The 107997-nt window shown below is 36.2% G+C and overlaps 18 protein-coding genes and 1 non-coding gene across 37 annotated transcripts; 8 read left to right on the forward strand and 11 right to left on the reverse strand.

The window, feature by feature from the left end:
- The first annotated feature begins 3986 nt into the window (after positions 1-3986).
- LOC117619591 (laccase-6) lies at positions 3987-6574 on the forward strand. The gene is made up of 6 exons (XM_034349582.1): positions 3987-4112; positions 4210-4361; positions 4449-4693; positions 4855-4983; positions 5160-6101; positions 6294-6574. Exons 1-6 carry the CDS (start codon positions 3987-3989, stop codon positions 6422-6424), a joined length of 1725 nt encoding a protein of 574 aa, XP_034205473.1. The 3' UTR covers positions 6425-6574.
- Positions 6575-6940: 366 nt separating this feature from the next.
- Positions 6941-9626, reverse strand: LOC117617586 (pyridoxine/pyridoxamine 5'-phosphate oxidase 2). 2 transcript variants are annotated; one of them, XM_034347021.1, is made up of 7 exons: positions 9123-9626; positions 8943-8992; positions 8820-8829; positions 8666-8698; positions 8412-8507; positions 7303-7470; positions 6941-7213 (listed from the first exon to the last, which is right to left on the reverse strand). In XM_034347021.1, the coding sequence occupies exons 1-7, from the start codon at positions 9216-9218 to the stop codon at positions 7112-7114; spliced, it is 555 nt and encodes a 184-aa protein (XP_034202912.1). In that variant the 5' UTR covers positions 9219-9626; the 3' UTR covers positions 6941-7111. The 2 variants fall into 2 exon arrangements, with proteins under 2 accessions (XP_034202912.1, XP_034202911.1); XM_034347020.1 differs by having other exon boundaries at positions 8820-8877; positions 9123-9622.
- Positions 9627-13456: 3830 nt separating this feature from the next.
- Positions 13457-14988, reverse strand: LOC117617585 (myb-related protein 308-like). Its single transcript, XM_034347019.1, has 2 exons — positions 14651-14988; positions 13457-14482 (listed from the first exon to the last, which is right to left on the reverse strand). Exons 1-2 carry the CDS (start codon positions 14781-14783, stop codon positions 13737-13739), a joined length of 879 nt encoding a protein of 292 aa, XP_034202910.1. The 5' UTR covers positions 14784-14988; the 3' UTR covers positions 13457-13736.
- Positions 14989-29525: 14537 nt separating this feature from the next.
- On the forward strand, positions 29526-31522 carry LOC117618940 (dof zinc finger protein DOF2.5-like). Of its 3 annotated transcripts, none has more exons than XM_034348719.1 (2): positions 29526-29583; positions 30293-31522. In XM_034348719.1, exon 2 carries the CDS (start codon positions 30317-30319, stop codon positions 31103-31105), a length of 789 nt encoding a protein of 262 aa, XP_034204610.1. In that variant the 5' UTR covers positions 29526-29583; positions 30293-30316; the 3' UTR covers positions 31106-31522. The 3 variants fall into 3 exon arrangements, with proteins under 3 accessions (XP_034204610.1, XP_034204609.1, XP_034204611.1); XM_034348718.1 differs by lacking the exon at positions 29526-29583 and adding an exon at positions 29590-29713; XM_034348720.1 differs by lacking the exon at positions 29526-29583 and adding an exon at positions 29724-29941.
- A 2256-nt stretch (positions 31523-33778) lies between these two features.
- LOC117619399 (ORM1-like protein 2) lies at positions 33779-37498 on the reverse strand. The gene is made up of 3 exons (XM_034349344.1): positions 37084-37498; positions 35766-35914; positions 33779-34303 (listed from the first exon to the last, which is right to left on the reverse strand). Exons 1-3 carry the CDS (start codon positions 37267-37269, stop codon positions 34165-34167), a joined length of 474 nt encoding a protein of 157 aa, XP_034205235.1. The 5' UTR covers positions 37270-37498; the 3' UTR covers positions 33779-34164.
- Positions 37499-40661: 3163 nt separating this feature from the next.
- Positions 40662-42586, forward strand: LOC117620023 (aluminum-activated malate transporter 10-like). The gene is made up of 6 exons (XM_034350113.1): positions 40662-41001; positions 41099-41239; positions 41309-41581; positions 41686-41801; positions 41906-42053; positions 42148-42586. The coding sequence occupies exons 1-6, from the start codon at positions 40662-40664 to the stop codon at positions 42570-42572; spliced, it is 1443 nt and encodes a 480-aa protein (XP_034206004.1). The 3' UTR covers positions 42573-42586.
- Positions 42587-42983: 397 nt separating this feature from the next.
- LOC117619687 lies at positions 42984-45722 on the reverse strand. 2 transcript variants are annotated; one of them, XM_034349693.1, is made up of 3 exons: positions 45500-45722; positions 45172-45320; positions 42984-43867 (listed from the first exon to the last, which is right to left on the reverse strand). In XM_034349693.1, exons 2-3 carry the CDS (start codon positions 45263-45265, stop codon positions 43188-43190), a joined length of 774 nt encoding a protein of 257 aa, XP_034205584.1. In that variant the 5' UTR covers positions 45266-45320; positions 45500-45722; the 3' UTR covers positions 42984-43187. The 2 variants fall into 2 exon arrangements, with proteins under 2 accessions (XP_034205584.1, XP_034205585.1); XM_034349694.1 differs by having other exon boundaries at positions 45172-45359; positions 45500-45714.
- An 863-nt stretch (positions 45723-46585) lies between these two features.
- Positions 46586-51402, reverse strand: LOC117617124 (bifunctional fucokinase/fucose pyrophosphorylase). Of its 3 annotated transcripts, none has more exons than XM_034346387.1 (7): positions 51044-51402; positions 50412-50703; positions 49866-50230; positions 49548-49674; positions 48430-49443; positions 47422-48155; positions 46586-47148 (listed from the first exon to the last, which is right to left on the reverse strand). In XM_034346387.1, exons 1-7 carry the CDS (start codon positions 51371-51373, stop codon positions 46750-46752), a joined length of 3261 nt encoding a protein of 1086 aa, XP_034202278.1. In that variant the 5' UTR covers positions 51374-51402; the 3' UTR covers positions 46586-46749. The 3 variants fall into 3 exon arrangements, with proteins under 3 accessions (XP_034202278.1, XP_034202277.1, XP_034202276.1); XM_034346386.1 differs by having other exon boundaries at positions 49542-49674; XM_034346385.1 differs by having other exon boundaries at positions 49527-49674.
- A 237-nt stretch (positions 51403-51639) lies between these two features.
- Positions 51640-51713, reverse strand: TRNAV-AAC. The gene has a single exon. It is a non-coding gene; the product is annotated as a tRNA-Val (tRNA).
- A 759-nt stretch (positions 51714-52472) lies between these two features.
- LOC117617126 (serine/threonine-protein kinase WNK8-like) lies at positions 52473-56313 on the forward strand. 2 transcript variants are annotated; one of them, XM_034346388.1, is made up of 7 exons: positions 52473-53165; positions 53704-53741; positions 53940-54167; positions 54259-54479; positions 54563-54720; positions 54831-55227; positions 55324-56313. In XM_034346388.1, the coding sequence occupies exons 1-7, from the start codon at positions 53049-53051 to the stop codon at positions 56112-56114; spliced, it is 1950 nt and encodes a 649-aa protein (XP_034202279.1). In that variant the 5' UTR covers positions 52473-53048; the 3' UTR covers positions 56115-56313. The 2 variants fall into 2 exon arrangements, with proteins under 2 accessions (XP_034202279.1, XP_034202280.1); XM_034346389.1 differs by lacking the exon at positions 53704-53741 and having other exon boundaries at positions 53090-53165.
- Positions 56314-56443: 130 nt separating this feature from the next.
- LOC117617127 (DNA-directed RNA polymerase III subunit RPC10-like) lies at positions 56444-58803 on the reverse strand. Of its 2 annotated transcripts, none has more exons than XM_034346390.1 (4): positions 58672-58803; positions 58122-58241; positions 57939-58029; positions 56444-56717 (listed from the first exon to the last, which is right to left on the reverse strand). In XM_034346390.1, exons 2-4 carry the CDS (start codon positions 58230-58232, stop codon positions 56584-56586), a joined length of 336 nt encoding a protein of 111 aa, XP_034202281.1. In that variant the 5' UTR covers positions 58233-58241; positions 58672-58803; the 3' UTR covers positions 56444-56583. The 2 variants fall into 2 exon arrangements, with proteins under 2 accessions (XP_034202281.1, XP_034202282.1); XM_034346391.1 differs by having other exon boundaries at positions 58122-58235; positions 58672-58800.
- A 446-nt stretch (positions 58804-59249) lies between these two features.
- LOC117619658 (protein yippee-like At4g27745) lies at positions 59250-60374 on the forward strand. 2 transcript variants are annotated; one of them, XM_034349658.1, is made up of 3 exons: positions 59250-59275; positions 59660-59788; positions 60065-60374. In XM_034349658.1, the coding sequence occupies exons 2-3, from the start codon at positions 59696-59698 to the stop codon at positions 60290-60292; spliced, it is 321 nt and encodes a 106-aa protein (XP_034205549.1). In that variant the 5' UTR covers positions 59250-59275; positions 59660-59695; the 3' UTR covers positions 60293-60374. The 2 variants fall into 2 exon arrangements, with proteins under 2 accessions (XP_034205549.1, XP_034205548.1); XM_034349657.1 differs by lacking the exon at positions 59250-59275 and having other exon boundaries at positions 59411-59788.
- A 2427-nt stretch (positions 60375-62801) lies between these two features.
- Positions 62802-63676, forward strand: LOC117618762 (calcium-binding protein KIC). The gene has a single exon (XM_034348487.1). The coding sequence runs from the start codon at positions 63120-63122 to the stop codon at positions 63498-63500; it is 381 nt and encodes a 126-aa protein (XP_034204378.1). The 5' UTR covers positions 62802-63119; the 3' UTR covers positions 63501-63676.
- A 527-nt stretch (positions 63677-64203) lies between these two features.
- LOC117618760 (serine/arginine-rich splicing factor RS31-like) lies at positions 64204-67038 on the reverse strand. Of its 2 annotated transcripts, XM_034348486.1 has the most exons (7): positions 66922-67013; positions 66624-66768; positions 65592-66092; positions 65352-65464; positions 64982-65211; positions 64619-64897; positions 64204-64524 (listed from the first exon to the last, which is right to left on the reverse strand). In XM_034348486.1, exons 3-7 carry the CDS (start codon positions 65638-65640, stop codon positions 64494-64496), a joined length of 702 nt encoding a protein of 233 aa, XP_034204377.1. In that variant the 5' UTR covers positions 65641-66092; positions 66624-66768; positions 66922-67013; the 3' UTR covers positions 64204-64493. The 2 variants fall into 2 exon arrangements, with proteins under 2 accessions (XP_034204377.1, XP_034204376.1); XM_034348485.1 differs by lacking the exon at positions 65592-66092 and having other exon boundaries at positions 66922-67038.
- A 2179-nt stretch (positions 67039-69217) lies between these two features.
- Positions 69218-73937, forward strand: LOC117618945 (calcium-transporting ATPase, endoplasmic reticulum-type). 8 transcript variants are annotated; one of them, XM_034348726.1, is made up of 9 exons: positions 69218-69406; positions 69596-69873; positions 69980-71540; positions 71626-71747; positions 71866-72144; positions 72232-72615; positions 72729-72838; positions 72942-73170; positions 73247-73937. In XM_034348726.1, exons 3-9 carry the CDS (start codon positions 70073-70075, stop codon positions 73808-73810), a joined length of 3156 nt encoding a protein of 1051 aa, XP_034204617.1. In that variant the 5' UTR covers positions 69218-69406; positions 69596-69873; positions 69980-70072; the 3' UTR covers positions 73811-73937. The 8 variants fall into 8 exon arrangements, with proteins under 8 accessions (XP_034204617.1, XP_034204620.1, XP_034204619.1 ...); XM_034348729.1 differs by having other exon boundaries at positions 69674-69873; XM_034348728.1 differs by having other exon boundaries at positions 69758-69873.
- A 96-nt stretch (positions 73938-74033) lies between these two features.
- On the reverse strand, positions 74034-80371 carry LOC117618947 (U-box domain-containing protein 24-like). 2 transcript variants are annotated; one of them, XM_034348734.1, is made up of 5 exons: positions 80310-80371; positions 78087-79469; positions 77468-77771; positions 76423-76910; positions 74034-75692 (listed from the first exon to the last, which is right to left on the reverse strand). In XM_034348734.1, the coding sequence occupies exons 2-5, from the start codon at positions 79320-79322 to the stop codon at positions 74694-74696; spliced, it is 3027 nt and encodes a 1008-aa protein (XP_034204625.1). In that variant the 5' UTR covers positions 79323-79469; positions 80310-80371; the 3' UTR covers positions 74034-74693. The 2 variants fall into 2 exon arrangements, with proteins under 2 accessions (XP_034204625.1, XP_034204626.1); XM_034348735.1 differs by lacking the exon at positions 80310-80371 and adding an exon at positions 79623-79928.
- A 1552-nt stretch (positions 80372-81923) lies between these two features.
- LOC117618949 lies at positions 81924-83003 on the reverse strand. The gene is made up of 2 exons (XM_034348737.1): positions 82315-83003; positions 81924-82060 (listed from the first exon to the last, which is right to left on the reverse strand). The coding sequence occupies exons 1-2, from the start codon at positions 82906-82908 to the stop codon at positions 81965-81967; spliced, it is 690 nt and encodes a 229-aa protein (XP_034204628.1). The 5' UTR covers positions 82909-83003; the 3' UTR covers positions 81924-81964.
- A 2595-nt stretch (positions 83004-85598) lies between these two features.
- Positions 85599-87844, forward strand: LOC117618948 (ras-related protein RABA3). The gene is made up of 2 exons (XM_034348736.1): positions 85599-86126; positions 87110-87844. The coding sequence occupies exons 1-2, from the start codon at positions 85858-85860 to the stop codon at positions 87555-87557; spliced, it is 717 nt and encodes a 238-aa protein (XP_034204627.1). The 5' UTR covers positions 85599-85857; the 3' UTR covers positions 87558-87844.
- A 4434-nt stretch (positions 87845-92278) lies between these two features.
- LOC117619519 (AAA-ATPase At2g46620) lies at positions 92279-94499 on the reverse strand. The gene has a single exon (XM_034349496.1). The coding sequence runs from the start codon at positions 94038-94040 to the stop codon at positions 92592-92594; it is 1449 nt and encodes a 482-aa protein (XP_034205387.1). The 5' UTR covers positions 94041-94499; the 3' UTR covers positions 92279-92591.
- Between the last annotated feature and the right edge of the window lie 13498 nt (positions 94500-107997).

A 107997-nucleotide genomic window follows, 5' to 3' on the forward strand; every position in this document is an offset into this window, starting at 1 on the left:
CTTGGTATACTCTAGGCATGTAGAAAGGAAAGAAAATCTTACTGGTCACCTGCATTTGGATGAAGAATTTGTGTTTTTTAATTGTTTGAATTGATAAAAATCATACTGAATTTCCTTTGTGTTATAATTGGTTGCTTCTGAGTTTATCGAAGCGTTATCGTCTAGCTTGGACCTTGGGAAGTTTTGGCATTTGTCTTAGTGGTTTCTTATGTTTCTGGTCATTTAAACCAAGCAGTTGCATCACAAGCTAAACATCTCATGGATGTATATAATATATGTGCATTGTAATTGACACTCTTTGTGAGTGGTTGGATGCTGCTCTCATTTTATGAAAGGGAATCTGTATTAGGGTAGTGTGTACTTCCTTTGGGTGATCAGTGTTTAGGTCTTGTTCATTTTGAAGATTATAGTTGATTAGCTAGCATTTAGAGACTAGAAGACCAGAGGAGAGAACTTTTCCATGTTGTTGAATGTGCAACATTACTGACAGATAAATGGCTGACTAGGGTTCTTTAATTCTTTCTTTCTTCCTTTCTTCTTTTCCCTCCACCTATGTAAGGACATATTATAAGGATGCATCGTATGTATCGAAATTCGAAGTTTTTTTCCAAAGTAATGATGTGTGATGTGTGATGTGTCACAACATACAACAAAATTGATTGTCGATTAGAATTACCGGTCTGATGTGGTGTCTGCTTCTGTAACTAGAAGATACTGCATCAATGGTCTTCACTTTTCCGTTAACGCAAGATCTTCACCGCAATGTACAACAAACCTGTTTAAACTTTTTGAATGTTGTCATTGTTTCCTTAGAAGCCACATTGAAATCTTTGTGAGAGATACCTTTAGTAGTATTTGATCTGTTTTCTTACACATTTTAGTCTTCACAATTTCACTTTGGTATTCAAATAAAAATATTACCAGATACAGTAAGAATTTACTCTGTTCCCAAACCAATCAAATCATATATCATTGAACAACAAATCCTGCTCAAGCATCAACATCCAAAACATAAATAGGAAGGGAATCAGATCTCAGGAGTACCAAAACAATCATATAAGGAAGTCCACCTGTGTCAAGTTGTCTGCAAAATCGGTGCTCTCAGAAGCATGATTTGATGGTCTGGTTGAAAAAAAAGATGCTGTATTAGAAACTGGCATGTTTGGTTGGGGATAATTACTTAACCATCATATTGTCAAGAAAGAACCATTCACAAAGAACATTGAAAGAAGAACAGGGGAAAGAAAAATTTAGCAGCATGGATATGCAGAATCTCCACATCATGGCACTTTTGTAAAGCATGGATGGGTAAAATTTGCATCCAGCTCATCAACTACATTACTTTGCATCATTGACTTATTTGCAGGTAGCTCAAAGGCAACAAAATGAAATACGTTCATCAAAATTTGCTCAGTCCAAAATTCGAATCACTTATCTTCGTCCCTCCAGCAAATCAGCATCAAGATGCAACGATGGATTATATACAGCCTCGCTCGCTGCTCCTTCAAGACTCTACCTCTTGGAACCGGAGCCTTGCATCCTGTCCGTGAAGAAAAAGGCAGCCACCCCATCCCTGTGAGTTTCTCCCCTCTTGTTACCTCCACAAAAGATGATAGAACTATCAAAAAACACCTAAACGCCTTTGGAGATTGTTCTTACTTTACTGATAATAAAACGCTTCTCTCTCTCTCTCTCTCTCTCTCTCTCTAGAAGTGGATAGTGTGGGGGTTACAGAAAGTTTGTTACAAATTTTTGTCTTTCAGTGCAGAGTGTTCCTGTAAATTTGTTGCAAGTCTGAGGCTTGGAGCATGTGGCTTCCCTAGGGAGCTCCGCAAGGAGCCAAAAACCAATTTTCTGGATTCAACCAGTTCATCAGCACTGGCATTTCCATTAATAGCTTTTAGTTTCAGTCTATTAATTATATGATTTTTGAAGCCACCCAGAAGAGTTGGAGATTCTTCTTCTCTGTGCAAACTTATGCAGAAGATTTGTGATTTTGAATTATGTGAGAAGCTGAAATATAAGATATGGAATGGAAAGGAAGCTAGCCAATAGAAAAGTGCATGCTCAAGTTACTACATGAAACGTGGCACCATCACCCCCAGTAATGCTGCTTAGGTTTGAAGCTATCGTGGCATGCATTGGACACAATTATGGTTTGCTCAATTTTTGTCGTTTGTTTATTTTATTTAAAAAAAAAATTTAATTTTAATTTTTTCTGTTTTTCTCAGAATGCCTTTTTTGTTCATCTGCAGCTTCTATAAAACACAATCCCTTTCAACTATTGATTCAGTACGGGGAAATACTAATTTCAGTTGGGAAAGATTCGTTTAGGAGATTAATATAGAGGGTGGTCCTAAAATTTAACAAACCATTTTGAGGCTAGAACATGATAGGCTAAAATCTTCAAATCTATAGAGATGTGGTTTGTACCCTTGACCAACAAATATTGACATGGGTTGAATGCAATGTTTTTTTTATATAAGCGGTACTCTAAACCACTAGAGGAGGGGGATTCTCACACACACACTACTAATGTGTCATGACGGTTCTAACATGAGACTACTGGGTGCAAGTCAATGCCCATTTCCACTAAGCTAGACCTCATTTACATACATTTGTTTGTTTAATCAGTATGGTGCAAATTCTAAATTTTGGTAATGATCCAATTACATGCGCAATGATCGATTTTAACATTCTTTTACAACAATGTTAGAAAGTAACTCATTATGCTGAACTCTAGTAATTAAATCTCCTACCTATGATATAGTAATTACAACATGGGAATTTGTCCCACCAAATGATATTTAATCAAAATCATAAATGGTAAAATGTTGAGTTATAATTTAGCATAATCGAAGTTGAGACCTCTTCCGACATTGAGAAGAGCTAGCTCTCGATCCATGAAGTTTACAATCTGATATGAAAGAGCAAAACACAAGCCACATTGTAATGAAAATCCAAAACGGCTAGTTTGCAATCTGATGCAGATCCATACCATATGTTTGAAAAAACGTTCCAGAAATAAAATAATGATCCCAAAAGTTAATATATCCATAAAGCTTTGGGAATAAAATCTTTGCCTTAGTGTCTTCAAGTTTCTAACAAAGGTGGGGTTGGGGTCTGAAGGCGTGCAGCCACTATGCTTATGATTGAGTAGAAGAGCCTGTCCATCAAAAGCACAGCAAACAATCCCATCCATTGCTCACCTTTTTACCTCTATTTGCCTAATGTCTCATACACTAAGTTTACATATACATAAAATACACAAATTACTGACTCTACCATTAGAAATGGTAGCTGTATATTTTTACTCTGAGCAATGCTAGCTGCAATGCCATGAACCAAAGTACTGAATTAAAGCATGTAGAGGCAGAGCCAGCTGAACCCTTTGTTTGAAAGCTTTCCCTAAAGCGCATGAACTTTTACAAGTTACAATTGGAGAGTGCAAAAGGTCATTCAGAGAGAAATTAAGAAAGTTTCTGATGGAGTGAAATGATGGATTCTAAACCCAGAGAACAGGGCAGGGGAGCTGTTCAGGTATTGGTATCTAGCCAGTAGCAGGTGTGTTTATTTTTCTCAGTCAAATGACATGATTTCATGACAAAGAAGCTACTGAGAGAAAAGAAAAGTAAAATCTCTTTTGGGTTGAGAAAGAAAGAGGTTTAAACCATTCCCCACATTGGGTCACATTGAATAATCACACACCCCCAACAACTTATTATCACCAATGCATGTTAGAGGTATCATGAAAGCTGACAAACATGATACACCTACAAGAACCCTGCTTTTTCCTCCTCCTTTTTTTCTCTCTTCCAATCAAAAAATATGTACTACAAAAAAAGGAAAAAAGGAAAAAAGCAGAAAACAGAAAGAATATATATATATATATATATATAAATAGTATTTTGGATTCACTCTATTAAGCACCCCTTCCACCACCCCCATCTAACCACCAAGTTCAAACTCTGTGTGCGAGTGTGTAAATGGCAAACTTGCCCACCTCATTTACAATAGTTCTAAGCTTTTTGTTCATCCATGGTTACAATTACAATGTGCATGTTATGGCACAATGGCCTAGTGGAGGATCAACCAGGTTCTATGATTTCAAGGTCTCTTTTAACATACTTCTTTTATGTGTTTTTATTTTTCTGTTGATTTCTCCTGATTTTTCTGGTTAATGAAGGTCAATTTGATGCCAATTTTTAGGTACAAACCAAAAGAGTTACCAAACTGTGCAGCACCAAGGACATGGTGACCATCAATGGGAAGTTCCCAGGGCCATCTGTTTATGCTCAAGAAGATGATAGAATCATTGTCAATGTAACTAATGAGACACCTTTCAATATCACAATTCACTGGTAAACCAATGAGCTTATATATTTGTTCATAAGTTGATTGCTTATTTCTTACTAATTATTTCTTTTCTTCTTATTTTTCAAATCAAGGCATGGTGTCAGACAAAAGCTATCATGCTGGTTTGATGGACCTTCATACATAACCCAATGTCCAATTCAAGCTGGCCAGAGTTTTACATATGAATTTACAATGGTGAAGCAGAAAGGCACCTTCTTTTGGCATGCACATGTTTCCTGGCTAAGGGCAACTGTTTATGGTGCCCTTATTGTGTATCCAAAAGCTGGGGTTCCTTACCCATTCAAAGCCCCTTATGAAGAGCACACCTTAATACTAGGTACTTAACATATATATATATATATATATATATATATATGATTTTCATCTGGGGAAGTGATAATCTTTTGAAAAGTAATTGTAGGGTTCTGAGTGATGTTTACAAATTAATTATGTTATGGAAGTTTGGATTAATTTTGATTACTTAGACAATTGTATTAGGGGAATATTGGCTGCAGGATGTTGTACAACTTGAAAGAGCCACCGCAGCAAGTGGAGGACCACCTACACCAACAAACGCCTATACAATCAATGGCCATCCAGGGCCAAACTACAACTGCTCCAACAATGGTAATATAGAAAATCTAAAACAATGTTATATGAATTTACCACGTTTTTCCTAGACGTGAAACTTTTTAATGGCCAACAATGTGATTAGTAAATGTAGTACGGATAGTTCGTTAGTCTCGTTGCTTTTGTCATTAATTGTTTTGCTTGTTTACTATGTGATGTTGTGATTGTTTCAGATGTGTATCAGATTGATGTGGTCTCAGGGAAGACATACTTGCTAAGGCTAATACATGCAGGCTTAAACATGGAGAACTTCTTTGCCATTGCTAATCACAGATTGACAATTGTGGAAGCTGATGCAGAGTATACAAAGCCATTCACCACAGACCGTGTGATGCTTGGACCAGGCCAGACCATGAGTGTCTTAGTCACAGCTGAACAGTCTCCAGGAAAATACTCCATGGCCATGGGACCTTACATGTCAGCCAAGGGTGTCAAATTCCAAAACATTTCATCCATTGCTTATTTCCAATACTCTGGTGCTGTCCCCAATAGCCTATCTTTACCTGCTAAACTGCCCTGCTTCAACGATAATCTAGCCGTTAAGACGGTCATGGATGGATTAAGGAGCCTAAACCCTGTTAATGTTTCAAGACAGATTGACACTGACCTTTTTGTCACCATTGGATTGAATGTTCAAAAGTGTCACTCCAAGACACCAAAACAAAATTGCCAAGGCCTTAATAATGGGGTTATGGCAGCATCAATGAACAATATAAGTTTTGTTAAGCCAAAAATTTCACTTTTGGAAGCTTATTATAAGAAGATTAATGGCTCTTTCACAGAGGACTTCCCTGGGGTACCCCTTAAGTTCTATGACTTTGTCAATGGGGCACCTAATAATGTTCCTAACAATACACAGGCATTGAATGGGACTAAGGCCTTGGTCCTTGAATATGGTGCTAGAGTGCAACTCATCATGCAGGACACTGGAACAGTCACAACTGAGAACCACCCAATTCATCTTCATGGCTATAGCTTCTATGTTGTTGGGTATGGCACTGGGAACTACAACCCGAAAACTGCAAACTTCAACTTGGTGGATCCACCTTACATGAACACAATTGGAGTCCCTGTGGGTGGATGGGCTGCTATACGTTTTGTTGCCGACAATCCTGGTAAGTGTTGTATTTCTATATTAATACTAATGGGTTAATGCTATTGTCAGTCGTGTGTGGGCACGTGAAGCTGTCATATTTGTTGACCTATTGGGAGAACAGATGTGCGAGCATCACATGTCCACACACAACTAACTCTAAGGAGGAAATGGCATCACCAAATTTATTAGTGGCAATTTTTATTAATTGCAGGGGTTTGGTTTATGCATTGTCACCTTGACGTACACCAGTCTTGGGGATTAGGCACAGTTCTTGTTGTGAAGAATGGAAAAGGAGACCTTGAGATCCTTCCTCACCCTCCTGCAGACTTGCCTCAGTGCTAGAGTGCCTTTGGATTTTGATAGCTGACATAGAAAGATTGTTGTAAGTTAAGTTGTAACCTTTTGTTTCCAGTCGAGGATTTTTTGGTCCATTTCTTTCTTTAAAACTTGAAATTGGGGTGGGGTTGTAAACGAGAGCATAATCAAATTTAAAAGGGGATTTTATTTTTTATGATTTTAATAGAAAGGCAATTTTTATTTTTCTTCATTTGTTTGGAATCTCCTAACGTAACTATACATGTTTTGTTGGTGTTCCTAACTTCCGGACTCAATTCTTCCTCAGTCTTGGTAAGCAAAATGTTTTTCTTGTCATCAACCTGCAAATATTCTTACCCAATATATGAGATAATTGCTCCATGCACTTCATTTAGGCTCTTTTTTTTTAAATTTTTTTTCTTTTTTATAGAGATCTTTTTAATGTGATACAAGTATCACAGCAGCCAAACAGACGGGTCAAATGTATTCACTAGTTTTGTTGGCAACTTCTTTCTTCAGGTTAGAGGTAAGCTTCTAGTTGTATGAGCAGCCAAGCAGAAATCTAGTTGTAATGTAATTATTAAAGATTAACTTCATACAATCATCAATATACAAATATATCTTCCTTTTTATATTGTCGACTTGACAGAATAATTCATCAGTAAACGACGACGTGCTTCATGTTCGCCTCTGGTTAAACCCTAGAGCAGAGGTTTAGGGGTTGACCCTTTCTGAAGTCCAGCACTTCTCTTCATTGGGACTTCCAGTGGATGCAAACGTTAGCCTCTGGTTACTCTTCAGGTTCAAGTAATCAACCTGTGAACATGATAAAACTCAAGAAAATTAAGCAGGGAAATTAAACACATTGTGAGATGAATCATGAATGTAAGACTAGAGAAGCAAACCTGTTGCGGGTCTAGAACAAGAACACAAAATGCACCAACCGGGCCTGTAGAAGGATCTACAGAGACTTCCTTGGGTGGTTCTTCACTTAGAATGGGAAGACCTGGCTGGGGCCCCAAATACTGCAGTCTTGATTTCAGAGAACTGGAAGCCCACGATTTCTCTCTTTGCTGCAGCAGGCAATTTGAGAGGAGAACATTACAGCATGAATAATAGCAAAATAGATGCTGTATTACATTTTTTAAACATCCACTTGAGGTCAAAGATCATGGCAAGGTTACTTCAATTCGTTAAATATGTAATTAATTATGTTTCCAAACTATCTGATCTCCAACAGCACTCAATCTTCTAATATATACACCTTCCATCCCCGCATCTCAGGAACATGTTCAACTGTGACATCTCTTTTTGACAAACATTGTTCATCCTTGCTATGCAAGGGAGTCAACAAAGTGGCACCATGCCAAAAATCATCTCACTCCAGCACCATGCTTAGCCCAAATAGCCCAATTTTACTGTCTTTGGCCTAGAACATGTCCCTCTCTAGAAGTTACATGATAAATCATTATCCAAAGTCCAGTGGAAATCTTATAAGCAAACACCAATGCATCATGTTAGCACTAAGGTAGGCCCTTGATTATATCTTCTTTCCTTTGTTGGGAGAGAAGATTATGTGGTGTGTTTCAAACTGGATTTTGAAGTTTCTATCCATAGACAACTGAATTTAGAAACTTTATGTTTAACACCGAGTCTATGCAATGGCAATTTAGAACTGCTAAAATCTACCCCTGATACTATCTATTTGTCAACCGAGTATCAAAAGAATTATCAATTTCGAACTGTTAAAGCCTTTTTCCAGTCTTGATCTTGGATTCCTTCAACAACATTTTGGTCATAATTACCATTTCATCCAGAAACTTATCTCAAACATACAATCGAACATGGAAACTAGGACTCCCTAATCCGAAGTACCATTTACATTCTAGTATCTGCTGACTCAATTTAGATTTAGCAGTTGCTGCAACAAATTCCAACATATTTAAAGTATGAATTCAGATTATGATACATGCATTTTCCTTTCCCTCTATTATAGAAAGGGTCCTGACCTCACCTGAAGTTTTATGGGGTCGGGATTTGATCCATCAATAATATCAACTGTTCCATTGATCCGAAATTGCTCCCAAGAGTCAGTAAAGTACCAACATATCTAGAACATGGAAAATTAAGTCTAAGAACAAAAGAATAAAAAGGGGGCAGAAAACTATTATCATCAAACTCTAAAAGAACCGTTAATTCTAGTGCAAATAGATACAAAGCAGATAGTTTCTTAACAAATTCAGGAAATGTACCCCAAAGATAAATTACCTCAGCAAAAGGGCAATGCTTAAGCTCCTCAATCTGCAAAAATTTATGACGAATGCCAATTTCATCAACACACACATCATATCAGCTGAGCTGAAAACAACAAATTAAAACTGTAAATTAAAAAAAAATACAGAATGGGTCGAACAAGAATGACCTTACGACTTCTGCCATCAGTATTGATTTGAATCTTATCACTATCCTCTTGAAATCCCCTGAGGGTACCAACAAAGTCATCAACTTTAATTTCTTTTAGAGAGAGAGAGAGAGAGATCATTACCTGAAAACAACAGTACGATTTGAAGGTCTCCCATTACAAGCAATCGTTGCCTACAATTCCCAATCAACCATCAAAGATTCAAACTTTACCAAACCAAAAGATTGATTACTAGAGAGAGAGAGAGAGAGAGAGAGAGAGAGAGAGAGAGAGAGAGAGAGAGAGAGAGAGAGAGAGGCGTACAAGCTGAATGTAGGAAGAGTGCCTGAGGTGGGCATTGGATTCCATTGCGTTGAGAAGGAGCTGCTTCCATGGCGCTGGTGCTGTTACTGCTCCCATTGCTGTGCTAATCTCTGCTTCTTCGTGTTCCTCGATTTGTTGATTTTCAGGTTCTGAACACTTTTCGTCTCGCCACCATAACCAGCGGTTTCTGATCGACTTTTTTGTTTTTCCAAACCCCAAAAGCGCGAGGCAGAATCGTGTGTTCTGTGCCGGTGCGATGCGAGCTAGCACGAACGACAGACTATTTGATGTCGTTGATTTTTGTTACCAAGAATATTTACCAGAACATAAATGGGGTCCTTAATTCGAGAGAGAAATTCTATAACAAAGATGGTGTAGGCTAGCTAAATTCCAATCATATAAGTTAGTTCTTCCCAATAAAATTTAGTACAAACTACATAAAACCCCCTAACTTATAAGGTTATTCACAAGTTCATACTCGATTTTAGATATATTTATCGGTACATAATCAACGTCACGGAAGTCCTATAATTTGCCCCCTCCGTTAACCAATCCATTAGTGACTGACGTGCCAAAAGTGAAACCCATTTTTTTATGATGTGGACTTCAACGTGAACCAAAAATTAATTAAAATTTTTAAAATCAAATATTTATAAAAATCTGAGTATTCTATTAAAAAGAAAAATGCAATAATAATCTTCAACAGCCTCCCCCAACCACCAACCATGGAGCTGCTCCTTGCCAATTCAGACTCCGACGTTGACGTCGCATACCATTGGGACAAGGGGTCTTCAACTTCCAAGCCCAAAGGCTCGCGCCGTCCACAACCACCGAAATTTCGCCGACGAGGAAGCTGGAAAATCTCCAGCCACTGCCATCCTCGAAAATATCCAGGAGTTGCCATTCACTCGATGCTAGAAGCCGATGACGAAGCACCAGAGGAAATGGAGGTCGCGACCAAGCTCGATCAAGGACTCTCCCGATGTTTTCTTGTGAAAATTCATGCCTGATAAGACAAGTTATCTACAATCAGTGGAGAATTTCTTCAATGAAATTAAACCCATATGCTAGATTGTGGAAAATTGCCATGGAAAAGTAGGTGAACCCTTTGCTGTGGATTCCGAAATAGCTCCTAGACTAGTTCCCTACCAACCAAAGATATGTTTCCGCTGTTTGAGAATTATTCTCTTTCTAGGCAAAGTTGATTGTGATATGTTTTCGCTGTTTGAGAATTATTCACTTTTTTGTGCCGGAAGCCGATGACGAAGCACTGGAGAAAATGGAGGTCGCGACCAAGCTCAATCGAGGACTTTCCCGATGTTTTCTTGTGAAAATTCAAAACAGAAAAGTGCCTGATAAGACAAGTTATCTACAATTAGTGGAGAATTTCTTCAATGAAATTAAACTCATATGCTAGATTGTGGAAAATTGCCAAATCATTAAAAAATGGAATTCACATTCGTCACATCAGCATTTAACAGATTCACTAAAAATATGGCTAACGGATGGGCAAATTGTAGGGTTTCCATGAAGTTGATTATGTATTGATAAATGTCCCTAAAATCGGGTATGAATTTTTAAATGACCCTATATGTTGGAGAATTTTTATGTAGTTTGTCCTTTAATAAATAACATGATTAAATATAGACATATTTCAACTGTTTTATCAGTGTATATGTTGAAAGATGTAAAGTGACTACGATGTCAATTATCCGTATTTAATCTAACAATTAAAAGCCTCCATGATACTTGTGGGGTGAGATGAGGAGGTAGATCCTCAATTCATTTTCTCTAATACTAGTTGTCTCTAGTAAGTTGGAGGAAGTCTCGTATTTTGTTTACATGAATACGATAACAAGGAGTTGGATGTTTAATCTTGATTAGTTCATAAAAATTTAAAATAAATTTTATTTATCATAATCTAAAAGATAAATAACTTTTATTTATGGGGTCTCCTAGTAAAATAGTACTAGAATACTTGAATTTAGACACATTTTTTATTTGTGCTATTTGCTATAAAAGACATAAATTATCGTGTTCCATATCAATGGTCAGAGTGCATCCACATTAAAATGTTCAGTTTTCTCTATAGAATTTTCAATGCTTATAGAGCATCAATACCTCATTTGTGACAGACATTTAGAATCTATTATTTGTGCTTTCGTTATGACAACTCGAACATATTTATCAATTGATTAGAAATTTGTTAGATGAAAATGATTTTCAAATCGTACCCAATAGCGTATTTTTTAAATTTAAAAAGAAAACATAAAGCATCCTACACATGTCTTTTACTGAATTCAACTTCTGATTTCAAATTAAAATTAGGCAAAATCTCAACATAATTAGAACTCAACCCCTAAATAAAATGTTCTAACATAGGTTAGGGCTTAGTAATTATGGTTAAAACATTTCAACTTTCACAATATTCTTGTAAAAAGGAAGTTAAAAAAAAAAAAGACTTTTAACTAACACAAATGGGAGCTTCTATAGCTAGTTCCCACACAACACAAGTTCGATTTTTTACCTCAAAACTCTCAATCAAAATAAAAAGAAAAGCCTTTTGCATATAATAATTAGACATTCCGTGTTTTATTTTTCTTGTCTTTCTCTTTCCATTGATATTTTCTCTTCACTTTTTCATTAAAAAAAGAAAGATACGAGGGTTGCAACTTGCAAGGCAGCGGCAAAAGTCATTTGACATTAATTTTATAGTGAGAGTTTGTGATTGATGTTCATATTGTGTCGACATCAAATGTGTTTTTTTCTTCATTTTTTTTTATGTTCATACCAGGACCCATGTGGGTTGCAGTTCCATAATGGAAAATAATGTGGGGAGATTAAAGTAATTAGTCAAGGTGGGAACCCTCTGTCATGGCCATGGTAATTGACGACCGTTCATTTGATTTTGCCTAAACCTTGTCAAACTAAAATATTCCGTACAGAAATTCTATTTCCATCTACCTATTTGAGAATAGAAGTTGATCACGAGCCCATCTACCATGCACTATAACCAGAAGTTTATTGTCGAACAAGGGACAAACCAACACAACAAACAAATTATACAATCAAAACGTTTTTTTGTTGAGATAACCCACGACCTGGGATTTTCAATCTTACTGGTCCATGTATCTATATTCGAATTTCATTTTCATCCTCTAACTCGTTTGTAAGTTATTTCGGTCTACTAATTCTCACACGTACATATTTCAATTTAATTCTTATAATTTACGTGTCACATAATTGATAAACTAATTAGATTCCAGAAAAAGGGATTAAATATTTCGTAGTAAGTTATAATAACAACACCTAGCACCATTAGACAAAATTTAATTCATTATTATTAGATTCCTTCCTCCTTTCCAAGTTGTTGGGTTGATTTTTGTCTCCATGTTTTGATGGGATGCATTATCTGTCTGCATGCAGAGGGGATCATAAAGGAGGCAACCACTGTTTACACATATGCATATGATCTTGCGATGACATGACAGAAATTGGTCCTACTACTTATTTCAAAAACCTTTTCAATGGGGCGAGAGGTAGCAAAAGGCAGTTGAGGCACATCAATGCCTTTTGGTTTTTAATCAATGCAGTACTGGATAATCAATCTTAGACCACATTCTTTTCTGCATTTTATATCCAAATGTGATTAATCCATTTTAGGAATTGATGCGATTTGGAATTGATGCGATTCATCACAAGAAAAGAAAAACATGACAAAAAGAAAATAAAGAAGCATTAATTTATACTGTCCGGGCTTGAATGTTTTCCTTAGATGAAGCAGCAATTCAATAAATTTATGCTTTCGACACTGGTAAAGTGAAGATACTAGCTAGAGGCTAGAACACACTGCATAGAAATCAATTGTATGTTTTTCACTGCAAAATAATTCAGCTACCAACCAGATGCCAGGCGTATGAGTCTGAGGCGAGGTTCCAGAATTACTGGAACGGGGATTTATTGATCAACTGTCAGAGCTAGCTGTGATAAGTACATTACGACTCCACTTGTTTTTTTGATTTTTCCCCCTCTAATTAAGCAGTCATTCTTCTTTTGACAAACAAATACATACAGATTAATGATTTACGCATTCATTTCGAATCGTAAAGAATAAATGATTCTTTATTTATAACTAAGAAAGCAAAACATTTATGTCTTGATTGATCCTCACTTTTACTTATGTCAGATGTATGATGAAGATTCTTTATTTACAGTACTAGAGCACGCGGCATTGTCTCACAAATTTGAAAACAAATATATAAAGTAGTGGAGTGAGAAGGAAAAAAAAAACTCATGCTTGCCTGTAGAAAGTAGTGTGATGTAACCAAAAGGTAAAAAGACTTAGATTTGCTTGTTATTACTAACTAAATTGACATCATCATCGTCTTAAATTCTACTAATTTACATTAACAGGTAACCATCACACAGATTCACAAATATTAAAAAAAAAAATTACATAATTAAAGGTCCAATATGACTACACGGTTGGCTAGAAACTAGAAGGTAAGCACGTGAAAACCTAAAGTTCAAACAAACCAATCTCAAATGCTTTCGCGCGACAACTCACTAATCTTTCATACACTACTTTAATTATTATTATTTTATCTTAATTTTTTATATCAGCAGTGACTCAGCAAATGAGTCTAATTCAAGTTGGTTCTGATGATCATGATGATGATCTGTCTTCAGCAGCGCCTGCAGATATTCTTCATAAAGATTTTCAAGCGTATGATCATGATCATCAGCTGAATTGGGTACTTGATCTTGATCTTGATCATCACCAACACAAAACACAATCCCATTGGCCCGAGTATTAACTAAAACTTGATCATTTTCATTGATCCCAAAAGCTCCTCCTCCTCCTTTTAAGTCTTGGCTTGAAGTGGTTGTAGTAGTGGTGGTGGTGCTACTAGTAAAACTGTCATTTCTTTGCAGGGATAGAAAGGAAGTTACCCTAGTGGGTTTTGGGAGGTGAACTTTAGGCTTTAGTGGCTCCACATGTTGGCCTGTTTTGTTCTTGTTTTTCACCACCATCTCCTTCTTGTTCATGTTGTTCTTGGTTTTTTGGTTCTTTCTCCTTTTATTTTCTTTGACCACAGGCTCTGATAATTTCTTGTGGGTGCTTGGGTCGGTGCCTTGGCTTCTGAGTTTTTTGCTAAGATGGGTGTTCCAGTAATTCTTGATCTCGTTATCGGTTCGACCCGGAAGCCTACCGGCGATGAGAGACCAACGGTTGCCCAGAAGTGAATGTAGTCTGACAATTAGGTCATCTTCATCTGGGGTTATGTTGCCTCTCTTTATGTCTGGTCTCAAATAGTTCATCCACCTCAGCCTGCAACTCTTCCCACACCTAAGGAGGCCTTCATGGGACAAGGACAGTCACAAATTAAATTGTGAGAAATTTGACCACTAAAATTACAAAAAGAAATGGTAGCTAGCTAGCTATGTAGGACAATATAATTCATCTAAAGAAATGTGGAAACTGAACAATAACAAACAAAAAAAAGCTCATAAAATCCTTTAGCTACCAGCTTTTTTGGGCATGGATCTCCAATGGCCTTCCCCATGAGCTTCAATATACTTGGTGAGCAATGTGTCTTCTCTAGGAGTCCATGGACCTCTATGCAAACCAACCTTAGAACAACAAGGAGCCCTTCCCATATTCACACACACTCTCTCTCTCTCTCTCTAGCTAGATCTCTTTCTCTTTCTCAAGAATATAAATTTGCCCGGGAGAACTATAGTGAGAGAGAATAAGAGGGAGCTAGAGAGAAAAGGAAAGAAGAGGACTGATGCTCTCTAAGCACAAAGGGTTCTCACACCTTGTGCTCCCTTTTATGTTGGGGGGACGAAGTTGCTAACGTGCGTTAAATAAAAACCTGCTAATTTCTTTAATATATATAATGATGTAATTTTAAAATTATTTATCGGAAAACGTTTTCTTACCTACTTGAATACATAAGATCTTTAAGGCATATGGTGGTGTCACATACCATTGCTCAAATTGACTCTCTTGTCTGATTCATGCGTGGTTTAAAATTCATATATATATATATATATTATAAATATATAAGAATAATGCTACTCTTACCACATTCTTATACCATCTTATGTGGCAGTTGAGATGGACAGTCACATCAATTAAAATTATTTAATATTTTTTTTAATGATTTATTCCAGTATTTATTTTTCTAATTGTCTTAATTAAAATACACTTCATTGATTTAATTGACGTGGAATATAAGATGGATATGCCACATCATGTGGTATAGAAATGTGGGATAAAAATGTGATAAGTGTAGCATTACTCAATATATAATTACACATATAGTGAATGACCAATAAATAAATAAATAATTAGTACAAGCGATAGTCTAAATTACATAGTAGGAAAATTTCTCTCACACACATAACTATGATGTCGTGAGGATTCGAACAAACAAAATTAAACATTAACTTAACCATTCTATCTGATCAAGTGGCTTATTAGACTATATTCATATTTTTGTTTTAAGAACTCTTTTTTCGAAAAAACAAAAAAAATATGAACTTTATTTATTTATTTATATTATAATGTATGTATATTATATAATATAATATAGCAGCCAATAATTTTTTATGAAATGCTACGTGATGGTCATTTGGCCAATTTAAGTTTGTGCACGTAACTCAACGGCCCTTCTTTGCTATCTGCCCTTCTCGAGCATATGCTGTATGCATTTTTTTCTATAAGAGTAACGAATAAGATTGTGTTTAATTTTCAAAGTACATATACATATATAAACAGTCGTGAACATCAAAAGTTTTGAAAATAAAATAAAATCAGGGGAGATTAATTATGAACCAAAATCATCGATTCCCAAGTAGCTAGCCTTTAGCATTTGATTTTCTCCATTTGGTTGGATATTTCTAGAGTGTCAAATCAAAGTTAATTATATAATTATTTGAAACTAAATTAAACTCTTACAATCCCCTATCGACTCGGAAATAACTGGTTGCTTGGTTTGTCACGATACAAACGAAGAAAAAAAAGTTCTATAATTTTCAGAAAACAACTACAACTACACCAGTTCATCATGATTAGGTATGTTGACTGCTTAATTAATTGACTAAACTTTGCCTAATCCAATTTAAGGACCTTTCTCGACCAAATTGTCTTAGGCTGAATTTGATTTGTATGTGCTATATGTTATATCTTCACTTAGCACCCAAAAGCGAAAAAACAAAAATCAAAAAAGAAAGAAAGAAAAAAGATTTTAGCTGCATAAGTTGTATGGTTAATTTGTAAACAATAAGAACCTAATATATTATTTATTTTAGTAAAAACATCCTAAAACTAAATTAATATATTACAATATCATATATAGTATATAATATATAAATAAAATTGGTAAAAATGGAGTAGGGCCTGGAACTACACTGGTCCCTTAATGACTCTGCACTGTATAACATATGTACCAATGAGGTTGGCTAAATAAATAAATAAATATATAGTTGTTGATCTTGGTTAAAGTGTTTCCTAATGAGACACCATACATCCTGGTTCTTACAAATACAATTAAGTCAAGGCGGCCAAACCAGCAGATCGTCAACTTAGAATATTGCTTTAGTTTGGCACATAATTGATGCCCTGACATTGAAACCCCAATTATGAATTAAGTTAAAAAGAAATAATGCTCAAGAAGAATTAAAACATAAGAAGTGAATTATTGACAAAATCTTAATTTGTTCCACAACTTTATAAGGGGAATTCGAATTTGGAGTATTATATGCAGTATTTGGAAGCTTCCAATTAAGTTGAAGTACTTTTATGATTGTTGTACATCTTGAAATATCTCTGCAAATTGTCTGCAGGCTCCATTTGAAATTAATATAGGTTTGTGGCCGGCCATATGTTTACTTCCATGTGGGTTGGAAACTTTCTTCAATGGAGATGGAAAATATACGGCCCTACCCTGTTCTTATGTCATTCCTTCCATGCCAACGGATCTATTTTAGTGGAAAGAATGTTGACTTGCAGATTAGCTAGTAGTTTTAGGTTTGAACTCTCATGGCATCTTGATAGTATGTGTGAGAATCCTCTTCTTTCAATATCGCTTGTATCACAAAAAAACAACACAAAAAAATGCCATCCCTTCCATATATTGAGGACTAACATTACACTCATAAAATTCATCCTACTTCATGGTGTAACTCAATTCGAATTTAGAGCCTCTTTGAATATTGGAAAGAATATAAATATTACTGCACTAAAAACTAATTGATTACTTAATAACTAAAATAAAACAATGACTTTACCAAAATATTATACGGATTATAGCATTTTCTACAATAGATTAATAATTATTTTGCACAAGTAATGGCCACAAACCGGTTACTAGTACAAATAACATAATTTTGGGACCAAAAGCTGTTAGCGGTGATGAAATTAAGAAAGATTATAAATAAATAAAAAATCTATAGCTCTACAAAATATAATTACCTTGCACTCATTACACATATTTTCTAACTTCGAAGGCAGAATATGGGTTCATCCCACATAAAATTATTAACAGTAAAAAATGTGAAACTCACGTATGTTAATAAATTTAAGAGTTATTTATACTAACACCTTATGAGGTTTTTGGTGTTTTCATTCTTTAGATTTCAAAATTACACAAAAACACTCTTAGAGGTTTTTAATTGTTTTCACAAAACACCTTTTCGTTAATTGTTTGTTCAAAATTTGATGATTTCAAAATATATAAAAACTTATGCAAATGACAAAATTAACCTCAATGAATATATGTGCAATCTAATCTCAAATGCTACCTTTGTCATTGGAGAAACCTTCTATATAAAATCATCAATCTTCGGACGAAAAATCAATGAAAGTAGTTTTGTGAAAACAATTTAAAACCTCAAGGGTGTTTGTGTAATTTTGAAAGGATTTTGTGAAAAAACCAAAAATATTAAGGGGTGTTAATATAAATAACTCTAAAATTAACCAAGACTAATGACGAGAGTAATTCTTGTGTGTTATGGGTACACCACGTAGTTGATGTACAATCCAATAACATAAGCCATGTGGAAATATTCTCTGATACATATAGGACATCAAAAAGTATTTCCACATGTCCTATATATGTATATTAAATGGTACACTAACTACGTAGTGTACCCGAACATATGTAAAATTTTCACTAATTGCGGCATGAGATGCTTTCTTACTCTCTTTTTTCTTTGTTCTCTTTTGAGAACCCATTTACTCTATGTTCAACATATTGGAACATGATTCATGTGTTAATTACACACGTTGGCTGGTTCCATCTCTGTTAACATGATTAATATAATGTGGCATGGAATGATAATGTTTTTGTGAGATATTATGCACGTTGGGAGAAATCGAAAGTTGATTTGCAAATCAAATCATATCAATCAGTTGTGAGATCCAATGCTCTGATGTTTTTTCTTTTTTTCTTTTTTGAAAAGAAAAAAACAAGTACCAGTGCTTTTCTGCTCGATATGGCTCTTATAATTTCTATGCTAGTGGACAGACAATTCCCATGGATCCGAGGGAGTAGGGTTGACATTTAAGAATAGGGTTTTTATTATAAATGATTCTTGAGGTTAGTGAAATTATCATTTTTAATTCTTTATTTTTGTTTTTTTTATATTATTGGTCCTTTATGTTACACCTCACACATCAATTTGGTACTACCATTTAGGTTATGTCAAAATTGAGATTTTTTAAGAAATGTCACCTGAATTTATACCTCAGTTCAATTTGTCACCTCAAAGAAAAATTTAAGAGAACTATCACTTTAATTTTTTTAAATTCATGATTTGTCATTGACTTTAACCATTTTTCATCCATTTTTAAGGGTATTTTAGTCTTTCTATGTTCAAGTAAAACAAAGAGAGAAAAAAGAGACCTCTCTCTCCCTTTCTCCCCCACCCAAACACCCTTTAACACAACACCCCAAACCCCACCCCCCAAAAAAAAAAAAAAAAAAAAAAACCTACCGCACATGACCCCCCCCCCCTTCTCTCTCTCTCTCTCTCTCTCTCTCTCTCTCTCTCTCCCTTTACAAATTTTCAATATGCAAATGAAAAAATACGAAAAATAAAAAAGATGAAGAAAAATGTGAACTCAGTTTGGGTGGGGTAAGTAAATATTTTAGCCCTATGTCTCTTATCCTTAGGAGGTCTTCCTCCACTAGCAAGTTTTTTCGGAAAACTTCATTTATTCTGGTGTGGATGGCAGGCAGGCCTATATTTCTTGTGTGTCGAGGGTAGGTGTTCCATGGTCAAGAGAGAAGGAGGAAGAGGAAGAGGGAAAGGGGAATGGAGGAAGGGGCGAGGTGGGCGGGGTTGGTTGGAGTCGCTGGTGGCGCACAAGGATTTTCTAATGATTTTTTCATTTTTAAAATACCCTTGAAAATGGATGGTGTTAAAGTCAGATGACAAATCATGGATTTTGAAAAATTAAGGTGACATTTCCCTTAAGTTTTTCTTTAAGGTGACAAATTGAAACTATGGTACAAGTTCATGTGAATTTTCTACAAAAATTGGGTCAAATTTTATATTAAATTGATGATGCGGTAGGCATGTGGTGCCCACATATCCTATGGGATAATGCCAAGTGGATCTAAATAAAAAAATATTTTTTTTATAATATGGTTTAACATTGAAAATCCTACAAAATAAAAAAAACTAAAATAAAGAAAAGAAAAAAAGAAAAGATAGGCAAAGAGTGGGTTGCCAACGAGTGGAGAGCGTTAGCAGAGGGAGAACACAGAAGGGGGATGGTTGCAAGTATTTTCCTTTTTCTTTTAGTTTTAATATTTTTATTTATAAAAATACTTAGTTTTCTTTATAAAAAGGATTTTAAGTTTTAAAATATATCATTATTTTATTTAAAGCCACATGGCATTATCTCATTGGATAAATGGGCACCACATACAAGCCACATCAGCAATTTAACATAAATTTTTTATGGAAATTAACGGCATGACCAATTTGATGTGTGAGGTTTAACATAAAGGACCAATAATGTTAGAAAAAAAACATGAAGTACCAAAGGTGATAATTTCACCAACCTCAAGGGCCATTTGTGATAAAAACCCTTAAGAATAATATAATTAGTAAAGGTACATTTAGAGATGGCAATTTTCCCTGTGGGTAAGGGTCTTCACAGGGATTCGACCCTAATAGGTCGAGTATGAAGGACATAAAACATGTATGAGAATGGGTACGGGGAATTTTTTGGGTATGGTGTTTGGGGAGGGGCGGGGATGGTATTTTAATCCTCAACCCGAACCCTCCCCATTTAGAATATATATATATATATATATATATAGTATAGTATAGTATATATAAATATGCTATTAAAGTGATTGTACCGACTAAGTTTTATATTTTTTTATTATTATCTTAGATACTTATATAATTTATACAAATCTTAAGCCGAACTACTTATTTATTTAGCTAATTTTCAGTACATATATAAACATTCTTATATTTTCTTATAAGTATAATATATATATATATATATATTATCTTACCTTAGTACTTTTTTTTCTTTCAAAAAATTAGTTATATATTGGTCTTTTATTCCGTAATGGGGCGGGTTGAGAAACTCATTTCCCAACGAAAGTGGGGATGAGGAATTCCCGATATGAATATTGTAGGTATGAAGGCGGGGATGGAGGGAAAAAAGCTTAACGGGGATGGGGATGGGAATTGCACACCCAACCCCGATTCGACCCATTGCCATCATGAGGTAGTTTAATGCAGCTTCATGTTACATGCAAGGGCGGAACCACACTAAGGACTACAGTGCGCTGTAGCCCAGTGTGGTTTTTTAAGAAAAAAGTATATAAAATTTATATATTTAACTTATTTTCAATATTAGCTCAGTCAGTGGCGCTATACATATTACCTTGTTTCCATTTTCAATATTTAAGTAAATGTCTTTGTCATTTTACTTTTTTTTATTTTTATATTACTCAATTTACTTAAGTTTACAATGTAAATAAGGAAGTACCCCCAATTTGGATTCAAATAAAAATACTAGAAAATCAAATTCCCACCAAATCAAAATATGAAAAATCTTAGTTCAAAATACGATTTAGGCTAAAAATGATGGTTCATTAATTAAGTCCATAAATACTTCATACTAAAATCTCATAAAATCAAGTTTTCTTATTTGATGTGTAAGGAATAAAAGCGGCCAAAAATTATTTTTGGAAATGATTATTCCGAAAACTCATTTTTCATACTTAGTCAATATTTTTACATTAAACAACTTTTCATGTATGATATGAATGCATGAAGGAACCTAAGGTCAATCTACGTAAAAAGCCTTAGATGTTCAATCCTCGGAATTAATGCATATTGGTATCAATAATACAATTGGACCCAAAAATCTTTTATAGTGGGACATGTCCTTCACATTACCTTGTCGAATTGGGGACCAACCCAACGTACGATATTGACAATTGATCAATACAACGTCAAGTGGGCTAGGTGGTAAAGGGTTTCCAATGAATCAAATGTACTCTCGGAAGGGTATTGTTTGGGACTTTTAGAGCAACCCCACCCCTTAGGGCAAAGTCTAAGGCAAGGGCAAGCAAGGGCTGTCACCATTCATGTGAATAGTGTCAGCCTTGTCATTTGTGGTTCCACCTACGAGGGCAAAGTCTAGGGCAAGTCTAGGGCAATTACTATTCATTGTACTTTATTTCCTATTTTTTTATACTTTAAATCATTAATTTTGATAATCTTTTGTAATTAAATTTTCGGATAAGATTTTCGGATGTGAATCTCGGTTGCCACGTGTCTTATTCCAGATAAAATTTTCGGATATTCATTAATAAAAATTATAATCTCAGATTTCCGATAAAATTTGAACCCTCTAAAATTGTGCCACGTGTCCCATGCCAGATAAGATTTTCAGATATTTTAAAAAAATTATAATATCATATTTCAGATAAGATTTTCACCATCTAAAATTGTGCCACGTGTCCCATGTTTGATAAGATTTTCAGATTTTTTTTACAAATAGTGATCTCAGATTTCAGATAAGATTTTCACCCTCTAAAATTGTGCCACGTGTCATCTCCATCTTCTAAATCCCTCTATAAAAATACACTATCAACACCACTCCTCTCACACCATCTCTGATATATTCCTTCATTTCTCAAATTTTACAAAACACATTATACTCTCAATGTTAAACTTCAGGAGGGTGTTGGAGAGGCAACAGAAAGAATGGGAAGAAATCTGGCGTAGACGTGAGGAAGAAGATCGGGACGCTGATGAAGAAGAGGAAGAAATGCTTGAAGTAGCGGCGGTGTGTATGATGAATCAATCAAGCCAACACCATCGTCGTCGTGCCCCGAATGTGGACAGACGCAGAGAGTCTCGGGGTAAGAATCTCTTGGAGGATTACTTTATCCCAAATTCGTTATATCCTGCTCATAAGTTTCGAGAGAGATATAGAATGCAGCCACATTTGTTCCAAAAAATCATGCATGATATTTGTAATTACGACACATACTTCATTCAAAAGCATGATGTTGTTGGAGTTTTGGGTCTTATCCCGGAGCAAAAACTTACAGCTGCTTTGCGGATGCTTGCTTATGGGGCATCTGCAGAGCAGGTGGATGAGATTGCAAGGATGGGAAAATCTACTATCCTAGAGTGCTTGGTGAGATTCTGTGATGCAGTGAAAATTTGTACACGAGGGAGTACCTTCGCAAACCCACTCCGAGGGACCTGCAAAGGCTTCTACAAAAAGGCGAGGCTCGAGGTTTCCCAGGAATGATCGGAAGCATCGATTGCATGCATTAGCAGTGGAAGAATTGTCCTACTGCGTGGCAAGAAGAATTGTCCGAATGGAACCCGATCTTTGACAAAATTCTCCATGAATTTTGCTCCACATATGATGGAACTTCATCTCATTGCCCATGATAGGGTCATGACTAACGTTCACCCAAGACTCGCACAACGCAATATCTTCCTGGGTTGACCACGAGCCTCCAATTTCGACAGAAGATGCCATTTGTTTATTTTCTACAAATGGAAAGTAGTACAAAAATGTGAGTGGATAGTAAAAAATATTGGAAGGAGAAGAGTTTGTATGGAATTGGTGTGGAAAGTGGAAAATATGAGTAGAGAGTAAAAAATATTGGAAGGAGATGAGTTTGTATGGAGATTTGGTGTGGAAAATGAATTATGTGAGTGGAGAGTAGAAAATATTGTATGGAGAAGAAATTGTATGAAGATTTGGTGTTGAAAGTAGATAAAATGGTTAGGTATTTATAGGGAAAAAATACATAAATTTTTGGTATTTTTTAAAAAAAAATTTCAGAATTTTTTCGGATTTTTTTAAAAAAATTTTGGCCAAAAAAATGAGAACTGTAGGATTTCTGAAAAAAAAATCCAATCGGAGCCACCCGGTGCCAACACGTGGCAGGTTACCGTTGGTGGTGACGTCAGCGCTGATGTCACCTGAACTCGGGCTCGAGCCCGAGCCCAGTCAATTTTCGCCCTTGAACCTGCCCGGGCTCGTGGGACCCGCAGCTTGCCCGGACTGCTTTGACTGCGCTGGAGCTTGACTTGGGCTGATTTTGGCCTGTTGCCCGGGCCAAACCCATGCGCTGTACTTGCTCTTATAAGAAGTGCTTTTGTTTAGCGGTGCTTCTAATGGAGTCAATCGCATTATGTTTGCATGAAAAACAATATGAAACATGCGTCGTTTCTAAAATTCTAAGCAATCCCACCCGCCACCCTCACTTTATTACTAGCGGCACCACCATGACAATCACCGTCGTTGTCACTGCAACCATTATTGCAGTCAATACAGAAAAATTTTAAATGCAACCATTATTTCATTTTAAATCTCATATACTTTGTTCATCCACACAAAGAAATATATATAAAAAACTTTGCAATGTCTAGAATTTTAAATTTTATCATTTTGAAATTCCTTAATACTCTTAAATTTTCGAACAAATATTCGGTTTTGAGAGGTTAAATTCTTCTAACATTTTCCCAAAAAAAAAGAGAAGCAAATTCTTCTTTCAGTCGGCTTAAAAAGAAGCAACAGGGATGGGGGCCCAAAACTACAAAGTAGCGGCAAAATAGCCTACTCTTCAGCAATAGTTAATTTGTAGGGTACCAGAGGTCACTCAAGGTCCAACAGCACAAATCCAGGTCCACCTCCATTCCTGCCAGCCAGTCAACAGCAAACCTTCAACCCGGGCTTCTTTTTTGTTTTTGGTTCTTGGTTACAAATAACGAAGAAGAGAAGAACAAGAATTGAACTCAGGCTTTGGTGAGAGTTTTTGGTTACAAATAACAAAGAGACTCTTTGGATTTTTTGTGTAGTTTTTATCTTTCCTTTTGTAAGAGTTTTTCACCTCTCTTTTATGAGGGTTTTCCACCTCTCTTTTATAAGAATATTTGTATTGTTATAACTTGGTTTTTTAAAATCAACTAATGGCTTCTGGCCAGCCCAAGAGAGTTTTTTTTTCCTCCTTTTTTAGGTTGATGTTCGAAACATTGAGTTGGGCTTTAAATTGAGTCAGGTTAAAACTAGAGCAAAGCAACTGGGGTGGGCTTGGAAAAAAAAAATATAAACCACCAAAAAAAATCAATGTTATGGGATGAAAGAAAATGAGTCACGATAAAAGAGACGTGAGCGCTTTATTTATGGCCTTTAAATGAAGTCCTATCACCATGAAAACCACTTACAAGACTACACTGGGCTGTAGCCCAGGTAGCTTTTTGAAGAAGTTAGAAACGTACATATATAGCCCTCCAGCAAATAAGGGAGCTTTGTGTTGGGACCCACATGATGGTTGTGTTCCCAAGCTCTTTTACTCTCTAATGGCCAAGATTAATTTCGTTTTTTATGGCTAGATTTCAATTTTTTTTGGGAAACGTGAAGCTAATGGCTAAAATGATAAGGGGATAGAGATTAAACAAATGGCATTCAAACATAACAACAATTCTCAATGGTCTAACAAAGAGTTTGATCCCAGGGCCTCCAATACCACAAAATTCACATAGCCAGCTATGAAGTCTGGCTGTTGTTTAATGCGGCTTTTTCAAATGTTTTTAAAAAAAAAAAAAAAAACTTATATGGTCTACCATAAACTACAACACATTAAAAAAAATATTATTCTATGATTGTATATATTGAAAAAGAAATTGCTGACAATATCAATTTAGATACGATAACAAAGGATTTTAATTATCTCAAGGATTGCAGGGCACAACTTGAATATGTACACTTTCAATTATATTATTTTTTAGGAGCTTTTAATTAAGTTGTTGAATATATATTTATTTTGATAATATGTATTTTGTGGTTGTATTTAATATGTATTTATTTATTTAGTTTGTATGATTTAATGTATATTTTATTTATACAAAAACTATAGAAATTGTAATTTTTTGTAATATATATATATATATATATATATATATATATAAGATCGTCAAAATTTAGCTAGTCCACCCGTCAAAAAAATCATGATTCGGCATTTGGGTCCTATCTCTTCATAATTGGATCAAATTAATTTAATTTAATGATTAAAAGATAGAGCGCCTCATCTAAGGACCTTAGATATGCCCTCATTATAGAATTTTACCACCATTAAAATAACTTATTTGCTACAAATGTTTTTGGTCAAATTGTTATTTTTCACTTGGTGGATAAATGGACGGTGAGACGGGGCTTTATATTGCATGGCCCACCAGTTCCATTCCATGCTTTTCACGTTGAAATTAATCCATCAACTTTAATTTAATTAATCCAATGACCTAAAATTGTCTTTGGCCACACCAAACCAAATCATGCAACTCTCTCTCTCCCTCTCTTGTTTGGAATGTAGTTGAAGATATATCCATCCATGCATGAAAAACTGACTCATAATAATCACATTCAAACGCATGGATCGATGTGTTTCTGTTCTTTTTCTTCCCCCCCCTTTCTTTATCAAATAGGGCAAAGGATGAACTTTGTCGTTTTTTCCTTTTTCCTTTTTCCTTTTGCATGATGGCAAGTATAAATGATGGCATCAAGCAACCTAGCTAGCTACTTGGTTACATCAACAAGGTAGAAATTGACCACAAATCAATTCCAATGACATTATAACGGAGACCTAAATAAGCATCCTCAATCATGAAACCAATATGAGTATCAATGTATGCGTACATGCATATGCACTGTTGGACAAGTTTTTAAAGTTAAAAGACTGAAAACTTAGGAATCCAATGATGCATATGGATTCGCATACGATCATAAGAGAATATATCACTTATTTTGAATGCTATGTAATCGAGATATTTGAAACAGATAAAAGAATAAAATATGAGAAATGAGTAATCGTATCAACTTCTTTTAGATTTTCTATGAATATTTTATGTGCAACTCTTCTTTTTTCTCTTCTTTTTTTTATTACTAAAAATGAATTCCCTTTTCTGACCCCCCCCCAAAAAAAAAAAAACCCCCTTTTTTAATGTAAAACAAAATGTTGGTTTATATTTTATGTATATATTGAAATTGATCCCGATGTTATTGACTATAGATCCCATCAATGGGACATACCCATTTTTAATGACCTATTTGATAATTATTTTAATTTTATTTTTTATTTTTTATTTTTTTTGTTAGAGTATAGAGGAAAAAGAGAGAAAATGGAAATGAGAATGAAAGTGGAAATGAGATTGAGAGGGAAGATGAGAGGAGAGGATGGAAGGGAGGAGTAACAAAAGTGAAAACAAAAACTAAATACTGAAATCTATTTCAAGTTTTTGTTTTCACTTTTGTTACTCATTCCTCTCATCTTCTCTCTCAATCTCATCCTTACTCCCATTCTTACTCTCGTTTTCCTCTATACTCTAACACAAAAAATAAAAACTAAAATTGAAATAGTTATCAAACGCCCCCTAAAAGCTTTACAAAAGGCATAAAATGTATTAATGTTGGATTTGCCATAACACTATTCTTGCTCATAATTGCATCTCGTTTTAAAACTAAAAAGTAAGAAGGGTGGGTTCCGATTCAATAATGATGTTTGACGCTACCTTTGTTTTGTTTATAGAGAAACAACAAAATAACAAAAAACGAAGCTAATTTTGTTTTGTGTAACCAAAACAATCCATCCAAATATGTAAGACATCTCACTCAACGCACAATTAGTTATATATAAACAGAGGGTCGCTTTGTATTGATCGTATCGTTTAGTATGCAGTATCGTTTTATGATTATTTGCTTATATCTGGACTGACTCAACATCTATTTAGTCATCTTTCTCGTGTAAATTTACACTAAATATTTACCCCAAAAACCATACATCGATCGACATTCAATAGCTGAGGTATAGTTTTTAGCTGGGGTAGTCACAAGCTTAAACATTTGGTATTTCCCTTTGCCGCTAATGATCATACTCTATATGCATCTACTTCATGTCTGTACACAGTGGCGGAGTTAGGATTCTTAGTATGGAAGGGCCAAAATTTTAAAATCACTTCCACATAAGTTTTTCATCTTAAACTAAGAGAGCCATCACTAATCTAATTGCAGTAATTGTATTGCTATAACATATATTTTATAATATATTACAAAATATTAAAAATTAAATGAGGGACTGCCTTACTATGGCTCCATCCCTGCCTGTACATAACTCCGCTTTTGTTGACATTGCTATACATATACATGAAAGATTATGTTACAATATATAGGAGGAAAAAGTTATATGCACAAGTTTATACAAAGCCTCCTTAATCTTACTTTGTTCATAATTAATAAAAAACACCAAACGGCTAAACCTAATGAGGGCAATATTTAAATAACTCTAAACTTGGGTTGGGTAGAGTTGGGTTGGATTGGAGAGAGAGAGAGAGAGAGAGAGAGAGAGAGAGATAGAGAGAGAGAGAGAGAGCACCCACACAATCTGAAATGTGAGATTCTGAAGAAAGAGAGGCAGTGGGAATTTGAGTCCTTCGGGTTTGGCTGTTTCGAACAAATTCAAATCACCAAGCATGTCACTGTCCCAATCACATAAAAGACAGCCCAACACCAACACCAAGACTTCTCTGTTATCTTTTCTTTTCCTTTCTCTCTCCTTCTCTATCTCTTCTTTTTCTACCGCGCATTATTTGGGTCCCGCCATTGCCCTTTTGTCGCCTATTGTCGGCTCTCCTAATTTCCTCCTCCTCCTCCTCTTCTTATCTCTCGTTGCCTTCCTCCTTACTCTTTCAGATTTTCATTTTTCCATTTTTAATTAGTTTCCAAAGTTGTAAGAACCATAGCAACTTGTATTACTTAAGTATGTGTAGTGATCCACACCACACAAAGACCAACACTAGTGTGAGATGGGAATATTAGACACACCAACTTATTACAGCATTTAGTTACTAATTAATGTGGCAATTTTTATTTTATTTTTTTTACACAAATCAACTGTGGTGTGGGTCATGTATCAATGTTTCTAGTGGAAAAAAAACTCTTAATAATATTGTAGTTTCGCCGGTTATCAATCTCAGTCCAAATTAAACTTTTCATTCAAATTCCATCTATTTTTACCCATGTGCAAATCATCATACTCAAGAGTGAACATGTCATTTAAAGGGTATTGGAGCTTATTTCACCTTAAATCAGGCTTGAAAGGACCGTTGACCTTTGCAAAATGATGCACACATTGGTCCGAATCAAAGAGAATTTAGATGGAAAGTTCGATTTGGATTGAGAGTAATAAGGAACATAACCACAAGGGTAGTATTCAGAATTCACAACATGAATAACACTAATATATGACCCATATACCACAAGGATAATCTGTTATTTTGTCACAAGTTGGTGTCTCTAGCTAGTACTATTGTAGATTTCAAATCTTATTTGAAATTTGAGAAGTCTCAACTTAATGGTACAAATTAGTTTTGTTTCTTATTGAAAAAACCAAAAAAGTAATGATTTAAGTTACTAGTTAAGGCTTCTAATTTTAGTGTTAGAGGGTACCACATATTGCCAGACTGAGAAAATCTTCACATATTCGATGAACCAAAAGAATCCCTAATCCCTATCCATGTATGGTCCTTAGAAAACATCTAAAGAGCGGGGGTGACAAATATGAAGAACAAGAATCAAGACTTTTGCATTATGAGGTCAATAAAGAGAAACCCACCACACTACACACACTCATGATTCCACAAAAGATGAATAGAAAAACAATAAAAATGAATTTTCTTAGCAAAACCAGACAAAACTCCCACATAGAATAACACAAAACAGCATTAATGTAGTGCCATTTTAAGAGGTATAGTCAAAACTAAAGACGTTTCTTTATTTTTCCTTTCATCATCACTCATAAAGTAAGCCAAAGCATAAAGCAATTCAAGCACACACAATCTAAAAGACAATCTAAAACATTCTTTCTTCCACTCAGAGCAGCTGCAGACAAAGAAGGTGAACACTTTCTCCCTTTCTCCTTCTCTTTCTATCTCTCTCTCTCTCTCTCTCTCTCTCTGAAGTCATCAGCTTCCTTTCTCCCCTTTTTCTCTCTTCTGAATTCATGGACACTGCTCAATGGCCGCAGGTTGGTGGATTTATAATTCATCTCTACTCCTTTTCCTTTCTTTATTGTGCATTAATTCTCTGAGCCAAAATTTTATTAATCTAGGTCAAGCATAGATCAAGCTCCAAAGTTTTTGAAACAAAATTACTGTGGGGTATTTTCTTTTCATCTGTTACTTGTAGCTATCTGAGATTATGTTCATCAGGGCAACTGAAAGTTACCTGGATTTCATTTGTTCAAGGATAAAAGGTTATTTTGTTCTTTATACATGAAAGCTCAACTTTTTTCTTTCTTCACATGTGATAACTGATAAAGGGGGGATGGAAAAAGGCATTACTTGTTACTATTATTTCTTCTTCTTTTTTTCTTTTTTAATTTATTCCTTTAGTGTTTCTTTTTCAGTATGATTCTCCCAAGTACTAAAAAAGCTGAGCTAGCTAGCTAGCTTTCCTTAATTTCTTTGTCCACTTGTTATGATATCTTTACTATGTCTTAGATTTCTAGATCTGTGTGCAGTTTGTTTAATCTTTAATCAGAATTAGGGCTCTTAATATGTTGTGTTTTTCCCTGAATTTTTGGGGTTAATTGTCAATTAATTAGGAGAGTGGAGACCTGGACAAGCCCATGGAAGATCATGAGATGGGGTCTAATGCATGCCCAAGGTCAGCTTTAGAGAAAAGGGCAAGGCCTCAAGAGCAATTGAATTGTCCAAGGTGCAATTCAACCAACACCAAGTTTTGTTACTACAACAACTACAGCCTCACTCAACCAAGGTACTTTTGCAAGACATGCAGAAGGTATTGGACTGAAGGTGGAACTCTCAGAAATGTCCCAGTTGGAGGAGGTTCAAGAAAGAACAAGAAATCCACATCATCATCTGCATCATCATCAGCTTCACTATTATCAAAGAATAGTATTCCTGATCTCAACCCACCAAGTAGCCTCTCACACTTTTCAGCTCATCAAAACCCTAGGAGCAGCCATGAAGGCCAAGATCTTAATCTGGCTTTCAATGCCATGGAGCATTACCAACAAAACCCAGCAGCTGGAGCTAGCACTTCCTCATCAGCTCCTCTTTCAGCCATGGAGCTGCTTAGGACTGGCATTGCTTCCAGAGGTGTGAATTCATTTATACCAACCCAGAATATGGCTGATCATTCAAATACTCTCTATGCATCATCACCTGGGTTCTCCTTGCAAGAATTCAAACCAAACCTTGGTTTCTGTGTTGATGGGCTTGGAAATAGGTATGGCGATCATGAGATTAATGGTGGAAGGCTCTTGTTTCCATTTGGGGACTTGAAACAGATTTCAAGCTCTACAGCCCATCATGAACTTGATCATCATCAGAATAAGGGGCAAGGAAATCCAACTGGTTATTGGAATGGTTTATTGGGTGGAGGCTCGTGGTGATGGTGATTAAATAAGTTAATGATCAGAAGAGAGAAAAAGACAAGACAGAAAGAAAGTAAGAAAGAATTAAAGTGTATTTTTCACTTTTGATTTCTTTGTTTTTCTTTTAAGTTGGCTTACTTATTTTGCAGACTAACAGATATGGTTTCTTTTGTTATATATATTCCTCTATTTACTTATTTGGGCTTGGCTTTAGAAGAGGGTTTTGTAAATCCAGTATTTGATCTAGTAGGGATTAGAAGAAGAAATGAATGTAAGGCATGCAACATGGCCTGCATTCATACATTCTTCTATCAAATCTAGGGCATATGCATCTGATAAATGCACTTGTTGTATGTTTTTATAGACTTGGTGATCTCATTTGTGTGTGGATCTTAATTAGTGAATGTATTAGCGGATTAGTTGCTCACTTGCTCTTGTCCTTTTTTGTCAATAAACTAGATTGAATTAAACTTGCTTTGATTTTCCTCTCTATCTCTCTCCCATTCACACAAGAAAAACTCGTTTGAGACTGTTATTATGGTATCGTGTTGCATTATTTTAGTGTTAAACGACAAAACAACCTAGTTAAAAACATGATATAAATCAATAATATCTTTTATTTCTTAAACACATACTATGTTTTAACTTGATTATTTTATGTCTAATTGCCAAGTGACAAGAACAAGGACTTCTCCAATACGAAAAAAAAACTTAGTTGCCAATAATGTTATATCACATAAAAATATTATCATGCATATCATAGTATTATTAGTTTGAGATAGTAAAATAATTCTATCGCCTGTGGCTTGGAAGTCTTTTTCCTCGAATACACAAAAATAAAGCAGGTATGAACTTGACATGTCAGGGTTGACGTCTTATCTGTTACATAACTGAGATTCTTCCAGCTATGAAAAGCATTTCGTTATAGAACAAATTGGGCACCAAAATGATGAAGGCCCCTACCTTTAAATATGGTCTTAAACTCTTAACAAAATTAAAAATAAAAATAATTAGTAATTAAATATGAGATACGTTATATAATTATGGTTTCAATACTTGTTCCAATAACAATCAAAATCACTAATATAAGATTACTAAAAAAAGTATTAGAAGGGCGCACTAGTGGTGGTAGACCCAATGCACATTCTTTTACACATAGCACCACCAAACTAACAAGCAATTATTATATATACTCGAAAAATTAACAATTAATTACCTGCCCCAACCAAAAGCAAACCTAATAATTTTCGACACCCGTTCGCTGATCAGTTCGAGAGGACTCCTTCCATCCATGAAAGATCATAATTAACTTGCATGCCTTCTTTTTCATAAAAATAATATAAATACCCTACGGATGAAATCACCAGGAAAATTCCACGAGGACCCTACCCTCCTCTGTTTGGTTTTGGCTTTAGGGTACGTGAATGGGACCCACCAAACATTCCTCTTGTTGAGTGGGGTCCGGGGGAAGGCGTGTTGATAAACTATTTTCTCCACCAACTCAATCCATTTCACATTTCACATATTAGATTAGATAGATATTATGCTGTGTCCATCTCTTATTTGGCATTTTCTTATGTAATTTTGACGGATTTTGATTCTTTTTTGGGTAAACATTGGTTTTAGTGATAATTGTGTTTCATAGTAGACTAAGTAGAGAAAGAAGGTTCACCACCCTATGACCCTAAATGATGCATTAAGTCAATCCACTCACCCTATGACATGAAGAAGCTTAGGTTTTAAGGGCTCACTCTCTCTCTCTCTCTCTCATTAGGTCCTGTCCATTGAAAATATATATATATATATATATATTAATGGAGGTGTGGTATGTGGAGCACATAAAATATTAGTTGCAGTCACTTTAACAATTGTAATATTGAACAACAACGATGGGTTATAGGGGCTGCGCAACCTTAGCTTGAACTAGAATTCCAAGTTAGAAACACATTAATATTGAGCAACAAGGAATTGCGGTGGTTGAACTAATATATATGTATCTCTTTAATTACAACTAGTCTAGCTAGACGGCTTAGGCAAACCACACACACGCTGCTTCTACATTATAAAGTCGACAATGATACTCTTCCTTCTTGAGCTGTTATTGTTACTACTAGTGCTACATAGAGTTAGATAAAGCCGAGTGATTGGCTAGTATCGAGTACCAATTTATGTATCAACAACATCAAATACTGTAATCATTTTGGACTGAGTCGATAACGTTTTTTGACAGTTGATATAAGATCGATTGATTACTGCTCGGGACTACGGTATTCAAGAAATCAAAGATCGATTGACTGTGATTGATCACTGTATCACTCATTTCTTTCTGGTTTATTATAATCTATTAACCCTTTAATAACTTATAAAGTACGTACTTGGCTGCATAACCATGTTGACAGCTGCTCGCCGAGATCAGCTTTACAAGTTCACATTAGTAGGTTTTGCCACTTCAATTCTGAAAACTTGTAACTTTTAATTTTCGGGATCTGGATGATTAGATTCGTGTGTAGGTAGGAAAACAACCAGCTAAATGCTAATACATGCAATGCAACGCTCGGAAAAGAAAAATAAAGGCCCTGATCCAAACATGAACTTTCCGATCATAGTCATTACACAGATGAAAGATGTCATTGAGCTGCCCAGTTGTACTTATCGTATACTACACAACATAAGAAATGAATAAATCCAAAATGATGACACAAAACCTACACCGTGCATTATCACGGTCATGCCGTCAAATCTGTATCTACACAATATTGTTCTGTTTCAGGCATAAAGTCTGTTTCCAGGGTGGAAAAGATAATCAAACCGATGGGAATTCGGAAGAGAGACATCAAAATATGGGACATATGCTCATATAGCACCGTGATTCTCAAGATACATAAAATTTCTCTACTGTACAAAGATAACTCAATACAATTATTCTTTACGGGGAGGCAGCTTGAAAAGCCGTAAGAACAAAAACACATTATATTTTTTAATATCCTTCCAGTTCCAAATTCTATACAAGGATATAGCTCTTCATCAGAACAAGAGAATGATATGTGATTTCTGAACATGTCAACCTTAAGCCCAACTCACTTATCTCCATTGATTCCGAAGATCCGGACTTTGTGCATATTGGGGAATTTGGCAATAACTAGAACAATGACTGCAAGACTGTTGAAAAAGAGCATCGGGTGCTGGTAGTCAGTTGTGTGTGAGGCTATCAAGTACCTGACAGGAAAGAATGAAAAGGAAATCAGAACAACATGGTTTTTGGTTCAATAGAACTTTTCAAAACAAGATCGTCACAGAATTATCATTTTCAGGACTGGTATTGCTCAGCTGACAAAACCATACATGCACTTCACCTAGCATGGCCTGAGTTTGCAAAGCAAGTTCATACAAATCATATCATAAGGAGCAGAAGTTTTGAGATATTACCAATGTCTTATGTAACAATTTATTCAACAAAAACATAGAACAAGAACAATTGACCCCCTCATACAATAAACTATGTAGATCTAATCTGGCATCGTTTCTCAACTGTGGGATGACTGCTCATTCCATGCCATCCATCCATGTCCAATAAAGAAGCCTCATTCCTGGTTCACACCACAGGTTGGGGTTCTAACAAACCCCACCCTCATAATTTAGTTGGGTAGCCAATCAAGGACATGCTACTAGTAGAAAAATCCAACACATCTCAAAGCCATACCAAATTCATGATGTGCTCAGCATGAATACAAAAATATTTGATGTGAAAACAGGCACTAAGCTCATTCTGAAGCATCCACATAGAGCATAGTACAGGTTGAAAGTTGATATCAAGACAAGAGGATACAACGGAACTCATACTAAGGATTCTGAGTAAATAAACTGCTCCATGGGCATGCATGCATCTAAAATTGAGGTATCTCTTATCTAAACAAATAAATATAAGAGATTCTACTAAAATCTGGGTGTGCACAGCAGGCATTAACATGGAACACTGATATGAGGTGTCCACTATGGCAATCACAAAAAATCAAACTGTGATATTTAGAGAGAGAAAAATATTGCCTGAACTGGTAGTAGATTGTTGTAAACTAAAGAAACTCAACCAATGCAATAACAGAATCAGAAAATTTTAAATTTCTAAATATACTAATAATCTATCATAAACTTATCATATTTTAAAAAATTCAGTAGGTAACCAGGTGTCCTCGTTGTTGCCATTGGCCACCTAAATGAATCTGATACAGAGTTCCAACCCAAATACAGACTTAGTTTTAAACTGGACCCTTTTTGAGTAAGCTGAACAAGCCTCCAAACCTTTTTGGTGTAGAATGTTTTGGAATGTTGAACAAATATGTGTGTATGCAATAAATACATGCTTGTAAAGGTTTGACAACCCAAATACAGACTTAGTTTTAAACTGGACCCTTTTTGAGTAAGCTGAACAAGCCTCCAAACCTTTTTGGTGTAGAATGTTTTGGAATGTTGAACAAATATGTGTGTAGGCAGGTCACACACACACACACACACACACACACAGAGATCAGAGGTAGGCAGGTCACACACACACAGATCAGAGGTAGGCAGGTTAAGATAAATAAAATCATGAACAGCCAAAAGGTTCAATTATATTTAAATTTAGTGTCAAAACTAAGAAATGCTTTTTTTATATTTATTTATAGCAAATAAATTAACTTACAGCACCACAGGAACAACGGTTAAGAACTTCCTGTTGCGGGTGAGCTGCTTTCCACTATCCATCTGCTCCCACCAAGTAAGTCCATTGTAGATCCCCTGATCTTCAGCGAAGGGAGTTCCTTTCTTCCAGTGGAAGAAGTGATAAGTGACCTAAGAAAGAAGAATCAGACTCCTCAAATATGGTAGATGGAATTGTGAATGGAACTAACCTAGAGTTAAAAGTTAAAACTTACAAAGCAGAAGACAGAATACAGTACTTAAGATTCAAACATTATATAAGCAAAGGCTACTTGGCCCAAAGCCTCAGATCAAAGACTAAGGGACAATTAGGGAAAGACTGTTCAATGACTATATACGGAATCATAATATGAAAACTGTGGAAAGAAAAAGAGACCTCAAAGTAGTTTATAACAAAGTATACAATTCTAAATAAAAGTGCAGTCTTGTGCAGTAATTGGATATGGAACAAGGCTGTCTCATCCAATCCAATCCCTATTTATATTAGAAGAACAGTGATAACATAATACCACAAAATCAGAGGATTCCTATGAGGACATCTAAAACTTGCCTCATTCCAGAACTCCCAAGTCCCAGAAAAGAGGATGTAATGAGTACTGTCTGAAAAGGGAACAAGAACAGTATCCCATAAGAGCAAGAATGTCAATGCCACAACCAGTAAACAAAATTTTGGACAAGGAAATATGACGGAGCAGATATCTAGGCAAAGATTGGAATTCTTTCATGCTTGTCTTCTATAACTAAACTCCTAACTGAGTCTCATAACACTGCTTAGCTCAGATAAGGTAAAATTTGCATTTTTAACCCAAATTGAGAACAAAACGCAATATTCAAATGTAAATCTCTACTTTCCTTAAACCCAAATTGTTCAGCTCAGATGCAACAATCCAACATCCAGCTCATGCTTACAGAATAGAAATTAAGCAAATTCTACCTTAAATCAAGAATTTTAGGAACTAGGTTACAATACCTCACTCGAAACAAATAGCTAAAACATTGAAACGCCCCCATTCAACATCCAAATACATAACCCATCTAGAATTATCAAAGCTGCACCTAATTACATATATGGAAACACAAAGTATCATTGAGCTAAATAATTACATGGGTTTATAGAAAATTTAACTACATGTTATTACTTGGATTATGCAAGCATCAAATCAAACAGCCTCTAATAAACAAGTATAGAAAATTTTGCAAACCCAATTGAACACAACAATCAATCAAAGCCAGTAAGCCACACCTGAAAAACCACACCTACAAACAATCAATTACATAAAGAGAGAGAGACAGAAACATACCAAAAAATGAGAGAGATTAACTATGGTCCAAGCCGTGCCCGGAGAGCAGCCAAAGATTGAGAGCACAAGGAGCCAAGAGAAGAAGAGGATGAGAATATAGGTGGTCCAAACACCAGGGTACATGAACCACTCTGTGTTCCTATTCAGATCCGCAGGTGGCACAGCTTTCACATACAGACTCGCCATCCAAAAATTCCCGTTTCTGGGTTTTGATTCAGCGACCCTTCTGGTTTCGAAAATTTGAAGTCTTTGTGGGTTTTGATTGGGATAAGCTTGAATCTGTGTATTGGATTGTAATTTGGTCGTTTTGGGTCTTTAATGGTTTCGAAATCCAAAACCCAAAGGCAGAGCACTCTGTTTTTCTTTATATAGTATTTCTCTGTGGGGTTAACAATGGAGGCTTATTACAAACAAAATGGAGGTGAATATTGATATCGACACGAAAAAGCGACGTCGTTTAGTGTGTTATTTGAAGCAAAAATGTTGTTGTTGGTGCATTCCCTACCGTATACAAGGCAGCTACTTAATTTTTGTATATGATAAATAAGTAAAACAATCTAGTGGTATTGGGACCCTCCTGTAAATCCTTTTACAACCTAAGTTAACTTTTATAATTATTTTATTTTATGCAGCCAAATCAATACATGTAAATTTCTTAACTAAATTAGACCATCTATTTTCAGTAGGTTCAAGATCAATGGAAGTTTTTATGGATATGATTCTTTAATTGCTAATATCAATGTTATAGGCAAAGTCGAAAAATTATTGAGTGTGACGGTGACACCGTAAAATGATGTTATTAATCCATATATTATAATATGAGTGGATTGTAACACCACGTGACGGTGTGATCATCACACTGAAGAATTACTCGGTGTAGTGATGGTAATTTTGTGTGCTAGTTTTCAATTTCATTTGGGTAAGAATTAGGAAATTTAGGGGTGTGCTAATTGCTCTCCAATTTAATCTGCAATTCTGCATTTGACACCCTTGTAGGAAATTTCCAAAATTTCTTTCATAATTGAAGAGATGTCAAAATTCTATATGGTTGCAAGATAAAATAAAATAATATAAGTTTATTTATCTATTTAATTTATGCACGATACCAGAACGTAATGCAAAATACAACAATCTTGAAGGAAATATGTATGTATGATCCTCACACGCATCCTATATCATACACATTGCATGCTCAATACACTAAACCGACCCCATAATTTCATAATAATCAGCTCAGTTGTTGGAAGTGGGGAGCCAGCCATTAGTGGAAGAAAATTGGAAGGAAGAAGAAGCCCTTCCTCCCGGAACCCTAAAAAAGGAAGAACCAATAAATTGACTTCAAAATTAATAACTTGGGTGTGAACTCTATGTCACAATCAAAATCATGAAAGTGTTGTCCAAATAAATTATAGATGGTCCCAAATTTAAGGTTCTTAACTAATTGTTTGACTCAAAGTAGATATTATTGGGCATGGATCGGCAGTGGTTGGCTCAACTTTTTTGTCTATGTGGTCTAACTTTTCTTCGGTTTTTTTGGCTAGGCAAAAATACTATGTGCCTGTTTGGCATTGCTTATTTGGGGTGATAAGTGATTTAAAAAAAAATTTGGAAAGCTTGACATATTTGGTAAACTATGAGAAAATCACTTATTCTTAAAAACTGTTATTAAAGAAAGTTATAAGGGAAAGCAACTAATGAGGTGCTTTCATTTTCTGATTATGTTGGAATCAGTTTCGAAGAGGCGCTGGGTTTAATAATTATATGGCAATCATTTTCCAACAACGCTTTTAACTAAAAGTTTACCAAACGCCAAACTGCTCTCTCTCATAGCTGATTTCTCTCACAGTAAATCTAACAGTGATAATTTTCATAGCATAGTCATGCCAAACTGGCCCGTAAGTCTATTTCATTTCTAGCAGCAAGCCACAAGCTCTCTTAACATTAAAAAAAAAGTTATTATTAGGGAAATTTGCATAAATACCATCTAAACTTTTAGGCATATGCGTTATTATCACCTGATTTTTTATTTTTTATTTTTATCCACCTAAACTTTATAAAGTGTTGCAATCCACCACCTACGTATAACTCCGTTAAAATTTCCATTAAATTTAAAGTATTTTCATTAATTAACAATAACTAAAAATAATTATTAAAAAATAAAATTTTATAAATAAAATAAAAGAAGCGTTCAAGAAGTGATGTAGATCACAATCTTATATGGTGATGGCAGAAACCGAGGCCTTCCAAACTTACTGTGGTTGTGCCCTAATCTGATCTTATAGTGATCATATATGAAAATCAGCCCCAGAACAGCATGACCACCTCCTCTTTCGAATGTCCTTTTTGTGAGGGCTTGACATACCTGATGTCACTAGCTCAATTAGTGTTGGATGACATGGAACTATGCTTTTCCATCACAGAATTAATGCTATATGCAGGGAAAGATGCGAAAGAAAGAAAAAACCGGGTTCACATTGTCATCGTCCATGTCCCAAAGTTTAATTTTGGAACTCATCACCAACAACCATTATATGTTCGCTTTATAGCCCCTTGTTGAAGGAGTTTTGCAGAGGGTATACAGAGAGGAGTTCATCATTTCTCTTGGTATAAGTAGGTAGGACATGTTTTGGGAGGATAAGATTGTTTTGTTGGTTGACATTTGGAATTGATTCTAATTCATTGATTAATTTCTTAATCATGTAATAATTTGAACTTTCATTCCCTAAAGATCTGTAAGTAATTTGATGAATGAAATAATTTATCTACCATATTAAAGAAAGAGGAGAAAGTTACATGTTAAATGTAGAGGCTCGGAATGCTTAATAATAAATTTCATGGGGATTGATTTTGGCTAGTGGAACCAAAGTTGAATGCCATGACATTTTGGCACGCTGAGTGTAGCACTAACACATAGAAAATGCTATACAAAAGTACTTCATATCAACCCAATTCTATCAAAGATGACATGGATTGCTCTCAGCCTCTATATCTGAAGAATCTAAAAGCTGAAGATATAAAACCTAGTATGTATGTACCTTCTTTTGATAATGCGTTTTATGATGTAATAGATCCACTAAAATATCTGTCCTTTAAGAGAGATAAAAACTAAGTTGCAGTTGTTTTTCAAATCATATATATTCAGTTCCATTGATGTCAACAAACAAGTGTGAATAAATTAGGTTATGTTTTTCATGGAATTTTAGGTTAATATACATGTGTGATCTGTGTACTAATTAACATATTATGCACTTGTCCAACAAGATAACAGCACCAAGATATTGTTAATTCAAAACCATTAAGTTAACACATAATGGAGATGACGCTAATTAGCAAATGTCTGTCGAGTTTTGGCCATATTGTCTAAGAGCATTGTGCTTAAGGAATTGAAAATTCTGGCAAATAATGTGTCAAAATTTCCACTCTGACTCTGCAATATATAAGCAATGGCTACTGACTGGACCCTAAAAGCCTACCAACAAACTGAGACCAAGAAAGCTTTAAGCCTTCCACTATACAAATAACTTAGTGGAAATTTTTCCCTAAACCCAATTCCATTGTTCATGTGAGTCCTGTCCAAAATGGTGAATGAAAAGGATGTGTCAGGGAATTTGCACTGGAGGATCAATGTACCTGATGGGACAACAAATGTATTAGTCCCAGAATCCGGGATAGTCGATAAGGTCTGGCTCGAGTTGAATGGTGTGCTTGGAGGGTTGAGATTGAAAGTATGGAGGTTTTTACTGAAGGCATGGGATTTAGCAGTTGCTGAGCCCAAAAAGGCCATCCATGCTCTCAAAGTAGGGTTGGCTCTTTCAATTGTGTCAATTTTTTACTATATGAGGTCTTTGTATGAAAGTGTTGGAGGGAATGCAATGTGGGCAGTTATGACTGTTGTTGTAGTTTTTGAATCCACTGTGGGTGAGTATGCAATTAGTGTGCCTTTCTAAATAGTTTTCAAATTCCAAATTTCATTGTAAAGTAAAATGCACAATTGGGCATGTCATTGTCATTGCAGGTGCTACACTCTATAAAAGCATAAATAGAGCAGCAGGAACTTTTCTTGCTGGATCACTTGGTTTGGGTGTCCACTGGATTGCTTATAAGTCAGGAGAAAAGTTTGAGCCCATAATTATTGGAATCTCAGTTTTCTTCTTCGGTAAGTGAAACTGTTCATGTTTCTGACTCATAACAAACCAACCTTATGCAATATTGCTCATCCTTGCAGCTTCAGCAGCAACCTTCTCTCGATTCATCCCGTCAGTCAAATCCCGATTTGATTACGGTGCTCTGATCTTCATCCTCACCTTCAGCTTAGTTTCAGTTTCCGGATATCGTGTTGGTGAATTATCTGAGTTGGCTTACGACAGATTGTCCACCATTGGCATTGGGACCTCCTTTTGCATTCTAATTAGCATGCTTTTCTACCCCACTTGGGCTGGTGATGAGCTTCACAGATTGATCTATCGTAACCTGGAGAAACTGGCTGATTCCTTGGATGGTATCTCTAATTACAATACCAAATTTCATTTTCCCTTACCACCTGCAGAAAATGATATATTATTAGTAATGACAATACTTAATTTGTTAGCTTCAAAAATACAGGACATGTCTTGGAGTACTTCAAAGACAATGAAGCTGTGACTGAAGACAATTGTCCTGCAAAGGAAATCAAAGGGTATAAATGTGTGCTTGATTCAAAGGCAACAGAAGACAATTGGGTAAGTGACTGAGTGAAGTGGATCACTCAGTTACTAAAGATTGACTTGTTGCCTACATAGACATTGCTCATTTTTAATTTTCCCCTGGGGGAACAATTTTGCAGGCTAAACTTGCAAGGTGGGAGCCTGCACATGGCAGCTTCAATTTTAAACATCCATGGAAACAGTACCTCAAGATCGGGGCATCGATGCGTAGTTGTGCTTATTGCATTGAGGCTCTCAGCAGTTGCATGGAGTCAGAAACCGAGGCTGGTCTTTTACCTCAAAACAAATCATCTCTACTAAGATTGTTTTCTATCATTAGCTTCTAACTTGTAAGTTACATATTATTATGGCCAGACACCAGCTGGAATTGGACAGCTAAAGAAGCATCTCAGCAATGCCTGCAAGACAACAAACAAATATTCTTCAGGTATCTTGAGAGAATTGGCAAAAACAATTAAAACAATGACAAAATCATCTGACATGGGCTCTTTGGTTTGGGAGATGAACAATGCAGTGCAGGAACTTCAAAATTCCTTGAAATCTGTACCCATCGGCCTCATTGCACCGACACCAGAAGACACTGATGATGGCAAAGTAGAGTCCTTCATAACACCAGTGGTGGAGGTTCTTCCAGTGACCACATTAGTATCTTTGCTGATTGAAAATGCAGCAAGAATCAATGGAATTGTTGATGCAGTTAATGAGCTAGCAGGCCAGGTAGATATGAAGCCTGCGCCGCAAGAAAATTCCAAGCAATACAAGCCCTCCTCGGATACCCCACATTAGCATGTGTCTATTTGATTTCATACATGATTATATTTGCAGAGTTGTCTGTCGCTGTAAAACTTGTATGTACAGTAAATAAGCCTATGTGAACATAGCCCTTCTTTTTCATTTTATTTTTTTTTTGGAACTGAAGAACACTGCAGACCTAATTTAAAAAGTTTTTGGTTGCTTCGAAATTTCTTATCTAATTTTTTTTTAATTTTAAAAATTTGGGGTTAAGAAAGAAAAATCTCGTGTTGATTTCGTTATGGAAATTGCATGACTCTGCAATGCACCCTACTCTGGTTTATGGTTCTACTCCATGTGTAATTTTTGTGGCAAGCATGGCAACAAATATCCTCGCTGACCTGAAATAAAAATCTTGGAATCTGCTGAATTGAAAAAATAAATAAATATCATATACAACAACGATAAAGCAATTAGGACAACCATATAATCACTGTTTTCATTCATTTCATGCATAACTAGAAAGCTATTATGTGACAATTACAAATGAGTTTGTAAACCCACATCAGAACTTCGGCCATTATTGTCGACAAATGCTTTATTCAATACTGACTACCAATTTATACAGCAAATTCACGGCACCTCACTTGCACAAGGGCCATGTTCACATCATCTGGTAATCTGTGTCATAGAAGACTCCTCAACCTCAGTCACCTCCTCCTCATTGTCGTCTGCCCAACCCAAGTTCACAGCCAAATCCTCCACCGCCACCTTGATCACATCGGTTCGAACACCAATGTCAGTTGCATACCTGCTCATACAGTACATACCAGCTGTCATGGTAGCCACTCCAACTGGGCTTGGCATCAACAACTTCAGAGGAGAAGAAAGAATGGCTGCCAATGGGGCACCGATGATTGAAGAAGCTTGACCACTTCTACCAACACCCTGCTTGTCTACTATCAAGAGACCAGTTTTGCAATACATAGTAAAGTCTTCACAGTTGTTCTGAAACACGTCATAGTTGCCAAATCCATTTTGAAGAAGATACATTGCACGGTGGACAACCGTTTCTGGGGAGTCAGATGCTGCAGTGGTGCATGTGCCACCCCGTACTTTTGCGAGGAAAACTGAAGGGCTAACACCATATTCGAAGCAGTAAAGGGATCCATTTTTGAGAAAGCAGTCGAGGCATGAGAGGACAACGCCACTGTTGGGTTGCCTGAATCCACAGTCAGGAAAGGTGGGACAGGTCATTGAATCATAAACGTCAGATGATGCTTCAGTGCTTAAGTTCAAATTTCTCTCAGGCCTAAAATGGACAACCTTGCTTCCCCCAAGATATATACCTGCATGGTATGATATTCCATACAGCTCATGATTAAACTTGATCCAAGCATAAGAATAACACAAGACAGAAACAAGTTCAAATGCCTAAACATTGGATGATTAAGTTTCGTAAAGGACAATGCGAAATGAATGCTTGCAAAGAGAAAAAAATGAGCTGGAAATGATATTATAAATTGTGACATGGTAGATGGCACAAATAATTGAAATAGTCTACGGGTTTTACTACTTTCATTTACAATTTTACATAGATCAAACCTCCGGAGAGTGTCTTATGCTGCACAAACTCAGACATATGCCGCACATTATATGTCCAAGTAAACTTTGCAAATTCATAGTATGTTGTACCTTGTAAGAAGTCATCTTAATACATTCAGAAGAATTTATATGAGATCTACTTCGCTACCTAGTGATCTGGGAACGTATGTGACAATATCGACTGAGGTTTCTGTTTTGAGCTCGAATGACAATTGAATATTGGACAACAGAAGAAAGGAAGGAGAAACAAATTATAATCCCTCAACAAGACTAGTATCTAATTCTGTTTTTCTTTTGCTGAGCCATACAAACCATCGAACAAATACCCTTTGAAATAGCAGTTACTGCTTAGACTGCAACAAATTTGTTGAGGTCAGAGTAAAAAAAAGAATGGAAAATTTCAAGCTTCATGGTGGCTATAGAGTCATGCCAAGAGAAATAGCAGCATAAGAATTATTGTATTGGTCTTAAGGTTATCAGTTAACCTAGCAATAAAGCAAAATAACAAAAAAGTTATCAATTTTGAAGGCAAGCAATCAGCTTTCATCATGGCACACCTAAATCAACCAGTAGAAATCGAAGAGCCTTACATTCACCAGCAATTAAATGGAGAATTACAACAAGATTATACAAGATTCAGTCATATCATACAACAATGATCCAATCACCATGATTTGAAAGAATGACATAACAAAGTTATCCATCCAATAAGCATCAATTCCTTGGACTAGTTAGAGGCCTTAATCAAGGAATCAAGATACCACAATTCAGCTACAGAAAGACATAAATTGGGAAAGACGAACCCAAAAAAAAAAAAAAAAAAGTCTTTGGATGAAACACAAGTCAATGCTATTCAAGTTCAAGACAATTGAAACCCAGAAAGCATATTGATACAAACAAAAGGGAAAAAAAAAAAAAAAAAACCCCAGAAATCGCATCACGCCATAAACCCACATTGTGCAATTCTTGAAAAGCACATACACAATTAAATAGCCAGAAAATAAAACAACAAAATGAGTAAGAGAGAGAAAGAGAGGGAGAGAGAGACCATGATGAGAGTAGGTGAAGACAGCTCTGTAGGTGTAGATGTGGTCTCCAAGCTTGATCTCGTTTCTCTCAACCCTGTTCGTGAGCAGACCCATCCCTTCCTTTATCTCTGTTGACTGGCTCTCTCCGCCTCTTCTCCGCTATACCACTCTATACACCATAAGCAACCGCTTGCATGTATAAAAATGAGTGTACAAAAAATTTAAGTAGACCGAGTGACCCACAAAATAGAATAACTGCTAAAAAGTTTGAACATTTGGGACTCTACAACACCAACAAAATAAAATTAATTAAATAAATATGGCATCGGCAGAAAACAATTGGCTCACCAAAGAAGCAGTTAAACGACCTTCACCAAAAAAAATGTATCTGCATCATACATTTCTTGGATTTTCATTTCATGGGTCATCAATCATGAGCAAATTTGATGATGGTGAAGATGATGGGTCATGGATGGTGGTGATGATGAGATGACCCTTCTTTTTTCTCTGTGTGTTTTTTTGGTTTTTCTCTGCCTTTTGACTTGGGTCTTTTAAGTCTTGGATGGACAGGTAGGCATTGCAGTAGAGAAAAAGGACTGGATGGTGGCTCCACATGATAATTATATGGAGGTCATTTTCCTCACCTTTTTCTTTTTCTTTTTCTTTTGTAGCCTATCACTAATCAAACTCTTTTAATATGGTGATGTTTGTTTTGTTCCATTAGCAACACAATTTGTGGGAAAAGATTCGCTTTTTTCTGTTCAGAAGGCAAGGAATTCTGAAACGCTTTGGATTCCTTGCCTTGGTTCCACTTCCACGTTATGCATGTTCATGTTCATGATTGTTTGCCTTTGCCACTTGGTTGATGGCTCACCCTTTTTCTTTTTCGGTTTTTTCCTTTTTTCTTTTTTTTATGCAAAAGGTTCCAAGGAGTTAGAAATAGACCCTTAATTTGCAGTCAATAAGATATCTCAAGTTCGAATTCTCATAGTATCTTGATTGTGTATGTGAAAAAAAAATTATTATTATATTTAAAGAAAAAATGAATTTGGATTTTGATAATAAAGATATCAGTCCCGATCTCTTGGACCACAGGAGTCCAAGAGATTGTGGTCACCCACCGTTGGATATTAATCCAATGGTTCAAAATGATATATATAAATATGACATAAATGATTATTACCCGATTCAAGTCAACCGTTGAATTTACATCCAACGGTGAGTGACCATAAATCTCTTGGACTACAGGGGTCCAAGAGATCAGGACTGATAAAGATATTTACTAGATGCAATGTATATAAAATTATTAAATGCAATGTAATATTATGAATTCAAAACGATTAAGCACAATCAACGACTTGAAATTCATACATTTCTTCTATTTATTATTTCAATGCAAATACAAATTTGAATAATTTGCAAATACTACACACACGATACTCCTCTCCAGAAATTATTCTACAGACTTAAATAAATGAAACTACAACAAATAGAGTAAGCATATCAATATCAATATAAAATATATATATATATATATATATATATATTAAAGAATGTACAAAAGCTAAGAAGCAATCTAAAGAATAATAATACACCTCCTAATTATCTATGAAGATGTTCCAGTTGTATATTTTGACGTCAAAACTCGAATCTTCTTCCAGCAAATGTCTTAGTTCCTTTGCGTGCCTAGCATCCTTGGCAAGCAACAAGGAAAAGCCTCCACCCCCAGCTCCAACAAGCTTGTAGCCACAACAATAGGGGTGTGCAAATCCGAAAAGTCTATCGACAAATTCGTTACTGCAGTAAGGATCGAGTTCTTGATGCAGCCTCCAAGCCTCTAACATTATCTCCCCAAGGTCATCTATGTCACAATTCATCAAAGCTTCTCGCCCAATCTTAGCCAGCTCAGCGAGCCGCTTGATGCTGGATACAAGAAGGTTGTCCCGTCGAAGATATCGGATTACCACCTTTTGCAAGACTCGGTGTGCAAGTCGAACCTGCACAAAAGTCATATTACATTACAAGTTTCAAATACATGCAGATAAAGAGACGTTTTCTTTGTAAAAGTGGACATACAGAATTAAGCAAGATATTAAGGCACAATAATCAAAAGTGTGTGTGTCGAACAAGATTCTCAATTTTCACCTTGATGCTTTTCACCACTGAATATGCAATTATGTAATGCTGTGTTTCTATTGTTATTTACTTATTTTATGCGAGAAAAGCCTTATCATGCATATTTACAGTGGAAATGGATAGGGGCCACATACTTGACCAGTAAAAACCACAAGCAAGCGTTGCTGCAACTCTGATATTAACTCAGGAGAAGCCAAAAGTGGGACGACTTGTAGTCGCAATGGGATTCCAGGAAAACTTGCAGTAAATTTAATACCAGGATAGAGACCCCCAATCTGATCCTGCCAACCACCACCTGTTCCCATGAGCTGCTCTAATACAAGAACAAGTCTTGCAACATTTTCATTACTTTCATCTCCATCGGTAATCTGGAGAAGTCCCTTCACAACTGCAGCTGCTAAGATACTAGAGGTCCCCAAGCCACTGCCACGAGGAACATGGGCCCATGTCCTGATCTGCAGGCCCATGGATGCAACAACACTTCCATGAATAATGCCAGTCACAAGCAGTGCAGATTTGACAAGCCGAAAGGGATCATTGCCGTCAAATGGAGTAGCAATTGAGGTTAGGTCTTCAATGTGTATCTCATTTCCAGCATCATCTTTAATAAAGACACCAATTGTTTCTGCCGTCTCTATGATGGCTCCAATGGGAAGAGAACCTTCCAAACTTATTGCCATATTCAGAACAGAACCAGCACGCTCCAAGCTCCATGGAGGCGTATCACTCCAACCCCCAACAAAATCCACACGAACTGGTAATTCAACCTTCACCCTTCTAGGGTGGAAAAAATGATCCGCAGAGCCATCAAAATCATTGTTCTTATAAACTGGAGTAGGGATTTCGCTGGGTGCCTCAAATAGATACTCTACAGACCATGGATTAAAACAAGTGTTTTGTAAATTTCTGGTCTTTTAAGATTAAGGACTATTAGACATCAGACATGAGATGCCAAAAGAATAGTATCTACGTTTAAAAATGAGGAAGAGATTACTTAGAAAGAAAGGATGACAAAAATGAATGAATATTCAAAGTCATTGTTATATGGATGGAGAAAGCTTATCTTATCTTTTCTTTTTTGTCCTTTCCCATCGAATTTTATACAATCATGCTATTATTGGGATATGAATAACTGACTCTACCTTTAAAACCATATTTTACAGCTGAAGCAGTTTCATCAGCAACTGCATCCCAAACTTTGTGATCCAACTTACAAGCTGTTGTTTCATTCCTGCATGCTCGAAGAAGATCAACCTGAAGCTGGTAAGCTCGGCTTTTGGGAAGAATCTTAGAATTCTGCTCCAAGAGTCCGGGACAAAGACCTAGAAAGTCCTCACATATTTTGACTCCTAAATCTTCCTTTTGCAGAATTTCTTCACACAATTGATATAAGTTGCAGCCAAGCATCCCATATTTAATGCACGCTTTAGCAATTCCAGCTGCAAGGTCTGCTTGATGATCAATGGAACCTTGACACATTTTTGAAAAATCAATTGATCTATGCAACTCCTCCAAACTGACACGTGGTGAACTTCTCCACAATGAAAGAAAATGCTTCGAGTTTTGATCACTCAAGCCCATCAACCATGACGCCAAATTTAGCATCTCAAAGTAAGAAAGAATAGGGAAAATTTTTGCATTCCATAAACACTTTTCATGAGTACCAGTTGAGCTCCATAGATCATTTTCTTGAATTCCTAAATCATGCAAGACCTTCCTCCAGGGTTTCCCACAAAAAGTTCCATCCTTAGAGACTGAATTTTTGGGGTTATCATGAAGGCCACAATACACTATGACTCTTCCGGTGCGTCCTACTAGCGGAACCTCCCAAAGACAATGACGATCCGGAAGTATGAACCTAAATGAATTTTCAGCAGCTGTACTGTTCACTGATGGAACATTAATACCAACAACTATGGACAGAGAACCAATTTGTATTCCACTGGAAATGGTTGAATCATATATAAGAGAATCTTCCCCAATGGAGACAGCAGGTGCAATTTTGCTAGAAAGAAGAACAGCAGATGCTGCAATATCAGATAGATTGGTTGCTGGTATAGAACACTGGTGTCTTCGACCGACCAGTACCGAACTAGCTCCACTCAGATGATCCAAAACTTCACTTGAGGTTCCAAAATGTAAGAACGACAAATCATCTGCAGGGAAATCAAGAAGCACAAATGATATAGAAAATAATAAATCAGATAGAAAATAGATGAAAACAATAGGATTTGGATACTGGCATCAAGGATACACATACAAGCACAATAGCTGAACATCTTCTGTTTTCCTAATCTACTCACGAGTTCTTCGCCTGAGGGGCGTAGGCGCAACCAGTCATGTTTTGCAGGTACCCAAGCTGCTGCAAGATCTTCATATAAACTCATCTGCAAAAAATATATGGATACTATTAAAGCTTTAAAAGCTCTCCAAAAATACTAGGAAATCACACACTAAAAGAAATCTATACACATTATATAACTACAAAGCCTACAATAATAGTCCAGTTGACATTATTGTAAACTATACATCAGCAGGACAGCATGAACGGAAAGCTCCTCTAGCAAAAGAAACTTGCCTCTTTTCCGCTCTTTAGAAGTTCTGAAATCATTGGTTGGCAGGAACAAGCAAGTGCAACAAGCTCCTCCCACCCTTTACCTCTAACTGCTACTATTCCAGTGTCAAGAAGTGTTCTACCATCATCAAGAATTGCATTGTTCTTAACAAGTTCCTCTAAGCTAGGTTTCTGTAAGAGATTATCAACTAAGCTGACAGTATAACTTCTTTCTACATTCCTACTCTTAGATGCCACAACAACACCATGATTAGACGCAATATCAAGGGTGATGGGAACAGTGATGATACAGGACGTGTCCTCTGGAAGCACCATGTTAGAGGCATCAAAACATGGAAGTACATCTCCAGTCATAGTAAATATTCCACCTGAGAAGATAGAAACATCATTAGCGCAAAGATATATGATGCTGTGAGAGATGACTCAGTAACATTACCAAAAGCCACAATGTGAGTGTCATTGATATATCTAAAGCCACAATGTGAGTGTCATTGATATATCTAACTCATGTTCAATTTCACTTAAAATGCAGTAGACGAAACAACTAACCTTCATTTTTAAAAGCTTGTCTTGCACAAGAAGCAATTGCAAGTATATGATCAAAAAGCAGCGGGACTGGCCCATCAGGGTCATCAGCTGCTAGATACGGAAGTGGCAGGAAAACTTTCCCCATGGGGTTTGCCCAGGGGACCCTTTTAGAATCACCTCCAGCATGTAGCAATAATATATGCCTTTTGGCAATGAAGCTAACCATTTGCGAGAGATCATCATCATCCACTTCATCCTCTGGATTTTTATGAGACTCAGAGAACCCAGAACTACCATTGCTTGTAGTTATCACCTGTTAGTGTTTGAAATGAAACAGATTACCACACAGAAACTATTATAAAATAAAAAATAATAATAAAAAACATGGGCAGCACTCAAAGTTCCTACTTGCTAATGACATTATAATAAAGTCGGCAACTTTATTCTTCAAGTTATTGTAAAATTGATAGATTTAAGCACCCTTTTAGCTGTTGTTTGAAAACTAACAATCCACATTAAAAATTGCAACTTGCAACTACTCTTTGGTCTGTAGAGTCAGAATTTTGCTACCCACGTCACAATTTTACAAAGTTCATAAATTTGATCACATACATCACTAATGCAGCCAATGCCAAGCTCAGAACAATGCTTACCTCGGAGTGTGGGCCTACTGTACGGTAATGCTTGGCGAGGGCGTGAATGGCGTGGAGGGTGGCGGCGCCGGAGCCGATGCGCTGGCCGTCGGGGTCGGGCACGGCCAGAGTGATTGTGGAGGCGGCTATGCGGCCCACCCGCTTGGCTCGCGTGAGCTGCCACTCGTAGAGCTGGGCTTGCTCGGGACTGGCCGCCGTCAAGACGATGGCGTCCCACGTGGGAACTCTGGTCGGGTGCCTCACCGACAGCCGTAGATGGTACCATGATTTCCGGAGCACGCCTGCCACGTCAGCCTTCTGTCGGGATCGAGAGACTCTACTGGTTTCCATTTTCTGCGAGTGTGCTGAGAAAAAAAAAACAAAAACAAACAAACAAAAGGTGAGACTTTCAGAAGATGGAGAAATTAGTACCAGTGCTGTCACTGCACTCTTCGCAGATGGACCGACCAATGATTTAACATAAAATGGTACACGTGGGGTAATATTATTGGGCTGTGATAATTAAATTGTCGTTGTCTAATAATTGAAAGCATACGACTCGTCGTATAACTCAAGTCTAAAAGGAATAAAATGAGGTGGGATTCAAAATATGGCGATGGCTTCGCCCGGGTTCGAACCGGAGACCTTCAGTGTGTTAGACTGACGTGATAACCAACTACACCACGAAACCTTTGTTCTTTCTTTACTCTCTTGCTTCTATTTATAACATATTAGTCTCTGGTTCATGTGTTGCAACTTGCATGTATCTAAATACCTTGCGATGAAAGAATTCATATAAAATTTATGACATGAAAAATATAATTCAAAGTTATTGATTGATATTTTTTTTTTTTTTAACAAACGATATCTAAATTAATCTTGAATGAGGGGAACTCACACTTGAGTATAAGGTGTTAGACTCATTATTCTGATTAACTGGCTTAACTCATATCTACAATTTAAGTTACTGATTTTGATTTGAAAGTGACGTGAAAATAACAGTCTTGATCTCTTAGACTACAGAGGTCCAAGAAATTTGTAGTCACTCACTGTTAGATGTAAATTCAACGATTTACTAACTCTTGCACTTCTTTTAAGAAGCTTTTTTGAACTATTGGATTAATATCCAATGATAGGTGAGCACAATCTCTTAGATTTCTATGGTTCAAGAGATCGAAATGGGTGAAAATAAATAGTGAAAAATGCAAAACCATTATGCTTCCTTTGAGGGGGTTAAAATTTTCTTCCTTAATATCATCACCGGTTGTTTAGAATTAGTGATGGAAAGAATTACTTGCACTTGGACCCCACAAAATACAATTAACCAATTTTTTTGTTCCTTGAAAAAAACAATAATAATAATAAAAGACAAACCACCACACAAATGTCTGTTGTGACCTTCATTTTCGCACGTCTCCGAAATCAAAATCCAGCATACCCGCTCTCTCCTCCTCTCCACTCTCTCTAAAATTCCAAAACCCATTTTTGTTCACTCTTTCTCTTGCTTTTTTTCTTGGTTCAGATTTTTGGTCCTTTCTCAATCTCAAACGGTCGAATTGCACACCCCTTCTCTCTCTCTCTCTCTCTCTCTCTCTCTCTCTCTCTCTCATCTGGGTCATCCCAATGTTCAACTTCCAGCACTTTTGAGAGCCTTTTCTGCGACTTGGGTTTGCTTAAGAGATGGATTTCCTCAAGTGGGTTGTGATGGGCTTGGTGTAAAGAATGAGAAAATCGATTTGTATGGAACTTGGGTTCTTGAACTCTCTCGGCTCATTGCCTCACTCCATTGACATCGAATGCCGATTTCGCTTCCAATCGGCATTCGATCCCTTCTGCATTGCCTCCGAAGCCTTCTATGAGCGTCGTCGGTTGTTGAACCGATCAACCGCGATTGCTCCCATTAGCTGAATGAGAGAACACACTTTTTAAAAAATAAAATTTGACCCACAAAACTATTTAATAAAGCAAAAACAAATTATATAAAAAGTCCTTGTCTTTCTGGTAGCTGTTTGGTTCTTCACAGGAAATGGATACAGGGGTTGGTTTGGTTCCACCATCAAGTAATGGAATGCTTTCGAAGGTGAAGCCTCCCAATGAAGAGGCCGATTATGTAGAGAGAGACCCGAGCAATCGATATGTTCGGGTATTTGTCACAACTTGAATTGCATTTTGGATTGGAAATGTTAAATGGAATTTGATATCTTATTGAAATTTAGATTGTGCTTATTGGTGAATGCTGGTTTTCAATCTGCAATCTTGTTTTGTTCCTTGTCGATATGTTTGTATGGTTTTGTTGTATTGACATTCATGTTGTAATTGGTCACATTTGATGCAATTATATCGGCTCAAGCCAACGATTTAATCTAAGTTAGTATTGATTGTTCATTGTTGACTTATTTACTCCATAATCAATATCTTCTTCTGCTTCATATAATTTCTTGACATGAATTGTTATCTGTCATTCCCTGAATCTGGTTTTTGTTTTCAATTTTGCATGTCCTTTGTATTATTTATTATCAGATTGCGCTAACTTTCAAGCCAATTTGGCTGACTATATAGATAATTTATTGCTTCTAGCTTGCCCATGTTATTGCTTGTTAGAAATGAGAAAATTGTTTTTGTGTTCTCATTTAGTCATTATTTCTTCTTTGATTCATTTATTCTCTTTTTCTTGGTAACAGTACAATGAAATCTTGGGCAAGGGTGCCTTCAAGACTGTGTATGGTTCTGAGACCTTTTTCTCTTTAATGTTTTTTTCTTTCTTCCTCAGGTTTATTGTGCTGCTATTTCTTTCGGAAAGTCATTGCCCTTCTTTTCTTTCTTTGGTTTGAAAGCCATTACATTTAGGAAGTTATATTTTGTTAACTTGAGGCAATTTTTATGGCTTTTCGCTTGGATTTGTCATTTATTTCTGCAGCTACAAGGCATTTGATGAAGTTGATGGAATAGAAGTCGCTTGGAACCAAGTGAAGATTGATACTGTCCTGCGATCACCAGAAGATTTGGAAAAATTGTACTCTGAAGTTCATCTGCTGAAATCACTGAGTCATGAAAATATTATTAAGTTTTATAATTCCTGGGTGGATGACCACAAAAATACTATTAACATGATTACTGAGCTCTTCACATCTGGAAGTCTAAGGCAGTATGTTCTATTAATTGTTTCTCATTCTGTCTTTGTATTGCTTGGCTGCACTATATGCCATTAAACTGATGATGAACCTTTTGGATATCAGGTACCGGAAGAAGTATAAAAATGTCGATACAAAGGCCATAAGGAATTGGGCGAGGCAGATTCTCCGAGGTTTAGTCTTTCTCCACAGTCACAACCCGCCTATCATTCATAGAGACTTAAAATGTGACAATATTTTCATCAATGGAAATCATGGAGAAGTTAAAATAGGAGACCTGGGATTGGCAACTGTTATGCAACAACCTACTGCTCGAAGTGTGATTGGTGAGAAATCTATGTCATCAGATGCCATCTCTTAATTTTAACTGACCAAATTAGTACTGAAATTTTTCCTTTTTCTACGCAAGGGACTCCTGAGTTTATGGCTCCAGAGCTCTATGAAGAGGAGTATAACGAACTCGTCGACATATACTCTTTCGGGATGTGCATGTTAGAGATGGTTACTTTTGAGTATCCATATAGTGAATGCAAAAGTCCCGCTCAAATATTTAAAAAGGTTACCTCTGTAAGTTGCCGAAAATCATCAGAATTATCCTCATTATTCTTTCTGTTGGCTGTTTGAAGTAGAATCATTAGATAGCCTAGGTATCTAATTTCTGGTATGTTATATTGCAGGGCATTAAACCTGCATCCCTTGGTAAGGTGAATGACCTCCAAATTAAAGAGTTCATTGAGAAATGTCTGGTTCAAGCATCCGAGAGGCTTTCTGCAAAAGAGCTGCTCAAAGACCCATTCCTTCAAGTTGACAACCCGATGGAACCAATCCGTGATCCCTTACAGTTACCTAACCAAAGTCTGAAAGTAATAAATTTACCCAAGTCGGGGCCTCTTTCCATGGACATAGATACTGATTATAAGCAGCTATCTATAAGCACATGTGCAGGAAGCAACAATGGAAGTCCACAGGTTCTGGAATTTCAAAGGACAAATAAAAACAACCAATTCAGGTTAAGTGGGATGAAAAATGACGATGATTCAGTCTCATTGACCTTGCGTATTGCTTATGCATGTGGTGAGTATGGAAACTGAGAGAGAGTGGATATCCAAATTTTTGTAGTGTGGTTCCAGTGCAGGAATTTAATAACATGACTCTTTTTGTACCTTATAGGTAAGGTGAGGAACATACATTTTTTCTTTTACCTTGCTACTGATACCGCGGTGTCTGTGACGAGTGAGATGGTTGAACAACTGAAGTTAACAGATCATGATGTAGCCTTCATTGCTGAGTTTATTGATTACTTGATAATGAAACTTCTACCCGGTTGGAAGCCTTCACCTGATTATTCCTCAAGCGGACCAGTAAGTCCTTATGGGGGCCAACCCTCAATGTCCAGCCTGTGGGGTTCAGCGCTATCTGGTGTTCCTGCTAGTTCCGGGGTTGAGCAAGATGATAGTTGCTGTGATAACCCTGAAACAGTTAATTGTAATGGTGGCATTACCTCTTATCCAAGCTTTGCTGATTTTGCTGATGAACATTCGAAAGTATCAGTTGAGTCTGCTGTACTGGTTGATGATGCTTCCACCAAAAACGACAAAGCAGCTGAATCTGTTGATTGCAGCAATACTGATGGAAGCTGCATGTGCTCATTTTTTTATGACATCAAATTTCAAAGCAACTATGCTAGTAATGCAGAGGAATGCTCTCTGGTGAACGGGATCACAGATAAGTTGGTGTTTCCGTTGCTTGAAATCGAAGCACCAAAGGTTACGAGCTTGACAAGCAGCTGTTCTTCACTGTCTTTGGCAGATAATGATCTGGATGCTGAGTTGAAGTCGGAACTTGATACCATTGAATCACAGTACCAGCGCTGGTTCCAAGAACTCTCTAGGATGAGGGAGAAAGCATTGGAAGTGACTAGAAAGAGATGGATAGAAAAGAAGAAAATGCATGTTCACTAATTTAGATCATACTGAACCCATTTTTTCTCAAAAAATTTTCCCCTCTGTTTGACCATTTTTATCTGCGTTTATAATGTTCACTGGTATTTCTATTTAACGGTCGACAAGTGTTTAACCTTTGTATTGGATGCGGCTCACTTTTTTCAGAAGTCGTGATCCTTCTCTGGATTAAATTTTGTGCTGATTTCCTGTTTGCTTTTGTTTGAGGAGTATAAATAGTTTACCGGATTTGTTGATAAACGCTCAGCCGCCTTTTTTATTGCAGATTTGATTATAACTTTGATAAAATCATGAAGCGATGATGAAAGAATGGTCATTGCAGCAAAAGATAAAACAACACAATGTATGAATAATTAAGTATTATTTCCCTTTGTTGAGGCAGTCCACAATGTCACCTCACAGTTCTGCCAAAACTCAAAACTGGCGCAAGAAAAACGGATCACAACTCTAAGAACACAAAGATCTCCTTCTAAGAGTAATCAACCCACGTGTGTCCACAGTTGTTGTTCATACACCTGAAAAATCTTGTTTCTGCTTCATCAGCAGATCGCGTTTGCTGTGTCCTGTAAGCTGCCTCCGGAAATCCACATCTTGGGCATGGTTCTGCCAGAGAAGAGAAGAACAAGAAAGCACAGAAACAAGAAGTCAGACCTCATCTCTTAAAAAATTCGCAATTGTACAACAAAATTTTACAGGGCATTAGCATCAACAGGAGAACAACAAAATGAATTCAAGAATAAGACAGTGTCCTATGCTTCGACATTCATATTCAAGCACCAAATTCTTGGCGGTATGTAATTTAAAGTTGCACATTCATCAAGTTTTATGATTCAGCTGAGATTGATACATTACAGACAACTACTGCAGATGTGTAAGAGTAGAACCAAGAGCAATATCTCATACCAATTAGAGAAAAGAGGTTTAGCTATACCATGCAAAGCTCAAGATAACCTAAACCTCAGTAAACCAATTTCAGAAACATTTTCACAGCATCAATTCCACACAAGTCATCTATCAATATATTGTAAATTCCATAACACCGGATATTCCTCCACATCTGTGTGTGACATGTTTTCTAACCATATTCTGGTCCATTGGAATGATTGATTTTGCACCCTGACCACAACATGCTAACTAACTCTCATCTATCGTATCCTCAACCAAGGGTTTTTCCCTTCTGTAGAAGCATTTATTTAGGATTTCTCTCTTTTCTTGCCATTTAAATGGAGTCCAAATCTTCAAGAATTGGGCCCATCACCAATCAGATTAAAGTTGAATTTTCATTTAATTTGACGATGAAACAAGTGGAGAATTCTAAAAACTTTCTTTAATCTCAAGGCATGAAAGCTACTTCCCTTTAGTTCCCAAACTGGATAACATTTTGTAAGGATTCTTATAGTCATCAATGCTTATCACCTGCCATCTTCACCATAAACTAGTAACTTTGTTAAGAACAGATCAAGGGGAACTCAAGATGTGGAAAAAGTCTGCTTGTGTGTAATAAGATACCTAACCCTTTTACGAGACAAGAACAACCCTCACAGATAACCTCTAAAGAGCCTGAATTCCCTCAGATGATGAACCTTGTCCAACCAAAAGCTAACATATTACTCTAACAACCCAACTCAGAACTTAAAATTTACATAATTTTCTTTACTTCAGCAACCACATCAAAAGTACTGAACTGCTTATCAAGAAATAAGCTCAAAATAGCATGTTTCCGACCAGTTTTAACAAATATTCCTACTCTGATGAAGAAATTATGACTTGAACCAAAAGAAAGAGAAAAACAAGAAACCTCTGGGCAGGAAAAATGAAACAAACCTTCAATTTTGGGCGCATTCTTATAGTCATCCAGGGTAAAGATGGGTTGGATCTCTTTTTTAACTAGATGTTGCCTTCTCTTGATCTTAACCTGCAAGTGCAAAAAGTAAACCAGCAATCACATTTTGTACACCCTTAAAAAGCCATAACAAGAGAACTTTGAATATGAATCGTTAGCTACACCTTCCTATCGACGTATGCCACATAAGGACAAGTTGGACAGAAGAATCTTGCATCATGCATGTTCGGCAGCTCATACTGCAGCATATTTGCACAACTCGGGCAGAATTCCATGTCCTAAAGCTTCAAACAAGAAGTCACTCTTTGCAATTCTTTTGGATTTCGAGATGTCATTATATTGTATTTACTTATACAACTAAACCACATACAGGAAACTAAAAATAAAAAATCCCATTACACAATTTGACTTAAGAACAAGAAAATAAAGTAAAATTGCAAAAGAGTTGAGTTAACTCCTAACTATGAGTGTTCAGGTACCCGTTTGACAAGAACCAATAACAATCAATAGCCTACTGAGAAAATTTCAATTACTAACCAAACGTGAACATTATCAAGAAAATGAAAAACCCATACAAGAGGCAGAGATAGTATATTTATTTATTCTCAGCAAAAGATTAAATCTTTATACACCATAGACACTAAAAACTCATCAAAATAACAAAAGTCCGCAAAAACATGTATAAAATGAATTCTGCAGCACTAAATTACATACCTTTCCACGGATTCAGAGGAAATCGGTTCGACCCAGTGAACTTGGCAGGGCTTTGCGTGAAACCCTAATCAGAGTCTCAGTCGGTGAAGTGAGGGTCGTCTTTTAATTTGATGAAGAGACGGTGCCTTGAGGTTTAATTTTAGTAAATTTTGTGATGAAAAAGAAAGTCGATAGTTTTCTTAATAATTTGTAAAAATTTGTGTGGTAATTTTGTTTTCCACAGGAAAAAAAACAGTTTGTATGGTAAATTAATTTTAAAAATTTTATCATATTAATATTAATTGATGGAGCTTTTTAGAGAATTTCTATCTTTTTTGCCATTTTTTTGTCTTCGTTTGTTATTTATAAATTTCTTTCTTGTTTTTGTCACATTTTTTATTATAGATTTTTTAGTTACCTTGTGTAGGCATATTTTAACTCTCTTTACTCTCTTCATAATCGATTACTCAGAAAGTCAAAAACCCAAAACCCTCAAAAACCCTCAAAAACCCTCAGCTTTGAAGAAAGGTACAGTAAAACCTCTCTCTCTCTCTCTCTCTCTCTCTCTCTCTCTCTCAGTCTTCCTGATGGGTAGGTAGGTATTGAAAAGAAGGACAGTCTCCAAGTAAGAAACAACAATGCTATAGGTTTTTCATTTAATTAAGGATCAATTGTGACACAACACCTTCAACATATATTAAATGCTATTAAATTATTTTTGTCTTCCAAACTTTGGAAAGATTAGAGTACTAATCAACAATCCTGTCTTTATCAACCCCATTTCTTTATCCAACATATATTGTTTGGATTCTCTCATCAATCATCTTTGTTAATTTTATCCTTTTTTAGACTCTTATCTCAATAATTGATCCCCAAAATGGTGCTCTTCAATTGGGTGATTGCTATTCAGTTTTAAGGAGAAGAAGACTTTGGCTTGATGGCTAACATCAAGCTTTGCAATTAATTTGTATTTGACTATTTCTTTCTCTTCGTAATTTGTGTACAGCAGTAAAGAGATACTGATATTAAGCAAAGATCCTAATCAATGGAGGATTTAGCTGGGCCAAGGCTGTATGGCTGCTACAAGTGCCAGAACCATGTTTGCTGTCATGATGATATTGTCTCCAAAGATTTTCAGGTGAACCATGTTTGATCTCTCTTCATAAACACTATGATGCATTGAAACTCTGCTCTCTGGTGTGTGTTATAATTTACTGCAAAATTGATATTTCAGTTAGTAGAAATCTTTCTTTATCGATTTAATATGTTACATTTTTCCATTGTCGATGTTTAAATGAATTTGATTTTACAATCTGACGTGTTATGTTGTCACACGATCAATGATCAGATAAATTCTTATATAAACGTATGTATATCATTGATTAGTGAATTCTTATTTGCTTTGCTTTGATAGGCAAGCCGGGGCAGAGCGTTTCTGTTCTCCCATGCAATGAATGTGGCTGTAGGGCTTACAGAGGACCGATATCTCATCACAGGCCTGCACGCAGTTGCAGATGTACACTGCTGTGATTGTAAGGAGATGTTGGGCTGGAAATATGTAAAAGCCTATGAGGAATTGCAGAAGTACAAAGAAGGAAAGTTTGTTCTTGAAAAATTTAAGATTGTCAAGGTGAATTGGTAGCGTACTGAAATGGATTGTGGAATTCGTTTGGTTTGATTTTTCATAAGTTTCTATTCATCATGTACAAAAGAAGTCTATTCAACTGGCTTTGTGGTGTCCTTTGTGAGTAATGATCTTGCAAAAGTAAACAAATGCACGGAGGAACATTTTACTTTATGAGACGGTTTCACATTCGGTTGTCAGACAACATAATATATTAGATATATGACAATATAGAACATAACTCTAATTATGTGTCAAATAATTGATATTAGTTTACCGAACTAAAAAGACTAAAAATTAAACAATTTGACAATAGATTGTCAAATTAAAAAAAGAAAACATAACATATTAAATATCTTACAGTAGAACGTTACCATATCCCTGAATTAGGTGGTAGTAACCTTTGTGGATTGGAGAAGTTGGTATTGCTGAGGACTTGATACATGAGAAGGTGACAAGAAGAAAATTTGGAAGTTCATGCTGCCTCATTGATCAAATGGAGAAGGTGCATTCTTGATCCTTGATGGGGATGGGAATTTGGGCCTTAGCCATTTTCTTGTTGTAGGGCTTCACAAGTTCCTTTTAGATTGTCCATTCTTGTTAACTTTCTCCCTCTTTTTAGGCATTGGTGCATTGTTGTGTAGGTTGTTTGGATGCATACGAAAATAAAGGACTTTCGGTGGATTGATGTTAAGTAAAGGCAAAATATCTATTAACTTGGTCTAATGGAGTAGTTGTTAAAATAAAGTATATTCTAATTAAGTGATCATTGCATTATTACCGACTTTTTTTTGTATTTTCGTCGATATAACGATGAATGATGATTTAACTGGTTCCTATGATACCATTTATCTTTGTTTTTCTTGGTCGACATCTCCGTTTGCTATACTTGTCGTGACAAATACTTTCTTGCTGAATTTTATTTTCATTGCCCATAATTTTGTTATTTCGGCCAAGACTTGGGTCAGATGAATGTGACGGGAATATGCATAACTTTCTCAATTATGAGATATAAATTCCAAAAACTAGAAAAGAAGATGTCAATGAAAAAAGAATGAGATATTTAGTTATATATCCATTCTTAGCATTAGTAATATAGATAAACTTTACACCATTTAATTTTTATAAACAAACCTAAAAAATGACAGCTGGCTCTATTGAATTTAATTTTGATTATTAAATTACTTTAATGACCTATTAAGTGTTTTTGGATTTTTTTTTAATGAGATTTTAGGGTTGGGCTTGTTTTAATAAATTGATGGCAGTTTTATAATTTATAGGAAGTTTGAAGCATTTTTGTTATATTGTAATGGGGTTTGGGTGTGTTTCTAAAGTTTATTTTATGAGAGTTTTTATATCATTTGGGCTCCCTATATTGTGTATACAGTCCCAATCTCTTGGACCATAGGAGTCCAAGAGATTGTGGTCACTCACCATTGGATATTAATCCAATGATTCAAAAAATTTCTTAAAATGAGTACAAAAGTGAGTGAACCGTTGAATTTACATCAAACAGTGAGTGACCACAAATCTCTTGGACCCATGTAGTCCAAGAGATCAAGACTAATTGTGTATAATAATGAATCTCTCAAAATGAAATGTGATGCCATAAAAGAATCAGAATCATTACATACCACAAAAACTAAGCTTTTATGTCAAGGCTCTATGATTCTGATTCGATCCTTAAGGAACATACGTCATGTTCAAAGCCAGATTGGTAACTAACTTTAGGCATGTTAGATCAACTAAATGTAGTTCTTGTGAACGAGTTAGGCACAAAATAAACTAATAATCTAAGTGGTAGAGCACTTAATTATTTAGAATAAGAATTCGACTTTCGCTCTCTTCTTCATTTAATAAATAAATATGAAAAAACTGGGCATCTCCCTGCGTCCCACGTTTATCATCAGCACTGACCTACAGGTGTGGGTGGTGGAAAATGCTCCAAAGGGTTGGTTGGGGACTTATTAGTGAGAAAAGAAAACAAAAAAATCGGACGGCAGAGATCCTTGACAGAACGACAAAGTAGAAGAATCCAAACAACCAAATTGATAAGAGAGAGAGGAAGCTTCATAGAAGCCAAAGCTCACGGACAACTTAAGAAAGATTACGTTTAGCCACAAGGGTCCCTATTCCCCCACTAAAAAGAACCTTCCTAGAAACCGTTCAAATTAATTGGAATAAAATTCAATATCAGATTAGAACAAAAAATAAATAAATATCAGATTGGTCACGTTATATGTCAGGACTTGGAATTTCAAACATTTTTAGGCCATCCACGTGTCTTGTTCCTTGATGAACCAACCGTCCATTTGATCGACTTTCAACATCACATGTGTAAATTCCCTTCCATGATGTGTGGATTGCTTTAGGCAATTTGTGGATAGTGGGGCATCAAGCCTTTAAAGTTTTAACAACCCAAAATGGGTGGCTAAGATTGAAGGAGAACTCAATGCCTACAGCCTAGGCATGTAGCCAATTAATATCACTAAATTCCACACAAACAATGATGCACAATGAAACGCTCTTGACTTAAATATCAAATGTATCATATTCGAATCAACGGTATCATAATTGTGTGTATGTGGGAAATTTCTCCTCTTTATAATTTAGACTATTGCTTGTACTCAAACAAAAATAATGATGTATTCTGTATTGATGTATAGCTTCTACAGAAAAAGCAAGCAACTTCCATATGCTTGTAAAGGCCTAAGCCAACCATTATATATATATTCTTCATAGTTGTGCGAATTCCTTGTGGTATTTGTTTTTGTATCAAAGTTTCCACTCTAGCAAACCACATTAGAAATAGAATATTGTCTTTGAGCAACAGCAGCAGCTGACCATGGAAACCAATGGCACCGCAAGAAAGACCACATCAACAACAGAATACCAGGACTTGTTGCCAGTTATGGCAGAGAAGCTGGACGTGGAGAGCTTTGTGTCCGAGTTATGCGGAGGTTTTCGGCTTCTGGCAGACCCCGGAAGAGGGTTGATCACCCCGGAGAGCCTGAAGAAGAATTCGGCGTATCTCGGCATGGAGGGGATGAGCAAAGAGGACGCGGAGGCGATGGTTGGGGAAGGAGATCTTGATGGAGATGGTGCACTCAATGAGACTGAGTTTTGTATCCTGATGGTGAGGCTGAGTCCTGAGATGATGGAAGATGCTGAGACATGGCTTGAGAAAGCTCTTGATCAAGAAACTCAAAAGTCCTCAAGCACTTGATTCTTGAATTGCAGTAGCTGAGAAAAAAAAAATATTTATGATCTCAATCTGTTTTTGCAACTTGGTTGCTGCAGGCTACTGTTAATGATGTTATTAAATTGTTGGATTGGATGTCATGGTGTAATTAACAGGAGAAGATCAATGATTAAGGGTTTGTTGTCCCATTTGCCCCTTCACCCCCCAAATGAGCATCCATTGAAACTTGGGTTAATTTGGCTTAATCACAAGGAACAGGTGGTAATTAATAAAGAAATTGCTGATAATTATGAGGATGCTTAAGGGATCGAATTTTAAAAGTGATTTTGAGAAACGTGAGAATAAAATAAAATGAAAAATTGTTGCCTTCTGAAGCTAACATTTGACAGCCAGTAGGAGCCACGTTGAACCGAAAGTGCTAAAAGCATATTCCCCGGTAATTAAGCTTAGAAATTGTGTGACTAAAATGGCACATGGTGGAAGAGCTGCCCAGAATGCAACGAAGCTTCCTCTGCATGAACTTCATTCAAGAAGAATGGCAAGTTGCTTACTGCTTTAGGCAATCTTTAATCAAACCCATGAACAAGCCACAAAACTGTGATAAAACAAAGAGCTGTCGTTTTGACTCGACAGGTCTATATCATCCCAACAACTTTAAAAAGTAGGTTGGCATCACCCCACATTCCAAATCACCACTTTGATTGGTTTGTAAGAAATAAAATCAATCTTGCAACCCAGAAACCCAACATTTCAATTTCATTGCCTACTCAAACAATAGCAAACACTACAGCCGTAAGAAGCCAATATGTTTCCAGCAAGCGAATCTAGCCACATCCATTGATTACTTCAACGGTAGAACACTAGTTTGATAACAGCAAACTTTGGAACGCATAGTCAACAATACAATGTAAGAAACCTAAGCACTATCATAATACGTTCATCCTCTACAAATTTACCTAAAGCTACAGAAAAACCACAAGAACTAACATGTTTAACCCACTACTGCATCAGATGACTTCAGGTTCTTGATCTTCGAACAGGCGAGCGACTGTAAGCAGAGATTCAAGAAAACGGATCAGGAAATGAAATTGTATTGCCTTCAACAGCTAACAAGCAAATGAACTATATTCTCAACAGCTCACCTGCGGTATCTGCCATATTCAGGACTCTCATTCCTTCCGTAATCAGGACTCCTGTGCCTGTTATACATTGGACCGTTGTACCTGTCATATGCTGGACTACGGGGCCGACCATAATCAGGACTTGGACGCCTGTGATACACAGGACTCGGTGACCTCGCATAAGGACTATCTCCATGCCTACCATAACTGCCTCTTTTGGGACTATCATGATATCGATCACCTCTCTCACCGTCATCCCTCAAAGCATACTCAACAGACACAACCCTGTCCAGTATCTTGCTGCAAATGATAAAATTTTGCCTCCGCTTGTCAGCCTTTTAGTCAAAAGAGTTAACCAAGTAAGAAAAGAAACAAATTACTGACCTTGCGTGAGTAGCCTCAAGAGCTTTGGTAGCTTCTTCCTGTGTGTCAAATTGCACAAATGCAAAGTTCCGACGAATTCTGACATGAAGCACCTTCCCATAAGGTTCAAAGTGTCTTTCGATATCACGAACCTTGGTTCGGAGGGGATCAAAGTTAATGACAAACAAAGTTTTAGTTGGCCTCTGGTTTGCCACTGATTTAGAACCATCATGATGGCGACCACGCTCACCCTGACAAATCAAATTATTAGGGGTCAAAAACCAGGTATAGTGATGTCTTTAAACACTCACTCCCGGAACTGAGTATACCTCAAAAAATACTACTGTGGGACTTCAAGGAGAATGATTATAAATAGAAAACTAGATTGTACCTTAGCCCACTCCACAGATAGCCTGCGCCTGTCATAACCAAATGGCTTATTGTCCAGGTTCTGGATAGCATCTTCAGCATCCCGCTCATCCTCAAAATAGACAAAGGCAAAACCTGAAACAGAGAGGAAAAATCAGAAACAGAAAAGAATGAAGGAAGCATCAGCATATAACCCACTCATCAGGGAGTACATCAGCCTCATATATCTTTCCCCTGGCACAAACTAAAGTAAATACAACACCTGCATTTATGTGAGGGCTGATGCACATAAGACTGTAGAGGCGTTGCATGATGCACTAAATCATGATGGTTGCATACTAAAGGTTTTAATCCATAGTTTCAGATCTGAGAAATCATTGCTAAGCATGCTTCGCCATTCAGAGAGCACGAGTTCAGAAATGGAAGGCATGGCATGATTGAATCAAAGATCCCCCTATTATCAGTGATTGGAGGCATGGCCAGATTTCATTAATCTCCTATGAACAGTAGTAGACTTGTGATAGGCATGGCATAACAAATGATTGATCCCACTATGACCATTCTTGTGAAATGGCAACTTTATGCGATGAAGTGGGTGAGTGACGGAAGACCGAGTGAAGAAAATGCGGAATGTTGCTATCTGTAAATGGAGTGTAGAGAAGCAGGCAACCAGGTTGGTTTCCTTTTCCAAATTAAAATTTTGGCAGTGATGTTGGCGAGCCCAGATAGAAGCTCAGTTCATTTTCCTTTAGTAGACAAGTTCCTGCGACAAAAGAAACACTTAAAATGCGGAGATTTTCTCCAAAAATATTGCAAATTTGTGGCGGCCGCTTCCTTTCCTCCGGGAAAAGAGGCATTGGATATGCGCACTACAAAAGTAGTAGTATATCCATAACCAAAAACTTATATTAATACTAGGACTCTTACTTTATCACAAATAAAATAATTTAACCGATGTGTGGCAGGTAGAGGGAGCACTGGCAACTGAAATCACTGAACATTCTTGACACTGATTCGATAAACCAAAAAACAAATACGATGCAATTGAACTTATCAAAAATTCAAAAGGCAGCAGGCATACACACACTCCTATATGCCAAAAGCATGAACTTGTCAAACGCCCAGATAATAAAGTGAATTACAGAGGACAACCATACTGAAATATACTAATATAACTATGATGAACGTAAATTTAGCAACTCCAACAATCAGAAGATAGAATTTTCTGTGCAAATCATTCAAGTTTATATTGTGAAAGAGATTAATGAATCAAAATCAATCGATAATGTCGTACCAGACTTCATGTCCACACGATCGACCCTCCCGTGTTTGGAGAACAAGCGTTCCAGCTCCGATTGCCGAGTTTCGTACTCGAAGTTTCCAACGAAAACCGGCCTCATTGTCGCTACTGTCCCGCAAATTACAGCAATAGAAACAATCTGAAAAACTCAAATAAGAGAGCAAACGACTGAGAAGAAGAGAAAAACAGAGGAACAAACACATAACATAGAAAAAGACAGAGAAAGATCAATTGAAGATTAAGAAAAATTAAAGGGAAAGTAGAGGATAGTAAAAATTTAGAGAAGTCATACCTGAAAGGCCGAAGCAGAGAGAAACTAGCAAACCCTAGAGCGGGGAATAATCAGAGAGCGGGGAAAGGGTAAGGTTTGGGCATTTTATATCCAACCGTATCTTAATCGGCCGGGGACTTATCATATCGACCATCCGATTGTCCGAGTTTTCGTGTTAGGATAATGGGCTGCTGAGGTTTATTTGGACTACTCGGTGGGCGTATCTTAAGCTAGGGGCCTGCATGATGATGAGTAGCTGGACTAAAGGACTGGGTCGGCCCATGGACCGACGTGATTATAATATGCACAGTATGAGCATGATACGGGCTTGGGTCCGAAGAAGTCGATGTACCAAAGAGCTTCTACAAAAAAGAGTTTAGAGTGAGGAGCTTATTTGAGGGGTTTAATCTCACTATCAAACCATTTAAAATGTTTAAGTTCATTAATTTCCTCACATTTGTTGATGGTGGAATTGAACCCCTTAAATAAGCTCATCACTCTAAACTCCTCCTTATAGCCTTTCCGCGATGTACCGGGATATGCCGAAGTTTTTAACCCATTAGATGGGCACGACACAAGAACAAATGAACTAAGCACGACACGAACACAAAATGGGCCCGCTAGTTTGACACTTATAAAATTGACTACTTTTATGAAATTTGTGTTGGGAATTATAAAGAAATTTTCGAAATTATGATTTTTGCACTTCATTTTTTATATATAGTTTTAAGTTCTTTTAGTACTTAATCACAACTCCTCTAAGCTTTGGAAGATATTTTGGAGATTCCTCCCATTGACAAATGTACCTACAAAACACAAGTGGAATTATTTCCATTAAAAACAGATGTGCTAAACCAACCAAACAAAGAAATGATAGAGTGGAACTTGAACAACAACTTCATTTATAATTTAGCTTAGGCAGTACCCTTCTTTTCCTCTTTTCTTTTTTTTTTTAAAAAAAGAAGAAATATCAGGAGATGGAGGAATCAAACTTATGATCTCAAATGGAAGGATAAATAAAGTCACTGTCTTATGATTCCAAACTGATAACAAACCTTAGTTTAATGAGGAGTAGTTATGGGCAGGTAAAAGAAGAAACTTCAAGGAACTTTGGTTTGAATGGGATTTCCCACCCCATTAACATTAAAACAATTTGATTAATGGTAATGATGATTAAGCAGGGTTTTTAGCCGCACAAACAAATGCCATCATTGATTATTATTATCATTTGGTCTTCAGCTCTTACCAGCCTAGCAGCAGCCCTGTCCCCAAACCACACCACCTTAAAAATTATCTTCTTTTTACCTGTCTGTCTGGCTGTCATTTTCTCTTTTTGTGGGGTTACGGATGAAATTTTAACAATGATACGATCATACGACGGTGTTTTTTGGACATGTTTAACATACATATAAGTACGACGTTAATTTATGTGTATACGACGGAGTCGTATACAACGTTGATTCAATCCTAGCTAGAGCAGCCAATTGGTGTTTAATGTTTATATATGTTGGCAGCCAGCTCCACAGCTTTTAATCAATTGCTGTTTATAAATAAGAGCCAAATCAACGGTTGTAAATTAAATAGTTAGGTTGTAATTCTATAGTTTACGGGTGTTCAAATAATTATAATTAAAATCGTAAAACAAGAATACACAAGTTTGTACGAACAAAGAGATGAATACAAAACAAGTTGTAAACTGAAATAGTTTTTAATTAAGCTCTTACAAAAGCACGAAAATTCATGTGTACTTAATAAATTTGATTCATGGCGTAAGATTTGTAATTTATAATAATAATTTTAGCGTTTGCATTTACAGGTATGCATGCTTACGAGATTCGTGAAAATCCAAAAAGCATGTAAAATATAATTCCAAACGATCGGCACAAGTTAGACAAGAATATGAAGGGAGCATCAAGTTCTATTCTAGTTAAGAGATTAATTAAAAATAGTAATTATTCTGCTTTGAATTTACAGTTCATTTTTGTTTTGTTCTGGTTTTTTCTTGAACACACAAAAAGAATGGAAATGGAAGCATAGATTCCTTCCTACGGCCATACGCGTACGGCAAACAAGTCACCAATAAAAAATGCAGGCAACAAGTCAATCTGAGGGGCTCCACGCGTAAATAATCCAAACCCACGAGGTCATAATCGTCAACACGATCTCATATTCGTGCTGCACGATCTCCTCTCCTTCAAATTTTTTTAACCCCCCACCCACAAGAAGACGCGAATTTTGAAAGTTTAAAGCTTTAAAGATCCCAAAATTCTTCCCAGGAGGAAAAAAAAAAGAAAAAAAAAAAAAGCAAAAGCCAAAGAAAAAGAAAGATCAACAGGAGCCAGTCCACTCATTAAAAGTTCAAAACAAAACCATTCATTTCTTTGACAAGTTTTTGTGTACTTTGAACTTTGAATTGCTTTGTGCCCAAGCCAGCCAGTCAGCCAGCTTTGGTGTCTTTCATGTCTTCTTCATGTTCTTGTTGAAGGGTCAGTTATTTTTAGTTCAAGTAAGCTCCACATAGTTCAAATTTGTTTTTGCTTTTGTTGTTTTCTGGGTTTTGCAGATAAATGACATATGTTGTTGGGGTGCTGTGCTTTTTAACTGCCTTATTTTTGTAGAGTTTTCTTTTGCTGCTAACATGTGTCTTACATACACTTCAGTTTCAGTTCATATTCTCTGCTTAATCTGTTTGCAGACTAGTTCTGTTCACTCACTCTCTCTCTTGCCGGGCTTTAAATGAGTTGAAAGTTGAAACTACTCTTTTCTGTTGCAGCCTGGTCTTTATATTATAGCTCTGCTGTGAATGAGTTGAAACTATGCTGTATGTCACTGACTTATCCTCTGGTTTACTTTGAAGAATTAGTAGAAGAAAAAAGGAAGAAGACATTTTTGGGTTTGTAGAGGAGAAAAAGAGTGTAAAAGATCTCAATTTGTCTTGAACAGTAAATTTTCTCGATGAGTTTTTCAAATCTGGTTCGTGAAATTGTTTTACAGGTTTTAAACATATTTATATTTTGAGGATATATGGTTAATTCATGCTCTGTTGAAATTCCTTACATGTTTTTGAATTATTATGCAGGTACCTGACATGGGTTTAAGAGAATTTCAAGTAAGGTAGTTTTTCTTTTGCTTTCATTTAGGGTGAAATTTGAGCACCAAAATTGAACCATCAATGGAAGAAAAGCCAGTCCCAGCATGGTCATGGCCGGTTGAGCAGTGTTTGAAAGAGTACCATGTGAAACTAGACAAGGGCCTGAGCACTTATGAGGCCGAGAAGCGACGTGAAAGGTATGGCTGGAATGAGCTTTCCAAAGAGAAGGGCAAGCCTTTATGGAGGCTTGTGTTAGAGCAATTTGATGACACGCTTGTAAAAATACTTCTAGTTGCAGCCTTCATATCTTTTGTTCTAGCTTTCCTGGGTGGAGGTGAGTCAGGGGAGTCAGGGTTTGAAGCCTATGTAGAACCATTTGTGATAGTATTGATTTTAATCCTTAACGCCATTGTTGGAGTTTGGCAAGAGAGCAATGCTGAAAAAGCACTTGAAGCCCTTAAGCAGATGCAGAGTGAATCTGGAAAGGTTTTAAGAGATGGCTATCTGGTGCCAGATTTGCCTGCAAGAGAACTTGTTCCTGGTGATATCGTCGAATTGCGAGTGGGAGACAAAGTCCCAGCTGACATGAGAGTTGCAGTTTTAAAGACTTCAACTTTGCGAGTTGAGCAGAGCTCATTGACTGGCGAGGCAATGCCTGTTCTGAAAAGCACTGGTCCTATATTCATGGATGATTGTGACTTGCAGGCGAAAGAGAATATGGTTTTCTCAGGCACAACTGTTGTCAATGGTAGCTGTCTTTGTGTTGTTGTTAGCACTGGGATGAACACTGAGATTGGCAAAATACAAAAGCAAATACATGAGGCTTCTTTGGAAGAAGATGACACCCCTTTGAAGAAGAAGCTGGATGAATTTGGCAGCAGGTTCACTACTGCTATTGGGTTTGTTTGCCTCATTGTTTGGGTTATGAACTACAAAAATTTCCTCTCTTGGGATCTTGTTGATGGATGGCCAACGAATGTTAGGTTTTCGTTTGAGAGATGCACATACTATTTTAAGATAGCTGTTGCACTTGCCGTGGCTGCAATCCCAGAAGGTCTTCCTGCTGTTATTACAACTTGCTTAGCTCTTGGTACAAGGAAAATGGCACAAAAGAATGCAATTGTGAGGAAGCTTCCAAGTGTAGAAACCTTAGGATGCACAACTGTGATTTGTTCAGACAAAACTGGGACTTTGACAACAAACCAGATGTCTGTGACAGAATTCTTCACTTTGGGTGGAAAAACCACAGCTTCTCGAACAATTCGTGTTGAAGGCACAACTTATGATCCCAAGGACGGGGGAATTGTTGATTGGACTTGCTATAATATGGATGCTAACATGCAAGCCATTGCAGAAATCTGTGCTATTTGCAATGATGCTGGGATTTATTTTGATGGCCAGCTCTTCAGGGCTACAGGTTTGCCAACTGAGGCAGCTCTTAAGGTTTTGGTTGAAAAGATGGGAGTTCCAGACATCAAGGCGAGAAACAAAATTCGTGACACACAGCTTGCTGCAAGCTACTTAATTGACACCACAACAGTGAAATTAGGTTAGCCGAAAACTATTCTTTTTTCATATGATCTAAAGTTGTTGACAATGCGGAAGCTTTCTAACGGTCAATTTTTCAAGTACAGGATGTTGTGAGTGGTGGACAAAAAGATCAAAAAGGGTTGCCACACTAGAATTTGATCGTGTTCGAAAGTCTATGAGTGTTATTGTCCGGGAGCCAACTGGGCGTAACCGACTTCTTGTCAAGGTGACTCATTTTTTGTCTCATTGCTGTCTACAGCTGGGTTTGAGTTTGCTGTTACAGCATGTTTTCATGCTTGATGCACTGTCTGGTGCTTGTATAATTTAACGGTTGCAATTTGCAGGGTGCTGTTGAGAGTTTACTGGAGCGCACTTTGCATGTACAACTTGCTGATGGATCCCTTGTTCCAATAGACGAACCTTGTAAACAATCATTGCTCTTGAGACTCTTGGACATGAGCTCAAAGGGATTGCGGTGCTTGGGTTTTGCATATAAGGAGGAGTTGGGAGAGTTTTCAGATTACCATTCTGAGAGCCATCCTGCTCACAAGAAGCTGCTTGATCCAGCCTGCTACTCCTCCATTGAAAGTGACTTAGTTTTTGTAGGCATTGTTGGGTTAAGAGTATGTATATGCCACAAATGTTTTGCTACTTGATGATTTTCAAGGTTCAAAATTTCAAATATTTCATTTAATAACTATTTTTCCCAGGACCCTCCTCGTGATGAAGTTGGAAAAGCAATTGAAGATTGCAGAGAAGCTGGAATTAGAGTTATGGTAATAACTGGAGATAACAAGTCCACAGCTGAGGCTATCTGTCAAGAAATCAAGTTGTTCTCTAAAGAAGAGGATCTGAAAGGGAGAAGTTTTACTGGAAAAGAGTTCATGGTTCTACCCCAGCCACAACAAATGGAAATTTTAGCAAAACCGGGAGGGAAGGTTTTCTCTCGTGCGGAGCCTAGGCATAAGCAAGAGATAGTAAGGATGCTGAAAGAGATAGGGGAGATTGTTGCAATGACCGGAGATGGAGTGAACGATGCACCGGCACTTAAACTTGCTGACATTGGGATTGCCATGGGCATCACAGGAACTGAGGTGGCATTCACACTCACTCTTGGAACATAGGATGATGCCCTCTGCCACTTACAGTTCTCATTAACTTGGAGCCTTGCAATGTGACTTCTAACCCTTCATGTTTTATATCCCAGGTTGCAAAAGAAGCTTCAGATATGGTTTTGGCAGATGATAATTTCAGTACTATTGTTTCAGCTGTTGCCGAAGGCCGTGCCATTTACACTAATATGAAAGCTTTTATCAGGCATATCTCTCTCTTTGTTCATCATCATAAGCATAATATGTTCCCTCCCTCTCTCACCTTTTTCTTCCTTTGAGTAAGAACTTTTCAATCTCTCATTCTGCAGGTACATGATTTCTTCAAATGTTGGAGAGGTAATATCCATATTCTTGACCGCGGCATTGGGAATACCCGAATGTATGATACCTGTGCAGCTTCTGTGGGTAAATCTGGTCACCGACGGACCACCTGCAACAGCTCTTGGATTTAACCCAGCTGACATGCATATTATGAAGAAACCGCCCCGCAAAAGTGACGATGCTCTTATGAGTCCTTGGGTTCTTTTCCGTTACCTGGTTAGTATGTCCTACTTTCAATTGAGCTACAGCATGCCATGCAAAAGTCATAAACTTTACATGTTCACAACTGCAGGTAATTGGTTCTTATGTGGGCATTGCAACTGTTGGCATTTTCATCTTGTGGTATACTCAGGCTTCCTTTATGGGCATCAATCTTGTGAGTGATGGACATACACTTGTCGAACTATCTCAGCTTCGAAATTGGGGAGAGTGTCCGTCATGGTCGAATTTTACTGTGGCTCCGTTCACAGTTAGCGGAGGTCGGACTATCAGTTTCTCTGACCCTTGTGACTATTTCTCTGTTGGTAAAGTGAAGGCGATGACTTTGTCACTCTCTGTCTTGGTGGTCATTGAGATGTTCAATTCCCTCAATGCTCTTTCTGAAGATATTAGCTTGGTCAAAATGCCACCTTGGAGGAACCCTTGGCTCTTGGTTGCCATGTCAGTCTCATTTGGACTTCATTGCCTCATTCTCTACATTCCCTTTTTAGCAGACGTGTTTGGCGTTGTTCCATTGAGTCTGAATGAATGGCTCCTGGTAATTTTGATCTCGGTGCCGGTGATACTTATTGACGAGGTTCTTAAATTAGTGGGAAGGAGGAGAAGATGGAGAGCAAAGAAGGAGAAAACAGCATGATAAAATCTCAGGTTATTATGATCAGTAGGAAAGCAGATTCATTCTGGATGTGACACGGTAAAGAAACCATGTAGTTAATTAGAATTCTCTGATAACTTTTTTTATCTGTTCACTTTCACTTTCAATTTGTATTGTTTTTTTTTTTTTTTTTGGGTGAAAGTAAAGGCATTAAACACATTTGTTCATTAATTAAAATAGAAATGAAAAATATTTAATCTCTGGGTTGTTAAAGGCAATTGATTCAAACATCTTCCAAGTCCTAAATGACAGATATGTTTTTCAGCAGCTGCTTCAATGAAACATTCAGCATATACTGCATAGACAACACTTATTCTAAAGGACACAAATTAACCTGAAAATTTATTTTGAATTTTTGAACTTCTTTTCCTATGTATACACAAGAAAGAATCCAGATCCTATATTAGAAAAGAATTTAATTGTGGTTGAAAAAATGGCCTCAGCTTCCCTTACCAGTCCACCAGTGATGGCTTACACTGATTTATCTTCTCCTTACACCATTATACACATATCAAGCTTCAAATACACAGACAGAAACCAACTTCCTGGAGCACCACATGTATGAGCCGCAAACCAACTTCCCCCTGGTCCAACAGCAGCAGAATTTAAATTCTCATTCGGATCTTGATGCTGCGACTCGAAAAATAAAATTGCATCCATCCAATCACACGTCACTGAAACCAGATAATGACATACTGACCAGAGAGCCATGCTTATAAAAATATGAAGGGCTCCCATGTCTATAGCTTTGCATGGCAAGTCCTCCGGTAACTTTTAGTGATCGTTGTGAAGTTTAAAGCATAAAAGTGAATTTATGCTTGATCTCTAAATCATTGACATATGTAGCTGTAACCATGAAGTTCCTTCAGAAATAGGAAGACTGATCATGAAGCACATTCAAGTGAGCAAGTATTCTAGCTGCCATAGATTTAACACTACCACTTCCACGTTGAGTTAAGTCAACTAAAGGCATCTGAGCTAACGATCCAAACTTCTGTTTAAACTCCAGCAGCCGGAACATTCTTTCTAGAGCATGTAGAGCCTTCTCCTGCGAACTAGGGTAGGGTTGAACAAGAAATTTTATTATAGGTGGGATGGCATTTGCGTCTGTAAGCACCTTACTACCAGTCTGCAGTCTCTCACCTTCAATTAAAGTTAATAGTGCATCTAAAGAAGCTTCACACGCTCCAGGATCAGGTTCTTCCAGAATCCTAACTAGTGGTCCCACTGCATCAGCCTCCACCAGGCAAAATGACGAAACAATGCTACATATTCCTCCATGAACAGGGCATCCAGTTTCTGGCGGGGCCGAGAAGCAGCAGAATCCTTTGCGGTTAGGTAAAGACCTGCTCAACAGTGGTGAACTCTCTGAAAATCGAGAAAGAGATATGGCTGCACGTTTTTTTGTCAAGGAGGTTCCAGACTCCAGCAACTGTACGAACAAGGGTATAATTCCAGCTTCAGCTGCACTCTTTTGCCATTCCAAGTTTGTTGAAACAGTGAAACGACAAATGGCTCCAACGGCATTCTCTATCAACTGATTCTTATGGGGACCATTCTGCTTGCCATTCTGGAGAAAACTGAATACGGCAGGTAGTGCCCCAGCATCCACAAGCCACTGTGTGATCTTGGGGATTTCTGGAAGGTTAGAGATAATGCCCATTGCAGAAGCAATCTCTTCTTCATCGTCAGAAGCTTTGATGATCTTGAGTATAGTCTCAATGCACTTCTGATTCACATGCTCCAGGATGGGGGTGGATTCACTGCCACCTTCTACTAAGCAAGAGAACAGCTTTACAGCATTTGCTCGTAGGTTTAGGTCATCATTCTCACACAACTGAACCAATACTTGTATTGCGGAGGACTGTAAAAGTAACCAAATCAGTTAAAGCTTATCTACCAGAAGCTGAGTAAATCAAGTTAGCGTCTGGTAAAGATGTTATTATTCCAAGTAATGAGATAATTGTAAAAATGGAACTAGGAATTTAAACTCTAAAATTCAATAGGCTGCACCTGAGTTTACATTTTCTAACTTCGTAGTGTATCAGCGTAAGGGATGAAAATAATCAACCTCAACATGGGGTAAACCCATCAGGAGGAGACAAGAACTAAAAAAGATGTCAGAAAATGTTATTAACACGACCTTCTCTTAATAAACCTTCAATGAGTTTCTTTTTCATTATTATGGGAATTTCGAATGTGCATCATTAATCCAAATTGGGCAAACACTACCCTAGTTGTTAAAGTTTTCACGAGTGTGATTTAGGAAAGTTGATTGATGATGACTACTAATTGCAAAACATGAATCTCAATGCAGTTTCTCAACAAAAAAAGGCCTGCAACTTGAAGCTTCACCTAATGTTATTTCAGTTTGATTTCCCTTCCAGGTCTTTTCTGTTAAGAAATAACATTAAGTGAAGCTTCAGCTTGCAGGACTTTGCACTACCTCCCAATTTCTTATGAGACTAGCCACCCCTGGATATTCTCACGCCATTCAAACTTCGAGATCCCATTAACATTCTACTAGTAGACTTGTGTAGGCAGGAAACCAATTTTTATTGAAATAAAAATGTCTTCTAGAATAAAACACACACCTGTATCAACTTGGTCTTGATACTTATAGCAGAGGGGGATTGACACAACGTGTGGAAGGTGCGAATAATGCTTTTCTGTACATTAGGGCCCATCAAGTTAATCAAAGAGAAAAGCTTTAAAATATCTTCATCCGATTCCAAAAATGAAACAGGTGTCTGGCTGGATTCTAGAGACACTGACATGGCGAGGTGCATAATTGTGGCTGCTAAATATTCACGCAAACTTGACAATGACGAGCTAAGATTGAAAAGAAGGTCAAGTAATGGGCGCTCTGCACCTTCTCGAATCATCTGCAGACCATTTTTAGGTAAGCTTGAGAGGTTTCTAAGAGCTTTAACAGCCACAGTTTTAATTGGAATGTCACCATGTGAGACCAAATACAGAAGTGGACACAGTACTCCTCCTTCTATCAAAGATTCTTTATTGTGGTCAGTCAACTCCATCTCTGCCAAATTTGATGCCATGGCCATTTTCACATCTTCTGGTCCTGAATATAAAAAAATGACAATTTTATAGCAACAAACCTTCATTACTCATAAAATGAACCGTTGACACATAAACTGTAGCAAACATACAAACTGAAAATCACATTGCCATACCTAAGGCTAAATTTTTTGATAAATATAAATATAAAATAGATAGAGCACATTTAAGCTTTCATAAACCACACCAAAAGATCTCTTAACATACAATTAAATTTAACATAATCATATTCAAGGAAGCAAACATGTAAACTATTGGAATTCTATTGAATCAAGCGTAAACTTGGATCCCTGATGAACATATTGTAGTGATAAAACTAAGATTGCTAACCTTTTTTACCACATACAATGCTAAAATTCAGAAGGAACCATTACATATCATACTAAAGGTTGCAACAATGAATTTGAACCCAGAACTTGTAGGGTTATTTTAGTAAAGGTTGCAACATTATTTTAGAAAGATCTATTTTACAATCTGCATGAGGGGCTTCTTATTATACAACCTAAAAAAAGAAGAAAGATCCTGTACAAAAGAAATTATTATGAAAGAAGATAAGAAAACCTGCAGAGAGACGCTGCAGCAAATGTGTAAAATAATTTGCCTTTGCCATCTGTATAACGTTCTGATCAGAGAATGATAGATTCTCCAATAGTTCTCGTGCGTCTTTGGCAGCCCGATTATCGTCACTGTTGGACATGGTAACTAATAGGAGTATGGAACCTTGAACCTTCCCTATTTGCTCTCTTATCGGATTGCTTTTGGATAATTCCAAAAGTAACGCCACTGCTAACTTCCTTTCCTCAACACGGCGGCCGAGTGAACGAACAATAGATTCAATGCCATTATCAGCTTTGTTAATTCTTTCCTGCAACGTTAACTATAAGGTTATAGCCATACATGAGGGAATTAAGAAAAGATAACGTAGAAAAATAAAATGTATTTATTACTACAAACAATAAGCGCATGTTTTTCTTCTTTCTTTTTGTGTAGGCAAATGAAGAACATCATTGTTCATTAAAAGAATATTATTGCACAAGGGGCATTTTACAGACTTGTGCGTCTGTTGCTAGGCATTATATATAAAAACACAGAGGGAGAGAGAGAGAGAGAGAGAGAGAGAGAGAGAGAGAGAGAGAGAGAGAGAGAGTACACAATGTAGTTAAGGTAAGCAAAGTATTACCTTCGCATCATCACTATCCTTCACCAAAATGCATAGGTTCACAAGAGCATGGTTCCTTATCTCAGGATTTTTAACACCAAGAAGTTGTATGAGAATAGGTATGTAGTTCTCCAGTATGACCCATTCCTTATGCAGATCTCTTTCTTTACAGAGATCTAGTAGTTCACCGAGGCAATGAAGCACTTCTTTGTCTTCTTCAGACTGGAGTTTTGATTTCAAGGAAGCAATCATAATCATAGTATTCCTGTCTTTCCATTCTTCTATTGATTGCCGCAGAGTTTTATTGGGCCGTAAAATTGATGTGTCTAAAGAAGTCATGGTCAGGGGGCACGATGTGTTCCCATCAGCAAACCACTTTTCTATAGCACTTCTCTCAAATGTCTGTCCAGAAGAAGTTTCCACAGGGTCCACCATAACTTCCCTGGTGATTGGGCAAATAAATGATTGAAGCGGTTCCAATGGTTGACCACCCAAAGATTTCCGCTTAATGATATACTTCATTTCTTTCTCCCTAGGAGATGAAGCTGCATCAGCCCTTTCTAATAGAGCAATTATCTGTTCCATCTGTATAGCTTCAGCCTGGTCTTTCCTCAGCCGGGCATTTTCTATCTCGCTCCTGAATTCCTCTAATTCCTTCTTTAACACTGACCTCTCAGTTGAGATTCCAACTGCCTCTGCAATGAGAACCAGCAAATTATTGGCATAAGAACGATCCATATTTCTCTCCTGGATTCCAGAATCAATTTTGTCCAAAATCTCTTCCTCTGCTATTGCTGCCCTGAACTCAGCTCTCTGCATATTGTCACAAAGCTTTTCAATTTCTTCAATTATGCCAGATGAAAGATCTAGAGAAGTCAGGGGAAGAAGACTTAAAGCCCGACTGATCTCTCTCATTATGTCCTCTAGGCGCTTAACTATATTACGGCAATTCATTAAGAGATACACTTTGTTTCTCTTGCTGCACTCATGAGTCAGTTGCTTTGCAGCTCTGATTTCTCGGTAAAGAATCTCCATAACATTGTTCAAGCTCTCAGAATGAACAACAGTTTTCTTGTTCAACTCTCTTAAGATGGGGACTACCCTTACCACATAAGTTGCAAGCTCCTTGAAAGTATCCTTCTTAACAAGGACATCATTGGCAGCAGCTACAATTTCAAAAATGGCCTCTACTGTTTGGGAAATGACTTCTGAAGCCGGAGCAGATACAGCACTTGAAACCAAGTCCACTGCCAACATTTTGCAACTCACTGAAACTAGCAAGCGAGATCCTCATTTCCCATTTGACTGCACAATTGACAAAAAGTGGCAGAAGCCCTCTTGCAGGACAACAACCAGAAGCTTTTGATCCAAAATAGTTTTCATGCCCATGCATTCAGTTTCAATCTGAAATATCAGAGTATTTGCTTAGTCTTACTCTTGCTACACTACATTGATTATACTTGAATTTATTTACTCATATACATCTGGACCAACTCCCCATTCAGTCATGGAGAACCAGGCAGAAATGAAAATCACACAAAAGTAAAAGTCACATACAAATTTCGGTTTGGTTGCTGAGAATTAACAATTAAGTCTTGTATTCTTTCGTAATTTTGAGATATGGAGAGTTCCGCTCAATGTCCCTAATCCAACCATTAGTCTCCATTATTGTACAGAAACCAAAAGACATGAGTAACACTGAACCTGTCATTTTCTTCTCTAACCTTCAGTTTCCTCTGCCATCAAAGGGAAAATCGTTTTGTTTTGTTTATCAACAAAGGAAAGGCCGAAATTAAGCTCAGCTATAAGTTTGTACTGGCAATAAGTCTACTCAGTCTAATTCCCTTGCTTCATTAAAAAAATAATGAAATTTTGTACCCATAAAAACCCTTTCATTACTTTCTCTCAGCAACCAAACAGAGTTAACATACATAACCATTCATTCTTTGCTACTTTCTCTCAGCAACCAGAGTTAACATACATAACCATTCTAGAAAGCTACTGTTTTTTTTCTTTTTCTGGTCAGAGAACTTGAAACAAATACTAGTAAGTTCTAGTCCTAATTCAATATACTGAAATCAATAATGCTTCAATTTCCAGCTTATTTCTTCAAATTTAGGCTCAAATTGCAATTCAGAAGGACCCCATTAAACAGCAAGCATGCAATAAAGCAGAAGGCCAAGACCCTTTTAGTCAACAACAAAGTCTTCACTGATTCAAAAAGAAAAAGTTTAAGAGACAGACCTGGGAAAGAGTTTATGCCCATCAAAATTCACAGCACCATCAATCTTTTCAACACAATTTCTGCAGAAAATGCACCCAAATTTCCCGTGAAAATTATCAATCAACTCACCACAGAGGCCTTTCAAAAATGGAAAGGAAATTTGAAAACTAGGATTAAAAGAAATACCTTTTCTCTTTTTTCTCTTCTTTTCTGTTTTTGGGTAATTTAGGAAAGTTGCAATCTGAAAAATAACTTGTCTTTAAGTTTGTTGCCTCCAAGTGGAGACTCTCTCCCCCAAGTCCCAAGTCTTGACCTTTTCCTTGAAGGATTTTTCTGAGTCAAATTTTCACAGAAGTAAAATGGAGAAATTATCTTTCTGGGTCTTTGCTCATGTTACCGTTGACTGAAATACTATATCAAACTTGAAGATTAGATGAGACCAAAAAAATAAAAAAAATACCCAACTTCGTTCCAGAGGTCAAACAAAAATAGCTCGCAGCTTATCCAGCCTTTGGAAAACACATCACCATGCCACTGCCGTCCGTCTTTGAAAAGTATGAAGAAGTTCTTAAACACGTTTTCGACCAAAAAAAAAAAAAAAGAAGGCCCGTTGCCATCTCACTGGTCAATCACGTTTTTCCTTTTTCCACAGAAAGAGAAAAAAAAAAAAAAAAATTCTTTTGAACTTTAAAACGCACTTACTGTCCATTGCATTTGTTTTTTCCCATTCGATTCATTCAATTCATATGTCGTCCCCACCCCAGGGTTGAGCTGCCATATAGTTTTCGAATAATTTTAACGTTTTCCTTCATCTTTTTCATTAAAAACTGAATTTCTATTTAATGATTTGTTTCTTAATTTTCTTATTATTTTATCCACATCAGGCGATAAATTTTATTAGATTAATAGAAGTACTAGTATTAAAAGAGTTATCTCAATAACAATATGATAGACATGACTAAAACTTCTCATGTGACCTAATCCATCGAAAAAACTGAAACGATCCGGAGAGAATCCACATTTATTTTCACTTTTTTAATCCTTTAAACTAGAAATCTATTCTCACTTATTGTCATTTCACATACAAATTTGTGGCGTGGTGATACTTCAACGGTTGTATAAAATAACGGGGTTTCATGCAGCAAAAAGAAATAAGCTCTCTCATGAACTGAATTCTTTTGTGCATTAACACAAAATTACCATTGGCATGTTTTAAGGCACATTGTGCTGAGTCGTTTTTAAGACATTATTTGCCCCCACTAATCGTATATATGATTTACTGAAGTGCAGTAAAATACAACGCAGAAAGTACATCAACTTTTTGTTGCATTATAATGCACTGACGAATCCCCAGGATTATCATGATTATCTCCACCCACCATCATATTCTACACCCAGCTGAATGCTGGTCATGAACCTTTGAAATTTTCAAGAAGTAGCATATGGTGAAAAGTGGAAAGCAAAGAAAGGTCCATGGATGAAGAATTCAAATGGATTTACAAAATAAAGAGTAAAATTTGTAATGTGCAACAGATTACAGAAAATCTACTCATCCCAATTTTTTCTTTTAGGTACTTGGTATGATCATTGTCTCTCTTTCAACAAAATCTAAAATTTTATACCAACACAATCCATTTCCGGGAGGATTAACAAATTTCACTGAATTGGTGAAGCATTATATGATGTGTTCAAAAACGACCAACAAGTAAAATGTTGTTCTCCTCCTGCCCCAAATGATCCATTCCAGTATTGAAAAAAAATTTGGGCATTTCTGCAATTGTGGGAAACTGAGAGTGATCATCACCAAGAATATCCAGAATATTATGAAAAATATGAGCTTTGATGAGCTTACAAACTTATTTGGATATCCAATTTGAATGTTGGACAGCCATATTATGCATTCATACAGCACAACTAGTTTTTGCATTGGTCATAGATTGTAAAGTTGCAATCTTTACGTTCTTTGGATTGCCTATGGCATCATACAGCAAATGAAAGTAAGCTTTCATGAACCAAATTCTTTACCTTCTTAGCAGTCCCGGACAACTCATTGTAAATCCTCTGGAACTCCTCCAACACTTCTTTCACAATCCCCACCTTATTTTTCCTAACCAGCATCTTCACCAAACCCACCAAATGCCTATTGAATCTCCCTTTCTCTGCCACCAAGTTCACTACTTGGCCCTTTTCTTTCTCACCCACAAAAGGGTTGGCCAAGGCAGCTTGGACTTGCTTATTGTGGAGCAATTTCAAGAACTTCTGAATGTCCTTCTCAACCAAATGAACAGAACTGTTGCATTGAGCTATGTCTAGCAGAGCAGCGGCATACCCAGTTGCTGGTTTTCTATGGAGATCAGAGGATGATGAAGAATTGAGAGAGAGGGTTGCAGAGGAGTTCAAGAAGGAGGGGGTTGAAGATAAAGAGACAAGCTTGTGAGAGAAAGAGGGGGTTTTGTTGGAGATTAAGTTGGGTTTGGTGGTGGAGTGAAGGTGGGATTGTGGAGGAAGTTTGTGTGTTCTGGGACTTTGAGGATTGAATTGATGGAGCTCACGAGATGAGGTTGATGAGAGAAGGGTAGGGACTTTGAGGGTTGAGACAGAGCTAGACAGGGTATCCATGGAGGAGAGAGGAAGAGGATAAGTTTCAGGCTTTCAGGTCAGCCACTAAATGTCAACAAATGGAGATGAATTGCCTTGAAACCAATTTCTCTGAATTATTATTTGTGATTCAAATTGACTTGAACGTTGCAGGCTTGCAAGCTGCGGAGTAAAACTTTGGCAGTTGGTAAGCTGTGAGGGCCCACTCACAAATAGGCCATTAAGCAATACCATTAAACCCAGCCCATTCCAGCCCATAAATCAAGTGGTACATCGGTGCTCGCGGAACAGTTTTTCTTACATGTAATTTCATATTTGGGTAAACTTGTAATATTTTGCAAAATGTGCTGGAAAAATGGTGGATGCTAATTTAGCATGGAGAGGAGAAAAGTAGGAAAACTGCAGCTAATCCCTTGAGTGGTAGAGAAATTATCCCAAAATATATATTTTTTGACATCAAAAGATCGTTTGAGAAGTACGTACTCAATTATAGTTAAAAGTGAAGCACATAAATCTTAGTATTATACGTGAATTTTTCTTGTTTTAGTCAATCTGTGAAAATGTGGATCCATTCTTCAATCACTCAGTTTTCAATCCGCTATTTTGATCGTGGATTTGCCCATATCCTTGATGGATCAATGCCATACAAACAAGTTCCACATTGTTAACTTGTAGGTAGGCCTTCCCAAACATAATATTAAAGCAATGCTCATGTATGTAGCAATAACTACAAGCATTGGTTGGTGTCCCCTCTGTTGAAAAAAAAAAAAAAGGGGGTCTAATTGCTATTTTTAATCACACAGAAATTCAGAAATAATTATTAAATTCGAACTTAAAAATTAATGCATACTTATATAATATGGTAAAAAAAAAATCATATAAGATGGATTACAAGAATCTGAATAATTGAGTCGAGGCAAGTATTGGACACTCTAACTTTAAAATGAATGACGCCCCACATAGGTACTTATGGTTACTGGCGCTCGCCTCCTAGGATACAACGACTCATGTCCTTGTAAAAGAAGCACTACAATTCGTAAGGACTCTTTGAACCAAATTATGTAGGAAACTCTCTCACAAACCATAATCAGTGACTATACTAAGACTCTTCGTATTCAAATGGATAAACATTAACTGAATCAATTCAATTTTTTAATTGCATGAAGACTACTCTATTTATAGATACTAAAGAATTCCAAAAGGGTATGTCCCAACACCCTGCTCAAAACTTTATATCAAGGTCGTCCCTGAGATTTTGAGGGTCCTGTGCGAAACTTAAATTGGGGCCTCACATAATCTAATACGAAAATACTATAAATAAAAATTTGCCATAACTTAATGTCATAAACAATTTTTTTATAACTAAAAGTCACCATTAATAAACATGTAATGACAATCAGAAATCAAATTCATAAAAATTTAAATGTTTCCATTTGATAAAGTTAAATATTAGTATGTTTAGTACAAAAATAAGCTCCGTGTGCCCCTATAAAGTCCTTTGCTACCTCCAATAAGCAATATGTGTTTAATAGAGAAAAAAAAAATGGCAATCACAAATTAAAGAGTAGTTGCACACAAATGTCATTAACAAATTAGATTATATTGCATTAAACACAAAACCAGTAGAAAGACTTTGGGCACCTCTGTTAAGTGGAAACGAGCTGGAAAGCCAACTCCACTACAGACACTTTTGTGGAAATATTTAGCACGCTATAGTATATATACAATTCTTATAAATTAATATATATATATATATAGTATTAAAAATAAAATTCAGGGGCCCTTAAGAATCAAGGGCCCTATGCGGTGGCGCCACTTGCACCACCCTAGGGTCGCCCTTGCTTTATATTCCTCTAAGAATTGCCATTTATCATCACTCATATTTCTTACGAATGTCACTGAACCAAATATTTTGTCGGTGCAAACATCACAAAGGTTGTATTGTTCTGCAGGCAGAGAAAAGCATAAAGAAGTTCCACATGTTGGAATTTCAGTGTTATTATGAAAGTACATTGTTGTAAAGATGTGATGAGTTCAAGTCTTCTTGGTAGAAAGAGTTTCTTTTCGTGATCAAATTCAATAAGGTAAGAGGTGGTTGGATTATTGAAGTAAAATGCGGACAAACTCTACAAAGATATTCTCAAATAAACTTATTTGAAGAATTTTTTAAATGAAATCTTGGCTCTAAATTAATTAGTAGAGACAGACCTTAACCAAATAAATTAATAAAAAAAAACAGCTGCCTGTGTACTTTTATTATGTATAGCATTGATTTTAAGAGATAAACGTACAAGTGCATGTCTAGCTACCCAACTACCCCTTGAGAAGATAAGAGGAATATACATAATGTAACATGTCATATCGGATTTTATGATGAGAAAGTATTTTTGAAGGGCTTCCAATGAGCTGGATCATGAACAAGACCAACCCATTAAGCACTCAGACTGGCTTCAAATGAGTGAGTTTATTATCAAAGACCAATCCATTTTTGCTTGTATTGTAATGATGAAACCAACTTTTATGAAAACCCCAATTGACTCATTTGTAAGTAAATATGCTGCTTAATTTAATTGGATTACTTTAATTAGTAACTCCCAAACCCCAATTTCAGAACCATTAAACAAAACTTGTACAGCTTTTGACTGACAGAGTTAGCCCAAATTATGCACAGCACAATATACTATATGATTTAATAATGCACTATGCATTTAAGAGAGAGAGAGAGAGAGAGGGACAGCCGTTGTTTTCATTTCTAGCTCTCTCTCTCCTTCCACCTGTTATTGACAACCCTGTCTTGTCTTCTCCTCTTTTTCTCAATCTTTTTCCTGTTGTTTTACTTGCTCCCACTGACATCCTAGACTAAATAAAAGACCAAGTCTTCCAAGTCCAATTTCAAAAGAAAAACAAAGAGAGAGAAAGAGCACTGTATATCATCTTTTTGATCATTGATTGTTAAGTTGTACTGAGAAAATGAACCAAGAAATGAATGGGGTTGACGCTGATCAGGTTCAGAGGGTAGCTCAGGAGATTAATGGGCAAGAAAAGATAGACTATGTGTTCAAGGTGGTGGTTATTGGAGACTCAGCAGTTGGGAAGACTCAGATTCTGTCCAGGTTTACTAAGAATGAGTTCTGCTTTGACTCCAAGTCCACAATTGGGGTTGAGTTCCAGACTAGGACTGTCACCGTTAAAGGCAAACTCATCAAAGCCCAGATCTGGGATACTGCTGGCCAAGAAAGGTTTTATAAATCTCTAGCTCTCTCTCAACTTTTTTTACTTGAATTTGAATGGTGATTGAAGCTTAAGCACTATTGTATGTAATGCATGGAGAATGCTGCTTTCCCAGACTATCTGACAACATAAAATGATTGCGTTGTTAGTCTCTCAATCCGAACTATTTTAATTTTATTCAGAATGTGTGGTTTAAATTCACAATCTGACAACATTATTCATTTGTCCTGCAGTGTAAGTAAGTATGTGAAGAGAACATTACTATCTATAATCCATAATCCACATTACTATGGAAGCAGATGTAACTGTTCAAGCACATTAATATAATACTTTTTGGTTTAAAACTTGTCCTCTGTGTAGGGTATATGAAACATGAATTATGAATATATGATTAGAGGTTTTAATACAGTGTATATGTGACATAATCAACATTTGTTTCTGATCAAAATGTGCAATAAATAAATTAAAAAGGAGCCTTCCCTATTGGTGGATTTGGGATCTAGGTCTAGCTAGTGGCACTGTGCCAAATGAAGATAAGACCAGCTTCCCAGCTTTTGTGCTTTTGCTATCAATGTAGTTTTGCAACATGACAAAAATGAGTTCATTAGTATGAGCCCATACTTACAGACATACAGGCTGCTTCTTCTTTTTTCTTTCTACTTTTCTCTAGATGACAGACATGAATGTGCACAGGGATCTGTATAAATGGTAAACAACCTGATTTTATGCTGGTACTGTTGTTATGTAGAGCTCTCTCTCTCTCTCTCTCTCTCTCTCTCTCTCTCTCTCTCTCTGCATATCAGCAATTTCAGCAACAACATTAAATGTACTGCACAAGTGCATTCAAAACTTGCTGCTATAGAACCAATCTCAAAATTAAATTTGTGGGACAGAGTGTAGGTTGATCTTATTTATTAGATTTGGACAAGAATTGAGAAAATTTAAAGACAATATACTTAAAGAAAAGCATGTTTGTTGATGGTCCTTGTAGGTATAGAGCAGTAACAAGTGCATACTATAGAGGTGCATTAGGGGCAATGCTGGTGTATGACATTACCAAGAGGCAGACCTTTGATCATGTTGCTAGGTGGGTGGAGGAACTCCGGGCTCACGCTGACAATTCGATCGTGATCATGCTGGTTGGGAACAAAGCTGATCTTGGGGAGCAGAGAGATGTGCCCACAGAAGATGCAGTTGAGTTTGCTGAGGATCAAGGGCTGTTCTTCTCTGAGACATCAGCCTTCAGTGGTGAGAATGTGGACACTGCATTCTTTAGTGTCCTAGAGAAGATATATGGGGTGGTGTCTAAGAAGGCATTGGAATGTGGCAATGGAAACAAATCCAATGGGGTTGATCTTAAAGGAGCTAAAATTGATGTTATTTCTGGGTCTGAGTTGGAAATTAGTGAGATGAAGAAATTGTCTGCTTGCTCTTGTTGATCTAATTGTATTACGTGAGGGGGTCAGTGGTATAATTTTTCAACTTGTTTACTGCCACATCAAGGATGAGCCATTTATGTTTTCTTTTCTTTCTTTTTTGAATTTGTTTGGTTTTGAGTAACAAGTAAAAAAGAGGCTAAAGGCCTTGAAGGGAAAAAGTAAGTGTCAAATTCTCATTCCGAAATGCGGAATGTGGGGCAAGTAATTTATCACTGGAATTATAAGTCTTCTCGATTGTAATATGATTGTAATTATCATGATTGATCTTTGAATTTAATTTTTCTTTATACACGCAAGCGATATTGAGAGAGGGGGACTCAAACACAAGAACTCAAGCCTCAAACACAAGAACTCAAGTGCATGAATAATTATTCTTAATCACTTAAGCTACAAGCTTCTTCCATTTGAATTTCAATTAAGAGCTTAACAAATGAGCACTTACTGCATATGGCAGAGATACGTATAGTATACACAACATGGCATTTTGCATAATATGCCAACAAAAGATCTGCACGGTACTTGATTGGTTGGGTCGGGCGACCCACCTCCATCAATACAAAAGAGATGTTTTGTAGGTGAACTGTCAAATGTGGACCTTGGCATTCGGTGGCAGGGCCCGAACCATTGGGCCTTCCTTTCTTTCTTGTCAAAATCTGGGCCCTGGTCAAGTAACTCACTTTTTTTATAAGGTTGGAGGAGCAATGAAACGGTGCGTTTGAAGTGGCTCAAGGTGTGTAAAACGACAAGTCGTCTGTCTGTTTGATGGAAAATAATAGAGTTGGACTGCATTGCATTATTTGAGCGCATTGCATGAATGCTGAATGGTATTTTTCCATGTTTGGGGTTTGCATGGCATTTACTTGAGAAAATACAAACTCCATAAGTTTGAGATTTTGCCTTCCCAAAAGAAACGAATAAATAAATAAACTTGTAATATGCAATATATTTAACTGAATCATACATGTCACTCAAGCACTAAATTTATTTACTTAGTGGGAAGTGCTTTTCGTCAAAATTTTCTCCGACCCAAGACTATTACGTGCCGCTTAAAGGGTGTCAATCTACCTCACATGAGCCTGTCAAGCAACAAATTACCCACCAAAGAGGCTAAAACACCCTAATTTACACAGCTTGAAAATAATAGTGCCCCAACATCTTCTTTCTTTTTCGTTTCCTTTTGTCTTTTTGGGCAACAAATTAGGGATCTGTATTCACCAAGGTAGTGTTGGTACAGAAAAATCTACAAGCATCACCCAAAAACATCATTTTCTATCAAATTTCCTTTCTTTCTTTTTCTTTCTTTTTGCTGGCAAAGTTGAAGAAGTTTGTTGAGCTTGCCCATCTATCAATCTCCAAAACAGCATCAAACACAATCATGAGTTAGGTTATGGGTAGCAAACTCAAAAGTAGAACAACATATCATATAAAACAAGGTTATAAAATTGGAAGGAAATCATTTTCCTTTTGAAGTATCTTGCATAACATTTATGATATTACCCTTGCTTAGCTTAAGCACTCATTATATCCCAACCACTTAGGCTTTAGCAATAATGATGCATTACCTTTTGGTGTAAAGTTTAACATCAAGTTCATGTAACTTATTTATTTACTTATAAGCTTTAATTGGTATGACATCTCACTAGAAAATGTATGTTTTCATGAACTGATGTGGCATGATTATTTGTTATCATCGATGATTTATGGCTAAAAGGCAAGGTAATGTTTGGTTTATTTGAAGCTAACAATAATTTTACAATATACTACTTTAAAATTGTGCCCGTGAATTATAAGGAGTGTATGATGATATTTTTAGAATGTGAATTATATATTCGAATAATTTTCACTTAGAGAAATTATCAGACTTCTTTTAAATACAAGTGTTATTGAGGAATGCGGGCTGGGTATGGGTGCCCAGCGTGACAAAGAGAGAGGGATTGGAGTTGGGAGGAATTGAAGGAGGAGGAAGGCATGGGTTGCGGTCATGGAGGAAGGAGAGGATTGTGGATGAATTTCCGAATTTATTCTCATTTTTAACAGAAAATTTAATAGAATTTGATGGAACCAATGACACAACACGATACATAATTGGAGAACCTTTACAACTGTTTTTGAAGTTGAGAAATAAAAATATAACTACAAATATGGTTTGGAGACTATTGCTGCGATTAAGCCTAAAAAAATTCCTTGAATTGGTTGTTGTGGGACATGTATAGGGTGGCAAAAGGAGTAGGCTTGATCATGCTGTCTGGAGCAATTTGGTCCACGTCCATATCAGGCATATCATCGAGGCATTGAACTTTTAATTGATGAGATAAAAGAACCCAGCTGGGCTGTCTCAGAACATACCTGAACTGATACCCCTTATAATTGCAATATATATATATATATATCATATAATGATGAGGAGGTCGAAAAGTAAGTAAAATCAACATAAAATGAATTGGTTAATTATTTTGATTTGGAATGTATATGTATAAATTTAATAAATAAAAAATCAATCATGAGACAACATTTTGCAAATAAATTTTGTATTGTTGGTGCAAATTATAGTCAAACATATATACATAAATGGAGATGATCGAGCTGCGAAGTTCATTCTTGTAAAGTATCGTATTGCCAAAAATTGTCCTTCTAATTTGATTATAAAAAAGAAAGATGATGTCTTTCTATTTTGCTTTTTCATTTTTTTCGTGTGTTAGGTACGCCTATCAGCCTATTTATTTTTGCAGGGTTAACATCCTATTTATTTATTTATCATAATTTAGAAAGTTGCTTAAATTGTTGGTCAAGGACGATTTGGCCAACTTTCATACAAGTTCATAACAGGACTTTTGCTTTTGGAGGCATCGCATAAATCAGCTTCTCAAGAAAATTTAAAAAAAAAAAAAAATCATAGCTGGTATGAAGCACATTAAACTACATAAAGAGATGACTAATATTTTGTCATATATATAGTGTATATGTAGTATGTTAGGTAAATGGTAACGATCGATCACAATTGGCACATTCATACATAATTTTAAAAGGAAAATACTTGCCCACTTTTCTAGAAGTAGGAACTCCTATTTTCCTGTCAATCACAGTTTGACATGTATGAATTATTTTTGTATATGTGTCAAACTGTTATTTGCAAGAAGTAGGAATGGACTCGAGTGCAGTGTCCATTTTAAAATACACCTAGCTTAACAACATAATATATAAAATAGTTCCACAATAATAGCATACTTTCACACCTTTGTGTATCTAAAATGAAATAGCAAAATGAAAATGACTTATGTTGATGTCCAAAAATGAAACTGACTTCGAAGTGATCCACCTTCAGTTACGGAAGATGCAAGGTGTATCTGCAAAGAGAGATAGAGCAATTGTAAGGCTTTAGGCGCCGGTGTGGTATCGAATTAAGACTCTCTAATACTTAAGTTAGCTTAAAGATGGAGTGAATAAATAATTGGACATAATAAGAGTCCTAGTGCCAAATTACTGTTATCTCGTGCTTTGGGGCATGAGCTCAATTTATAGAGGAGAGAGGTGGACCACCATGGGTTATAGTTTCGATACGAGGCTTCTAGACATTGTCCGAGAGGCAGCTATGTGTCCCTGTGTTAAAGTAGCACGACAGCTGCCTTTGTTGAGCCGAATCAATAGGTGAAGTTGCCGAAGGCTATCCTTTGATGATGGTCGCTGTGAGTTCTAGTGACTAAGCTGGGTCACGTGGGTCATTTGTTTCACGTGTTATAGTTGAGAGGTCCGATCAGATATGGTACAAACAAATAAGCATTTGACAGACACAATTTTCTCAATAAATTTACAATCCTCATTTTATATATAAGAAGAAGAAGAAGAAAAAAAAGAAGCTTGAATCTCCCATAACCACTTCTCAATGATTTGGAGAATCATTTTGAGAATTGACTAGCAAACGAGTATTAACTTACCATTATTCGAGGAAACAAATGAAGACGATGAACCAGTTGTCCATGCTTAATTGCTGTCCATTTCCTTTTCTTTTTATTGTCATATAAATAAATATCATATGTTAATTCTGATTTCAATTTTTTTGCTTTCAAAATTTTGGCTGATTCTGCGATTTAAAGACAAAAATGACTTGAAAAGGAAGCAGGATCAAATACCATCATGACCAATGATGAGAGCAGAAAAAAACAACCTTTAAAATTAGCAACAAAGAAAAAGGAATATCATTTTGCACAAAATAGTCAAATGCAGTGACATCACTAAGACATTGTTTGTTTGGTCACTTGCAGTAGCTTAATCTATTTTTCTTTGATTCTTCTGTATTGTATTACTAATTTGTAAATATTATAGTAATTGCTATTTGTCATATAAGATTTAAGGTTAAAAATAAACAGAGCGTCCATTTGTGAATGCATTGACTTTGTTAAGCATAATTTGATTGCTGATTTTTTGGTGTTATACATTACTAATTTTGCATCTTGGTTCGTGTATGCTTGTAAGGTAATAATAAAACTTCTTTAGATAAGACTCCAATTTGGCCTTTTGTTGTTTGAAACTCAGACATGATAGGACTAAACTAACCGTAATGTCTGGTATACAATGAATTTAACAATCGTACAACGCGGACTTGTAATTCAAGTAAGGGGTAAAGAAGAACTATCCCTATTCCTGAATTCCATTTCCCTTTCTGTAATTCATAAATAGCTAATTTTTTTCAGAAAATTAAAACAATGTCATTTACATGTTCAGTGTATCAACAAAAGGCAGTGCATTCCAACAAAGGGAAGAAGAAGAGGAGAAAGACAGAATCACATTCCCAATTGTGTCAATTAATCTATCCACAAAGCATCCAATCCCAACTAACAAATATCCAAATATCAAACAAATATCAAAACAAATTGTTGGTTTTTGGTTCTAATTAAATTAAGCTGTATTCTGCTGCATTTCCCCCTATATTGATTCTCTGTTCTTCCAGAGACCCAAGGGCAATGTCCTCCCAATTACAACTCGACACGTTGCATCGAACATGCCCCTTCAAAACATAGCCATTTCTGAGCCGTCCGATCAGCCATCCCTGTTCGCCGAGCCAGCATCGAACGACTGAGAATGAGAGCTCTTGTTGCTCTTCATCCTCAAGAACCCATACAACTTCCTAAAGTCCCTAACGGTATGAGCGCCTTCCCCGCAAAACACCCCGCCGGGTTCAACCATTTCGTCCGCGGACTTTCTCGACCCGACATCAAACCCCACCCGCCGCCCGAACATGCTGATCCCCCTCCCATCGCCGTCCGTTTGCAGAGCCGTGATGACCGATTTAATGGCCCGACTCGGAGAGTTCCGGTTCGCGATCATCAACTCGCCGATCTCGGCCGGGCTCAAACTTGACCCATTCAGAAAAATCTCCTCCACCTGAGAAAAAAGCTTGTGCTCTTTCACCCCCAAATAACTCGTCGCTAGATTTTTGAAGGCTCCGAAATCGCAGAGCGGAAAATGGATATGGACGTCGATCCGACCCGGCCGCAGAAAGGCCGGGTCAACGTGGTCCTTCGAGTTCATCGTGAACACCATGACCCGCTCCTCCGCGCAGCACGAGTTCAACAACCCGTCCATGAAATTCGAAATCCCCGAAAAGCTCAAACCCGTCGATTTCTCGGCGAGATATCGGTCCAAATCCTCTATCACAATTACCGACTTGGTCGTCGTCTGCAACAGAAGCGTCTTCAGCTCTGAATCGTCTTTGACTCTCGACAGATCGAGATCGTACACATCGTAGTTAAGGAAATTGGCCATGGCGGCCACAAAGCTTGATTTTCCAGTGCCCGATGGCCCGTATAGCAAAAAGCTCCGTTTCCAAACCCGACCCAGTCTGTGGTAATATTGCCTGGCCTTGAGAAACGATTCCAAATCGGATTTTACCTTGGATTTGAGATCGGCTTCCATGGTTATGGTCTCCAAGGTCGATGGGTGCGTGAACGGGACGGCTCTCCATGCTCGATTGGGAGCATCAACGTTCATGAAAAGCCTCAAGTCTCGTTTTTTCTGCTCCAGCTCATCAGCGACGACATGGATGTGCTGCAAATAAGGCCTGAGAATCCGACGCTTATCGGCTTTTCGAATCTTCAACACTAAGCTTCTGCTCGTACTGTCTGTGCTGGCCCCTGTTTCCCATAGCACCTTGGCGCCGAGGAAGTCGTCTTCGATGGTCTGGTTTCGGTCGAGCTTGAGTACAATTTCATTGGGTTTTTTGCCCGTGACGAGATTGGTGAAATCCGATTCTTCAATGGAGGTGAGAGAGTTGAGATAGTCGGTGACTCTGCCATAGAGGTGATTTTCCTGCATGCTTTCGTTGAATTCTGGGACTTTGAAAGATTGGTAGACATGGAAGCAGTCTTCGAATCGCCTCCACCATTTCTTCACAAGAAAAACCAACCCAGTTTTGTACAGAGCCACACGGATTGCTACAAATATACAGACGGTTACAATTACAAGAAAGAATGGGTTGGAAAGAATCATTCTTTTTCTTCTTTTGAAATTTTGGGGCAAAAACCCAGTTCCCAAAACCAAAAGGTTGGGAAATTTGGTGATCTATAGCAGAGCTTTTTGTGGTGAAAAGGGAATTTTCATAAGTCTTTTCCTTCTTTTTGAAGGGAAAATCATGGTGCGTACAGAGAGAGTTACGAATACACTTGGGTTCGGAAGAAGAAGATGAGTAAATGGAAATATGGAGAAAAAAAAAAAAGGAAAAAAAAGGGAAATTTATATACAGATGAGAGAAGATGAGGAATGTTAAGTGGGGAAGGGATTGAAATTTGAAGGTAGAGTATTTAATTGGAAGACGGCTACTTGCCGGCAGGTTTCGATGGGTCAAAGGCGGAGAGAGAGAGAGAGAGAGAGAGAGAGAGAGAGAGAGAGAGCAAGCAAATTAAGCGAAAGTAAAGGCTAAAGCTGTGTTTGGATTGAAAATATTAATATAAAAAAGATTAATGAGAGATTTCAAATTGTCCTTCATTTGCTAGCTGCTGTCCAGCCCATTGATGATGTGTTTTATGGGCCTTTCTTTATTAGATTAAATGCAAGACTTTTTTCTTTTAATTTTGAATCTCTCTAATAATTATATATTTCTTTACCATATAGTACCAATAATCCAATCATATTCTCAGCATATATGGTATAATTATTTTTCTCAACTCACAGATATATGAAGTTTCCAACTCAGAGTGTGTGGAAAATCATATTCTGATTCGGTTTTGTAATAATAATTGTTGGTCTACCAAATGGGCAATTTAAATTTGATTTTTGATGCTAATCCCCACAAAAGAAAATTGATTCGAATTATTAGGTTTTTTTGTTTTTTGTTTTTGCTTTGTATATTCTCTCACATCTTTATCTTTTTTTTTAAATCTCCCGTGTTCATCTTTACTTTAAAAAGAGCGAATCATTGCTACTTAACAAAATGTGAGGCCTACTAAACATTAAAATAAAAACTCGATTTCATTTTATGGTAAAATTACATGAAGGGATAAACTTCAAATTAGGACTACCAGCTAATCTAACTAGGATTATATGACCGTACTATCATATTACACTATAATTACTCTTAATCTAATAGTATTCTTCTTCAACCAAAGATGCCAAGATAATGAAGCACTAATATGCCGGCGGTAATGGGCGTCACAGTTCAAAATGAACAAAAAGAAATAAAAATTTAATAGCATATAATAGGTGAATACGGTGAATAAATGGGGGAGTAGGGTTATCGCTACTCTCTAAAAATTGAAAAATATAAATAAATACAAAACCGCTTTATTTGAACAAATTCATTCAAGTTTTAGCTACACGTATCCTACTAGTATATGTATTCGTATATTCTTTCCTTGTTCTCATATCAAGTACCCACATTATTTAAATTTGCCACCTCTCCATTTTTGTTTCTTTTGGGCTTATAATCATCAATGATCCAAGTGTCCATAGCTAGCTGGTTGAAGATACCACCAACCTCTATGATCTATGGAGCTTCTTATGTCATTTATAAGATCCGAATTCAAGTGAATATGTTATGACGTTTTACTTATAGCTGTGACATACCAAGAAACAACAACCAATACTCGTTTGCCCTAGTTTTTTCTCCATATGGAAGGAGACCAACCAGGTTAGCTAAAGTTTTGTCAATTTTATGGCCGAATATTCAACGCTAAATTCAAACATTTTTGAAATTCTTATGTGTACGCAGTCTTTTTTCTTTCGGTCAATACGTGTACGTAGTCTAAGTGTGACAGATACGAACAAAAATGAAGGCGAAAAAAGCCTCCTTTTTCTTTTGTTTCCTTTTAGAATTCTACACTACTCATTCATCAACTTTCAAAGTTGAACTAGCGTCAGCACTACACTTTGAAGGGTTCAAAAGGCCAATTTATCCCAACTTGTGTATCATCAACTTTTCCTTTTGATTTTGGCGGATTTTAGATGACCAAAAGGTTTTCCATATGAATTTTGTTTTTTTGGATTAATCGACACGAGATTATTCTTTGATTCCTTGTAGAATATTTTGGCCCCGAAATGACCGAAAGCCGGTGCAAATTTGTAAGGCCAGTGAAAAGTTGATTAAGATCGAAGATTATTATAGAAGCTTTTGGCATGACGCTATTGATAGAGAGCTCCACGTTGAACTTTTTACGTGTGGAAAGTTCATAAAATAAAATGAATATTTTAGAAACTGGATTAAATAGTTGATTGAGTTTTGACTAGGTCACTTTTTTCTTTCTTTTTTTTTTGTTTGTTAAAACACTAGGTCATGTTAATTACTACTGATAATTTAATTTGCACATCAACTTGTTACTAATTGAGCCGAGTCTTATAACTACGTCATGTAACAATACTTTTCGTCCGTACACTCACCACAAAAATTCGACTCTTATTATTATTTTTTCATATCTTAATAAAAAGTAACACAAATTCTGTGGCATATGATTAACGAAATATTATTTACAATGGTATGATTAAATAATTAAACAAAAACTCTTTATTTAAGGCTTAATTTTTATCTTATTAGACGCGGCTTAAACACGGGTTTGGGTGGAGCAGATATTGTTTGGCTCACTTGAGAGAGACTTTGAATATCCATGAGAAGATAAAAACAAGGCACTGGCACTTTATGCAAAAATTGCAAACTCCTTTCTGCCTACGCCATTTGGTTTTGAATGTTATTTTATGTTCATAGCCCCATTAATATTGTCAGCTTCCTATTAACTTTAAACACTTTTGTTTAGCCTTAATTTTCAACCCTACGATTCCCCTACTTTAGTTGTCGGTTATTGGACTTCTTTCTTGTAAATGTTGGTGCTAATACAGACAGCGTTAGTATGCGTGACGACTAAGTCACCTTCACATATATAACTTCCTAATTAAAATAAATCTTGTATACCAATTCTTTTGAAGAGTGCTCGGGACAGTCACGGACATATTGTGATAAATACATGGAAACTTTTAATGAAACTTTTTAAAAAGTTTATTTAGTCAATCATCTATTATTTTAACACAAAAGATTGGAAGGAAATGCATTGCATAGCATGTTTGAGTGATTTAAGTTGATTATATTGCGAGCTGACAAACTCTATGACCTAAAAAATCTAGAGTAATTAATGAAAGAAAATTAAACACCCTCTAGTAATTTATTTATCATTTTTACTACAATATTTTACACTTTATAAGTTGCATGGTAAGATGCACGAGTAACTTTATTTCACGTTATTCATTGGACATCATGACATGGTACATGTTCTTATATTTATAATTTATCAAAAATTGAAAAATAATTAAAGATGTAAACCAACTTGATTTGTCATGAAAATTAAGCACTTTACCATGCTTAAAAATTAATAGTGAAGATTGAAAATTAACTAAGAACACAAATAAAGTTATCCAAAGAAGAATTAAATAGGAAATAAAGAAAATGATTATAGAGATTTAAGTAATTAAGCAACAATTTGAAGGAGAATTTAGTAATGTAAGTACTTATAATGAATAATAAAATAAGCAATAACATTAAATGGATTAAATAGGAAAGAAATAAATTATATTAAGTAATTAAATATTTGATCAACAATATAAAACAATAAGTAATTATTTTATATTTTGAGAAACAACTTGGAAGAGTTATAAATATCAGATTCGATAGATACTAATCACAAAGTGATGGCTAGCGTGGTGGCTAAGAGGCTTAGAAGTTGGAAGCGGGGAGGGGTTCGAACCCCTGTGTGCCCCTAAAAAACGATAATTTAGCCGAAATATCGGCGAAATTATCGATATTTTGTTCACTGGGTGGGATAAGGGAGAGTCGTCACATTTGCAGTGGTTGTGGCTGTAGATGATCACCAAAAACTATCTACCAATTAGAATTTTTAGGTATAAAACAAAAAGAAGCAAAATCAATAAGACAAATGATTCTGTTTGTAATTAGGTTGTACCTACAACGTGTATGTATTTTGGAACACACAATTTGATGGGTTAAGGTTTCGTGTATGTATTTTGTGGCAGTTGTGTTGCAGGGTTTCAACATCTTTTTTCGTGAAAACTCCATCAACAGTTGAGAAGATATTATTGACAGCCATCTGTTTCTTCTTGAATGAAAATTCCATTTTGTATTCGTCTGAAATTTTTTATTTTCTGACCTTCTCGATTATGCGCGGTCCTAAATCAATTTCGAAACTTTTTTTAATTTTTCTGGCAATGTTTATTTGGGTCAATAGATTTTCTTGGCGAATGTAGCTTAGAATTGGAAAATGAGATGGACTTTGCTTGAGCCATTCGATCCATCGAGGTGGCCGGGCTGGCCCAGTCCAGCTTGCTAAGTCTCATTTGGTCCAGATTCTGTCCATGGACGACATGATTCCAAACGTGTGAGTAGATATTGGGTCGGACCAAATATAACACAAGTAAGAGCCTTTTTTTTTTTTGTTAAAAAAGATCATTTTTATTTTTTTAAAATATAAGTGACAATATAAACTACATGAGATGGGGGCTTCTCACACACAGTGCTAAAGTGAAATTTTTTAAAACATAATGAGCTAAAATTTTGATTTTGATTTTTTTGCCCAGAGAGCTAAAAATTTGATATTGCTTGATTTAGATTTGAGATTGGATCATAAAGCTAAAGACTACCATGTATCTTCAATTTTTATTTACCCCTTCAAATGACCCAATGTCCTAATTTCGAATTAAGGGTGTTCTCCATTTGGTTAAATTAACCATGATTTAAACTAATGTTATTAAAAAAATAATAATAAATTGGCTAGTCGATGGATAGAGAAAGGGGAATTATAATAAACTACTAAATGGTGTCTTAGGGGTTGAAACGTCCCCACCACCTTACTATTGTGGTAAAGACCCATTGGCTTGGTTAAATTACTTTTGTTTGGTGAATATTTCGTAACATGACATAAATTGGAGACTTAAAAATTAGATTGTTTGCATCACTAAACTACTGACCTTACCAAGTGTTATGGGACAATAGAACTTGAGAGTTAATAAAGCCAAGAACACATCCCAATTCAATTCTTTTTTCCTACGGCTATAGCACGAGCAAGTTTGACTACTAATTTTGATTTTGACTCTTTTTTGTGTGTGGTCAAAAGTAGGAAGACCCGGCCAAGTTTGGCTATTGATTTAGTTCTTTCGATTTTCTTTTTTCTTTTACGGCACAGAAAAAATTACACAAACATTAAAGTAAGTTGCAAACAAACATAACAACAATTACATTTGAGCAAGTGCACATGCTTAACAATAGAGGGGAAAAAACCATTACATTAGTCACTAAATAATAGAACCGCAACACATCGGAGCATCAATAAATTTTCTTACAAAAGAAAAGTTGGTACATCTACCCAATATGGAGGTTGCATGGTCTTCTCCATAAAAGCGTTAGCATCTGAGGTGTAAGGTTGTGAAAAGCTTTGACGTTCAATGTCATAAACACCAAAATCAAGACGCAAAAGCTTTTTGTCATAACCTCCTTCTATACGTTCATAATCATGGTTGAAGTATATGCAATTCGGTCAACATCCTGAAAAATTCGAAGCCACTACAAATATTGAAAAATTATCACTCAAAAAGAGAGCAACATCTCCTAAGGTGTTTTTCTCAACCCACTCATACTTGTCGTCGAAATTCAATTCGAGTAGTTCAACTTTTGTCGTCACACGACATCTATCTTTAAATGTAATATACCTTAGAACCATCAGTAATTCTTTATCATTTGAAACCACGAGATATGTCTTTTGCACCTCATCAGATTCAATGCCTTGTGCAACCAATTGTTTATTGGAGATACACTGACTAGTAATATCAAAAGAAAAAAGTGTACCCCCTTCTTCAACAACATAAAACTTATCTTCAACATGAACAACATCTTGAATAAAGGACAAGCTTTCATCAACGTAAGTCCATGTTGTGTCTTTATTGAGTTTGATGAAAGCCAATTTACCCCTTCCCTCATATGTGGCAACAACAATGCAATTGTTGGGATTTAATATTGGATCCGCTGATATTGTAGCCTTGATGACAAATGCGGCAATCACTTGTTCATGCAAAAAATTACCATAATTACGGTCTTGTGGAGGAAGATTGATGATGGAATCTTCTCTCTTTTTCTTCCCCTTAACCCTATAAAATAGATTTATTAGGGTTACTACCAAATTCATGTTCATAGCTATTAACCATCCTTTTGCAAAACCACAAAATCGCTTCTTTGGCAATTCGAATTGCACATCAAGGACATTGTCAATCATGGGATTGTATAAATTCCATGTAGCTTTCTTGGCACTCTGAATCAAGAGCATTGGAGGATGAGAACAATCTGAGAAGATGGAAAAATAAATAAATTATAGAGATCATAGTTATGTAAAAACATATATAAATTACAGATACAATATTAATAAACAGTTTTTATGCACGAAACAAACCCAAAAAAAAGTATTGAATGCATATTTTCAAACGCCTAAAAAAAAAAAAAAACAACCACCCTATATCTCTATTCATGTCATGCATAATTAAATATATATTTAAGTAAATAATAGTATGAGATCTGGAGATAACATGGCATGTCATGTCATGAATCTAAGTGAAGTATGCAAAATAAAGATCAAGTTTGAACAGTTGGCCTAAAAAAGATGTACATAATTTGATGTATGCATAAGTAAGATATCATAATACCAAATACTGACATGAACATAATAGTAATTTGATTTTAAGAAAACATACCTGAAGTCATACGTTCAAACACTTAAGAAGAAGATTTTGTTATTTTGGTGAGAACCCAGAAGAAGAAGATTGAAGATCGTATGTAGGTGTTTTCCTCACACTCGTTCATAATTTGGCTTATAACACACTCTCATGGACAAATAATATGACTCCCTAAAAGTCTTATTTATAATGCATATGTCCTAGGGTTACATTGGTAGAAAATATGATTAAAATAAAAAAATCCTAAATCAAGTAGAAATTGAAATAGAAATCTAAAACCACAATAATGCATATGACCTAAGGTTATAGTTTTGTTATAGTTTTGAGTTATATCAGTTGAGTTATAGTTTTGGAGAAACGTAGTGGCCACCACTGGTAATAATTAATTACCGAGAGGAACAAAGAAACCTCTCCCTTTCATAATTCATTTCACCCCACCAAACCACTTAAAAAGGACTGCATCGACCCAGAGGCTTAAGACTCATAAGAGATAGCACTAGCACTGTTGAGTGGTAGTTTTAACAACACAGATCTTCTGATACTTTGCCAACCAAGTGTGTGCTTCTTCTTCGCTGCTGGAAAGGTAAAACCTTTGTTCAAGCCAACCTCCTAGTTTTTTTTATACTGCCTATTAACGTTATGAATTGATATATATACCTGGTTTTTTATTTTATTTTAAATATTCTTTACTGCTTATTTTATGAAATGAAACAGTGTTTTGGAAGCCTTCATTTCTAATTTGAATTGAGTGGATAATTTGCATTCTACTTTTTGATTTAATTTTGTTTCCCATCCTCTCTCTCTCTCTCTCTCTCTCTCTCTCTACATACATATGGTCAGGTATGAGTTTCGTCATACAAATGCTAAGCCAACTTTGCTTATTTTATAACTTTATAGTCATTTAAATTTTGTTGCGTCCCTAATATGATGAATTGCAGTCATTTAGTGAAGTGTAATTTGGAGACGTTAAAACTTAATGTTATATTGTTCATTGATTGTAGATGGGAGACTGCAGCCTTTGTGACTATAAGTCTGTTAACAAAGACGATCTCAATAAGCATGTGGAATTAAGGCACACCGACTGCGATATCTACCAATGCTACCTTTGTCATAGGAAAATAAAAAAACAAAAAATAGATTTGTGCACCATGGTGAGAAAGTACACCGAAATGAGTATGACGGGCAGTTTATGTGCCCAACGTGCTGGAAAGTGTATTTCACATAGGCTGACAAGGGGGAGCATTCATGCCATGGCAACCGTGGACACCGTAGTGGCTGATATGTTTTCTTAAATTTTAGTTTTAAGTGTGTTTAGGTATGGCATATGGTTGTAGTGGTGTTGTTTTGTTGTGAGGGTTATTTATAATAATGACATTAGATATTGGTGGTGTTTTATATTTTACCATCTTGATGATATGTTTTCTTAAATTTCAGTTTTAAGTTTGTTTAGGTATGGCATGTGGTTGTAGTGGTGGTGTTTTGTTGTGAGGGTTATTTGTAATAATGACATTAGATATTTGGGGTGTTTTATATTTTATCATCTTTATATGAAATTCTAATTTTCTCTTGTTAGTTGGATCACGAGCACCCCATCGCCCAAGTTTGGCTATTGATTTAGTTCCTTAGATTTTCTTTTACGGTATAAAAAAAATTACACAAACAATATTAAACTAATGACCTCCTCACCAAGTGTTATGAGATTTAGAACCCATTGATGGGATTTGAATCCCACAAATTTTTTTTTATTTAGAAGAAGAAAAAATATGAGGCACAAGACAACTCTAACCACATGTGTAAAAAGAAAAAAATCCGGACAACAGAACTTAAGAGTTAATAAAGCCAAAAACACAACCAGTGGCGGAGCTATAAGCTAATCTGTGGGGGGGGCCACTACCATAAATGCAAGATTATATAGAGCTATATTTTAACTAATATTGTAGTTGATGCATAAGAAAGAATTGAGTTTACATGGAGTTTGGGGGGGCTTTGGCCATGGCAGGCCTACATGTAGCTCCGCCCCTGAACACAACCCAGTTCAATTTTTGTTCCTGCGACTGTGGACCACAAGCAAGTTTGGCTATTGATTTGGATTTTATTTTTTGTTGTTGTCAAAAGTAGGAAGGCCCCATTGGCCAAGTTTGGCTATTGATTTAATTCCTTAGATTTTCTTTTGCGGCACAGAAAAAATTACACAAACATTAGAGTAAGTTGCAAATAAACATAACAACAATTACATTTGAGCAAGTGCACATGCTTAACAATAGAGGGAAAAAAAACAATTACATTAGTCACTAAATAATAGAATCGCAACACATCGGAGCATCAATAAATTTTCTTACAAAAGAAAAGTTGGTACACCTACCCAATATGGAGGTTGCATGGTCTTCTCCATAAGAGTGTTAGCATCTGAGGTGTAAGGTTGTGAAAAGCTTTGACGTTCAATGTCATAAACACCAAAATCACGATGCAAAGGCTTTTTGTCATAACCTCTTTCTATACGTTCATAATCATGGTCGAAGTATATGCAATTCGGTCGACATCCTGAAAAATTCGAAGCGACTACAAATATTGAAAAATTATCACCCGAAAAGAGAGCAACATCTCCTAAGGTGTTTTTTTCAACCCACTCATACTTGTCGAAATTCAATTCGAATATTTCAACTTTTGTCGTCACACGACATCTATCTTTAAATGTAATATACCTTAGAACCATCAATAATTCTTTATCATTTAAAACCACGAGATATGTCTTCTGCACCTCATCAGATTCAATGCCTTGTGCAACCAATTGTTTATTGGAGATACACTGACCAGTAATATCAAAAGAAAAAAGTGTACCCCCTTCTTCAACAACATAAAACTTATCTTCAACATGAACAACATCTTGAATAAAGGACAAGCTTTCATCAACGTAAGTCCATGCCGTGTCTTTATTAAGTCTGATGAAAGCCAATATACCCATTCCCTCATATATGGCAACAACAATGCAATTGTTGGGATTTAATATTGGATCCACTGATATTGTAGCCTTGATGACAAATGCGGCAATCACTTGTTCATGCAAAAAATTACCATAATTACGGTCTTGTGGAGGAAGATTGATGATGGAATCTTCTCTCTTTTTCTTCCCCTTAACCCTATAAAATGGATTTATTAGAGTTACTACTAAATTCATGTTCATAGCTATTAACCATCCTTTTGCAAAACCACAAAATCGCTTCTTTGGCAATTTAAATTGCACATTAAGGACATTGTCAGTCATGGGATTGTATAAATTCCATGTAGCTTTCTTGGCACTTTGAATCAAGAGCATTGGAGGATGAGAACAATATGAGAAGATGAAAAAATAAATAAATTAGAGAGATCATAGTTATGTAAAAACATATATAAATTACTGATACAATATTAATAAACAGTTTTTATGCACGAAACAAACCCCAAAAAAAAGTATTGAATGCATACTTTCAAACGCCAAAAAAAAAAAAAACCCTTTATCTCTATCTCATTCATGTCATGCATAATTAAATATACATTAAAGTAAATAATAGTATGAGATATGGAGATAACATGGCATGTCATGTCATGAATCTAAGTGAAGTATGCAAAATAAAGATCAAATTTGAACAGTTGGCATAAAAAAGATGTACATAATTTGATGTATGCATAAGTAAGATATCATAATACCAAATACTGACATGAACATAATAGTAATTTGATTTTAAGAAAACATACCTGAAGCCATACGTTCAAACACTTAAGAAGAAGATTTTGTTGGTTTGGTGAGAACCCAGGAGAAGAAGATTGAAGATTGTAGGTAGGTGTTTTTCTCACACTCGCTCAGAATTTGGCTTATAACACACTCTCATAGACAAATAATATGACTCCCTAAATGTCTTATTTATAATGCATATGTCCTAGGGTTACATGGGTAGAAAATATGATTAAAATAAAAAAAATCCTAAATTAAGTAGGAATTGAAATAGGAATCTAAAACCACGATAATGCATATGACCTAAGGTTACCTGGGTAGAAAATATGAGTAAAAAAATAAATTCCTAAACCAAGTGGGAATTGAAATAGGAATCTAAAACCACGAATGAAACTAAACAGGAAATTTTCCGTTGAATTGTAATTTCACAACTTTAAGCATATTCCTAATGAATATTCATCAAAAAATTGAAACATGTCCCAAGCATCTAAAGGCATTGAACTCTTTTTCAATTTTCTATTTGAAAACAAATTTGGTAACAAAAAATTGTAGCGTTAAAGCATTTCCAGCAGCTAAGGCTGGACTCGGGCTGGGGGGGTGTTTGGGCAAAAAAGTGATTTCCAGCAACAAAAGCAAGCCTGGGCAGATGGTGGGACCCAGCAGACTGGGCTGGCCCAAGGGCAAGGCTGACGTCACATTGACGTCAGCCCGGCGTCCAAATTTTTTTAAATCGTCCACATGACGCGAGCTGGGCTCTCCGATCAGATTTTTTCCAGCAATCCAACGGTAGCCAATTTTTGTGTAATAAAAAAATGGAAATTTTTTTAAAAAAATATGAAAGAAAATTACTGATTTTTTTTTTCTCTATACCTTATTTCCATTTTCAACATTTAAGTAAATGTTTTTGTCCTTTTACTTTCATTTATTTTTATATTACTCCATTTACTTAAGTTTAAAATGTAAATAAGGAAGTACATTTGGATTCAAATAAAAATACTAGAAAATCAAATTCCCACCAAATCAAAATATGAAAAATCAGTTTTAGTGCAAAATACGATTTAGGCTAAAAATGATGGCTCATTAAGTCAATATATACTTCATATTAAAATCCCATAAAATCAAGTTTTCTTATTTGATGTGTAAGGAATAAAAGCTGCCAAAAATTATCTTGAGAAAATGATTATTCCGAAAAATCATTTTTTCATACTTAATCAAAATTGCACCTCAACTAAAAAAATTATAAGTCCGCCAGTGTCTATAAATACCAACCAATACTCTTCACTTTTAACACCAAATCCTCATACTTTTTTTTTTCTATAAATACCAACCAATACAACTAATAAAATAAAATACAACTAATAAAATAAAATCTTATTCGAAAATCTTATCCGATATGAATAGTATTGACACGTAGGAACCCAAAAATCTTATTTGAAAATATTATCCAAATTAATTGTTTAAGTAAAAAAAAGTTGTGAAAAAAACAAAAAATAAATAAATAGTATTTGCCATGGTAAAGGGCAACTGTTGGAAACACACTTTGCTAGGGGGACTAGGGTAGCCACTATTCATGTGAATAATAGCTGTCCTAAAGCTCCCCTTACCATGACAAAGAATAAACTATTGGAAATGCTCTTACTTCGCATGCACGGTTTTAATATATAGCTATTATGTACTTATCTTACCATTAGAAGTTTTCCTTCTTTTTTCTGAATATTCATGATGTTTCTTTGGGTCAATAGATTTTCTTGGTTTCCAAGTACGAAAGAAAAAATACTACTTTGTCTGAGGCATTTAACCCATCAAGATGGCCGGGCTTGCCCAGTTCAGCTTGCTAAATCTCATTGGGCCTATATTTTCTGTACTTGGACCACATGATTTCCAAACCCGTGAATAGACATTGGGTCGGAGACCCAAGGGACATTTTCAGCATTATATGCTAAATGTTTGATATTGCTAAAGCTGGAGTGTTGTTAAATGAATCTTAAAATTAATTGAATATGTTTAAATTATTTATTGAACTAATTTATTCTAATGACTAACAATAATATATTGAATTATCTACCCCAATATATACACATTCCTTATGACTTTACACATGTCCATTATTATAACTATGATCAACTCTTTAATTTTAATCTTTTAAAGTATTTAAAACCAAAAAATAAAATAAAATTTTACAAAGAGAAAAAAAGATCTCTCCCCTTCCCGACCCACCCCACTCTGAGACGAGTTGAGATATGTTGTCCCCAAATTCCCAAACTACCAAATCTCCCTATATTAGATTGAAAACCCACATCTTCTCTCGAACGATTAAAGACAATATATTTAATTAAGAATTAAAATTTTTGTTTCACTGCTTGAGCTTTTGAATCCATGCCTTCAAACAAATTGACTTAATTTTTAACAAACAACACGGAATCCAGGAGAAGTGTATTGATCCAAGTTGATTTTTGTATGCTTAAACCTTAAACAATCAATAACACAAACCAGGTGGTGGTGGTTGCACAGGAGGGAGATATTATAAAATTAAAATAAATAATAAAAAAAAAAAAAAAGAAGAAGAAGGAGAGAAAGTTGTTAAAATATTATTTTAAATCCTTTAAAAGATTAAAAATTAAAGAGGGTGTATCATAAGTATTTTTGGTAGTTAAATATGGTGTATTTAGTTAATTTTATATTTTGATTTAAACATTAGGGTGTACTTAGATCGTAAGATGTAGCCAATTAATTTTATGGTTCGTTTAGCAGCACTCTAAAACTATGTATCTTCAATTTCTATGTATATATTTTAATTTTTAAACAATTCATAGTCTAAACTACGTAGGGCCAATTTGGCATTACTGTGTTGTAAAATAATCGTTGTTAGATTTGCTGTAAGAGAAATCAATTGTGAAAAAAAGCAGTTTGGCATTTGGTAAACTTTTTGTTAAAAGTGTTGTTGGTATTGATTCTCGCATAATCAGAAAATGAAAGCACCTCATTAGCTGTTTTTCCTTATAGTTTTCTTTCACAACAATTTTTAACAATAAGTGATTTTCTCATAGTTTACCAAACGAGCTGAGTTTCCAATTTTTTTTTAAAATCATTTTGGGAAATGAAAACTCGAATTTGAGTTTACAGGCTAATTAATCTAACATATGTATGTTGAGAAACTGTTATTATGCACAAATATACTTTAGCTGAGAAATTTTTCTAACAATTCACACATCTAATTGTTTTCAAATAGACAAACAAATACTATTGGTGTTCTCCATTTGGTTAAAATAATCATGATTTTAAAAAACAGTTAAATGACTTTAGATTTATCAATGTTTTGTAACATGACATAATTTGAAGACTTAAAAATTAGATTGTTTAGATCATTAAACTACAATGTATAATAGATGTGAGTTTTAACCCACATTGGGAAATTCAAAGTTTATTTTCAATTTTTTTGTTTAAACAATAATTTAAATTGAGGAAAGATAATTTCTCACATACACACACAATCAATGTGTTCTTACGATTTGAATCAGAGACCAC

The sequence above is a fragment of the Prunus dulcis genome, chromosome 2, assembly GCF_902201215.1.
Source record: "Prunus dulcis chromosome 2, ALMONDv2, whole genome shotgun sequence".
In the NCBI taxonomy this organism is placed as follows: domain Eukaryota; kingdom Viridiplantae; phylum Streptophyta; class Magnoliopsida; order Rosales; family Rosaceae; genus Prunus; species Prunus dulcis.

Excerpts from the sequence above, each read along its gene's own strand:
- LOC117619591 (XM_034349582.1), top strand. The coding sequence starts at position 3,987 with ATGGCAAACTTGCCCACCTCATTTACAATAGTTCTAAGCTTTTTGTTC. Across the intron at positions 4,113-4,209 it reads CCAGGTTCTATGATTTCAAG|GTACAAACCAAAAGAGTTAC; the intron begins GTCTCTTTTAAC and ends GCCAATTTTTAG. Across the intron at positions 4,694-4,854 it reads AGAGCACACCTTAATACTAG|GGGAATATTGGCTGCAGGAT; the intron begins GTACTTAACATA and ends CAATTGTATTAG.
- LOC117617586 (XM_034347020.1), bottom strand. The coding sequence starts at position 9,218 with ATGGGAGCAGTAACAGCACCAGCGCCATGGAAGCAGCTCCTTCTCAAC. Across the intron at positions 8,993-9,122 it reads ACTCTTCCTACATTCAGCTT|GCAACGATTGCTTGTAATGG; the intron begins GTACGCCTCTCT and ends TGGGAATTGTAG. Across the intron at positions 8,878-8,942 it reads AATCGTACTGTTGTTTTCAG|GGGATTTCAAGAGGATAGTG; the intron begins GTAATGATCTCT and ends TGGTACCCTCAG.
- LOC117617585 (XM_034347019.1), bottom strand. The coding sequence starts at position 14,783 with ATGGGAAGGGCTCCTTGTTGTTCTAAGGTTGGTTTGCATAGAGGTCCA. Across the intron at positions 14,483-14,650 it reads ATCCATGCCCAAAAAAGCTG|GCCTCCTTAGGTGTGGGAAG; the intron begins GTAGCTAAAGGA and ends TGTCCCATGAAG.
- LOC117618940 (XM_034348718.1), top strand. The coding sequence starts at position 29,690 with ATGGACACTGCTCAATGGCCGCAG. Across the intron at positions 29,714-30,292 it reads ACACTGCTCAATGGCCGCAG|GAGAGTGGAGACCTGGACAA; the intron begins GTTGGTGGATTT and ends TCAATTAATTAG.
- LOC117619399 (XM_034349344.1), bottom strand. The coding sequence starts at position 37,269 with ATGGCGAGTCTGTATGTGAAAGCTGTGCCACCTGCGGATCTGAATAGG. Across the intron at positions 35,915-37,083 it reads TTAATCTCTCTCATTTTTTG|GTCACTTATCACTTCTTCCA; the intron begins GTATGTTTCTGT and ends CTTCTTTCTTAG. Across the intron at positions 34,304-35,765 it reads ACCGTTGTTCCTGTGGTGCT|GTACTTGATAGCCTCACACA; the intron begins GTAAGTTAATTT and ends CTTTCCTGTCAG.
- LOC117620023 (XM_034350113.1), top strand. The coding sequence starts at position 40,662 with ATGGTGAATGAAAAGGATGTGTCAGGGAATTTGCACTGGAGGATCAAT. Across the intron at positions 41,240-41,308 it reads AATCTCAGTTTTCTTCTTCG|CTTCAGCAGCAACCTTCTCT; the intron begins GTAAGTGAAACT and ends TCATCCTTGCAG. Across the intron at positions 41,802-41,905 it reads AGGCAACAGAAGACAATTGG|GCTAAACTTGCAAGGTGGGA; the intron begins GTAAGTGACTGA and ends ACAATTTTGCAG.
- LOC117619687 (XM_034349693.1), bottom strand. The coding sequence starts at position 45,265 with ATGGGTCTGCTCACGAACAGGGTTGAGAGAAACGAGATCAAGCTTGGA. Across the intron at positions 43,868-45,171 it reads CTTCACCTACTCTCATCATG|GTATATATCTTGGGGGAAGC; the intron begins GTCTCTCTCTCC and ends CATACCATGCAG.
- LOC117617124 (XM_034346385.1), bottom strand. The coding sequence starts at position 51,373 with ATGGAAACCAGTAGAGTCTCTCGATCCCGACAGAAGGCTGACGTGGCA. Across the intron at positions 49,444-49,526 it reads TATGTGTATCCTTGATGCCA|ATGATTTGTCGTTCTTACAT; the intron begins GTATCCAAATCC and ends ATTTCCCTGCAG. Across the intron at positions 48,156-48,429 it reads TGTAAAATATGGTTTTAAAG|AGTATCTATTTGAGGCACCC; the intron begins GTAGAGTCAGTT and ends CATGGTCTGTAG.
- LOC117617126 (XM_034346388.1), top strand. The coding sequence starts at position 53,049 with ATGGATACAGGGGTTGGTTTGGTTCCACCATCAAGTAATGGAATGCTT. Across the intron at positions 54,168-54,258 it reads ACATCTGGAAGTCTAAGGCA|GTACCGGAAGAAGTATAAAA; the intron begins GTATGTTCTATT and ends TTTGGATATCAG. Across the intron at positions 55,228-55,323 it reads GCGTATTGCTTATGCATGTG|GTAAGGTGAGGAACATACAT; the intron begins GTGAGTATGGAA and ends TGTACCTTATAG.
- LOC117617127 (XM_034346390.1), bottom strand. The coding sequence starts at position 58,232 with ATGGAATTCTGCCCGAGTTGTGCAAATATGCTGCAGTATGAGCTGCCG. Across the intron at positions 58,030-58,121 it reads TGGCATACGTCGATAGGAAG|GTTAAGATCAAGAGAAGGCA; the intron begins GTGTAGCTAACG and ends TTGCACTTGCAG. Across the intron at positions 56,718-57,938 it reads GAATGCGCCCAAAATTGAAG|AACCATGCCCAAGATGTGGA; the intron begins GTTTGTTTCATT and ends CTTCTCTGGCAG.
- LOC117619658 (XM_034349658.1), top strand. The coding sequence starts at position 59,696 with ATGGAGGATTTAGCTGGGCCAAGGCTGTATGGCTGCTACAAGTGCCAG. Across the intron at positions 59,789-60,064 it reads TTGTCTCCAAAGATTTTCAG|GCAAGCCGGGGCAGAGCGTT; the intron begins GTGAACCATGTT and ends TTGCTTTGATAG.
- LOC117618762 (XM_034348487.1), top strand. The coding sequence starts at position 63,120 with ATGGAAACCAATGGCACCGCAAGAAAGACCACATCAACAACAGAATAC.
- LOC117618760 (XM_034348485.1), bottom strand. The coding sequence starts at position 66,729 with ATGAGGCCGGTTTTCGTTGGAAACTTCGAGTACGAAACTCGGCAATCG. Across the intron at positions 64,898-64,981 it reads CTTGAGGCTACTCACGCAAG|CAAGATACTGGACAGGGTTG; the intron begins GTCAGTAATTTG and ends TATCATTTGCAG. Across the intron at positions 64,525-64,618 it reads GAATATGGCAGATACCGCAG|TCGCTCGCCTGTTCGAAGAT; the intron begins GTGAGCTGTTGA and ends CTCTGCTTACAG.
- LOC117618945 (XM_034348726.1), top strand. The coding sequence starts at position 70,073 with ATGGAAGAAAAGCCAGTCCCAGCATGGTCATGGCCGGTTGAGCAGTGT. Across the intron at positions 71,541-71,625 it reads CACCACAACAGTGAAATTAG|GATGTTGTGAGTGGTGGACA; the intron begins GTTAGCCGAAAA and ends TTTCAAGTACAG. Across the intron at positions 72,839-72,941 it reads AATATGAAAGCTTTTATCAG|GTACATGATTTCTTCAAATG; the intron begins GCATATCTCTCT and ends CTCATTCTGCAG.
- LOC117618947 (XM_034348734.1), bottom strand. The coding sequence starts at position 79,322 with ATGTTGGCAGTGGACTTGGTTTCAAGTGCTGTATCTGCTCCGGCTTCA. Across the intron at positions 77,772-78,086 it reads AGGATAGTGATGATGCGAAG|GAAAGAATTAACAAAGCTGA; the intron begins GTAATACTTTGC and ends TTAACGTTGCAG. Across the intron at positions 75,693-76,422 it reads TCAAGACCAAGTTGATACAG|TCCTCCGCAATACAAGTATT; the intron begins GTGTGTGTTTTA and ends TTACTTTTACAG.
- LOC117618949 (XM_034348737.1), bottom strand. The coding sequence starts at position 82,908 with ATGGATACCCTGTCTAGCTCTGTCTCAACCCTCAAAGTCCCTACCCTT. Across the intron at positions 82,061-82,314 it reads TGTCCGGGACTGCTAAGAAG|AAATGCCCAAATTTTTTTTC; the intron begins GTAAAGAATTTG and ends CCACAATTGCAG.
- LOC117618948 (XM_034348736.1), top strand. The coding sequence starts at position 85,858 with ATGAACCAAGAAATGAATGGGGTTGACGCTGATCAGGTTCAGAGGGTA. Across the intron at positions 86,127-87,109 it reads GATACTGCTGGCCAAGAAAG|GTATAGAGCAGTAACAAGTG; the intron begins GTTTTATAAATC and ends TGGTCCTTGTAG.
- LOC117619519 (XM_034349496.1), bottom strand. The coding sequence starts at position 94,040 with ATGATTCTTTCCAACCCATTCTTTCTTGTAATTGTAACCGTCTGTATA.